Source organism: Myxocyprinus asiaticus, chromosome 25 (assembly GCF_019703515.2).
Source record: "Myxocyprinus asiaticus isolate MX2 ecotype Aquarium Trade chromosome 25, UBuf_Myxa_2, whole genome shotgun sequence".
Classification (NCBI taxonomy): Eukaryota; Metazoa; Chordata; class Actinopteri; order Cypriniformes; family Catostomidae; genus Myxocyprinus; species Myxocyprinus asiaticus.
Genome location: NC_059368.1, coordinates 21423912 through 21528848, shown reverse-complemented (window position 1 = coordinate 21528848; position 104937 = coordinate 21423912). Strand labels below are relative to the sequence as shown.

The window sequence follows — 104937 nt, the reverse complement described above, 5'->3', positions numbered from 1 at the left end:
GCAGAGGTTACTTGCACTAAGTGCAAATAGCGATAGATGCTATTTACACTAAGTGCAAATAGTGACAGATGCTATTTTCACTAAGTGTAAAAAGCAACGAAAAGCATCTTCTTTGCACTAAGTGCAGATAGCATTAGATGCTTTTCTGTGTTTCCACCAAACTATAGGAGTGCAAATAGACACTTAGTTATCTAATCTCTTAATCCACTAAATGTCTAACCTATTAACCAGTTTAATGTCTCTGCCACATCGTGAAAAAATTCAAATATGCCTGCCTTCATTTGATCAGCAGTTGACCCCAAATTAATCTGTCATGTGTGTCTTGAGTTTGGTCTGAGTAGTGGTGGGCGTTGTGTAAATAGCTTCTGCCAACAAGATGGGCTATTTGCAGGGCTTGGGTAGCTCAGCAAGTAAAGACACTGACTACCACACCTGGAGTCGCAAGTTCGAATCCTGGGTGTGCTGAGTGACTCCAGTCAGGCTTCCTAAGCAACCAACTGGCACGGTTGCTAGGGTGTGTAGAGTCACGTTGGGTTAACCTACTTGTGGTCGCTATAATGTGGGGCGCGTGGTGAGTTGTTCGTGGATGCTGCGGAGAATAACGTGAGCCTCCATATGCGCTAGGTCTCTGCGGTAACACACTCAATAAGCCATGTGATAAGATGTGTGGATTGATTGTCTCAGACACGGAAGCAACTGAGATTTGTCCTCCGCCACCCGGATTGAGTCACTACGCCACCAAGAGGACCTAGAGCGCATTGGGAATTGGGCATGCAAAATTGGGGAGAAAAGGGGAGAGAGAAAAACTATTTGCACTTATTTTAAATAGACCCTCCGTTAATATTATTTACTTGTTTTCAACAGTTATATAAAAGCAATATCACATGATCAAGTGTGCAGTTGATCCTTATATCAGCATGGCTGTGGTTATACCTGCAGTCTCCTGTCTACACAACCGTGCTGATTTACAGACCAATGTGTGCACGTGTGATATTGCTTAAATATACACTATACAAATTAAATACATTACAGTAAACTTTTTTTTACATGGCATTTGAGTTTAAACAAAAATACTCTAAATTTCAGGGTGTACGAAACTGGGTTTAAAGGCCTTATGCCTTTACTCTGCCTCATGCATTCATTGGATGCCTCTGTAGTACATCCCACCAAGCCAAAGATACCACAGCAAACACTTTATTCATTTCTACAAACCCTTGGTGTCATGCAACCAATCTATTTTTTCAACACGGGTGTTTCGATATGGTGAGTGGAAAGGAAATGGATGGGCTCCCTGTGTACAGGTCACAAGCACAGGCTATCTTTGGTGAAACTGCCATGCTTTGAACAGGAATCATTTAACTTAATGTCTTATGTGGATTAGGATCCAAATACCCCAACCCCTTTTCCAGAGTCTCACCCCTCTCTTCAACACCACCACTTCAGCTGTGCACATCCATCAACCTGTCTCACTCTCAATACATGTAGCATGGTTGTTCTGTGTATCTCAGGAGGTAATTGGCGTATTAAGAATATCATAAATTTGCACTTTTTACCCAGGTCTCCTTGGCAGATGTCGGTCCGGTTGGCTCCTCCAACAATGAATTGTGGATTGCTACAAATATCCTGTATAGGAAAAGGAGACACATTTAGAGTTAATAACATTATTGTTGTTACACTGATTCAAATCGTAACCAAAAATATGCATCATGTGGTAACATCGAAATTAACTGGTTTTATTCATGTCATAGAAACACTAAGTCAACCTGAATACATTTTAAGGATTACTTTTTAAGAGTAAGATTAACATTGAAAGTTACCACAGTTTAGAAACATTTATTTTACATATGGTTGTATTGTTACTTCTGCTTGTCTCACAAAAATCATTTGCATATATCTGTGAGGATCTCACCAAGACCACAGCGATTCAACAGCTGTCCTGGGTCATAAAGTTCAGCTGCACTCTGAAATGGATGTCAAGGCAACATAATGTACACTATGCATCTCCATTGAGACCATCCTCCATCTGATTATTTTTAAAGTGTCAGTAAACACATTACATGTGAAATTGCTTGACTATTTATTTGAAGCTACGCCCCAAAAATTTTTAACGACCAAGCCAAGGCTTTGCAGGCATATAAACAGTGTTCAGTAAACAAGGCCAGCCACGACAGCAGTATCATATTACTAGCGAAGCTAGTAAATGTATATAGCACACATCAATTAAAATAAAATTAAAAATAGGCCAAATTTTTATAAGCTACATGAGATGGACTGACATAAAACACTACAGAATATCCAGTAAAGAGACTATTGCAAATGCTGTTTTGCAGTTTTAAAATTTTCAGTACAGGTGGACTATGTTTCATTCCACATTTTAGTGCAACATATGTGGACTTTCTATCCAATGATGTATTTGACTACAGAATTATGTATTAGCATTTATGTATACTGTCTTGAATAAAAATTCTTCAAGTACTATCATGTTTATTTAACAGAGATTATGTTTTTAGTGAAGCATGTTGGTAAAAGCCTCTGGTGACATGATATGAAAATTAGACAGTTACCAGCAATTTTCATAACACTCTAATTTAAAATACATAATTTTTTGTTTGTCATCTTGGACTTACACTGACACCTAGCAGTGTGTATGCAGCATCACTCAAAATCAATAGTTTTCAATCAGCCATGATTAATTTAATCCATGAGTGAAAGTGTCCAGTAATAGGGCAGTTACTGAGATTATGTGAGCAGTATTCAGATGTGATCTCATTTGATTTCAACATGGCAGCCCCCATAAGGGGACCCTCTCCATGTGGAATAAAACAGCTTTTATAAGGTTTCTGATATGACTGGAGTGAATCTTTATCTCATGTGAGTGGTCGTGATTTTATACATATGTTTCAAAATTACTTTTAATTTCTTCAGGACTAAAACTGTTTACTGAGGAATAAATTACTAGCTGCACTTTTATTTATTAAACCTTCATTAACAACTTTGTAACCCATAAATCTGACTTCCAATACATTAAATTCCAAAAAAATGGGTATAAGTGAAAACCAATTTACAGCCATATGATAAATCTCCTCGTAGATAGTTAGTTTCAAAGGGTGAGGAGAAAATACAGTCACATTTCAAACCAAGTTCATAATCAGGGTTTTGATGCAGAAGAACTTTGCCCTGTCCAGCACTGACACACAGCATGAAATGAATTGGCAAGTCAGCAGCCTGAGACTTTAGAACGTGCTAAATCGCAGCCATAAACTCCACACACACACTGAAGGATCACTTATAGCATGCCTGTAAGAAATATCTGAACTAATGCCGCAGCATTGCTGCATACTCAGATAGAAACAGATCAATATTTAATTCCTTTTTTTTTACTATAAATTCTCCTCCTTGCCCAGTAGGTGGTGATATGCAAGAAGAATGTGAATCACCAAAAACTAAAGAAGAAGAACTCTAAGGAGAGAAGAGCACTTAGGAGGACTGTTTAAAAGTGGAGATTTTTAGTAAAAAATATTGATCTGTTTCTCACCCACACTTATATCTCTTCTGAAGACATGAATTCAACCACTGGAGTTGTATGGATTATTTTATTCTGCCTTTATGTGCTTTTTTTTGAGCTTCAAAATTTTGGACTCTGTTGACTTGCATTGTATGGACCTACAGAGCTGAGAAATTCTTCTAAAAATCTTTGTGTTCAGCAGAAGAAAGAATTTCATACACATCTGGGATGGCATGAGGGTGAGTGAATGATGAGAGAATTTTCATTTTTGGATGAACTATCCCTTTAACTATAAGAAAGCCAATTTCTCGAAAACTGTTAACACTGTGTCTCTGTGGTGTTATAAAAATTCCTTTTGAGTGGCCCGTCCAGCCCTGACTCAACCAGTGGTGTGAGTTGGGGGTAGGACTACCTGCTTGTTCGATCAACAGCAGCCGGAGGTGTATTCGGGAAAAGCTGTTTGAAAACAATGTTTATTTTTGCCATTCCATTTAGTGGTGCTAGTGGCACAGAAATTACACACTTCAGCTTTTAAGCAGCTATGAATATATTATTATTATGCAAGTATTTTGGGCACACAAAAAAAAAATCATGTTAAGAAATCATGTGAAATTGATGTTTTCAAAATAATTTAAGCACAATAAAAAACACCAAGTTTCACACCACCTAAGGTATGTCACTCACAGATGGGCGCTTCCATTCTAACTTAAGAGGGTACTTATCATTGTAAAAAAGAGAGGAGTCTTGAGCAGGAAAGAGGGGGTCTTCAAACAGAACCTTCTTGTGCACATATTTGTCTCTGAGCTCCTGAAAGTCCTTGAGCCGTCGAGCATCTTTAACAGCCTCATTACGGCTTAAAATTGCTGAATAGATGTTACTAGGGGCAGCAAAACTTGCTACACTGCTGCCCAAGGTCTGTGGAGCAGCTTCAATTGTTTGGACAGATGTTTCTGACAACTTCTCCTCTACTCCCATATTGCTCTTTTTGGTTTTCCTTTATGGTTGATGGTGCTATATGACAGTTGAGTGAATTTGAGGCTCAGTATCTGTCCAAAAAGGCTGAGGTAGATCAATTTTCTTTGCTGATCAGCTCACTCCTTCCAATCCACAGTTCCTTTATATTCTGGTGGAGGCACACCGCTGGCTAGCCATGTGCACAAATAAACTCTCTATTGCTTAAGACCAGTTGACACATGCACACATATGCTTGCATACACTTACAGTACACCCAGCCCAACTTTTACCCTTTCATCTTAGAAGTGAACTCTATTTATAGACCTCCTAAAGGGACGTGAGGGTTTCTCTCTTTCTGCCTGTCAAATGGGGGCATGCATCCCAGTGGATGACCTCAGACATTTCCAGTGTGGGTTATGGGAATAACTGAGGTCCAGTTTAAGATTTGAAATACACAGATAACCCATACACAATTGAACTACCTGTCTACCTCAGTTTTTAACAAATTCTTCTTGACTCGTTATTTGATCAGACTGCCAAAGTGTAAGAAATTATTACACAAAATTGGACTGAAATTTGAAAATTACTATATTTATCTCCAAAATGATACTGGCCACTTGCCGACATAAACATTCAATGTAATGAGGTCATTTGAATATAGAATTATATTATTTAAAGCATTAATATTTGCATAGTCTTTCAAGTACTATAATTTTTCACATTCCATTTACGCACATTATTGTGGGGACTAAAAAATGGTATATAATGAATTGTTTGGATGTGTTCTTATTTCATAATATATCAGATCTCCCTGGATGAAAATGAATAAATTATGTGTTTATTCTCTATTTTCACTAGTCTCCCTTTCATAAGTTTTTGCTCATGTCATTTTGGACTTGCACTGACATTTAGGGGACACTTAGTTTTTAGTTAAAGATGCCATAGATCTTTTTCACCAGACTGTGATGATGCGTTTATGCCTTATTTATCAGCGTAAATCTCGCAAATTATTTTTTTTAATATTATACATTTTTAAAATATTGAGTGTAAATTTATAACATTATGCTTTGTACTATATTACCCTGGAATTAGTTTAAAAAAAAAATGAATTACCACAGCTGCGAGGTTTTTTTTTTTTTATTACAGCTGCTGAGAGAGTGACAGTAAATCTGGCATCTTCTTCCATTTTACTGTCTTAATCCAACGCTCTCTATTTTATTCCTCTTCTGGAAAGTCATTCAAACATAAGAGTGGATTTGTTTTCAAGTCAAGTGGCTTTTATTGTCATTTCAATCATATACAGCTAGTACAGTACACAATGAAACGAAACAACGTTCCTCCAGGACCATGGTGCTACATAAAAACAACATGAAACAACATAAAACAAACACAGAACTACATGAGACTACACAGAAATAAAAGACATACACAATGCTACATAAAGTGCATGTGCAAACGTGTGCAAACAGTACAAGATGGTACAATAATTGCTGAAACATTTTTCTTTTGGTCTTGGAGCAAATGGGTAAGTGAAAATAATATTTGCTGTGATCTCCCATTCACCGCTGTCGAAGTTTACCCTGCAAACACATCTATTGTAGAAAAACACTATCTGCAGTCAGCCATGATTAATTTAATCCACGTACGAAAGTATCCAATGACAGGGTAGTTACTGAAATTAAGAGAGAAGTATTCGGCTGGTCATGTGATCCTATCAATGGCAGCCCCCATGAGGGGACCCCTTCCACGTAGATTATAACAGCTTTTATAAGGTTAACGATATGACTGGAGTCTTCATCTCATGCGAGTCATCATGATATACATATGTTTCAAAACTGCAGTTAATTTCATTAGGAGTAATACTTTTTTTAAGAATAAAAAAATGACGCCCATTGAACAAAGGGGCCACAGTTTGTTTCTATCAGGCAGCAGATACCCTAACCCCGCCCCCACCCTAATCCTAACCACATGGAGCCTGTAAAGCAGAGCAGCCTGCCAGGAACAACGCTTGGCACCTTTCTCCTATCGCGAGTGCGCCTTTAAATTGTGGCAGAATCATTTCATCCAATAGAGGGCGCTGTGTACACTTCACTCGCTAGACATAGGGGATTCATACAGGACACAGCATTCAGAGTTGTCGCGGTTTATATGTATCCAGCCATGTCGATGTATAATTAATTTATTGCCACTTCGAACCTGTTCGCATTTGTATATTTAAGTCTCCTGAACGGAAACAAATTACTTAAGGACTTGTGAAGAAAGCGAATATCTGGGAGTGTAGCATCTGCGGCTATCCGACAAACCGCCTCAAATCTGTCAGCCTGTCTTTATTTGTACTCCTGTTTTAGGCCATTTTCCGGCACAGCGTGGCTGTAAAGCTTTGTTTGTTTAACTGATTTCTTTAACATTAACCGTATCACCCAAGAAAGCTGTTTTTCCACGTATATTTATCGCGAAGGCTCTCGAGGCCGCGGAGCGACACTGTTAGCATCTCGCTCGCAAGTCGGCTAAAGGAAAACTGAACGGTTATTTTCATATCTTAGGAATTTTGTGGACTTCTAACTGAATCCCCGAGAGCTGGACTCCTAAACCGACCCACATCGCTTGAGGATTTATCGTGTTCCTCTGAGGATTCTCCACCTCTGTGTTGATATATCGAGGAAGCGACGGTTAGCTGCTTCCGGCGAGCTGGCGACACCGCTCATTTCAGGATAAACTAAAGTAAGATCATAAACATTAAACGTTTATTTGGTGGGTCACCGTATGGCTTATTTTCTAGGGGTTTATCTTATCAGTCAGGTTGGATAGTTGCCGGATAGTTTGTTTTTCATGCTTGAATATTCTCTGTGGCTTGAGTTGAATTGAGGTCATGACTCCGAGAAACCCCGCAGAGGAAGATAATGTAAACATCACTGCACCACATATCTGATTGTGCTCCAGCTGATTTTACAGTCTTATCTAGTTGTGTATCATTGTTGTTGAGGTCAGCATGTAAAAGAAGGTTCATGTTAATCAGATTTTTTTAATTTCAAAAGTCAACATCAATATATTTATTATGGTGGCTTGACAGAGATTTTCCTCCTAGAGCTCTCAAGCCCCATCCACCAAACTTTGCACAGACTTTCAGACTGTTATGTCTTTTCTTACTGATAAGACATACTGTTTTTGCACAGCGGATGATCAAAAAACAAAATAAATCCCATAGACTTACAGTAGCTGGGTTTCCATCCATGTAGTTTTATGCACAGAGTGGGATATCGCATAGAAACTGCTGGATGGAAACACCAAGATGCAAATAAAATCCCCAAAATGCACATAGTAAACTTAATTCAATTAAATGTTTATAAATTCAAGATTTTTTTATTTATTATTAGATAAGAAGAAATGTGCATAAACTATGATGGAAATACATTTACAGAATAAACTCATTTAATTTTTTAGGAGTACAAGATGCACTTAAAAAATTAATGTGACTGAATAATTCATTCTTAACTGGACTAACCTATGGACAGGGTTGGGAGGGTTACTTTTGAAATGTATTCCACTACAGATTACAGAATACATGCTGTAAAATGTCATTTGTAACATATTCCGTTAGATTACTCAAGGTCAGTAACGTATTCTAAATACTTTGGATCACTTCTTCAGCACTGGTAGATTTTTTCACTTGTTTTGACTATAAAAACTCTGTCAGTACAGTAAGACAAAATACACATGTTAAAAATACATTCTTTGAAATACCTAAATATCTTATGCAGTGTTGTTTCTAAAACAAGATAAATCAAATTATTCTTGTTTTAAGGATTTTTACAGGAAAAAAAATACAAAAATGATCAAGAATAAGATTTTTGCCCTAATATCAAAGGTCTTACTAGAAAAAAATTAATTATGATCCAACGTGAATTTTCTTGGTAAACAAATATGATCGTGCCTGGTAACATGTGCATGTAAAATGGCTAGAAATAACATTTTAGCTTAGCGTAAAGCTGACAGTTTACACAAGGTTTATTTCTATTTCTACTGCTTCAAACGTACTTCTCTGTCTGTTCGTATGAATGTAACACATCATAAGAAAGTGTTTCACCGCTGTTCAAATGCACTTTGGATCACATCATTTATATGTATAAATGTTTTCCATCTGAAAGGACTAAATATTAAATGAAACAAATGACAATAAAATGCAAAGTAATCTCTTCAGTAATCAAAATACTTTTTGAATGTAACTGTATTCTAAATACCAATGATTTAAATTGTAACTGTAGTGAAATACAGTTACTTATATTTAGTATTTTAAATACGTAACCCTGTTACATGTACTCTGTTACTCCCCAACCCTGCTCGTGGACCAGTCATCGCAACTGAATTGTTACTCTCTGGTCATCCTGAAATGCTGGTGTCTTGAAAATCCAAAGCCTGCATAGAGTTTGCATAGCAAATAAGTCGAATACAAGCTTGAACTGTGCCAAAGAGCAGGTTTATAGCCATTTTTGGGAAATGTCTTGTAGATCTGCGCGGTTAAGTCATAAGGATGGAGGAATGCACCCACATGGTGCTTCCAGATCTGTGTGACACGCTGTCGCTCCGAGACATGAGACACATTCTTTACAGTGTTTTGTCCGTGTGTTCTAATCTGCAAGTATTTTATTAATGAAAGCCTCCTAGTGACTGCAGTTTCCCCGGAAGAGACGATTTTGTCCTTTTGAACACAAGGGATTGAAACGCAGCTTTATTTGCACATTGTTTCTGTGATATTCAAATTTTTTACATGTATTTAATTCACATCTTGGATGTAAACATAGCTAGTGATAGAATGTTCAAACAGGCCAAAAGAAAGCTTGTTAATTCAAACTCCCAACTGTCCAAAAATTCAAATGTAAACAAACCCACAAAAGGCCTTTGATCTGCTTTAAGCTGCTTAAAGGCCGAAACATACTTCATGCAACTACGCAGACGCGAGCGCTTGGCCAAACGTGGTCCCGTTATACATACATTACTTGCGCTTTTGCGTTGCTCTGGCGGTTACAAATCTCAGACCACAAGGGGGCAATAGATTTGTTTTAGGCGTGACCACGAAACCAGATTTGGTAGATGAGTCGATAGTTGAGGAGTGGAGAGAGACACGGAGAAAAAACAAGTTTGTTTGAATGGACTGGGGACAAAAAGTCGTATATATTTTTCTAAAAGTTTCAACTCAAATTGCTGCCCGATTCCGCCATGACAGTTGTTGATTGAAAGAAGAAAATCCGCTCTAGCGCCCCTTGTGGCAACACTGAGAATGCAGCGCGTATTTGCGTTGGGTTATGAATTGAGCGCTGACACATTTCACAACACAATGACACGTGAAATCGAGCTTGCGTAGTAAGGTGCGTCTGCGTTCACGTACTTGCATAGAGTATGTTTGGGCCTTTAAGCTCTCTCTCTCTCTCTCTCACACACACTCTGTCTGTCTATCTGTCTTTCTATCTATCATCTATCTGTCTGTCAGTCTGAAAGTCTGTCTGACCATGTTTCTGTATGACCATGTATCTGTCTATCTAGCTAGCTGTTTGTTTTACTGTAATGTCTGTAAAACCATTAAACTTCAAACCTTTAAAACTAGCTTAAACTTTCAGACAAGACTTTGTCAAGCCGACATCAAGCTTTGTCTTGACAAAATTGACTTATCAAGTTGTTATTAATAGGCTAATTCTTAAAAGATACATGAAAAGGAAAAGTTATTTCTAAGTTTAACAATTGCATATTGAAACTTGTGAAAGATCCTGTGTATATTTAAGACAACATTTATACTGTTTGTGACGAATCGCTCCTGATTGTTTTGCAGCTCTCTGCCTCCTGTCCTCGAGGTGTGAGTGAGCCAGACTTCTTGTTTTGTGGCAGTTCAGGACAGGGCTGTCAGTTTTCAGTCAACGATGTCAGAAGAAGGAAAACAGACTGCCGCACCCACCCCTGCATCCACAATGGATGCGAAGTCTGAGTCTGCAGCCTCACCACCTACCGGCCAGGGGGTCTCCTCAGTGTCTCCCCCAGTTTCCACTGTAACACAACCTGCTCCATCGGCAACTGAGGATGAGGAGGAGGAAAGTGAAGATGAATCAGAGATTCTGGAGGAAAGCCCCTGTGGGCGCTGGCAGAAACGGAGAGAAGAGGTACCGCATTTTTTTATTTGGCTGTGCCGACCCCCCCCCCCCCCAAAAAAAAAACATGCGCATGTATGTGATTTTCGGAAGTTTGAGTCCACTTGTGAAAATGTTTCTATTTTGCATTTTTCTACTTTAATAATTTATTTTTCAATACAGATGATATTATCAGCATAAATTTAAGTAAAAAATGTGTGCAAAACCTGATGATATGATATAATCATGATCCTGAATGTGAATTTTCACAGAGCATCATAAGTGCTTTAATGAAAGAAATCCTGTCCTTTTGTCCAAAATGAGTTGACACCGTTAAGGTCACAAATTTGCTTATTTGATGACTGATCATGAAATTGTGTGGAATCTTAAATATTTCTTATATTATGTCATTGTAATCATGTTATCACTAGCACGCAAGCAACAGCGTGAGAGGAGCAGGCTATTTATTTATGACGTTTTTCGCACGTGCATTCCAGTCTACATCTTGGTGTAGCCTAATCCTTTCTCGTGATCATGCAGCGTGTTTTCATGAGCTGAATGGGAGACTAAACACTAGTGCCCGACCAATATATCGGTATCTGTGTATATTTTATCGATATGCGCCGATGTGAAAACTTTTTTCAGAACATATAATGCAGAAAACAATGCTTTAGAATTGGTGTCATATCGTAGTTTGTCCAGCAGAGTGCGCTCCGACTCCATTGTTTACAGAGCTGACTCTGAACTGACAGTGGCTCTGCAGACAGGGCGGAGTTCAGCGGTGTCTCGGTAAGTTAACTAGTTTGTGAAATACATACTGGAAACTTAATAAACAATGACCCCATCATTTTCCTTTTTCAATATAACGTTAACCTTGTCCCTGACAACCATGTCACTCATGTTTATCACATCTGTTTGCTATGTTAGCCAGCTATAGTTTGTCAGTGCAGTAATTAATGTAGCAGATTGAAAGGTAAACATCAGAGCAACTTTTTGCAGCTCAACAGACAACGGTGTGGTGGTGGATTGTGTCTGCTGAGTGTTGATTTCATGCTATGTTGTTACCTAGTTGGTGAGACACAGTGCTGGAAAGTAAAATAAACAACGTCCGTCTTTTACTCTCCGTGGCAACGAGCTTATAGCTAACTAGCTAACCATGTAGCTACTTTCATTGTTGTCAGCTGAGTGGAAGCTAATGAGTAAACATGTATTCAACAAACTGTTTTGTTCAGGATTCACAGTTTGGTACCCCCTTCAACCGGACAATTCCTGTCGTTGCATTTATAAAATGTAATATTTAAAAGTCTGGTTTTCCACCGTTGAATTTTTCCCCTGAACTTGTATAGCAGAATATGGTGTAACACCACTGCTTATCTGTTTATCTCTTGACTCGGCAGTATTAATATAGTCAGCATTTGACATACTAAATAGTACTGGTGTTTATTTAGCTATTTATTTTATTTCAATTTTTTCTTTATTTTAATGGTCAGCATTTGACTGATACTAAACAGTACTGATGTTTATTTAGCTATATATTGTATTTTTATTTATTCTTTATTTTCTAGAATTTGTCAACAATGTATAATGTCAAATATCTGTTAAACAAAAATATTTGTTTAAGAAAGCAGCCTTCTGAGTACCGTTGCATTGTCATATCGGTGCAAAATTGGTGAAAAATTCACATAGAAAAGGTCTGTTTTCATTCCAGCTCAAACATTAAATATATCGGCCACCATATTGGTAATTGGTGAATTTCCCCCTCTAAAATCGGTATCGGTCTCAAAAATCCCATATTGGTCGGGCTCTACTAAACACTATTAAAGTGTGACGAGACTCGCGCTGCGTGTGCAAGCCATTCGCACATCACAAGCCGTTTCATCACATTCGCACATTTGGCCCTTTTCAGTGAATTGCACCAGCAGAATCCTAAAACTTTATTTCCAGGTTTCATTTATATTTTGAATAGATTTTTGAACCCCATGATATGAGTTTGTTTTCTCTTATAATGTAATTTTGAATGTGACCATGTTTTAAGGAGGGTGTACCTGTATGCTGGGTTGGAAATCTCAAGGATTAATAGTGGTGTTTTCCTTATTACATTATGTGTTCTGAAAGCAAAAAGAAACGAATGAAACACTGAATGTAGGCCGTCATCTGCGCAGCCTGACCGCAGCAAAGTGGGCGCATTTACTCACGTGATTAACCGAAATTGAAGCGCTGCAGGCTCGTGATGCATGAATGGCTTGCACGCGCTGCACGAGTCTGTTGGGTATACTGCAGTCTCATCACATTTTAAGTTTTTGTTTAGCCTCCCATTCTGCTCATGAAAACATGCTGAGGGATTACATCAAGATGTAGATTGGAAAGCAGGTGCGGAATTTATATAAATAAAGTAGTCTACTTCTCTCTAGCCGTTGCTGGCATGCTAGTGATTATCCCTCCGCGTGACACAGGTTGCTGAGCCCTGCTCTATAAGATGGATTGTGCTTTTTAAATTAAATAAACTTTTTGCACATTTTGTATCTTTTTTGAGTAACAAGCTCTTTTCTCCCCACAGGTTAACCAGCGCAATGTACCAGGTATCGACAATGCTTACCTTGCCATGGACACAGAGGAGGGTGTGGAGGTTGTGTGGAATGAGGTCATGTTTTCTGAGCGGAAGAACTTCAAACTACAGGAGGTAGAGCTACTAACTCTGTGCCTGCTTTGTTGTTGTTGTTGTTATGAGAAAGATTTGTACTGACAGTTGGTGGTAGTGTCTACAGATTGATATCTGGAATAGTTACTGAATCTCCACTCAGTCAAATTACCTATAACATAAACATTGCAAGTTTAATGTTTGTTGTGATCAATTTTGCCACATGAAGACATTCAAACCCAAGTTACCCCAGGGGTTCACCAGCATGCCGCTTATTAACAACAATGCAGATATGATTTTGGTTACACACTTTTCTTCCTAGTTGTTGCCTGTATTACTGAACTGGTGGTAAGCTGTTAGTTTAAACAAACCATGTGAATGAATTACATGTATTCCACATGAATTTCAATAAAAGTCCAGCTGAACTTTTGCAAACACCTGATGTAAGGCCAAAGCAGGATAAGTGAGCACACCCATCATGAAAGTTCACCTTTGATAGTTATCTCCATTCTTGGCTGAAGATACAACCGTATGCTTCCTGTATTCTTGCTTTCTAATAAGAAAAGATATTAATTAGTATTACCAATGATTATCTTACTATTATATTTGTTAGGACAGCTTGATTGCTTCAAAGAATAAGTGTGCTTGCTTGCTTTTCTTGGGAGTAAGCTCTTTACAAAGTGGTCTGACCTGTTAGCTGCCAAGCCTTTATGGAAATCGCATTCTCACTCAGAGCCTTCAGCTATTATTGAAGAGAACTGTGAGAAAACCATTCTCTGTGGTTATGGAACTATCACTCTTGTGTTGGAAGTGGTTTTTTTTTCTTTGTTTTTTTCTTCACATTGTCATTGCCTGTAAGCACTTTTAATCAAACTCTATTCTTTAATGTCTGGCATAAATGTGTGGACAGCCATCTGTTTGGCAAGTCCACATTAGGGCTGGGCGATATGTAAAAAATATTTTAGCAATAATTTCTAAATTCAAATTGCACTTTAAACTAAACGAAAAAAGCATTAAACTAACAAAGTGATCAAAACATCTTATTTCACCACCTCCCCAAATCCAAACATTTACCCTCTCAGCCGGCTCCATTTGCCATCACGCAAGCATCCGTCAACACAACAGATGGAAAATTACTAATGGCCTACAGGTTAAGAACTAAAGACAATTATAAATGTAAAGTCAATGATAATCAAAATAAATAAGCCTAACAAATTATTGTTCCCAAAATAATGCTGCCAAATGTTGTTCTTATCGAATTTATGTTTGTGTTCCAACCGTGTGGAAATAAAGCTAAGTAAACTCATAGCACCTCCTGAGTTGATCAGAGATCATTTGCAGCATTCTCACAGATGAGAATGTTCTTGCAAACAGTTTTCAGATTAATAAAACTGATAAAGAGTGAAAACTCTTTACATGCGCTTGTTCCACGAGACCTGTTCCAGCTCGTGCTGCACTGCTCTGAACAAACAGTGAATCAGTCATAAGCAGTAGCTATGTTTCCATCCAAGTTGTGAATTTAATTTATGCGAAAAATCAGTATCGCAAAAACAAAGTGTGGATAAAGCCGCGTTTCCATCCCTTGCGTTCAAAAGAACAAAATCGTCACTTCCGTGGAAATTGTAGCAACTGTGTGACTCTTAATAAAATACTTGCGGTTTAGGACGTGCAGACAAAACACTAACTTGTTTCATGACTGGAAATGAGTTTGTTTAACTTATTTGCTCTGCAAACTCTATGTGGGCTTTGGATTTTTAGGACACCGGTAATGCAGAATGACAAGGGCAACAATTCAGTTGCGATGATTGGTCCATTGGTTCGTCCAGTTATGAATGAATTATTCAGTCACATGATTGTATTCCTGTTAAATTCAATAGGAGTTTATTCAGTAAATGTATTTCCATCATAGTTTATGCACATTTCTTATCGAATAAAAAATGTATCCTCCTCAGCCTCGTTGCATTTGGCGGGTGGTAGTTTCACACCCTGGTCACTCTTTAATATATTTGCCAACTTCCCAGATCCATGGTTTTGCCATTTCCCAATATTGTCAATCATTGTCTGTTCGCAATCTGCATCGGGATCTTTGTAAGACATAGTCAGTATCCGATTACATCGTCCTATCACCCAGCCCTAGTCCACTTGCTGCGCCACACTTTGCTTGGCAGACGCTCATCGTGGAATTTAGTAAATAATTTTAGAGGTTGCTTTTTGACAGGCATTACCTTCCATGTTGCTGATTGCATTACCGTAAGTACATTAGACAAGTGCAGTGAGTACAGTCATTAAAAAGTGATTTTGTTTCCATACCTTTTTAGCAAGTTGATGTTATTGTATATTAAAATAATATGGGGTTTAGGGTTTTATTTTAATAACCCGTTCCTTTAAAAATCAAGACATTGAGCATTACATAGCCTACCTATGTGTCATAGTTCCCTTCAAGGTATAGTTCACCCAAAAATGAAAATTTCTCCTCATTTACACACCCTCATACCATCCCAGATGTGAATAACTTTCTTTCTTCTGCAGAAGACAAATTATGATTTTTAGAAGTATATTTTAGCTCTGTAGGTCCATACATTGCAAGTGAATGGGCGCCAAAATTTTGACGCTCCAAAATACACACAAAGGCAGCATAAAGGTAATCCATATGACTCCAGTGTTTTAATCCAAATCTTCTGAAGTGATATGATAGATGTGGGTGAGAAACAGATAAATATTTAAGTCATTTTTTGCTAGAAATTCTTCTCCCTGCCCAGTAGGGGGTGTTATGCATGAAGAATGTGAATCGCCAAAAACACTAGAAGAAGAATGCGAAAGTGATCTGTTTCTCACCCACAGCTATCATATCATGTCTGAACACATGGATTTAACCACTTGAGTTTTACAGATTACTTTTATGCAAATTTATGTAATTTTTGGAGCTTAAAAAATTTGGCACCGATTTTCTTGCATTGTATGGACCAAAAGAGCTGAGATATTCTTCTAAAAATCTTAATTTGTGTTCAACAGAAGAAGCCATACACATCTGGGATGGCATGAGGGTGAGTAAATGATGAGAGAATTAGCATTTTTGGGTGAACTATTAGTTTAAAGTTTTACTTTTAAATTGATTACACTGTTTATTTGCTTTCCAGGAAAAAGTGAAAGCAGTGTTTGATAACCTAATCCAGCTGGAGCATGTGAATATAGTGAAGTTTCACAAGTATTGGGCAGATGTGAAGGAGAACAGAGCCAGGGTAAGAAACGCATCAAAGGCTCCGTTAATATAAAGCTAGTATTCAGAATCATGCAGAACCATTATTATAAATGTGCCATTTTGATTTTTTTTTTTTAAATGCAGTGTTGAAATGAGACTTTTTTGTCACCCCCTTCAGGTTATTTTCATCACAGAGTACATGTCCTCTGGGAGCCTAAAGCAGTTTCTAAAAAAGACAAAGAAAAATCACAAGACCATGAATGAAAAGGTATGAATGCGGTTTTGAAACATCACACTGCAGACTAAAATGCATCTTGTGTTTTAATTGAATTGCTTCAAAATGTGTCATTGTTGACTGTGCTTTAATGTATGCACTAGCCCACAGTTTGAGTTCAGATCAGAATTGTTTATAAAATCTGAATGATATAAGTAAGGATGCACCAATACTTTATTTTCGGGTTTAACAGTTTATTTGCTAAAAGCTTCTGTTACTCTCACGGCCTTGTGTATCTGTTCCCATTGTATTCCTAGGTCTGTTTTGTTTTAGTTTCACTCAAAGGTTGGGATTTGTAGTAATATAATATCAGACACATACTTGTGTGCTCAGATGTCATTGTTAACTCTTTGTTGTTCTTCTCTAGGCATGGAAACGATGGTGCACTCAGATATTATCTGCCTTAAGGTGAGTGTGCTAATATTTATTTCACTCATTCTTTAGACAGACTTAATTTGATGAATTTTCTTTGAATCATAAGTTGATTTTTTACCATAGCTTACTATAGAGCCATTCTTAGGAATGGGGTACAAAATCTCCTATGATCAGGAATGTTGTCTGTAAATCTCATAGCTGTTTATTTCTTACCGTTTTGAAGTTCCGCTTCAAGTTGCTTTCTGTCCACTTTCCCCTCAGCTATCTGCATTCATGTGAACCTCCCATCATCCACGGAAACCTGACCTGTGACACCATCTTCATACAGCACAATGGGCTCATCAAAATTGGCTCAGGTGGGCTAAAACACTTGAGGATGTGTAAATATTATAGATTTTGTTATTGTTGCTGAGGTTTTTTGTGTCTTTGTAGTGGCCCCAGACACCATTAATAACCACGTCAAAACATGTCGAGAGGAACAAAAGAGTTTGCACTTCTTTGCTCCAGAGTATGGAGGTAAAAATGTGTGCTTTACTAAAACATTTCTGAGACAGCAGTTAATGTTATAAACTCTACAGACTCAGTACTCTTGTTGTGTGAAGGTGACTTAATACAAATTGTCCTTTTCCCTCAAAGCTGTTGCCAGTGTCACTACAGCCGTGGACATTTATTCTTTTGGAATGTGCGCCTTAGAGGTGAGTGCTCTTTGTTGTGAACTGCAGATCTTCATCAGAGCATCAGGCCGATCAGACCAGTGATTTGGGTTTTTCTGCTTGGGTTTGTAGATGGCTGTTCTGGAAATCCAAAGTAATGGAGAGTCATCATACGTGTCACAAGAAGCCATTAACAGTGCCATCCAGTCTCTGGAGGACCCACTTCAGAGAGTGAGTATAGGAGCCAAGCAACATTTTAATACAGTAGTTAATAATACAATCTTTGAATGTATATAGTAGTCAGTGTGAAGTGTTTCTATGTTAGTTACAATGTTTTGCATGTGTTTTAGGAGTTCATTCAGAAGTGTCTTGAAGTCGACCCCAGTAAAAGGCCCACAGCCAGAGAGCTGCTTTTCCACCAAGCTTTGTTTGAAGTGCCTCTTTTGAAACTCCTGGCTGCACACTGTATCGTCAGTCACCAGCGTGAGTCACCAAGCTAATCTAATCATTCAGCCATTTCTTTTCGTCACCTTCATGTATGGGATTCAGTGATGCTTAACCGATTAAAACGAATTTCCCTTTGGTTCTGGGTTCTAGACATGATCCCTGAAAATGCTTTAGAGGAAATGACGAAGAACATGGACCCTAACCAGGTGATCATGGAAAGGAAAGAGGTCCAGCTAAAGTGAGTGTCCTCATGTGATGCATTTGCATAGTTATTTGTGATGAGGATAAACATAAGGATCAAAAGAGCTAAGTGTTAAAGGAATAGTTCACCCAAAAATGAAAATTCTGTATTCTTATTTTGTTTCAAACTCATGTGTCTTTCTTTCTACTTTGGATCACAATGAGAGATGTTCGAATGTTATGGACCGACACTCCGTCTCCATTCTCTTTAATTGTAAGGAAAAAGTATCCACTGAATGTGAATGGTGACTGACACTGTCAGTCCATAACATTAGGGATGGGACGACGTGGTTATCTCATGATGTGGTTCGATGTATGATATGAGCTTCACGATTCGATATAATCTTGATTTGATATAATAACACTTCAATTACAAAATATTACAGAATTTTTTTATTTTCTGAAAAACATTTAGCAAAATACACATGATAATTCTCATCAAAATAAAGTTCTTTAATACGCAATATAAATGCTCAAATTTTAAGAGTTACTCATATACCTTTCTCTATAAGAAAATATCACAAACAAATAAGCTTTCAAAAATAGTGGGGTATGTTCAGACTGATCAAGTGATAGAACCGAAAACAAAACCTGTCCTGAAAAAAGTATTTGAAAGTGAAGTTTATTTTTTTCAAATTATTTGTCATTTATTATTATTATTATAATCACATTTTAACTTTGTAAAAATACAAAAATTCTAAATTTCTAGTAATTATTATTATATCATGAAATGGTGTACATATATTATTTATATATTAATGATATGAGCTTTCACTGTTTGAAATAATGTGTACACTTTACAAGTAAAAACATTGAGTTTACATTGATATGTGTAAATGCTAAAAAGGTTACTGTCACTTTAAGAGTTTCAACATGCATTTCACAAGTGTTCCAGTTCAGCGAACATCAATGAGAGGTTACTTTTGCGCATCCATGCTGCGTGAGATTAAAATTAATATTTCTTTTTACTTTTGTATCTGACTGTAAAGAACAGAAAAGATGTTAAGACACATTATTCAATGAAAGTGGAGTTGCCTCATCTTCAGTGGACACACATTACACGGAAACAATCTGTTTTATTCTCAAGCGCTTTTCATCAAAACAAGGCGATTTTTCCAGGTATAAAAGCTAAATTTAAGCGCTTCAAGGACCTTGTGGGAATTTTGTAAACCGTGTAGAAAAAGGCGATGTGGTGATAAAATCGTGCGATAGAGAGATTATGATGTTTGACGGGTTATTTCATTTACGATCACACGGACAGAAAACAATGTTGCAAATTTCGAAAAATCTAGTTACGCCACGATATGGTTTGTCATTTCTTTGGATCGTGATATATCGAAATTCGATATATTGTCCCATCCCTACCTAACATTCTAACAATCACCTTAGTGTTTCACAGAAGAAAGTCATACAGGTTTGGAACAACATGAGGATGTGTAAATAATGACAATTTTCAATTTTGAGTCAATTATCCCTTTACTGTCATAGTGCACAAATGTGTCATGCAACATAAATGGCTGTCATAATCCTGTCTTTGTACCCATCAGACTCTCACAGTTTCCTGCCTTGGAGCTTGACAAGTTCCTTGAAGATGTGAGGTGAGCAAATTGAAAAGTTAACATCTCATTTACCAGATCCAAACACAATAAGCACTACTGAGCAAAGGTGCTTGAATTAACCAGCTTTCATTCTCCTTAAACTGAAGAAAGCAGTCACAAATGTTGTAATTAAGACTCTTGTTTCTTGTGATGTAGGAATGGAATCTATCCGTTGACAGCTTTTGGCATGCCCTGCCCACAGCAGCCTCAGCAAGAAGCTGTCAAGTCCCCCATCGTGCCACCCTCTGTCAAGACGCCCACGCCTGAGCCTGCAGAACTGGAGACCAGGAAGGTGAGAAATGAATTAAAGAGATGGTAAATGGGGAGGTGTTTTAGCGTTCAAGAATAAATGACAGTTTTCTCACCACCCCCCGCTGTCAGTCAGACTCTCCATGTGTGGGATTGTATATAGTGATCTAGTTCCCTTTCTGCTAAATCTAGATAGGTGGTTACAGTCATTTAAATGGATAAACCGTCATTTAGTGTTGAATGTTGGTGTTAAAGATTATCTCTCTCTCTCTCTCTCTCTCTCTCTCTCTCCATTAAGGTTGTACAAATGCAGTGCAATATCGAGCCTGTGGAGGAAGGAGCAAAGCATCATGTAAGGCTTACTTAAGGTGTTCATTGATGTTGATGTAAGCTTGACGTGTTACTCTGTATTCATTTCTCCTCACTACTCTTTTTATAGCTGACCTTATTGCTAAAACTGGAAGATAAGCTGAACCGACACTTGAGTTGTGATTTGGCACCAAGTAAGTATTTTATCAGTCTAAGGCCTGAAACATAATCTCCACAAGCACGTGAACACAAATGCATCTAGTTGCGCAAGCTCAATCGCATGTGCTGTTGCATTCCGAAATGTGTCAGAATGCAGTTCTTTACGCAGTGCAAGTATGCGTTGCATTCTCAACATTGCCACAAGGGAGGTCATCATCTTCGGCTTTAATGGCACAGACATTTCAAGGTAATGCTGTCGAGTACTGTGTGTTACCAGCCCAGTAACACAAGAACAAGTAATGTACTACGTGGCTGTGCTTTTGCAATGCGTTGGCCAAGTATACGCATTTGCATACTTAACATGGAGGACGTTTGTGGCGTGATGCTCTTGTGTTCTTTTTTTCATGGACCTTCATTTTCCTTTACACATGCTCATTTGTGCATTATGAAATAATAAAGGCACAATAATATAAACGTGTTCAGTTATGCTGAATTATATTAAAACAATGAACTGCATCCGAAGGAGTGATCAGAAGTACAACTTTAGAAAAGAGAACATTATTAACATAAAACACTTTTCACTGCAAGCATTTCACTCGTTACTGCAGCACAGTATTGGAGAAACTGAGTTTGAACTGTGCCCTCTTTCTTTAGATGAGAATGTACAGGAGTTGGCTGTGGAACTGGTCCAGCTTGGCTTCATTAGTGAGGTAAGAGATTTTAGATTTCACTCTATATAGAGTATAGTGTACTTGGTTAATATTTGTGATGAAAGATTACATTTCCTTCTGATATCTGTATTTTAATTTAGATAAGTCCTGTTCTTGTGTTGATATTGTTTAGGCAACATGTTAGCAGTGTAATTTTATATACTGAGGTATAATCTGTATTTCTTTGCCATATAAGATGACATTGTACTATTTGTTGGCATTTTTAATTTTAAAATAAATAGCTCAAACTATTGGTAATATTACATGGTGCTTTTGGCCAGTTTTTAAAAGTTGCCACCAGGTTAAAATTCACAGAGCTGACTTTTCAAAGCATAAGCGCCAACATTTTCAAAAGTGTTTCCAGCAATGAATCAATAATTCAGTTGCTTGAGGACATTTTTGGAGCAATCAGTGGCTGATTCCCAGGAGAGTGAGGAAGCAATGGGGAAAAGACGCACACAAACACTTTAATAATGAGCTAATAAGAACCGCCAACAACGCAGACACCAAGGATGAACTGTCCCATACTACCTCGCCTCTCTTAATGCACAGACCAGGGCCAGATCTCTCGCAGACAATACTACAACAGGGTTTGGCATTGCAGCACTAGTACAAATTAGCATTCATGAGCTTTACCATGTGTACCAAATGGCTTTATGTTAGAACTGTCTTTCGAAAGAGTAGTACCCTCAACTATTTGCTATTCTTTGTCAGTTTTCTTTGTGTCATGAAATGCTCTGAACAGTGGTTTTCACTGTAATGGTTTGTTCCTCTGTGGTACTAATAAGCAGTCACTTGTTGTTTCTTGAGTATAAGGAAGGAACAATCTCAGTTAATTGCTTCAGCATTGTCATCTGTCAGACTTGGCTCTTTTGTGAGGGATGAGGCAGTACCATCTGTGTTACTATGACTCCAATGTTTCTTTCTCTTATATCTCTCACTGCACAGTAGCTTCTTTTGTAATAAACATTTCTGAGTTTAGCTTTTTTATACTAGGGATGTGCAAAGCTTTTATATGCACACCAATGTGTTGGAAAAATCAGCTTGTTCAAAAATCTGATGAATGATTGAGAAAGAAAACGCACTCAGATGAGATTTGAAATAATCCGATTATTCTCTGCTTTTGACATTGATGCGCTCTATACTTGTGCACATTAGATAAGCTGGTAAGATCACTGGTCAAGGTTTCAGATGTACAACTAATCAAGAGGATAAGTACATCAGAGTCTCTAGTTTGAGAAATAGATGCCTCACATGTCCTCAGCTGACAGCTTCATTGAATTCTACCTGCTCAACACCAGTTTCATGTACAACAGTAAAGAGAAGACTCAGGAAAAAGCCACTTTTGAAACAGAAAAACAAAAAGGTTAGAGTGGGCAAAGAGAAACTGACATTGGACAACAGATAATTGGAAAAGAGTGTTATGGATCTTAACCCTACTGAGCTTTTGTGGGATCAGCTAGACAGTAAGGTGCGTGAGAAGTGCCCGACAAGACAGCCACATCTATGGCAAGTGCTACAGGAAGCGTGGGGTGAAATGTCACCTGAGTATCTGGTCAAACTGACAGCTAGAATGCCAAGGATCTGCAAAGTTGTCATTGCGTGGAGGATTTTTCGATTAGAACACTTGAAGTAGTTCAAGAAGTACAGATTTTTTTTTTTTTTTTTTTTTAAATTGTGATAGTAATTTTTCATGTTATTAATGTCCTGACTATACATTGTGATCAGTTGAATGCCACTTTGGTGAATAAAAGTACCAGTTTCTTTCCATAAGAGCAAAATCTGTACATTATTCCAAACTTTTGGCCGCCAGTGTAAATAAACTTACTCCGATAAAGGAAAGCCGTTGAATGAGTATACATGACCTTACATGTTGTCGACTTATTAATAGGTGCACTTAGTAATTTCTTTCCTCATTAAAAAAAGTTATACTCCTAAAGAAATAAATTGTAATTTTGAAACATGTATAAAATTATTACCACTCGTATCATAAGATGAGGACTCTAGTCATATCAATAACCTTGTTAAAGCTGTTTTATTCTACATGGAGAGGGTCCCCTCATGGGGGCTGCCATGTTGGAATCACATGACTACCCGAATACTACTCTCTTAATTTCAGTAATCACTATGTTATTGGACGCTTTCACTCTTGGATTAAATACATTTTAGCTGACTGTGAATAGTGATTTACTACAATGACATCTTTAACTGAAAACTATAGATTTGGAATGATGCTGCGTTCAAAATGCTGCATTCGACCCTCTCATTGACTAGATTAACACTGGCTGACAGTACTCCACATTACAACCCTGTCTGAGCACTTGTGTCTGTAAATTCATCCCCTTTAAAGCACCACTGCTAAAAAATTTGTCAAACTTCACTAATCGACTAGTCAGTTGGAGAAATAGTCGATTAGCCAACAGTCCTTCCCATCCATATTTGATACCCACTTGTTCATTTTGTTTACATTTAGTTTATCTTTGGATTATCTTATGTACCTTTTCCATGTTGCTTTTCTGTACCATTTACCACATTTGTACATACAGTTATCTTGCTAATTTTCTCTCTTTTTCCTGTCTCCACTCTTTCAAACTTGTTCTATCTGTCTGGCTTAAGGGGGATCAACCACGTCTTACGACTGTGCTGGAGGAGGCCTTCTCAAAATTCTACAGTCGTAATGGCACTCTGAATCCAGTCACCGTTTCTTCGTAGCAGAGGGTGGAATCTGCCTGCTCCTCTCCACCATCTTTTATCTTCATGCATGGGATAGGACTCTAGTGCAAGCTTGGTGGGGAGGGATCAAAAGGCCTTGAACTGAGCCTCAACAAGAAAACGACCCCTGCACTCTGTTCTTCACACCACTTTAGGTGGTGGAAAGTGTTTGCTGATGGGTCCCGTGTACATTTATTCTGTCAGTGTAGCAGTCTGCTTCTCTGTTTTAAAAGAAGAAAAAAAAAAATTACTCTGTTATTATTTAAGTCAGTATTACAAGCTGTATTTTTGAAAAATTTTGCTTACCACATGTGTGGGATCGGTTACTTTTGGTTTGCACTTCAGCAAATTCTTTTTGTTGTCTCTCTAGACACATCTCGTGCATTTGGCATATAACCGTTTTCATTTGGTTTCTGATTCTCCCTTAACCGTTCTTCCTTGTCAGAGGAATGATTTATAATTTTAATGAGTTATTTTGAAATGACCAAATAGCATAGGCTTTACTGTTCATTTGGGGTTAACTTTAATCTACGATACAAGATCCACGAAGACTGTGAAAGGAAGGGGTTCTCAGAACATTGAAAAAAGCAAGCAGATTATTTATCTATATGCGTATGGTCTATCTTTAAGCCTTTTTCACTTTCCACTCTGGTGGCTTTTTTTTTTTTTTCTGTGAATGTATGCTGTAATTTTTCATTTGAATGGTTTCTAAGATAAGAGCTCTTGATTTGTCTTTTTTTCCCTGTATGTGACACAATTAGGAGTTTCAGTATAAAGATATTATAGATCTACAATGCACCAAATGTGTTTAATATGTGCCTTCAACAAAGACACAATCAATCTATGTTCAAAGGACCCATAGACAGAAGAACACATTATATTATTATTTTTTCATTGTGCAGATCCTGTAGTGGTTTTTTTTTTTTTTTTTTTTTTTTTTTTTAATCCAGCTCTCAACTGATCTGCATACTTGTATACTAAAATAATTGTATGGCACATTTGCAGTTAGTAAATTTCCTTTCTGGTGGTGTGTTTTTGGATAGCATAATTTCAATTTAAACAGATTGGCAAGCAATTTCTGTTTGCACTGGGTCAGATTAGCCAACTTGGCTGTGTTTGTTACCTCATTTTATGTTGGTGGCAATACATTTTATATTCACCTCAATGGTACATCTGTTACAAACGGCTCATTTGAAAGTGATGCAAGCAATGTAGCCTTGTTATTATCTGTAACAACAGAAAAAGTAGTTTTTTTTTTTTTTGTTCCAGTAAATTGTGAAGCTTATTCCTTTCAATTGTTCTGTCCAAGATGCTGATTTTTACTTCAAAACATCAAGGTTTTTTTTTTTTAAAAGACTGGCATAGACGAATTCTAACAATGAGTTTAAAATGGACTAGTATGACTCATTTTGTGTTTAAACCCACCCCCCCCCCCCGCCCCCACACACACTTTTGTCAGTCCCTCCCAGTTTGGTATATTTCTTGGAAGAATATAGCCAGAGCCTTGAACTCAAGTTTGAGTGTCTAGTTTGTCTCATGCAGAACATTGAGAAACTCATAACTGCTTTTACAACTATCTTTTCCAAATTGCACCATTTCTTGATATAAAGATTAGATATGGAGTCCTTCCATTCTGTGTGTGTCGTATTTCATGTCATCCAAAAATTTTGGGATTTTATTTTAGCTCATAACCTGAGTACAATATTAAAGGGATAGTTTACCCGACATGACATTTCTGTCATATACTCACTCTCATGCTGTTCCAAACCAGTATTTTTGAGACCTTTCCTGTGGAACATAAAAGGAGATGTTTGGCAGGATTTCATCCTTGGTCACCAGTTAACTTTATTGCATTTTGTGCAACTTTGTTACAACTGTGGTGTCTTGTGGAAGAAAGACATTCATACAGGTTTGGAACAACATGAGGGTGAGAAATTAATGACAGATTTTTATTTTTTATTTGAACTGTCTTTAAAAAGGACTAAAGTTAGCCTCCTGTCATAAAATCATTGTGAAAAAGAATAGAGGGTTATCTTTGAAAATGACTTTATTACTGCTCCCAAAATCACTGGAAGAAAACAGCCCTTGCACAAATGCACAATTAGACATCAAACCCTTTTTTTTTTTTTTTTCCTTCTTTCAAAACAATCATTTTACATAAATTGGCATGCAGACCAACAAGTAGAGTTATAAAAGTAAACCATTATTTCATTTTGGTTTAGGAAAAAAAAATGTAGTCAAGCCAGAAAAATAAATTTCTTATAAAAAAAACATCCCATTGATACATAAAAAGGCAACAATTTCAGAAACATGAAAACCTACAAACGTTTTAGGCGTTGGTCACTTCCTTTATAACGTGTGTAATGTAAAAAGAATGCAAAACAGTACAAAGCACTTAAATATTCACATACATTGATATTGGCTTCTTATATAAATTGAATTCATGTTAATAATGAGGCGCAGAATGACTGAGCATTGGCTTATTGTCACGGCCTCTTCATTTTACACTCATAACAAAATATCTTGTCCTCATTATGAACTGTGGTCCTCACAAGGTTTATTACTTGTGTCACATAGAATGACCGTCAAGTTCACACTTTTTCAAACTGATAGCTTGCTGTTTACGTAGCTTATGGCATTTTGCTTGGTATTTGATGGTCATCCGCTGGGCAGCTACGTGTATTTACAGTCAGCTTTTATTTTCATCTTGAACCATTGGCTCAAAGCAAGGTCGCCTAGAACCGTCCTCAGTGTCTCTGCTGACATCAGGAAACACGGCCATAGACTCACCAGGGGCTGTTGACATTGTCAGAATGCAAAGTTTTCAGGCAAACCTTGTAGCAATTAAGTTGCCCCATGATTGGAATGTCGAAGAGGAGTCAAAAAAAATCCTTCAAAAGCCATCCGATTTGTCCTTGCCAGTTCTATTTCTTAAGACACTGGTACATGAGCGCTCTGGGATTGAGCATGTAGCGCTCAGAGTTGAAGAACTTGAGGTACTGAGGCATAGATGACCTTGGGGCCATGTAAGACATGCCTGGAGCAACAGCTATCACTTCAGCAAGTTTCTGCTTCATATCTTTTGCCTCCAGGTCCTGTTTCACAATTTTAACTGTAAAGAAAGAAGTTTTATATTAGCAGTGTAGTGTATAGAACCTTCAAATACATACATGTTCATGCAATGTTCAAATAATTGCTGAAAGTACTGAAATCTGTTTCTGTGCAACATTCTCTATAAGCTGAAACCCTATGATTTAAAATATTTACTTCCCCTAAGATTTCAAATAATACAGCCTTATAGCCTTTTCAAAAACAGAATATATTTCACAAGTTTTTTGCAAAAAAATAACATTTATAAGAAAAATAACAAATACAGTACATTTTATGTAATAACAAATATAACAACTGAATGAACTTTTTTTATGTGTATTATTTTAAAATGATTTTTATTTAAATAATTTTATTTTTATATTTATTTTTCTTTATTTAACAATGTCAAAATGTACATTTAATTTAGCATTGGCATTTCTATCACAATTTAACAAACAACCTGTAGTTCCTTCACACTTCTGCAGGGCTATTCAAATCCGGTGCTGGGGGTCACCATTCTGCAGATTTTAGTTCCAACTCACCTTAACCAGCTAATCAAGGTCATCAGGATTACTTAACCCTTATGTTGTGTTCTGGTCATTTTTACCAGCACAATTATTATTATTATTATTTTTTCATTTGGAATAAAATTCCTTGACTTTGTTCACATATGGTTTCAGAAAACACACACACAAAAAACTGGACCATTTTCTTTATATTTTATTGGTTTTATTTCACTTTGTTACACTTGTGTTCCCAGTCAAAAATAACCGGCCATTAGAAATGAATGGATTAGACTACAAAATACAGAAATATTAAGTGTTCAGGAGCATCCTGTCCTTTAGATGAGCACACATGTGGATGTGTGTTTGCACACACAAAGTCCTTGGACATGTGCACACACACACACACACACACACACACAAATACATACACATCGTGTGTTGAGTGTCCTCTTGTGCATTGTCTTTCCAAGTACACTCTGAGGAATATTTTAAGATCTGATTTATATTATGTTGCGCTTGGGCTTGTTTGAATCGGGATAGTCTGCTGTAAGTTACGATACGTCATGTTATATGTATGTTTCAGGAAGTAATAAGGAAAAATGTGACAAAAAGACACTCCTGTTTATTATATTTAGGTGTCTGTGGGAAATTCATACACTAAAACTCACTGCAGTTTGGCCTCCTGAGTGAAACAAATTTGCTCATTGCATTCTACTAATTGAGACCTTTCCAACGATATATAACACATGGCTATCTCATCTTTTTTATGGTTTTACCAACTTTTTACCAACATTTACCAACTGAATATAATTGTTGTGATAATTTTTTTTTTTTGCATATGATGAGAACGAAACAGTTCTTGTTTGTCAGCAAATTCAAACAATTATTTAAGAATTGGTAGGATCAACTATATGCATTGTAAAGTCCAGATTCTAAGCTTTAAAAATGACACCAATTTTGTTCAGATCATGCAAGTGGTCATTAATTGATTACATCATTATTATTATTTTTTGTTTTCCGCAGGGCGTGCCATCCCACTTATATATAAGCTTAATACATATATTAATATATATATATATATATATATATATATATATATATATATATATATATATATATTTTTTTTTTTTTTTTTTTTTTTTAAATAGGTTCAAAAAAGGAGTGCAAAACCAGTCATAATTTCTAAAAAAGAAGTTGATAAAAAGATCTAATGCAATATCTTGTGATAATATATGCAGTATGAGTGGGCCGGTCATTTTTGACCGGGAACACAAAATGAACAAAACACAAGGGTTAAAAGTTATAGGCAGGTGTGTCAGAGCAGGGTTGGAACTAAACTCTGCAGGATGGTGGCTCTCCAGGACCGGATTTGAATGGGGGGTTTGCAAACACCCAGTTAGAAAACTTTGCTGTAGAGTAATTAGTAGATTAGTAGTTCAGTAAAACAACTTTCAAGTTGATATTAATACGACTGCAGAGAAAATAATTTTTAATGAGAGGAAGAACCTTGAGCTATCTCCAGCTGCCTGCGTGCATCACCGAGTGCGGAGAAGAGGTCCAGTTTGAGACGTGTTTCTGCACTCAGGTTGTACTCTAGATGTTGTGCCTTGTCCTGCAAGGAGGAGAGAGCTGAGAGCAAGGCGTCTGCTTCCTGCTCTGTGCATCTGTTCCTCTGGAGGGTCTAAGGAGGACAGGAGAATATTGCAGATATTAGACGGGAACAGAACACAACAGAACAGAAAAACATAGAACAGTACAAAATAATTGTGATATGAAGATTTTGTATTGAATGGTTTTGGGAGCTCATTGGCATCTTATTTGTCTACTTGAAGTTACTGGCAGTAGATCATACATTTTAGATGGCCAGCCATCCAAATACAGGAATTCTAGTAATTCTACTAACAAAAGTCTTCTAATACTACCTTTAAAACTACAAATAACAAATACAGTATGTCCTAAAGCAATTATAACTGCCTTATATTTAACGAATGCAGCAGCAAATAATGTGCATTTTTGTACACAAATATTTTGTGTGATCTTGATAAATATCAGTTCAAGAGTTTAATTCTCTTTAGAGGTCAGATTTTGACATTTCCTCAAGAGTTTGCAAATGCTTTACAACGAACACCAACACCTGACTGATGTTAAATTCATCATAACACAGCTTCTCAGGTTGCACAGTAGTTTCTGAAAGACCTGCAGTCTTGACCAGTGTTGGGAAAGTTACTCAAAAAGTAATCAAATACAAATAACTAATTACTTACTACTACTAATTACTAGTTTTTTTGCTCAACGAATTCAAAATAATGTCTATATTTCTGTATTGTTCATTGTCACACACAAGTCATACTCATAGCACCACGTGTTTCTCTCTTACAATGGCTCATCAGTTGTTACAGAAACACAAACACGAATTAACATAATTCATATTTTACATGTATTCTGTTACTTTAGAAATGTGTAACCCAAGTAACGTACTTAGAAGTTATTCAATTGAAAATCAGTAACTGTAATCTGATTACAAGAATTTAAAATGTAATTCATTACACTAGCACTTGTAGTACTAAAAAGTAATTCGATTATAACCAACACTGGTCTTGGCATGCTTGGCACCAGAAGCACTGACATAATTTAAACATGACAAAGAACAAAAAATAATGACAATAATAAAATACAAAACAAAGACTAAGCATGAGCATTCTGCACTGAAACTTTCATCCACACAAACAGGTGTAACATGACACCAAACACAGCAAGCTAATCTGGTCTACAGAAGTTATAACATGAACAACACAAAAATGTAAGCCACAAACAGAACATCACAACCATCCAACGCAGTATGTAAACTGAACAAATCTACGAACCATGTCCTTTACCTCCACTTCATTCTCTAGAGCTACCATTCGATTTTCTTTCTCCTGATATTCCAGCTGTAGTTGTTTGTACTCTGAGTCTAGATCTTTAGCTTTTTTCCTCAACATTTGAGTTTCACTGTGTTCTTGCCTATAATGGATGGAAAAAATACATAGACTGGTTTATTCGGCATTGATTTAACATTTCTATTGCCAATTAACCACAATTTAAAAAAACAGGCCTTTACAGAGTAGGCCTAGTTGGTCCATGACTTAAATAAAAAATTAAATGTTACCAATGACAAATAATTTACTCCAGAACAAGGTTTATGTTCTGTCTGGAAAATCAATGCTTAATTTTGCCTCTCCTTTTTAAACTTTTTTTTCTCCCATTTTCTCCCCAATTTGGAATGCCCAATTCCCAATGTGCTCCATGTCCTTGTGGTGGCATAGTGACTCGCCTCAATCTGGGTGGCGGAGGACGAATCTCAGTTGCCTCTGCATCTGAGACCGTCAATCTGCGCATCTTATCACGTGGCTCGTTGAGTGTGTTACTGTGGAGACATAGTGCATGTGGAGGCTTCATGCTATTCTGTGGCATCCACACACAACTCACCATGCTCCCCACAGAGAGCCCATGTGACTCTACTCTCCCTAGTAACTGGGCCAATTTGGTTGCTTAGGAGACCTGGCTGGAGTCACTCAGCACGCCCTGGATTTGAACTCGTGACTCCAGGTGTGGTGGTCAGCGTCTTTACTTGCTGAGGTACCCAGCCCCCCCCCCCCCCCCCTTTTAAACTTAAACAAACCTTTAAATCAAATATCACTAGTTTAAAAGCAATATGTGATCAATAAAATAGCCCCAAAAAGTTTTTGGACACTTTAGTCACACTTAAAAATTTTCTTCTTTTATTAAATATTTTTGCTTAAAAAAAAGCTTGTGCTATTTTCAAATAAATACTCAATATTTTGTACTGTATCTAATAAAATCACATTGATACTTTTTTAATTGTGGCTTAATTGTCCAAATACTTTTTGGGACCACTTTATATGTTTATGAATGCCACTATTGCTTTAATATTAAAATTACCTGTGTGATGCACTCCGAAGTAAAAGAATTGCTTCATCAAATTTTTGGGTTCTGACTTCTGCAAGTTGTTTTTCTACCGTAACCCGAGCCTCTGTTTCCATCCTGATTTTTTTCTCTAGCACAGAACTGTTTTGTTTGTCTTTCTGTCGGGATTTTGTTAGACATTGAATCCTGCACAGCAGCACACCAGAGAGTTTAAAGGAACAGCATTAGCTTTTATCATCAAGGTAAACTTTTCCAATAAGAAAAAAATTCACATATGTTCCCGGAGCACCTCATTCATATGAAATTAGAAAGTTATGTTCCATTTTTCCCATTCAAATCATATAAAAGACAGATCAGTTTGTGAAGCGTTTTGTATATGGTTAAAGGAATAGTTCACCCAGAAATGAAAATTCTCTCATCATTCTCATCCCAGATGTGTATGACTTTCTTTCTTCTGCTGGACACAAACTACAATTTTTAGAAAAAATATCTTAGCTTTTTTTTTCCATACAATGGAAGTCAACAGGGTCCAAAACTTTGAGGCTCAAAAAACAAATAAAGCAGCATAGAAGTAATCCAAAAAGTAATGTGATAGGTGTGTGTGAGAAACAGATCAATTTTTAAGCCATTTTTTATGTTCATGTTTGGCGATTAACATTCTTTGTGCATATCACCACCTACTGGGCAGGGATAATAATTTATAGTACAAAATTACTTAAATATTGATCTGTTTCTCACACACACCAATCACATAGCTTCTTGGATTACTTTTATGCTGCCTTTATGTGCTTTTTGAGCTTTGACCCAGTTGACTTGCATTGTGAGGACATACAGGGCTGAGATATTTTTCTAAAAATCTTAATTTGTGTTCAGCAGAAGAAAGAAAGTCATACACATCTGGGATGGCATGAGGATAAGTAAATGATGAGAGATTTTTCACTTTTGGGTGAACTATTCCTTTAATATACAAATACAAACAGCAGTCAATCTTTAAGCAGCATGACCGAACATAAACCCAGTGTACTAATGCCAAGAGCAACAGAAAGGCAACAGAAAGAGATCAGAGAACTCACTTGTTCTGCAGAAGTTCATTTGCATGCCTGAGCAAAGAGACTTCAGGGCGCAGACTGTGTTCACTGTTGGTAACATTACAAATGTGACTGCGCAGTTCTTGCTCACACTGTCTGCTCGCTTGCAGCTCTCCCTTTAGTTTCCTCATTTCTAGTTCCAACCTGGAGAACAGATGGAGATCACTGTGTAAATGTGCTAACAATTAATTAAATGTAATTACAAAAATGTTACATAGTTAATTATACCTGTGCAAACACTATATGAATTTTATGGGTAGGTGACACATAACAAAAATTTTTGGTAAATAAAAAAGTGTATATTTTAGGTGCAAAGTCATGATTTTTTTTCACCATTTTTTTGCATTCACTGCTTCATTTTAAATGGTCACTCTATGTGACAAATGAACTTTTAAAAGAACAAATATTTCATGTAGTCACTCAAATAAAGAAATAGGTCACCAAGTAATAGAAAAATTCTCTCATCATTTAGTCATCCTCATGCCATCCCAGATGTGTATGTCTTTCCTCTGCTGAACACAAAGTTTTTTAGAAGAATATTTCGGCTCTGAAGGTCCATTCAATGCATGTGTTTTTGTCCATTCAATGGATAATTTTTTTTGTAAAAAGTACTTAAAGATCTGTTTCTCATCCACAGTTATCTGAAGACATGGATTTAACAACTGGAGTTGTATGGATTACTTTTATGCTGCCTTTATATCATTTTTGGAGCTTAAAGATTATGGTGCCCACATTCACTTGCATTGAGAGGACCTACAGAGCTGAGATATTCTTCTAAAAATCTTTGTGTTTCTACACAAGATCTAAAAGTTCTACACTTCTTGAATGGCATGAGGGTGAGTAAGTGATGAGAGAATTGTCATTTTGGGGTGAACTATTCCTTTAATATCAGGTCGTTTAAAAAACAGTTTAAAACAGTTTTAAGAGTAAAGCGAGTCATACAGGATATGCATATTAAAACACATACTGTATAGTAATGGGAAAATAAACATACTTTAATATCTTGTCAGCATGTGGGTTTGGAGGACTTGAGATGTTTGGTGAGCACCTTTCGGAAGATTCCCCTGTAGAGTTGATGGCTTTGGGGGCTTTCTGCCTCTTCTCCCCTTTGCTGTTAGGGGTATTCACTGAACCTCTTTGCAATTTGGGCAGGGAGCTCTTGGAGGGTCTTTGAGCTTTGCTGCTCTGATCCTCCTGAGGTAGACTTTCAGGAATTTCTAGCATGGATGTAGAGTCCAAATGAAGTTCCCCTCCACGATGCTTGAGCCCTGGAGTTTGTAGATTTATGTCTTTTTCAGGTCTCCCAGGAAGTCTGTGGATTTGAAGGCAGTCTTCCATGCTTTGTTTGTCCTCTGATGTGACAGCATCGTTTGGACATTGGTATTGCGTTGGCCTAGATTTGGCCATCTTCCATTTGGGATCTGTACACACAAGGTGCAGGTTTTTAGGACTACAGTATATGTGCATTTGTTACAATGTACAAGTGAATTATATACTTCAATTACTTGACTTAAATGCATAATATATATCTCACATCATTTAAATTTGTATGTACTGTATTTATGGAGCAATACTAAACTGAACATTTTAGAAAGACTTTCCAAAATGCAACTACTGCATAAAGAAAGAATCAATTGCTATTGAAAAAATATAGATTTATGTACACTACCAGTCAAAAGCATGAGTAGTAGGTATGTCCAAACTTTTAATTTAGTGTTCTGGTAGTGTATAAGGCATAGTAAAATAAATTATCTGTACCTTCCATCCACAATTTTGGGTGCAGGTGCATGTATGGAGGTAGGGATTGTTGCAAGAAATCCACATGGAGGTCATTTTCACTCTGAACAGGTTTCTGAGTGCGCAGCTTAAAAATACTCGAGAAGTAGCAGGTTGCATCAAATCCCATATACACCAGTGGATAACCAATGCTGGGAGAAATATTGCATGTAACTGAGTTATTATTGCATGTCTTTAGTGCATGCATTGCACAGTCCCAACCGATATACAGCTCTAAAATAATTTGACAGTCTGAACCTACCAGTGTGCAGCAAATAGATGGGACAGGTTTGCATGAGGGCTTTTCAGGTCCCTCAGCTGTAGAGAGCCCTCCATATACACTAAGAGTATCCATAATGTCACAGTTGACATACAAATTCCCTTTTCTGCAAAAAATTTAGCCAATCCATAATACATTCAGCATTCACTCTACTGTATTTGTTAATGAAATGGTAACTTAATTTGAGGACTTACCTGTATGCCACATATAATTGAGTAAGACATATGTACTGGCTGCAAAAAACAGCCAGTGTAGGGGTACAAAAACTAAACAGAATATGTCCAGAGTAAATGCTGCACACACAAAAATCACACAGATGGCCTGTAAAAGAAAAGGAGTGGTCAGATTCTTAAATCTCTATTAAGTACATACTACATTCTATATGTATATAACAAATTAGTCTTCTTAAGTACACCTAAATGCAGCAAAACAGCATAAAATGAGAATATAATTTGCATGGGATATTAAAAGAACAGAGAAGCATGAAAAATACATTTAATCAGTTATTAGCCTACCAGTAAATTAGAAAAAGATAGTGTATAGACTATAGTAGAAACCTGCCTACCAGCCCATGACAGTGGAATGTGGTGTAGACGGTCCCTAGAAAGAGCCAACAAGGCCACAGGTATTCCAGTCTGAACTCCAGAATGAAGTCAGCTAATAGCACCAGCATCCAGACAATCATGAACTTTAGAACGGAGTAAGCACTGAAAATGAGAAATTTAAAGTGACTTAAATGGAATTTTATAAACAATCTTTTCAAATCATCATCAACTCATCGTCATCATCATTGTGGGTTGTTATATAATAAAGAACAGATTTAAAATGTATTGCTTGATTAAATAATTAATATTTTATATGTCATAAATAACACTACACATAGGCCTTTGTTTTATTAAAGATTAGTTTGTTTGTTTTTTTCTCCTCCATATGTCATAAACCACATTTGGCTTGAAAAAAAGAGAGCCTTTTTTCTCATTTTTTTCCCCCCCTAATAAAATGTAAATAATTTCGATTTCGAACATGAATTCTCCATATTTAAGTCTACTTAAGTAGCCTACTAAGTCTATTTACACAGATTACTACGAAATAAACATGTGTTGTTATCTGTGTTCAGGCTTTTTGTATGAACTCAGTGTTTACTATGAGACAAGAAAAGAGCTGTTCAGTATTTCAAAGGAAAAATGATCCAAAATAAATGTGAAATATAAGGGCACAGAAAGTGTCAGAGTTCTTAAAGATGTTACAATTAATTTGTTGGTCACACAATCTATTGTGCTCCATTCCTTTGTTCGGGCTTTCTACTCTCCACATCCCTTTGTGTTTGGTAACCATGGCAACATTTCATCTTCTGTATCAGCACCAAAACGACGAATCTACAGTGTTGCCATGGCTATTTAAAGAACAAGAACTCGTTTAGGAGAACTCTGTGCAGAATAATGCCAGTATGAAGCGTTCTTAATACAGAAGGCTATTCTTCAAATAACTTCACTATACATGCAAGAAACGGGGTTACATAAAACTAGCCCGTTAACGTGCCTGCGAACAATAGCCTGAAATCGGAAAATGGAAAAAATAATAATACAAATACACCCAACAAAGTAAGAACACTGCTCTAAATGCAGAATATTATGATAGCTTTGAATACAATGAGATACAACTCATAAAACAAAAGTAGTCATAATCCCTGAGAAAAATTCGCGAGGTTTCCTTTTGCATAAATTCCTTTGCGCCTTTTTCTTGTATTGCCTCGTCGGAGGCCGTTAGCGGTTTGTCTGTGTTTTCAGACAGTCTGATTTTCAGACATCGTAATGTCACCGAGAGATAATAAGACTACTTGTTAGAAGACGTCGCAGTAAACAACACCAATAATAGCCGTTTATAAGTATACCATAACACAATACCATATCAAATATGCAATGGTGATAATAAGTTTACAGGGACGATACAAATGTGTTGTTCAAATATTCAATGTTGTCAATAACGTGGCCCGCTCGTGTTTTTCTGCAGTGTTTTTAGACAACATGTTATCGATTTGGCCTTTTGTGCAGTCAGTATTACGTCGCAATTAAAATCCGTTTTCCTGTTTATTGTGTGCATCAATCCGCGCGCGAGCCATTCAGGTGAATAACGGATAACAGCAATAACAAAACAACAAAGAGGTGTCGTGTCATACCTTTCGGAAATCTTCTCTGTGAGTTTGATCTTTTTCATTTTCCGTAGCCTGCCTATGTCCATGTAGCGTTTCTTCATATTATGGCTTCTGGTGCTCCTGTGAATTTAGTCCATGAAATAGGTAATAGTAGTAAGACTGGAGGTGTCATTTACAGTAAACCTGAGCAGAAGCGCTTTGTGCGTTAGTGGAGGTGGTGGATGTGCGCACGCTCGAAGAGAACTTCACAGACAATCAAGCGCCACGACGAGTACATCTGCGCTGTCTGGAGAAGGACGGGCTCGACAAAATGCGGTGCAAATTCAAGATTTTATTATTATTATTATTATTATTATTATTATTCAAGAATAAACTGCTAAGCCATGTGTCTTGAAATTATGCTGACGTACAAATGTTCAAATCTATCTATCTATCTGTATATATGTCTATCTACCCTTCTGTCTGTATATCTATCTATCTGTCTGTCTTTCTATCTGTCTGTCTATCTATCCATCCGTCTATCTATCTATCTGTCTGTATATCTATCTATCTATCTGTCTGTCTGACTACATATCTATCTGTATATATGTCTATCTATCTGTCTGTCTTTCTATCTGTCTGTCTATCTATCAATCTGTATATCTATCTGTCTGTCTATGTCTATCTATCCATCCGGCTATCTGTATATCTATCTATCTGTCTGTCAGTCTATCTCTCTGTATATCTATCTATCTCTCTATCCATCTATATATCTGTCTGTCTATCTATCTGTCCATCCATCGATAGATAGACAGACAGAAATACAGATAGATATATAGGATACAACTGTTAGGCTATATGTTGTTATATTATGTTCAACAATGAATTTACAGTGCAATACATTACAAGTGTAATGAGTCAGTTATGTACACATTTACATGAAATGAATCTGGGTGCATTTAACAAAAAAAAAAAAAAATCTACATGTGCAACAACAGTCAGTTTTGTTGTACTTTCCCTTGACCCTAAAAAGGGCAAGCATATAAAGGTACCTTTAAAAAATAATTACTATTTTCCAACACATCAGGACCCACATAATACATTTCCATGCTTTCTTTTTTTTGTTGTCTAAAATAATGCTCATGAAGATAACAATGATAAGATAGGAGCTTTTGCCCCGAGGTCAGCTGCCTTTTTAATTTTAGATGAAGACTGTGAGTTGATACCAGACTTTATAAAGTCGCATGTCCTCAGTATTTGCACTGACCCCCTTTTCGATATTTTTCACAAAAAATGTGGCAGACTCACTCATTGCTCCTCTCCCCAACCTCTTAAATGTTTATATCCCCCAAGGTACAAAAACCTTTTTAAGGTTAATAAAGACAGCTGGGCTTAGGGGTTCTCTGATATGCAGCAAATTCATGAATGTTTTATTTTATTGCAGGTTTTTCTCCCCATGCCACAAGTCTTTCACCAGCTTTTTGTTTACACTTCAAGTTCTCCACTGTCAGAACAGCCTATAGTCAGGTTTCTGCAGGTTGCTTAAATTTGTGTGTCACTAAAAAATCCATAGGGTAAATAATAAACAGGAAGGGAGCCAAAAAGTCCTCTGGTGTGCCCCAGCATTAATTTACACCTGAAACCTGCTGATAAGGTAGCTTCCCACTTTGCAAATCAATCCAAGAAACCTATCAAGAAGACATTGAGAACATTTGTAATATTGTTTTTTTATTTATTTTACTAACAAAGCCTGCATCTCTTTCATTTGTACATCATCCATATATATTATGGATATACATGATAAATTATAATTTTGAATTTGTTTTTATTTTGCAACGTTGAAAAACTAAACGTAATTAATATTTTTACGAATGCCATTTCCCTCGCAAAACACAAATAGTTTTAACCGTACATTTCTAAAAGTGTCAGAACATAGCAATGATAACAAACTCTTTGAAACTTTCTTAATCTTAAAGAATTTGCAAAACTTGCAAGTTCTTTCAAATTTGGATGCCACAGCCATCTAAACCATGAATAGGCAACATCTTGGTAGACTACCATCTATATCTTGCAGGTGCATCTTTGTTGATGCTTTGTTGTGCAATTGGCTCAAATAATCTCTAATTTCACCTGCTACCACAGACCGTAGGTAGTAGGTACACATTTATTTCTGAGTGACGGGGAATGAATTCTGGTCCATTAGTTCTCCAACTCGCTCCTGGAGGATCTGCACAACTTCAGCCAGGATGAAAACGTGTGTGTCGTCCAAATCCTGGATTATAAACTTTTTCCCCAGTGCTGACGTCTCGTCCAGATACAGAAGAAACTGCTTCATAGCTGGATCACTGTTGAGTATTAAAAAAGGGAATCATAACTGAAGGTGCACTACAGCATAGCATTTTTAAATAGTTATGATATAGGTAAATCTTACCATTCAACGAGAACTCCTTTCAAAACATTAACCATTTTGGGCTGGATGTCTTAACACTGTTCGTCCTTCAGTTAAAACCACTGTATCTATTTAAGGAAGAAGTCATAAATAAAAATAATAATAATAATAATAATAAAAAAGCATTTTTAAGTCCGCAGTCCAACATCAATGTTTGTACACTTATTCAAACCCTTTCACATGCTACACAAGCATTTCCGTCCGCCACATATTCAATTTCTAATAATTTATAGACCAACATTTTTAAATCACAGGAAAATGACACTTACATGATTATTATTATTTTGTGTTTCAATCACACATTCACCACCCCCGACTAGTATCAACGCTAGTAACAATGATCTCGCTCTACTAACTTACATTCGTTAAGACGTATGGAGCTCTACTGCCACCTGCTGCACTGGAGCGCATTACGGTATGACCAGCACGTGTGCTTTGTACGTGTTTAAAGGAATAGTTCACCCAAAAATGAGAACTCTCTCATCATTTACTTACCTTCATGCCATCCCAGATGTGTATTACTTTCTTTCTTCTGCTGAAAAACAAACGAAGATTTTTAGAAGAATATCTCAGCCCTGTAGGTCCATATAATGCAAGTGAATGGTGACCAGAACTCAGAAGGTCTAAACAGCACATAAAGGCAGCATAAAAGTAATCCATACTACTCCAGTGGTTAAATCCATATCTTCTGAAGCGATATGCTAGGTGTGGTTGAGAAACAGATCAATATTTATTTATTTTTACTCTAATTTTACACTTTCACTTCCACTTCCATATTGTGGTGTGGAAGTGGCCTAAATATTGATCTGTTTCTCACCCACACCAATCATAGCACTTCAGGAGATATGGATTTAACCACTGGAGTCATACAGATTATGCTGCCTTTATGTGAGGTTTGAACCTTCTGAGTTCTGGTCACCATTCTCTTGCACTGTATGAACCTAAAGAGCTGAGATATTCTTCTAAAAATCTTTGTTTGTGTTCTGCAGAAGAAAGAAAGTCATACACATCTGGGATGGTGTGAGAGTGATTAATTGATAAGATCATTTTCATTTTTGGGTAAACTATCCCTTTAACACTGAGAAAACTGCCATAAAGATTTACATAATCCATTTACGCCATAGTTAAGATAAAATGATGATATGATTTAAGTGGAATGTGAAGTTAGGATGCACAGCTTTATTTAATGTACTGAAGATTTGACAATATTTGTGTCTTGCAAACACTCAACACCAAAATCAATGGCAAAGAAGCATGGTTCAATGCAAGTACAACAGTTAATACATTAGTACAAAAATATCGACAAATTACAGCCAACATCAGTACCAACTTTTGCATTTGAGGTAAGGATACAAAGAAGGCTGGTGAGTTAAGAAAATAAGGCAATTCTGATTTTGTCTGTTATAACAAAAAGAAAAACTATAAGTATCTCTTTTTGTTCCAAGAAAAATAAATAATATAAACAAATTGACTCCTGAACTGTGCTTTGAGTTAACATAATAAACTTCTTACTAATTTATTTTTGTGTTACAGCATGTATAGTCCAGTTAAAATGAAATGCTGAAAAAGTGCTAACACAGAATGACTGAAATACTGAATACAGTACATTATCTTGCTTTAGATTCCACATTAATATATTAAAAGTTAATCCAAGGGATTCAAACAGAGCATCTTCATTATGGCAAGAATTAAAAATCAGGAAAAATAATAAAAGTGAAAAGTCAGTGGAGTTTCCATTTTACAGCCAGATAGACCTATGCAGATCTATGCAGATTTAAGTGTCATAGATTTTACAAAAATAGTACAAATAAAACATTTACTCCTTTTCCAGCTATGCAGTTTTGAAAATTCATTTTGGTCATAAATAACATTATCTTATAAAATGTAAGTGGTTGAATTCTTCAGAGGCAAAGTATAATTATGGCAAGAGATCACTTTAAGATTGTAAATCGTTGACTTAGAAGTTCACTGAATTCTCGGCCCCCCAAGAGCATCCTGAATAAATTGGAAACTACGTTTATAAAGAAAGGAGTCCTTTTTTTCTGGTTTGCAGATGTTAAGGTGATCTACATTCACCTGGATGAGGTCCCCAATTCCCAGCTCTGAAGGAGAAAAAGAAGAATGAAACTTTGTTAACTGATAAGTTGGAGCATTTACTTTCTGAATACATTTTAAACCTGAATACTTTGTTACATAGTTCAGAATCAAAATGAGCTTTATTGCTAAGTATGTTTACACATACAAGGAATTTGTCTCAGTGACAGAAGCTTCCAGTACACAACAATACAACAATACTGTAAAAAATAGAATACAAATATTATATATATATATATATATATATATATATAGAAATAGAAAATATAAGTATATATATAAATACACAATAAGAATAATATATATATATATATACACACACACACACACAGACTCACACACTGGCAGCCGAAAGTTTGGAATAATGTACAGATTTTGCTCTTATGGAAAGAAATTGTTACTTTTATTCACCAAAGTGGCATTCAACTGATCACAATGTATAGTCAGGACATTAATAATGTGAAAAATGACTATTACAATTTGAATTTTTTTTTCAGAACTTCTTAAACTACTTCAAAGAGTTCTCATCAAAAAAATCCTCCACGTGCAGCAATGACAGCTTTGCAGATCCTTGGCAATCTAGCTGTCAGTTTGTCCAGATACTCAGGTGACATTTCACCCCACGCTTCCTGTAGCACTTGCCATAGATGTGGCTGTCTTGTCAGGCACTTCACACGCACCTTACAGTCTAGCTGATCCCACAAAAGCTCAATGGGGTTAAGATCAATAACACTCTTCCAATTATCTGTTGTCCAATGTCTGTGTTTCTTTGCCCACTATAACCTTTTCTTTTTGTTTTTCTGTTTCAAAAGTGGCTTTTTCTTTGCAATTCTTCCCATAAGGCCTACACCCCTGAGTCTTCTCTTTACTGTTGTACATGAAACTGGTGTTGAGCGGGTAGAATTCAATGAAGCTGTCAGCTGAGGACATGTGAGGCGTCTATTTCTCAAACTAGAGACTCTGATGTACTTATCCTCTTGTTTAGTTGTACATCTGGCCTTCCACATCTCTTTCTGTCCTTGTTAGAGTCAGTCATCCTTTGTCTTTGAAGACTGTAGTGTACACCTTTGTATGAAATCTTCAGTTTTTTGGCAATTTCAAGCATTGTAAAACCTTTCTCAAACCATTCCTCAAAACAATGATTGACTGACGAGTTTCTAGAGAAAGCTGTTTCTTTTTTGCCATTTTTGACCTAATATTGACCTTAAGACATGCCAGTCTATTGCATAATGTGGCAACTCAAAAACAAACACAAAGACAATGTTAAGCTTCATTTAAGAAACCAAACAGCTTTCAACTGTGTTTGATATAATGACAAGTGATTTTCTAGTGACCAAATTAGCAATTTAGCATGATTACTCAAGGATAAGGCGTTGGAGTGATGGCTGCTGGAAATGGGGCCTGTCTAGATTTGATCAAAAATGACTTTTTTCAAATAGTGATGGTGCTGTTTTTTTTACATCAGTAATATCCTGACTACTTTGTGAAAAGATGAATGCCACTTTGGTGAATTAAAGTACCAATTTCCTTCCGAAACAGCAAAATCTGTACATTATTCCAAACTTCTGGCCACCAGTGTATATATGTATGTACAAATACAAATCGTGTATATACAGATAGTGCAAGGGAATGTATGGCAGAAGAGGTAGGATATGTTGGATAAATATAAATAGACTAAGCTGTGTATTGCACATAATTATTGCTCAAAGGGGCAGTTTTAACTGTTTTAAATTTGTTTTATGAACATTTCAGACTACCAAAACATTAACATTATATACAACATTGTTATAACATATAATATATAAAACATTGTTATAACAAATTATATAATGATGGCTTAATGTAGAATTTAATGTTTTTGACCTACCAGCCGATTCAGATGGAACTACCAATATTTTAAGCATTGGACCAATGGAAGTAGGCAGTGTTTCTGCAAAGCTGAGGACTTTGAACTCTCGTTCTTTTGCAATGTTGAGAAAATTTTCATGTAAGTCTCGCAACGCTGGAGAGTCTGAGCAGAAATAAGCCAACAGAAAAATGATGTGTGTAAATGAGACTTGGGACATAGGACAATAACAGGAAGAATTAATATTCAGAGTAAAAATAATATATACCTCTACATAGTTCCCTCACTTCTATGGAAGGAAACAGAAGGTATCGGACATTTACAGAATACTCTGCCATGAATGTGCCATGGTGGGGAACACTGTAGAACAGAATTCCCTTTGTGTTTTTAATCAGTGCACTGAGGTCAGGATCTTTTGAGGCATCTAAAAGCATCTTTTTAACAAGTAAACCTACATCACAAGAAATAATGAGAGTTACTGTAATAATCACCATAATAGTAACAACTTTTATAACTTTCTCTAAAAGTAAGCTAAAATCAGACTGTCTCAACTGCTATTCTATTGTATTCTGTTCAGGGTTTCCACACCTTTTGAACAATGAATTACAATTACTTTTCCATGACTTCTCCAGTAGATTTTAAGGATTTTAAAATGGAATATTTATTTATTTATTTACTGATTGAACTCATGAAGTGCAATTTCTAGCCAATTAAATATTTCAGAGCAAAGCATTACTAGAAAGCATTATATTTACTATGGAATTTTCCATGACTTTTTAAGGTTTTATTAAAGGTGCACTCAGTAATGTTTTCCCCCATTAAAACATTTTACTCAAAGAAATTAATTGTAATTTTGAAACATATGTATAAAATCATGGCCACTAACATGAGATGAGGACTCCAGTCATAACACTTTTTTTTATAAAAGCTGTTTTATTCTACATGGGGCAGGGGCACCCTAATGGGGGGTGCCATTTTTGAATCACATGACCAGCTGAATACAACTCGCTTAATCTCAGTAACTGTCTTGTTATTGGACACTTTTATTCATTAATTAAATTAATCATGTCTGATTGTGAATAGTAAATTTCTACAATGGCATCTGTAACTGAAAACTGTTGATTTTCAATGATGCTGCATCAACACCACTAGGTGTCACTGTAAGTCCAAGATGACACTAACAAAAAGTTACTGAGTGCACCTTTAATTTCCATTACTTTTCCAGACCTGAAAAATCATAATTACAGAAACAAATTCCCTGATATTTACAGATGTTTCATGATCATGCGAACCCTGTCTATTCCAAAAACTTCTACAGACAGAAGCATTGACCATAAAGATGATGTCAGAACAGATAGATTATTGAGGTTTCACTGATAGTTGGGTGCTGGTTATTCTAAGACCCACCATAGACTAACCTCCCATACTATGGGCTACCCAGACCACAGGCCTGTCACCTACACCTGCATCCTTCAATTTCCTCAGCAGTTCTTGACTCCTGTATGCTAAGGACTTCCTGTATAGCACAAAACATTCATAGGGTTATACAATAATGAGTTAACCACACAAGTATATGCTTCATTGAAAATTCATACCACGACTATTCACCTTTGGTTTTCAGCAGGACACTTGGCTTTCCAATCACTTAAATGGGTGTCATACTCAACAGAGAGGATTCGAAGGTTTGGACAGTCTGCAGCCAACCATGACTGTGAAAAATGTAAACCTGAATGAGGTTTGAATGGCTGACTTAAGACTTCGGGCTGACTTTCAAAATGCCTCTGAAACCCTGTAATGCTGTCTACACAGATAATATTTGTGTAATTCTGTGATTTTGCCCCAAAGCTTCTTCAAGTCTATGCTCACTAGAAAAATATATGACCTTGGGCCAGCATTCAGTGTAGTCCTCTCGGATCCCTTCCACATTGTCTTCATCCATAATATCACAGTCTTTTTGACGCCACGTCTTAAAAGCTGCACCCAAGAGGCCATGTACGAAGAGAACATCAGCTTTGACTGGCTGGCTAAATACAGGTGGTTAACAAAATGGGATGGAAAACATGATTATACCTCACTAATCATACTGTCAAAAGAAACAGGACAAATTCACTCACTAGCAGAAAAGTATGTGACCCTGTTTACACCGGGTATTAAGATGCATCTCGGGCGATCCGATCACATGTGGTCAGGCAAGACATATCGCTGTTTACACCCGGTCACTTAAATGCATCGCCTGTGACCACTTGTGTTCAGATTTCAAGGGGAGGGTCTCTGATTTCATGACAACATACATCTAGTGATTGATGATTGATTGTATGTGTGTCACCGCATGACATTAAAGTGCAAAAAGTTAAAGACAAAGAAAGCACAAATAAAACCGGCAGGCTGTTTCTCCCAGATGCAGTTCAAATTTAAACTAAGCACAAACGCAACATTTTGAGCAGAATTCTCAGTTATTTTAGTGGATTATCTGTATTGAAGGAGCTTTAGAAATTCACACTTCACATCGTTGTCACTGCATATTGATATCATACACACACTGAAAAAGATTTGTGAAGTTCTCATGCATATGTATGTGTTCGCTTTTTCACATTATTCGTTTGGACCGTTATTTCATTTTAAGGCCGCTCGTAACTGTCAACGTTTTAACTGTAGCACAGCAGTTGTTTGACAGGTGTAGGGTGGCACTTCACTGCTTTTTGGGAAGCATTCAGACATCTCAAATGTGATGTAGTCACATGCATTTTTGACTACCTCCATATTAGGGATGTGCACGGTTACCAAATTTTTTTAATTTATTTATTTATTTATTTTTTTTTTTTTAAATTATCCCCTTTTTTCCCAATTTGGAATGCCCATTTCCCACTACTTAGTAGGTCCTTGTGGTGGCGCTGTTACTCACCTCAATCCGGGCAGCGGAGGACAGGTCTCAGTTGCCTCCGCTTCTGAGACAGTCAATCCACATATCTTATCACGTGGCTCGTTGTGCATGACACCGCGGAGACTCACAGCATGCGGAGACTCATGCTACTCTCCGCGATCCACGCACAACTTACCACGCACCCCATTGAGAGCGAGAACCACTAATTGCGACCACAAGGAGGTTACCCCATGTGACTCTACCCTCCCTAGCAACTGGGCCAATTTGGTTGCTTAGGACACCTGGCTGGAGTCACTCGGCACACCCTGGATCAAACTCGTGACTCCAGGGGTGGTAGCACGGTTACCATTTTTAACATTCGGTTAACCGCGAGGTTTCATGAACGGTTAATTGTTTTTTTTCTGGAGTCGGGACGCAGGAATAAAGAAATGTTTATTGTTATGGAATTTCTTTAAACATTACTCAAAACAGCAAATAAAGTGCACAGTGAGCTATGAGTCTTAATAGCACAATAGATACATCTTCAAATGATAAAATCTCACATTAAATCAAACAAAAACAATCAAACCGTCCAATTATTGTACTAATATGCACACCAGAGCAAAAGGGAAAAACACTGTCTTACCGTTTATCAAGTACTGAAACATTGCTCAGTGAAAAATAAACTGGAATCATGTTTAATAGTGTAACAAACAGTCACATAAAGTGCTCTCCTTCAGAACGCAACACAAAGAATGAAACGCAACGCAGGTGTTTGGAGATGCGTTTATAAAAAAAGTATTTTTAACTTGAATTGGTGTCTAAAAATGCAGCGATTCTGCACGAGGCGCTGAAAAAAAAAAGTGAGATTCAGCGCAACAGTCAAAGATGTCTGTCTTTAAGATGTTGATCTTTAATACAAAAACAGTGCAGATGCATACAAAAGCATGTTTGAACAGCCCTTAACTCACTCAATACTTGAAAAACTAACCCAAACACGGCCGGAAAACCTGATGGTTTGTCGGAACTCGTCAAGCTCGGAGCAGGTTGAAGACCTCTATTGCATGTGTAAACTAACAGAATATTGATTTTGATATTTGAATATTGGTGCATCGAACGGTTAACCGAATGTTGACTATCCGTGCACATCCCTACTCTGTATGTGTTTTTTGTGATCCGATCACAATATATTTTGCACCCTGTTTACAACTAACGCTGACCACTTGTGATTGGATCACCCGAAACGCATCTTATTATCAGGTGTAAACAGGGTCTATTTGTCTAGGAAGTCTAAATCAGCTAGCATGCTTACTTTGTGCGGCATTGTGGGTGTAAGATGTAAACACCATCATGGTACTTCTCCCTTACTGCATCTCTGTCCAGATTTGCTAAGGCACGGACTGCATGAGACGCCTGCATAATGTGTGGTGACTGGGTCATCTGTGCCAGGACAGACACCCAACCTACAATATAACCAGAATGTGAAAGACACTATTAGATGCCAAACATCATTCATTAACTATTAATGCCATAGTAGTTCTATCAGATTTCAATTAAACTGCCATCAAGACAAGATTATAACCAAAGCTAACCTGACTGAAGTATGGCTGTGTGCACGCTCTCATTCAAGGCAAGGTTTCCAATAATTCGCACAATGTTGCGCTGAATCTTCGGAGAGTCCTGGCGAAGCTGGTAGACTCTTTGCAAAAGCTGCAATCCTCCATTAGCAACAATGTGGCCACAATGACTGGGGACCTATGAAGAAAGAAAAACCCAAATGTTTTTATTGACCCAATGAAATCAAAACTGAAATTTTGTGGTTTTAGTCCATGTCTGTTACTTTAAAGACATCTATATGCTAGTGTATTTAAAGTTGTCAAAATTAACAAATATAAAATTTACAGTCTTTCTCTTTTGGGAAAATGGACCAAAAACATTTATGACTCGTCTTGCACTACATCGATTTTTGTCCAAAGAAATGCTCTCTAGAATAAGAATGACCGCTTCCCCTAATACCACCTGCAACCTACTAGCAAACAGTGTTAATCCTGTCAATGAAATTTTGACGAAAATGTTCATTGACAAAGGGTTTTTTGATTTTGTCAACGATAATGAATTCAAGACAAAAAAGATGCATCATAACAATAATTAAACAATTTTATTAAAGCATACTGTTGACAAAAATATGACGAGGAAAAAAACACTACAATATTTTAACAGTGCAAAATAAAAACAGAAGAAACATCTAAACATCTGTTTATAGAAGAAGATATTAGATATGGATTCATCTAATCCAATAATGTAAGGGATTTACCTGCTGGAGCTTCGCGATTTGAATGCACTGAACACAAGCAAAATAAACAGCTTTAAATGGGTTAATTACCTCTATCAGATGTATCCTATTTATACACAAGTTTAATCACAATATCCACAACATATATGTAAAGAACAGATGAACTTGATCTAAGTTACACACTAGTCATAATATGTGTAACTTCTGTTCCGTAACTTAAGTTGCAAATTAGCTGTCTGAGGCTAATACTTTAGTAAAGTGGTTCCCAAACATTTTTAAACTGCAGCAACCCTTTATAGTGTTTTTTCCCCACGGCACCCCGACCTTTGAAAAAAATAAATAAATAAATAAACAAATATGAGATTGAAAACACTCCTTTAAGTTTAATTATTGATATAAATATTAACAAATTAATTTAAAATAATGTAACTTCAATGTAAATATTGCTTCAAGTTTTAAAGTAATTATTTAAGAGCTAGTAAAAAAGTATAGTAATAAAATTGAGAACAGTCAACAGTGCTTTAAGTATTTTTAGGAAAAAATTTAAGTGATATAAAATCATTAAAGAAGTAATTCAATGAAAAATAGAACAACTTAAATTTACTGTGTGATTATTAGTGTCACGAACGCCGGTGAAAATTCCTCAATCGACCACTGGAGGTCTCACTCACCTGAATATTAACACTGAACTACATTTCCCAAGTGCCCACATGCCTGGACTGATTACGCTAAACCTGCCTCATAACACTCAGACTATTTAAGCCTGATGTGTGTGTTCATTCATTGCGAAGTCTTGTTTGCCCCGGCTACATTTTTGAGCGTTATTACTTACTCTGTTGATCTACCCTTGTTTGACTCTGCTTTGGATTTACCTTGTACGATTCTCTGCTGCCTGCCTATTACTGTGTTTGCCTGGACTATCTCTATTGCTGTTTTGCTGCCTGCCCCGATCCTTTGCCTGTTTGACTATGTTACTGCCCTGTCTCTGATATTGTTGGTTGCCCTGGTTATTTTACCCACACCTGTTTGTACTCTGAACTTGTTGTGTTAATAAACCGCACATGGATCCCACTCAGCCTGAGTCAGTGTTACAGAAGACTTCACCAACTACCGATCCAGCTGTCCTCATGCATCTGTCCAGTGAACTCTCTGCCCAAGCTAACCTACTGGCATCTCACCAACAACAACTTGCCGACTCACCACACTAATGGAAGAGTTTGTGAAATCCGTGCGGAGTCTCCATCAGCCCACACCTGAATCCGCTTCCACAATGCCTCAAGCGAGTCAGGTACCAGTCTCAATGCCTCATAGTACAGTGACTGCTAATCCATGTTTAGCCTTTCCAGGAAAATTTGATGGCACCCCAATCAAGTGTAAAGTCTTCCTTATGCAATGCTCTATGTTCCTGGCTCAACAGCCCTCGTAATACCCGTCTGATGATAGTAAAATCTCTCTTGTGTGTTCTCTGCTCACGGGTAAGACGTTGGAATGGGCAACAGCTGTCTGGGCCAATCAAGGACTAAACCGCACCACTTTCAATTAATTTGTTCAACGGCTGAGAGAGGTGTTCGAACATTCTGAGGGAGGAAGGAGTTGCGCCTAGTCAGGGTAGAAATACTGCAGCTGAATTCGCTCTGTCTTTTTGAACTCTCAATGTGCAGACTGTGTGGGTGGAGGACACACTAAAACTGCTGTTTTGTGAAGGATTAAATATTGACATGCAATCTGAGCTGGCCTGCCGTGATGAAGGTAGAACCCTGGACCAATTCATCGACCTCGCTATTCGTATTGACAGTCTCATTTGCTCCAGGAGATCAAATCAATTTACCAGTCCTCTCACTCAAACGCATCAACCCAGTGATTTCGCAGAACCCATGCAGGTTGGTCGAACTCATCTCACCACAGAGGAGCATCTCTGTTTATACTGCGGCCAAACGGGTCATTTAAGAGTTGACTGTCCAACACGACCCCCTCAAACACACAATCACAGGGTAAGTGTGTTGATTCCCTCTATTCAAACCACTGCTGTTATTGAAGTGCCGATAAAATGAACATTCCTGTCAGATACCATCATCACTAAGGCCTTGTTAGATTCGGGGGCAGCGGGCAACTTTATTGATGAAAATTTAGCCCGACAGCATAAGAAACCACTAATTCCTTGCGACTCTCCTTTGGCAGTGGCAGCGCTAGATAGGCGTCCCCTGGGGACCGGCCAGGTTCTGTACACCACCACTGACCTCATTCTGCAAGTTGGAATTTTACACACTGAAACATCATGCCTCTTTGTCATCCCTTTTCTACCAGCAGCGGGCACTATGAATATCTCGTTATGCCGTTCGGACTGTCAAATAGTCCATCTGTGTTCCAGTCTTTCATAAATGATGTATTCAGAGACATGCTTAACCAGGGCTTAATTGTATATATAGATGACATCCTGATTTATTCAGACACCCTGGAGGAACACATCAAGCATGTCCGGGCAGTTCTGAAGCATCTCATGGAACACCAATTGTATGCCAAAGCAGAGAAATGTAAATTCCACCAAACTTCAATTTCCTTCCTCAGTTATATCATCAGTCCAGAAGGGGTGTCTATGGACGAGGGCAAGGTACGAGCAGTTCTAAACTGGCCTCAACCCACTACTGTAAAGGAACTACAATGATTCTTAGGATTTGCACATTTTTACAGAAGATTCATTCTAAACTTCAGCACTGTCACCGCTCCACTCACCACCAAGACAAAGGGAGGTAATACCAAGCTTCGCTGGTCTTCTGACGCCATCCAAGCCTATAATGAATTGAAAAGTCGCTTCACTTCTGCTCCTTTTCTGCATAATCCTGATCCCAACGTACCTTTCGTGGTTGAAGTAGATGCATCAAACACTGGTATTGGCGCTATCCTCTCTCAACGCCAAGGTAATCCTCCTAAGCTTTTCCCTTGTGCGTTCTACTCACGTAAACTTTTGAAGAAAGCAGCATTCGAAGAATGGCGACACTGGCTGGAGGGGGCCAGACATCCATTTCTGGTATTAACCGATCATCGCAACCTCGAATACTTGCGCTCAGCCAAAAGACTAAACCCCAGACAAGCCAGAAGCCAGATATTTTTCACTCATTTTAACTTTTCAATCACTTATCCAGGATCAAAGAACATCAAAGCCGACTCACTATCCCGTCAATTTGACTCCACTCCTCAGAATCCCTCTTCAGAACCCATCATCTCATCTTCTCTGATCCTAGCTCCGGTCCAGTGGGACATCATGTCCAAAATCTCCCAGGCACATGCACAGAACCCAGCTCCTCCAGAAAGTCCGCCCAACTGAATGTTTGTGCCACGTACTCTACGAGAAAAGGTAATCCGCTGGGTGCACTCCTCCACAAGCTCTGGCCATCCAGGCATCACTACCACAGTACGTTTGTTAAGAAATTGGTTCTGGTGGGAGACATTACAGGCAAGGCAGACACCAGTACATTCGTGAACACCTGTCACACCTGCACCACAGCAAAAACCCCCAGACAACTACCGGCAGGGTTGCTACAACCTCTACCCATTCCACAAAGACCTTGGTCCCACATCGCCATCGATTTTGGCACCGATCTACCTATCTCCCAAGGTAACACCACCATATTAACTGTCATTGATCGTTTTTCTAAGGCATGTCGACTAATACCCCTGTCTAAACTTCCATCAGCCTTTGAAACCACAGAACATCTTTTCCATTATGTGTTCCACTACTATGGTCTTCCTGAAGACATTGTCTCTGACTGGGGCCCTCAGTTTACATCAAGGGTTTGGACAGCTTTCTTTCGACTACTTAATGTCAATATAAGTCTCACTTCCGGTTATCACCTCCAATCTAATGGCCAGATGGAACGTCTGAATCAAGAACTCATCAAATTCCTTTGCATGTACTGTCAACAGAATCAAGCCGACTGGAGCCGCTTTCTTCCCTGGGCAGAATATGCGCAGAACTCGATCCTCAAACCCTCCACAAAATTGATGCCCTTTCAGTGTGTTCTGGGGTTCCAACCCCCTCTATTTCCATGGTCTGGTGAACCGTCTGATGTACCTGCTGTTAACAACTGGTTTCAGCATAGTGAGGCTGTTTGGGATCAAGCTCATGTCCATCTGCAGCGTGACATCAACAGGGGAAAGGAACAAGCGGACCACCATCGTCATCCCAGTCCCAACTACGTTCCAGGACAGTGGGTGTGGCTTTCAACCTGGGACCTTCGTCTCCGTCTACCTTGCAGGAAGCTCAGTCCCAGGTATGTGGGTCCGTTCAAAATCCTAAAACAAATCAATCCTGTGTCATATCACCTCCAATTACCTGCTAATTATCGTATTTCTCCCACTTTTCATGTCTTTCTGCTGAAACCTGCCGGTGGTCCGAGGGTGGAGGAGGAAGGCGGTGGCGCAGGCCCCTCACCCATGATCATGGATGGCAAGGAGGCATTCCTAGTACGAGATCTGCTACATTCCAGACGTCGGGAAAGCCAGATCCAATACCTGGTAGATTGGGAGGGGTACGGTCCGGAGGAGAGGTCCTGGGTCAAGGCAGGCGGATGGTATCCTTGACCCCCATCTCATCACAGAATTTCATAGGACTCACCCGGAGAAACCGGCCCCTCGACCTCAAGGAAGACCCCGACGTCAGATGTGCTCTCGCGTCAGGAGCCGCTCGCGGGGGGGGGCTCTGTCACGAACGCCGGTGAAGATTACTCAATCGACCACCGGAGGTCTCACTCACCTGAATATTAATATTGAACTACATTTCCCAAGTGCCCACATGCCTGGACTGATTACTCTTCACCTGCCTCATATCACTCAGACTATTTAAGCCTGATGTGTGTGTTCATTCATTGCGAAGTCTTGTTTGCCCCGGCTACATTTCTGAGCGTTATTACTTACTCTGTTGATCTACCCTTGTTTGACTCTGCTTTGGATTTACCTTGTAAATCTGCTGCCTGCCTATTACTGTGTTTGCCTGGGCTATCTCTATTGCTGTTTTGCTGCCTGCCCCGATCCTTTGCCTGTTTGACTACGTTACTGCCCTGTCTCTGATATTGTTGGTTGCCCTGGTTATTTTACCCACGGCTGTTTGTACTCTGAACTTGTTGTGTAAATAAACCGCACATGGATTCCACTCAGCCTGAGTCAGTGTGACAATTAGATATACATTAATAATTCTTGTCAATATTGTTGTTTGATTAATATTAACAATGGGCTTTTAACAGCTGCAGCACCTCTATTTGGCTGCATTTACACATCGCACAGATCGGATATTTTGAGATTTTCGTCCTGTCTACATCACATAATACTTTAATGGCTTACATTAATATTACATAAAGACGGTGCAGATTTTTGTCCCATCTCTTAACACCACCATAATACGTTAACGTCTGTATTTACATTCATATCGTGTCAAGCGAATATAAATATTCATGCGCAGAGCTGCATTCACCACGAGAAACACGCACTCGCACATACGTATGTGAGCATCTAAAAAGCTTACGGCTGTAGACAAACAGCGTGCACCCACAGAATTGAGTCAGTACTTGATACTGCTGGTACTTTTAACTGGTGGCTATTAAAATATTTAACAGAAAAGAAATTATGTGGCACTAATAGCCAGTCCTGGCGGCACCCAGTTTGGGAACCACTGCTTTAGTATACTCATTACATGCTATTATTTTAGGAGCTCAGGTTTTCACAACAATGACAGTTGTACAGTATCTTGTATGTAGTATCTTCTATATGATGACCAAATATTTACTCATTTTAAAGGACATTTTCATAAAAAGACAAAAAAAAATAAATAAAAAAAACGGTGTAAATATTATCACAGCTAGCAAGTAGAAAATGGTCCCCGGTTGTGACATAACTAAAGCCTATTGAGATGAGCCCTTCGACATGCCCCATCCAAACCTCCTGTTAAATTACAGTAAATAAATCTGCACTTGTAAAACTGAAAACTGCACTTGTCAAGTGATTTCATGGGGTCTTTGAGAATGATGATCTGCTAAATTCAAAGTTTGGATTGACGACGATCAAAGCTAATCTAGTAAACATCACTCATTCACAAGCATTTTTTTAATGATTGATTATGTCCTTGTTCTCCACAGTGTAAGTGCGCAAACACATCACAGCAACTGCAATACCGTCGATTAAAAACAAAGGAAGTTTGCAGAGTTTGTGAATCTTCACCTTAGAGTGCTGCACCAGTGCTTGCAGACAGAAAATCTCCACCTTCTCTGAAGGGGTGGAAGTGAGGCTTTGGGCGTAGGGCAACCCATTTCCTCCGAAACACCACAGCCCTCCCTATAACCACAGGAAAAGATACAGCTAATGGATCTGCTCTTTCATCTGGATGTAAATCCAATCACTTTGATCAAATAGCTTGACTGTATATGTGTTTGTCTAACCCTTTGAGAAGCTAGTGATTGGCTGCTCTCTCGAAGTGCCAGGGAGGTAAAGTACTGCACACACTGATCCACCTCCGACTGGGGCATGGAAGCAAGCAACTGCCTAAGGCCATCTTCTATTGATATAGCCTATCAATGTACAAAACATGAATATTAACACATGTAGCTGACATCTGAATTTCTTACACAGCAGCCCAATAATGTTTGAATTACAGCAACTCACATCCTCTGTGTGCGGCAGTGGAGGAGGAGGGAGAAAGAAGCGCAGGTCCACATTAGGGAAGCGGGCGAGACCCACAGATGTGCGCTGATCTACCACCTGTGCTGCTGTCTGGTACTGATAATCTGTGACAGACAGGCCAAAACACCAATCAGAGCCCATAGTGTCATAAAGATGTACACAAATGGAACAGGTGTTCTAATACCGGAATTTGCTGTTATTAGTGTTACCATGTATTAAACTTCAGTTCACTAATGCACCTTTATAGACCCCATGAAATCAAAATCGGAGTTTTGTGTCTTTTAGTCCATGTCTATTAGCTTTGAAGCCACCTGTATGCTAGTGTACTCCTAAACTTTTACAAAATTTAGCAGATTAACATATATAAAGTTTTCAGTACCTCTCTTCCAGTAAAGAAACAGATAAAAAAGACTTACAATGCACTACACAGATTTCTGTCCATTCAAATGCTTTCTAGAAATAGAATGACCCTTCCTCTAATTCCACCTGCCACCACCTAGCAAGAAGCAAATCATGGTTTATGGCTGTGACGTAAACTATATGCCAAGTCAAGACAAGTCATTTTTATTTGTATAGTGCTTTTCACAACACATATATTTTCAAAGCAGCTTTACAGAAAATCATACATTAGTGATCATTGTGTAGTTTGATTAAATATGATTGTAAATTGTGTATACAAATAAATAATTAAATAATAATTGTATTTAGAACCCCAGTAAGCAAGCCGAAGGCGACTGTAACAAGGAACACAAAACTAAATAAGATGTCAATTAATGGAGAAAATAACCTTGTGAGAAACCAGGTTCACTGTGGGGGCCAGTTTAGTTATTACAATTATTAGTTATGTAATATATATGCTACTGGCTATGTGAAAAAAATGGACAAGCCCTTCGATATGTCGCACGTAAACTTCCTGATGTATCCTTCAATAGGAAATAATTCAACACAGGAAAGGAAACTGCATTCATCAAGTGATTTGGGGTCAAAGATGGGGTTTTTAAATTAATCAAGTCTAACCAGTGAGACATTTAATTAATCTCAGTAAATCTTTTTAGTAAATTTGACAAGTGTGCTGCGGTTTTTCACCCTGCCAGTGGTGGTTCTGGGCCAGGTCCTGCACCGCCTGCTGTCTCACGATCTGGTCGGCAGAAAAGGTTCTCTTCAACAGGACCCATAGTGCACATTCATGAGGATCTGCATCCAGCTGACTGAGATGCTCTGATAGAGATAGTGAGCACACAAAAACACACATTAGTACAAGATCAAACTGCAAACACTCCCTTGCCTAAAAGTAAATGTGATAAACATGGAAAAACTTCAATAAAGCACAATAGTAAAAATATTTAGCAAATATATACTAAGAAAATGTGCCTTTGGCATGTCAGTTAACAATGGGTAGTACAACAATCTACAGTCTGTTAGCCTACTGCCACGGCTCACTCTTCTAAATTGTCTTGTGCTCAATCAATTTGTTATGAACTGCTCTTCAGCCTCAAACCTGATGCTTTCAGGTGTGCTGCGATAAAAAAGTATCTAGAGTCTATTACAAGGCAGATTTTGCAGAAGGGGTTCGTCTCAAATCAGGATAAAAACATGAGAAAAACTGCTCCATTTACAACAGAACAACATTCCATGCCAGTTCCAAAACTGTCATCTTTATCATTCAACAAAACGCTTGCTGCAGATGTTTCCTGATGTTGCCCTAAAAACCTTGAAATTAGCAGGCTGTCCATATTCTAAGTATGTCCTTTGATATGCTTGGGGGTCCCTTGATAACACTAACTATGCAGTTCGTTTCAGTATGGTAACATTAAAGGGATAATTCACCCAAAAATGAAAATTCTCTCATCTTTTACTCACCCTCATGACATCCCAGATGTGTATGACTTTCATTCTCCTGCTGAACACAAACAAAGATTTTTAGAAGAATATTTCAGCTCTGTAGGTCCATACAATGCAAGTGAATGGTGACCAAAATTTTTAAGCTCCAAAAGCACATAAAGACAGCACAAAAGTAATCCATACAACTTCAGTGGTTAAATCCAAGTCTTCAGTAGCGATATGATAGATGTGGGTGCGAAACAGATCAATATTTAAGTCCTTTTTTACTATAATTCTCCACTTTCACATTCTTCTTTTGTTTTTGGCAATTCACATTCTTCACGTGAATCACCACCTACTGGGTAGGGAGGAACATTTACATTAAAAAAGGACTTAAATAGTAATGTGTTTCTCACCCACACCTATCAAATCGCTTCAGAAGATATGGATTTAACAACTGGAGTCATATGGATTACTTTTATGGTGCGTTTATGTGCTTTTTGGACCTTCAAAGTTCTGACCACCATTCACTTGTATTGAATGGATCCACAGAGCTGAGATATTCATCTAAAAATCTGCATTTATGTTCTGCAGAAGTAAGAAAGTCATACACATGATCTGGGACGGCATGAGGGTGAGAAAATGATGATAGAATTAAAAATGTTGTATGTACTTTTTTAACAAAATTTTTTTTCAACATTGTAAAACCACTAACAGGTATCATGACTGTAACATCAAATACAGAGGAACAACTCACCGTCCAGTGGGTGAAGCAGAAATCTTGAAGTAATTTCAAGAAATTTTCTAGCTGCTTTATGAAGCTCCTTCCTAGTTTTGGTTGTGAGGCCTAGAAAAGGCATAAGGTCTGTTAAGAGTAATTAATACATTTCTCAATCAGTTGTAACAACTAATGCATGAAAAAAACTATAATATTGAGCAATAACCTATAATTTAACTAAAATATAATTATGATGTCCCTGCAAGCATTTGTTGACAATTTATGCACTGTTCTAGCTTGTTCTTTTCTCACACAAATCTTAGATTGTTGCTTTTAAACAAATAAACTCAGTGTTACTCATGTTCAAAACAAGCAATTGATCAGTAAATGTTTTCATGTCTGTTGTAAAAACTGACAGAATGTACCAGAAGCAAGACTCTCTTGTTCTCTATTAGTGGCATGAGTCAGGTAGATGTAGGACTTGTGTTTCTCTTTTAGAATGGCACTGGTGTCGATAGTGATGACCTGGTTCAGAGTAACCACTTCATACGTGATGAAAACACAGCCTCTGTGAAACCAAACTTGATATCAGAATGTATGTTGGGGTTTCAGGGAAGGTGAATAAACCTGGCTGAACTAAAATAGTTTTCACAACTTAGAAGATCCACTTAAAGGGATAGTTCAACCAAAAATGAAAATTTTCTCATCATTTACTCACCCTACAAGATGTGTATGACATTCTTCTGCTGAACACAAACTATGATTTTTTAGAAGAATATTTCAGCTCTGTAGGTCCTTTCAATACAAGTGAATGGTTCCAAAACTTTGAAGCTCAAAAAGCATAAAGCATAAAAGTAATCCATATGACTCCAGTGATTAAATCCATATTTTCAGAACAATATGACAAGTGTGGGTGAGAAATAGATCAATATTTAAGTCCTTTTATTAATATACAGTAAACCTTCACTATCAAATAGTCTATTATAACTATTTTCTCTCTCCTAAGAGTTCTTCTACTTTGGTTTTTGGCAATTCGCATTCTTCATGCATATCGTCACCTACTGGGAAAAGAGGAGAATTTATAGTAAAAAAAAGACTTAAATATTGATCTGTTTCTCACCCACACCTATCATATCACTTCTGAAGACATAGATTTAAATCGTAACCTATAATTTGATGCCTTTATGTGCTTTTTGGAGCTTCAAAGATCTGGTCACCATTCACCTACATCAGGGTTCTCAACAAGGGGTTCGAAGGATGCAAGGGGGTTCTGAGAGCAAATTAGTAGAGAGGGGGGCATTAGGTTACAAACGGGGGCCGTTTATCAGTCATAATAATCAAATCTATCGTCAAGTTCCTCTTTGCATTAAAACATTGATCTAGACTTGGACTATATTAGTTGGTTCTCAATTATATGGGTTGGTACGCATTTGTACCGTGGTTCATCTGATTTTGAAGTCTAGCAGCGTCAAATACAAAGGTGGAGGCACAACCTCGGCTAATGCCCATGTATGGCTCGATTGATGGATACGGCTCATGGACAGAGCAGCGCGAGCACAAAGAAGGTGCGTTTTTATTCGCAGACCGCTCTCGATCTCTTAAACGCACAGCTTTGCGAGAATCAGTGAGAAGCATGGTGCGAGAAGTAAACCATTTGAATTCGGCACAGAATTCTACATCATCACCCTTGAATTGACTATAGTAACACTAACTGTAGGCAGAAATAGATTGATAATAAATGTTATCATATCATTACTTCAGCTCTATTAAATTTGTCATAGGCTACATTAGGGGAGTGAGGGAATATAATTAATTTTTGTTACAACTTATAAATATTTATATTTTGTGTTTATTGTTTTTACATGTTTAGAGTAAGTCTACTGTTTATAATTGTAAGGGAATGAAGTGGGGGGGCGTTCATCAAAAAAGGTTAAGAACCACTGACCTACAGAGCTGAAATACTCCTCTAAAAATTATTGTTTGTGTTCTGGAGAAGAAAGAAGGTCATACACATCTGGGATGGCATGAGGGTGAGTAAATGATGAGAGAATTTTTATTTTGGGGTGAAAAATAAAATTCATAAAGGGATAGGATTAGGCATAAATTACTTTTAACTTGCTTTCTCTGACTTTCTCTGTCACAGTATAACATATTATTTCATACATACAATAATAATAATAATAATAATAAAAACAATAAAATAAAAAAAACCTGCAAACTTACCCCAATACTATTGCTCCTGTTACTTTTGCTATTTTCCCTAAAGACAAGAAAGAGACCAACAGCCACACTATAAGGACCTTCAGGAATGTAGTAGGACAATATGATGGGATGTGACTAAATGAACAAAGGCTGTGTCGCTCAAAACCTTGTGAGCTTCTATTCTAGACAGTTTTGGGCATCATATGCACCACAGATGTCCAAAAATGCGGTCTAGACAGGCATTTCACTAGGTTTGGAGTCTTACTGAGGTCTTTCCATAGCAATGCTCTCTTCACAGCAGGTCCAGAGGTGCTCAGACTCAGGCAGCGGATCATTCGCAGGGCAGACAAAGACATTTGCGTCTTCACTCGCAGATAACCAGGCCAGAGGGCCGGTGAGACATATATTACAGCTGTTTATGATTACTTGCTGACTAAAGTGACCTTCTCACGTCGATCGATCTACATACAGGAGGTGGAGGACTCGTGACATGCCAGCAGAGAGGTCACTGTCAGCTGATCTCTACTCGAACGAAGTGAACAATATTTGTGATTTAGAGCAGATTTGATTCTCATTAAAAGCTAACTGTTCCTAGACGTCTTACTCCGATGGTAATTCGTCATTTGATGAGGTTAAATAAGCTGTCGGCTTGTACATGCAATGTCGAGTTAGTTAGCTTGATAGCACTCTGGCGAAATTCACAATCTGATTAAGATTGAGAGTTAAATAACCCGTACGTTGAATGTGCAGAAGTTCCTTAAAATATACGCGGTTTGAGCGAAAACACGATTACTTTTGACAGAATATATAAACAGGAAATGTGTTTTTGTGTGAACGAACCTTGACGTGAAGCGACATTATTACCGTAATTAACGGAAATGTCAAGCATCGAAAAGGGCCTACCGTAATACTCCATATTGTGCGCATTAAATTGTTCAGCATAAGTAGGCCTACCTAGTATGCCAGGAAATTAAGTTTAAAGTATGTCATTTTTAAAAATGTTAAAATACTTTCTTCTTTCTCAACTTAATATAAATAAACTATTCTTATATTGATTTCCCTGAAAACTGTGAACACTGACACTTTTTCTGAATATGCACATTTCTGGACCCGGTTGCCACCCGTCCCGTAAAATACGGGATCGTCCCGTATTTAAAGATAAAATGATGCGTCCTGTATTTAATCAATACGGGACGCGATTTGTCCCGTATTTAAGCTGGTCAGATGGCATCACGGTGAAATCGTTCCAGATTGCCAATTTAACATTTATATAAGTTGGAAAATTTGCCTACGGAGGGTAAGGGACCGTCTGGAAAATCCACACATTGTGCTAAAACGTGCTAATATTGTGGAGGGTGTGGTAAAGGACCATCTGAGAAGTCCACAAATAGTGCTAATACTGTAGAGTTTTTTCTATATATATATTTTCAGTAAGATCAAACAATGTATGAATACAATCATAAAGACAAGTACAGGTGAAGGAAAAAAATAAACAAATAAAATAAATAAAAATGATTAAAAAAAACATATATGTATAAACCATCCAAAATGTATACATAAATAAGATAAAGAAGACAAATAATCGAAAAAGTTACAGTGCATCTGGAAAGTATTCACAGCGCTTCACTTTTTCCACATACTGTTTTTTTTTTTTTTTTTTTTTTGATTTTTCCCCTTTTTCCTCCCAATTTGGAATGCCCAATTCCCAATGCGCTCTAAGTCCTCGTGGTTGCATAGTGATTCGCCTCAGTCCGGGTGGCGGAGGACGAATCCCAGTTGCCTCCGCGTCTGAGACAGTCAACCCGCGCATCTTATCACGTGGCTTGTTGAGCGCGTTGCCACGGAGACATAGCGCGTGTGGAGGCTTCACGCCATCCACCGCGGCATCCGCAGCTCAATTCACCACGCGCCCCACCGAGAACAAACCACATTATAGTGACCACGAGGAGGTTACCCCATGTGACTCTACCCTCTCTAGCAACCAGGCCAATTTGGTTGCTTAGGAGACCTGGCTGGAATCACTCAGCATGCCCTGGGATTTGAACTAGCAAACTCCAGGGGTGGTAGCCAGCGTATTTTACCACTGAGCTACCCAGGCCCCCTTTTCCACATATTGTTACGTTACAGCCTTATTCCAAAATAAATTAAATTCATTATTTTCCTCAAAATTCTACAAACAATACCCCATAATGTCAACGTGAAAGAAGTTTGTTTGAAATCTTTGCAAATTTATTTAAAATAAAAAACAAAAAAAATCACAGACGGAATCCACTCCTCAGTAAAAGGCACACGACAGCCTGCCTGGAGTTTGCCAAAAGGCACCTGAAGGACTCTCATACCATGAGAAACAAAGATTGAACTCTTTGGCCTGAATGGCAAGCATCATGTCTGGAGGAAACCAGGCACCGCTCATCACCTGGCCAATACCATCCCTACAGTGAAGCATGGTGGTGGCAGCATCATGCTGTGGGGATGTTTTTCAGCGGCAGGAACTGGGAGACTAGTCAGGATCGAGGGAAAGATGAATGCAGCAATGTACAGAGACATCCTTGATGAAAACCTGCTCCAGAGCGCTCTGGACCTCAGACTGGGGTGAAGTTTCATCTTCCAACAGGATAACGACCCTAAGCACACAGCCAAGATAACAAAGGAGTGGCTACGGGACAACTCTGTGAATGTCCTTGAGTGGCCCAGCCAGAGCCCAGACTTGAACCCGATTGAACATCTCTGGAGAGATCTGAAAATGGCTGTGCACCGACGCTCCCCATCCAACCTGATGGAGCTTGAGAGGTCCTGCAAAGAAGAATGGGAGAAACTGCCCAAAAATAGGTGTGCCAAGCTTGTAGCATCATACTCAAAAAGACTTGAGGCTGTAATTAGTGCCAAAGGTGCTTCAACAAAGTATTGATCAAAGGCTGTGAATACTTATGTACATGTGATTTTTTTTCCCTTTGTTTTTTTATTTTTAATAAATTTGCAAAGATTTCAAACAAACTTCTTTCATGTTGTCATTATGGGGTATTGTTTGTAGAATTGAGGAAAATAATGAATTTATTCCATTTTGGAATAAGGCTGTAACATAACAAAATGTGGAAAAAGTGAAGCGCTGTGAATAATTTCCAGACGCACTGTAAAATAAATATATTTTTAACATATAAATGATGTGGGGGTTTTTTATAAGTCATGAATCAGGAAAGTTCTCATTTTAGCATAAGAAAGGATATACAATATTTATTAATAATGCATATTAAATCAACGCATTTATTGCTAAAACTGTGGAGGATGTGGTTAGGGGCCGTGATTCCACCCACCCATTTAAGTGTCCCTTATTTTAAAACTTCAAAAGTGGCAACCCTATTTCCGACTCTGTGGCTCTGTCAGAACGTTGATCTATCTGTCTGCTGTCATCTGTCTTTCTGTCCCATCCACACACCTATATGTCTATCCATCCATCTGGTGGCTGTATGTCTGTCTTTTGCAGCTGGCACAGCAATGTCTAAGTGTTGATTTCTTACATTTTAACAAGGTGAGAGAATTCCTTCCTCTTATAAAGGGGTGTGATGGATTCACTTCCAGGATATATGTGCTATTAAACCTCTTTAAAACACCTAAGAAACATCATGCTTTTGTCCTTGGTTTGTTCATTCCTCAGTAACAGTTGTCCTGGATGAAACATGGGCACATTTAAATCTCTAAAATGGCAAATTAATGGTGTGTATAATGCTGATTTTCTATGAAGATGAAGGCATACCACAAGATCAGCAGTTCATAAAAGAGGATGTTTAAAAAAAGCAATTGCAAAATGCTTTGTGCCAGTTTATTCCTATGAGTATAATTGCGCTGAGAAATGCAACAATGATTCCAAAAGACTAGAGTTCCATAAACACAAACCAATAAATACAGAATCTGAGTCTGGTGCACAATTGTTTTAAATTAGTGTTTGCAATAACTGTACATTTAGGAATTTGTATGAACAGACATTTTGTGCTCTAACAACCATATAATGGTCTCAATGTTTGTGCTAACATTTACTTCATCACCCAACCCTCAAAATCTCTGGCTTTCTTTCTCCCTCTCTTTTGCTCTTCTCTTTCTCTCATTCACGCTTGCACACTTATGCACAAACAGAAATATGCACACGTGTGCGCGCACACACACACACACACTTGTTTTTATATCAATGTGGGGACGCTCCATAGACTTCCATGCATTTTATGGAGATCGAACGACAGTTTGTATCCCCTAACCCTTCCCCTAAACCTAACCCTCACAGAACCCTTTTTTTTTTTGTTTTGTTTTTTTGTTGCATTTTTACATTTTCAAAAAAACATTGTTTAGGATGTTTAATAAGCCATCTCAGGTTTTATGGACATTTGGTCCCCATAATGTAGTATAAACATGTACACACACACACAGAACAAATATAAGATAAAAGCTTTGGAGAACTGGCCATGTCTGATTAAAGTTTAAGACATCCATATCTCAACTGAGAACATTTTAGCTGTCCAATTTTCTAGTCCAAGTCTATGTGTATATTTCATTGTTCCCAATGCTTTAGTGTTCATGTGGTTGTCTCCTTATAGGCTCGGATGATGCTCTCATAGGCAGGTGGTGGGGTCTGGCCAGCATGGAAGCCCCTTAGATTGCTGTTGCCCCAGAATGAATCCGGTCTGGTTCTGACCCTGGGTGGAGTAACCATGGAACTGACGGTGCTGTTGGAACCAGCTGCCCCAGGGCTTGTAGTGAGAGTGGGGGTTCGTGGCAGGCTGCCCTGGGCACCCTCCTCTGCCTCTCGAGCAATCTGGCTACACTGGAGAAGAGGATGAAAGGTAGAGGCCCGGAAGCTAGATTTGCGGCCCATTGAGTCACCATAGTCTGTTGGTGAGGAAGAGGTTTGCCGATGGAAGGAGAAGGCAGCGCTAGCCAGACTGTTGTTGCTGCGGCGGTCATTGCCACTACTATGTCGACTGAAGCCATGCCGAGAGCGTGGTGAGGATGAGCGGGTGGAGGAACGGGACTGGTGGACAGGCAGCCGGGTGATAGTGGCTGAAGCACGACGATGGGACATCCAGGTCAAGGTCACATAGACCAGAGCACCCAACAGCAGACCAACAACCATAGAAAAACAGAAGGCTAGGATCACATCCCCTACAGGAAGAAGAGGAGATGGAAAAATGTCAGTAGTTTAAACAGAAAAGTACTGTAAAAATGCTATAGTAATAAACTGTTAATTGGTTAACCTTACCAGGTACAGCGAATAATTATATTTTATTAAACAAGAAAATGTAATTTTACTATAAGTTAAAAGTATGATTTATTTTACAGTTAACAGTGAAAATATATATTATGTTTAACCAGATATTATGATATATTATGTTTAACCAGTGAAAAACACTAATTAGACCTTCCAAGACATCCCTGCATGATCCATCACATTAAATAATACTTTATTAAAATATTTATGTTAAATATTTATGCCTGAAACATGGTCACTGTTTTTTTGACAGTTTTTACACAATCAGCACTCTGTAATTCAGTAAACATATTCACAAATGCATAAACCCTATACATACAGTATGCATACATCTTGTCTTTAATGGAAATCTGATCGAATGTCTGGTTGCCAGTCATTCCTGACCAAAACTTTTCTTATTCATTTCATATAGTTAAATGACTTGTTTACTGCAAGTTATTGACATGACATGAATGCTTAGTGCTTTAGGATCATTAAGGAGAAACTGTAGGAAATGGTTGAAGGTCAGTTAGGAACGCCTGTCCAGAGCTTCGAAATTACATACAGCGGGCAGGGTCAAATTCCACAATAGAAGGCACACCCAGTGTTTTCTTATCCTTAATTGAATTAAATAGTTCAAATTTTAGGAAGCTTCCTTTCATGGGATTCCATTGTCTGGAGAAATACCAGTCATATTTGCACACAGGCTTTTGATATGGTGTAGCTCATTAAAGGTCCTTCAAAGTCTCAGTGATTCAGTACCCCAATAAAATTTCTCTTGAAATTTCAATTCTTAAAGGGATAGTTCTCACAAAAATGAAAATTTTCACATCATTTACTCACTCTCACATGAGGAAAAATCTTGAAAAATGTTGACACTGCTCTTTCCCATAAAATACAAGTGAATGGTGACTGAGGTTGTAAATAACAATATAAAAAAATGTAAATAATATGTAAAAACTGTTGTAATTGTAAAAAAATATTAAAAACAATAATTGTAATTATAATTATTATTACTACTACTACTACTACTAATAATAATAGAAATAAAAAATAAAAGGAATATTTAAAAAATAAAATAAATAATAATTTTAATAATGATACTAACTTTAATAATGATAATAGTTATTTTAATATTATTTAGAGATCTGTGCAGAAGTATGCTCTTTCAGTATCTTTGAGTAATTCTTTGTACTTTTAACTACAAGACATAACTATTCAACATATTATAATAGGAATATGACAACTAAAACTCCATACAGACTTGTAAGTAATCTAATGTGAATATTTATATGCAGTTTTCTCCCTGGGTGAATGGAATCACAGTCCAGAGTGAAGGATCATCTGGAAATTACATTTGGAAAGCTCACACTGGTTGTGTTGTTTTTTTACAGGCAACTCTTGCCAATATCTTTTGTTGCTGCTGACTGCATTTCTGTTGAGAAATGAGTTCTTTTAAAAATTCTCAACATAGCATTTTTTCTTTTCTCTTGAGCTTTCCACAGAATTTCAGAGTGGACAACATAACATTGTAAGTAAACTTGTCTGTATGTGTATGTGTGTGTGAGAGAGAATGCTTTATAAAGGAGTATAAAAATGGTAAAATATCTTACTCAATCCAAAGGACTCCAGTATCTCCACAATAGGATGAGTGCTGTTATCTGCCATAGCTCCCTCCAGAGATACAGGGGAGAACAGAGGACACAGTCTCTCTCTCCCCTCCAACTTTTTCGTCCACTCACTCTTCCTTTTAATTTTTCCTTTTCTCTGTGCCTAGATCTGTGCCAATGCAACTTCTCAGCTAAAGGGACCCTCCTTTCTCACTCTATGTGTCTGTCTGTCTGTTTCTCTATTTTGTCCCAGACTGCTCTGATCTGTGGCACAGAGGATCCTCTCCAAGGCCGGGATTGCTACTCTGTTGTTTGTGGAAAAGCAAAGTCTTCACTTCATATTTCCTGCCATTCCTGCGTAAAATTAGCAGCAGGCTGTCCTTATCTGCACAGAGCAGGGTTCCTGTGGGATGGAGGGGAAAGGGAGGAGGGTACAGAGAAGGGGAGAGTCAAGGTGTGTGTGAAATCACTTGCTCCCCCTGGCCAATATTCATCTTATTTGACTTTTCCCTCTTTCTCTTCCAGACACTTGGCATGAGCAATGGAGGCTGTTCCACTCTGTGTCACCACAGATGGCATTATGCCAGTCTGCAGTTTAGATGACAGCGATACACTTCATTTTATACTCTGCAATTTATATGACAATTATAGAAGGCATATCTTTCATATAGGGTGAATAAAGTGGGACGACTGGTGAAGTGAGACACTTAAAGGGAAAGTTAACCCAAAAATTAAAATTCTCTCATGATTTACTCACCCTCATGCCGTCCCAGATGTGTATGACTTTCTTTCTTCTGCAGAATACAAATTAAGATATTTAGAAGAATATTTCATATCTGACCTTGGTGTTTCTCAATCTGGTCCTGGAGGCCCCCCAACACTACACATTTTGGAAGTCTCCTTAATCAAACACACCTGATTCAACTCATCAGATCGTTAGTGGAGACTCCAAGACTTAAATTGGGTGTATCAAAAAAGGGCAACATACAAAATGTGCAGTGTTGGGGGGCCTACAGGACCGGATTGAGAACCACTCCAAACAATACAAGTGAAAGGTGACCAGAACATTGAAGGTCCAAAAAAGACATAAAGGCAGCATAAAAGTAATCCATAAGACTCCAGTGGTTAAATTCATGTCTTCTGAAATGATATGATAGGTGTGGGTGAGAAACAGATCAATATTTAAGTCCATTTTACCGTAAATCTACCCATTTCAATTTCATATTCAGACCTACTGGTTGGGGCTGGTCAAAGGTGGAGATTTATAGTAAAAGAATTACTTAAATATTGATCTGTTTCTCATCCACACCTATCATATCACTTCTGAAGACATGGATTTAAACACTGGAGTCATATGGATTACTTTTATGCTGCCTTTATGTCCTTTTTGGACCTTCAAAGTTTTGGAACCATTCACTTGTATTGAAAGGACCTACAGAGCTGAAATATTCTTCTAAAAAATCATAGTTTGTGTTCAGCAGAAGAATGTCATACACATCTTGTAGGGTGAGTAAATGATGAGAAAATTTTCATTTTTGGTTGAACTATCCCTTTAAGTGGATCTTCTAAGTTGTGAAAACTATTTTAGTTCAGCCAGGTTTATTCACCTTCCCTGAAACCCCAACATACATTCTGATATCAAGTTTGGTTTCACAGAGGCTGTGTTTTCATCACGTATGAAGTGGTTACTCTGAACCAGGTCATCACTATCGACACCAGTGCCATTCTAAAAGAGAAACACAAGTCCTACATCTACCTGACTCATGCCACTAATAGAGAACAAGAGAGTCTTGCTTCTGGTACATTCTGTCAGTTTTTACAACATACATGAAAACATTTACTGATCAATTGCTTGTTTTGAACATGAGTAACACTGAGTTTATTTGTTTAAAAGCAACAATCTAAGATTTGTGTGAGAAAAAAAAAACAAAAACAAAAAAACAAAAACAAAAAAACAAACAAAATACAAGCCAGAACAGTGCATAAATTGTTGACAAGTGCTTGCCACAAAACTAAAATTATGTTACTATTTACTCGAACCCATGAGTATGACTTTCTTTCTTCCCTGGAACACACAAGGATTTGTTAGACAGAATTACAGCTTCAATGACCATTCACTTTCATTGTACAGAAAATAAGGCCCAATGAAAGTGAATGGTGACTGAGGCTTTCAGTTCCTATCATTCTGCCTACTGCCTAACATTTCCTTTTGTGTTCCACAGAAGACAAAGTCGTTTGGAACAACATGAAAGTGAGTAAATGATAACAGGATTTTCATTTTTTGGGGATGAATTACGTTTTTATAGTTCTTCCTTTTCCCTCTGTATTGCATAGTGGTGATTTTATAAAATTGTATAAAATAATATAAGCCCTAATATTGCAGTCTTAAATATTAAATATAAGAATATGGATAGGATTTACAATCTATTTTACCACATATAACCAGTGTATACCAACAGACATGTCAGGCATATTCTTATGCTGACAACATCACATAAAAAGCACACAGAATGCTTTAATGATTCCAGCACAGGATAAAACCAAGACCAAATGAATAAAATCCTCACATTTCTCAGTGAAATTCATGAAAGATTTCATAACACAATTTCCAGGATTTCTGAGCTTTTACATAATATCCACTTTCTACTCTGCTCTAGTCGTAGGTCAACACAACACTTTAGATTTTCCATGTTGAGTGCCAGCTCTATCCTGGCTTATCCTGGCCAGGCCGGTTTTGCACAGAGAGCAATCCAGCACAAACAATGTCCTGATAAGTTCCTGAAGAGAAAGCAGGGGTTTGTCCCAAACTAGACCCCTTTCCCTTCAGAGAGTTTATAAAGGGTATCTGGAGGTTAGTGATTAAGAACAGTAGATAGCATAGCACAGGTTTTCAGGACAGAGCCGTTGTTCTGACTGGGAGGGGTGGGACAGGCCCTGTACTAACATTTCCTCTCATTGTTGCTTTGCGCTGTGAAGCAAAGAAATCAGCCATTCCTTTGCAGTTTGGAAGTAGGCCCATACATGGCATTTTATTTTCAGCTACTCGCTTGTGCTATTGCATTAAAAAAAACTCCCAAAAACATTTGAATGTTTGTGGCCCCCTGGTCAGTCCTTTCTGAGATTTTATAGTTTCTGAGTTCAGCAGTTTGGGCTTTATATAATTGTATGTGATTGAAAACAATGACAATATAACCAAAAGTTTCCTTTAAATAATTCTCTCCTCTGATACAGCATTGATTACCCGAGACTACTTTATACTAAATTAAGTGACTTAAGCATGTAACAAAATAAATAATAGCGAAGAGGAGCTACAGAGCTTATGTTATCCCATGAGCACTGGCTACAGCACACCTAAAACAACAAACAAACAAAAACAAAAAAAACTCTGGGTATGCTTACACTGTTTATGATTGTGTGTACACTCTCCATATTTGTGTATATTCATGTTCGCATTTGCAAATGCATTTGAATAGTCACACTGAGACCATATACTAGTGATGTTATGTATGACACTGAAGCTTCAAAGCACATATTGAGCACGCAGTGCAATGTCCAGTGAAGCCCCGTATTGGGGAGTGTATCCACAATATTTTCAGCGAGTCCACTGAATTTCGCAAGGTGGGCAGAATTTCCGGTTTGCTAGCGGAAGTGCGATTGGTTGGCATTTTGTGTGTAGCCGGTCACTGCTTGCTTGCGTGTCATGCGGTTAGATTCTTGCTTTTTAAATGTTGTAAAATTTCCCGGACTATGTGTGCAGTTAATGGTTGTCTTAATAATCAAGCGAACCTAAAGTTTTGTCGAAAACAGCAATGTCATGATCAGCAACCACTCGCAAAGCACAGCACTCCTGTCCCAGATGCTGCTTCTTCCATCGGCTGCCTACAGAAGGATTGATTTAGAAACATCTGTTTGAAAAAGCTTGGAATAATTTGTTTGTGTGCTCTTTTCACTTTACTGGCAAGAAGTCAACAGCAGGGATTACTTATATTATCCATGATAGATGTCCAGAAACTGAGTGCAATGAATTACATATAAACTATAGCATTATTGTGCTTCCAGATGTGTGTATGTGCTGAAAGTTCATTTGAAATTTTGAGAGTTTGTTCATTTCTATTTAGCATCTTTTTTGGTGAATGCTTCGTATAAAAATTAAATGTGTTTTTCCTGAACTGTCTGTGAGTAGTGACAATGTTTTCAACTGTTTTCATGCTGTGATGCTAAATGGATCAATTCTACAGTGGAAGACCATTATTAGATGAGACATGTACAGTAGTGAGATGTTTTATCACATTTGAAATTAACTGTATTCTGATTTTCCTCTTTCCTGCATTTTTCCTGCCTGCAATTCACTTTCTTTTGAGTGTCTTTGCAGAATGTGCTTGTCTTCCCTTCAGTAGAAAAGGTGATTTGGAAAACAGTGTGGACTTTAATTCAGTATCAATTAAATGTATTTGTACAGCTAGTGCTTTTAATAATACATACTGTTTTATAGTTGCTTTACAGAGAACATTGAACTTTTGTGTACAATGTTTATAATGTATGTCCAAATAAATATGTTTATTTGTATTGCATGTAGTTATTTTTGTACGGTACAGTTTATTGTGTGGCTGCTAATACATCGTTATTTCCTACACAATAAATTCAGTCTATCAACAGGATCAGTTGTTCGGTCAATGCTAAAACATTTAATGTATGTTACAGCATTTAGATACAAATATTATGTATGTAAACTAACAAGTATAACGATAGATTGAGCTTACACAGTCATTTCCCACAAAATAATTTTATTTGATTCAAAACACGGCAGAGTGACCGTATCATCGCCTGAGTCCTGTAATACATGAGCATCCTTCTGTCTAGACCTCCCCTGTATCTGCAGTAAGTGCATCTCTGTACCACAAACTCTTCAGTTTCTAAGTTTCTGTCATTTTTAATGCTGCGTTACGATGCAGTTCTGCCCACATCGCCCGTAAAGCATCATGGGACTCAGGAATATTGCGGATAGAGTGTAACAGTCTGGTTCTGGAAGTAAAAATCCCATTCCTTTATCCCATAGACGCATTGATTTTCAACTATAACTTATAAACATTTAAAGACAGACATACCCTGAGCTACGAGGTTGTTCATCGATGGTATATGCTTCCGTTGAAGCCATCCGTCTGCGTTATTTCAACTTCATTGTTTAAAAAATTTTTTTGATAAAGGAATTGTAAACAACTACATTACCCATGGTACAGCAGAGAAAGATTCACCAATCAGAGAACCGCGGCCAACGAAACCCGCGAAACGTGACTCGGAGCGACCACGCGCTCCCATGACGCACTGTGAATGACGTAATCGAGTCGGTCTCCCTTCACCCTTATATATTTTTGTACATAACGGGATATTTTGCAATAAACGTAAAATATATTGTTTCTATACTTATAATCCACAAACTAAAAACAATAGTTTTATATATTTCCATCGTTTTTATTTAATGACATCATTCGCAATGCTTCATTGGATTGTAGTTCGTACTTTCAAGGAAGGTTGTAAGTACACAGCGTTATACTTTTGTCTTTATGTCCGATTTTCAAGTACTTTTTTGCCTCAAAACAAAGTTGGTGATGTTTAGATTCACCTCGGAGCTGGTTGATTTGGTTTATGGCTCATAACTCTTTTATGAAGGATTTTATTAAAAGTCTATGGAAGAAATGAATGGGAAAAATGCTTTCGGAACCCAGACGGCTGAAAAAGTGGGCGGCCACTGTTGCGTGCTATTGTTTTCATAGAGTCACGTGATCGTTGACGAACGAAGCCTCACTTTCTGCCCAATCACGTGCACACTTCGCTTTGTGTGTCAGAATGTTCGAACCCAGACCTTACTTTATGAGTGTCTCAGTCTGGTTGGTTGGTTTGTGAGGAGAGTACTGTACTTTGAAAGTTGGATAAGTAATACGTTACATTTTAATTATCTCTAATTTAGTTTTTTATTTGTTGATGTTTGTTTTGTTGGATTATTGGACTTTTGGTTTGGTGTGTTGGTGTTTGGTGAGGGGGTGATCACTTTCACAAAAGCTTAACATTCACTATTTACTTGTTTAACAATGGCATCACAAATAAGAAAATAATAATAATAAAATAAAAAAAGAAGACTTCCCCTGTTTTTCAGTTGACAACTTCCAACATATGTATGCTATTTTCAAGGGGGAAAACATAGTTTTACATATCACAATTTTTGCCACATTTTATGCTATTATACATATTAATTCATTTTATTAATATATTTAATATCTTAATTTCATAAAACTTTATGTAGAAGGTGAGATGCTTGGTGTGTGACAAGGATCTTGTGTATGGAAATAACACTTCATCCATGCTATGACATTTCAGATCTTTTTTATGAGAAAGCGCAGCCCGAGAAGAATCCTGAATGCACGCAAGGTAGTAGGATTGTTTCTTCCCTACCAAGTTTGTTGATAATTTGGGCTGCATTATCATAGTTTCAATGAATATATGTTATTAAAATATACAGACAGTGTTTTTCCCTATAGCTTCTCACAAGCAGAGGTTTGATGAGGCATTGGTCAACATGGTTATCAAAGACATTTACAGTGGTTAAGGATGAAGGTTTCAGGGGGTTCATCCATGCTCTGGACCCATACTGCCAACCAGGTAGGTGAGTAAGAATACAGCAGAGGCCAATTTAAATTTTGATGTATAACCTATAATTATAATTAATTTTTTTATAATTTTTTTCAAATAACTTTATATAAATTATATAATTTATATATTTTATATAACCTTTATTTTACCATTATTTTATTGTTGTGTTCTTTAGGCTTTAAATAAAATGGTGGCTTCAAAATATAAGGAAGCAAAGAGAAAGGCCAAGGCTCAGTTGGAAAATGTTAATGCTGTGTCTCTCACAGCAGATATGAATCAGATATCAATTAACATGGATGCATACCTAGCCATAACCTGTCATTATATTAATGACAATGAAAAGCTGACCACTGTCTTGTTGGAGGTTGGAAAGTTCCCAAATAGACACACGGCTGAAAATTTGGCCATGGTGAAAAATAATGTTATGGAGGAGAGAGCAAACAAGGACAAAGTGAAGTGCCTTGTCACAGATGCTGCAGCAAACATGATTGCTTGTGCAAGAATTCTGCAAGTGAGACACTCAGTCTGCATTGCACATGCCCTTAACACATTGGTTAAAACATCTTTTGATCAGGTTCCCGCTCTTTGTGACATCCGGAACAAAGCGAAGAAAGTAGTCACCTATTTTAGAAGCAGCACCTCTGCCAGAGAAATGTTGACCCAGATGCAGCAGGAGATGCACAGACCAGTTCTTAAACTGGTCAATGAGGTGGAAACACGCTGGAACAGCACTTTTCACATGCATCAACGCCTGCATGATGAAAGACGGACTGTGGGGCATCCCTTGCCTCGCTTAAAACTGACATCACTCCGCTTCATGCGCAGGAGTATGAAGCCATAGAGCAAATTCTGTGTGTTCTCTCCCCATTCCACCAGGCCACTGTAGAGCTGTCTGTGGAAAAAGGAGTGTCATTCCATTACTGAAAATGATTCACCATTCTTTACAAGGGGAACAAATCAGGTATTTATTTGTATTTATTTAGCCTATTCATTAACAATAGTAATCAGTGTTCTGGGGCTGACTTACACTGTTGTTTTATATTGGAATGTTATATATAAATAATTAAATACAGTATATGATATTATATTGTTTATATGTATGTACTGTATGTTTTTATTTCACAGGTTAACCATGGACATCTCTAAAGAATTAACTGAAATCTTCATCAGGCGTCTGAGTGAACACATCTGGAATATAGTCGCTGAGCATACTGACCATGGCAATTTTGCTGGACCCAAGGTTTAAACCTTGGGTTTCCTCAACCAGAATAAAATGACCGAAGCTGTCAAATGGCTAAAAGCAGAATTTGCCAATATCATCAGGACCGAAGACGAAAGACCATCGACAAGCACTCTGTCAACAGAACCACCATCCTCAACTCAACAGCCTACAACAAGCTGAAGTATTTATTTATTAATGTCTTTAAAAAAAAATTATAATAATTCATATTTGTTGACTGTTGGTGTATGATGCGTTCAGTCAATGTCCAAGTACAGTCACTCCCATTCAAGTTATTTTCCCTTCACATTTCTTTGGTGGAAACCTGTGGCTCCTGTTGGACAGTGCTGTGGACCAGAGCAAACAAAGCTCAAATGCCACAGATGATGCAAGTCAAATTTAATAGATACCTTACAGAGACAAATATTCAAAGAGTCGAAGATCCACTGGGATACTGGAAAATACAAAAACATGTGTACCCCCATCTATACACTTTGGCACTGCAGTTTCTTTGTACTCCTCTTTGCCTCCTCTGTACCCCGTGAGAGAGTGTTCTCTAAGGGGATGTACTGTCAAAGAGGAGAAATAGACTCAGCCCTAACACTGTCAAACAGCTCTTATTTCTCAATAAAAATAATTAAAAACTTCTCCATCCCCCTTCTGCCATTCCCACAGTTACACAAGCACTATAACTACCAAGTCTCATAAGCACATTTAATAACCAGATGATCCCATCACACAATATGTTCTTATTCACATCTTAGTACTGCACTTAAAATGGATGGATCATTTTGTCCATTTCAAACTTCTTTGACTTTAATTCAGACTTATTCAGTTACATTATGAAATACCCTGTCATACAAGCAGCATAGAGAATACCAATAATTACAGCCCAAATACTTTCCATAGGCAACTCTGTTAGTCATATTTATGTACATTATTCTGTTTCATCGTATTGAATTATATTGGCATTTATTGCCACGCTTTAATGGGTAAATAATTTTATCAGAGGCAGAAAATCAACATACACACTGTGTTAGGCTATTAAAATTGAAACTACATCAATGAGGTGTGTGGTTGGTGCTTTATCCGACGGAGCTTCATCCTCAGGTTGTTTTGCTAGTTTATTTTGTACTACCCACCAGATGGCACTGTTTTGACACTATCGAAGCTTTGAATCTTTTCTCGGAGCCTCAGAGCTTTAAGAGGCGTTATTTCCCCATCCCTACTATAATCAGTTAATTGGACATTACTGAATTCAGACAAATGCAAAGTCATTATACTTTAATTGTACTTACCTGCTTTTCTATTATTGTTTCCTGGTTTTCTCTGGCACGTATGCAGACGTGAGCATGCTTATTTAAACAAGGATTGTACCATCGTTAATGATCAGGTGTTGTAAATGTTTGTGTAAATGTGTGCTGTTTGTTTAATGCAGGGGCGGACTGGCCGTCGGGAGCATCGGGCATTTTCCCGGCGGGCCGCTGGGTAATTTGGGCCGCCCCTTGCTGCGCAAGTGCCGGCTGGTACTACAGGCAATATAGGAGGCAATATTCAAAAGACTCTGTAATGTCAAGCTTTGTAAGTCAAGCTCTGTAAAGTCAAGCTTTAGAATGGCTTATATTTTGAAAACTGAAATAACGTTTATTTTGAAATTACTTAAACATCAAAGTGTATTTTCCGCTTGTGCGCATTAAGGCTATGTGTACACCAAAGCTTTGTTTTTTGTCCAGCTGAATATGCCAGGTACTCTTCTGAAAACGTCCAGCTGGGAGCGCTTGAGAGCGCTTTGGAGACGCTTTGGATGCTATGATACGGAATATCCCTGGAATTAATGTGTTTCAAGTGCCTAATTTTGCAGATTAACTACTGATTGTTGCTGTGGCCCTTGCTCTGGATGAAGGGAAGGCTGAAGCATTATTTTTTATATTAATATTGTGGTAGTCCGGGAATGTCATTTGGTACAGACATGAATACTCAGAGACCAGCAAACTTCTCCTCCATTTGTGTTCAGTCATTGTACAAGTAGGGTGTGATGGTTGGTCGATGTGGTGTTTGTCACACCCCTCCTCCACTGTGACAGGACGGCTGGGTAAAAAGTGAAAGTAACAAGCGCTACGTTTTACCCAAAGTTGAAAAATTTTCAACTCTCAGCAACCAGAAAAAAAATGACAAGCTCACAGCGCTCAACGTGGAATAGATGCTCAGCGCCTTGTCACGCTGCTGGCTTTTTTAAATACACGGCGCTCCCATTGCAAACAATTGAAAAAAATACCCTGGCCTCAGGAAAAAAATGCTTTGGTAGACACATAGTCTAATGGACACACTGGTACCTTACATGGACCCTTATTATTTGACATACAAATCACAATAATGGTAACAACCAAAGACAACATATTAAGGATAATATGAGCTCTGAATAATCACAAAATGACAACTAACTGCAAGTTACAACAAATACAATAACAGCAGCATATATCAAATTTTCAAACAGTAAAGTAATAAGCAGTGTATAATCATTTGCATAATTTATTCATACCGCAGGGACCTGAAGTGCAGCTTGCTGAATAATGTTCACGCCTGATAAAAATGCAGAAAATAAGTCATGAAAAATATTACTTTGTGGCTATTTGAGTCTTTGAGGCATACTTTGTTTAAAGGATAGCAGAAACAGCGCTTGTCAAAGCATTGGGCTTTTCACTTTTTCTCAAGAATAATCTGGGGAAGGAATTAAAACACTGCAGGTATAAAGATGCAACAAACTCACATAGAGTGAAAATATGAGCAGTTAATCTGCAAAATATCTGCAAAGATCTACACTTTAGTAATTAACATTTTTTATTAATTCTTACAATAATAAAGAAAAGCAAAAACATATATATATATACAGGTGCATGTCAATAAATTAGAATGTCGTGGAAAAGTTCATTTATTTCAGTAATTCAACTCAAATTGTGAAACTCGTGTATTAAATAAATTCAATGCACACAGACTGAAGTAGTTTAAGTCTTTGGTTCTTTTAATTGTGATGATTTTGGCTCACATTTAACAAAAACCCACCAATTCACTATCTCAAAAAATTAGAATACATCATAAGACCAATAAAAAAAACATTTTTAGTGAACTGTTGGCCTTCTGGAAAGTATGTTCATTTACTGTATATGTACTCAATACTTGGTAGGGGCTCCTTTTGCTTTAATTACTGCCTCAATTCGGCGTGGCATGGAGGTGATCAGTTTGTGGCACTGCTGAGGTGGTATGGAAGCCCAGGTTTCTTTGACAGTGGCCTTCAGCTCATCTGCATTTTTTGGTCTCTTGTTTCTCATTTTCCTCTTGACAATACCCCATAGATTCTCTATGGGGTTCAGGTCTGGTGAGTTTGCTGGCCAGTCAAGCACACCAACACCATGGTCATTTAACCAACTTTTGGTGCTTTTGGCAGTGTGGGCAGGTGCCAAATCCTGCTGGAAAATGAAATCAGCATCTTTAAAAAGCTGGTCAGCAGAAGGAAGCCTGAAGTGCTCCAAAATTTCTTGGTAAACGGGTGCAGTGACTTTGGTTTTCAAAAAACACAATGGACCAACACCAGCAGATGACATTGCACCCCAAATCATCACAGACTGTGGAAACTTAACACTGGACTTCAAGCAACTTGGGCTATGAGCTTCTCCACCCTTCCTCCAGACTCTAGGACCTTGGTTTCCAAATGAAATACAAAACTTGCTCTCATCTGAAAAGAGGACTTTGGACCACTGGGCAACAGTCCAGTTCTTCTTCTCCTTAGCCCAGGTAAGATGCCACTGACGTTGTCTGTGGTTCAGGAGTGGCTTAACAAGAGGAATACGACAACTGTAGCCAAATTCCTTGACACGTCTGTGTGTGCTGGCTCTTGATGCCTTGACCCCAGCCTCAGTCCATTCCTTGTGAAGTTCACCCAAATTCTTGAATCAATTTTGCTTGACAATCCTCATAAGGCTGCGGTTCTCTCGGTTGGTTGTGCATCTTTTTCTTCCACACTTTTTCCTTCCACTCAACTTTCTGTTAACATGCTTGGATACAGCACTCTGTGAACAGCCAGCTTCTTTGGCAATGAATGTTTGTGGCTTACATGATTGTCTTCTGGACAACTGTCAGATCAGCAGTCTTCCCCATGATTGTGTAGCCTAGTGAACCAAACTGAGAGACCATTTTGAAGGCTCAGGAAACCTTTGCAGGTGCTTTGAGTTGATTAGCTGATTGGCATGTCACCATATTCTAATTTGTTGAGATAGTGAATTGGTGGGTTTTTGTTAAATGTGAGCCAAAATCATCACAATTAAAAGAACCAAAGACTTAAACTACTTCAGTCTGTGTGCATTGAATTTATTTAATACATGAGTTTCACAATTTGAGTTGAATTACTGAAATAAATGAACTTTTCCACGACATTCTAATTTATTGAGATGCACCTGTGTATATATATATATACACACACACAATCAACATTTAAACCCCATAACCACTGTATATATAACCATATATATATATATATATATATATACTGTTTATATACAGTATATATATAAAAATATATATATATATATATATATATATATATACAGAATATATACATATAATAATCATACTCAATTAAAACTATACTGCTCTCTCCACGCCCCACCCCGAGAGCCCTCCAAAAACTCTAAATAGTTGCCCCATTTCCTACAAACAAATACAAGTTACTCCGTCTTCCAAATGACACCTCTTCAAAAGCCGCCACCCTCCCCATCTCCATGCACCACTCCCGAAATGGGGGTGCACCAGCTGACCTCCAACCACTCAAAATAATCTGCCTGGCAATCATCACACTGGTCAGAACCCAATTCGCTATGTGACTATTCCCCACATCGATGACCGCCCCATCGCCCAAAACACAGAGTCTGGGGCAAAACGAAACCCAAGTGCCCAACACGTCACACACAAAACTCTGAACTTTCAACCAGACTTCCTGGATCTCAATACACCACCAAAAAACATGGGCCGTGTCTCCATCCTCTGATTGGCATTGTCAGCAGGTGGGTGTGTCTTTAAAACCAAGCCTATACAATCTAGAGGGGGTCCAATAAAATCTGTGTAAAATATTGAATTGCATAAGGCGCACCCTTGCATCTCAAGATGCAGACTAGACTTTTTTAGAATCCTAGCCCACACTCCCTCCTCCATTACCAAGTTGAAATCTTTCTCCTTTAATCTCTTGATAGAAGGTAAATGTAGAAGAGAAACCCAGCTCTGCCCTCTGAGTGACCCAGGTCTTGCTCATGCACCGATCACACAAAAGGACAACCAATCGAAACGCAGCACTGGCCCATAGATGCAGTGATGTAAACATTCGGGACTTGTTTATTCTCAGTTAGTCAGAGTCGTGCAGAGAGTCAAAGATAGCTTTTCCTGTCTATACTTTACATTACCTTTGTTTACTTGTGTACGTTCACGATTGAAAGTAAGTGCTTATTCATCTTGTCTTTGATAGAGTCATTGTTGTTGTTTATGTCTAGGATATATTTGTTGACTGTTAAATATCCAAATATAAGTTTAGGCGGAATAGTGGAAGATTAGTGGACTCGTGGTGCGCGAGTGTTTAACTAAAATAGGTGCTTATCAAGGAGACATAAATGTAACAGATCATTCCATGCTACTCAAAATAATACGTGGCTAATTGGGTTTAATTTCCGCCTATTTATCTGTGTGCTTTAGTTGTAATTGTCTGTTAAATGCGAAGTTTATTGTAATGTAAGTCTAAAAGAATATTTGTACACCATGTATACTCAGTTTTATGTTTACATGCCTGTAATTGCCTTTATATGCCTTTGCAAGCCTGGTAGTATATATGTATATGGCAACACAGTGTTATTTGGAATTAAGTGTAATATATACCATGCTATTATGTTTATTGTAGTTTGTTAAAATTATATATATTTTCTCTCCTTTTAGACCACACACACACCTTCAGATTTATAGTTATATCCCTTGTAAATACTTGAAGGACATTAAAGATTTAAGTCTGGAATTCTGCCTCCATGTCCTGACTGACACTCCATGGCGATGACCACATTTGCCTAAGAACCATGGCAAACCCAGAGCACAATATTACTAAGTCTGCACCTGCCTCCACCCAGCGTCCACACAGAGTAGTTCAGAGGCCTGATCACCTTGATGATTGTGGTCAACTACGCTGGCAAAGTTGGCACATACAGACTGTCAGACCCAAAGAAAGGGTAATGGTGACTTCTACCCTCATCACCTCTCTCCCACCAGTTGGAACAGCTAGTTCATCAAATGACCTTATGCTGCAGATTGTGGAGATAACAAGCCAGCAAAGCGAGACTGTAAAGCACCAGACAGAGCTTTTGGAGAGAGTCCTGCTACACAGCACTCCACGAGCATCACTCCAGTCGTCACGAGCATCATCACGGCATCAGACACCTCAGACCCGGATCCTGCAATCAGTGGAGAGGGAACAGCCGAAACCTGATGCTAGCCCAAGTGATGTCAGCTCAGATATTCCTCCCTGGCTGCAGTCTGCAAGACCCCAACCACCATTTGTTGAAGAATTGTCTGAAGTGCTGAGGAAAACCCAAATCATGGGCCCTCATTTCCAGTCACCACCCCCTGTGGGCAGAGAATCTACCTTGTCCGAGCACCGGTATGCCTCACCATGTGGCACACTGGCATCAGAGCCCTAGATGAAGCCATTGCCACCTATCCCCGAACCAAAACTGAGCCAACCCACACAGTTTCATTGCTACCAAGAGCCACCACCAAATGCAACTCCAGCCTATAGCCAGTCTTTTTCAGAGACTGGGCCAATGCCACAGCCCTCACACCCAGTTATAAGTTCCCAGTTTAATGCTGATGCAGTGCCCTATTTTCCCCCTCACATCCCACCATACTGGCTTCCTGCGGTAGAGGGCCCCACTTTCCCAGACTTCATGAAAGAGGAGAGAGCCCAGTATGTGGAACTGCAAATGGCTCTGGGTAACCTACTCCACCCCATCTACCAGAACATTATAAATACTCCATCCTTCTCAAACATGTGAAGGTGCCGAATGCCCACAGACTGGTATTAGCACATGCTGAGTCAGCCATGCCTTACACCCATGCCTTACAAGCCCTTGACAGAAGGTATGGTCAACCCTATCAGTTTTGCTAAGGGAAATAGAGACTCTGGAGAACTTAACTCCAATCCGTGCTGGAGATGAGCGAGCATTTGATGATTTCTCCCTTAGAGTGCAAGCCATAGTCGGCATGCTCAAAGCCCTGAAGGAGCTGCACAGTGGGTCTAATGTAAAGCGCCTCCTGAACAGACTTCCACGTTCCCAACAAACCCAATTTAGGAGGCACCACCTCAAGGGTAACCCTGACAAGGTGAAGTTTTCCCTCATTGAGTTTGCAGATTTGTTGCAGCTGGAAGCCAACTACATGGAGTTTGACCCAACTGATGGGGCCAGAGCTGCAAAGAGGGATCAAAGGGCATCAATTAGGGGACAGGGCAAACATACCACCATACTGCATGGAGCAGAGCAGGGGAAGGCCACAGCACCACCAGCCAAACCCAGTGTGCCCTAAACCAAAGCACCAACCAAGTTCAAAGCCAACTGCCCATACTGCAGTGCTGAACACTACCTCAGCCAGTGCACTGCATTTGCAGCACTAACTAAAGACCAAGTAACTGGATGGATTAAAGACAATAAATGGTGCTGGAGGTGCGCACGGCCCCATGTGGCAAAGGACTGTGATCTCAAGAAACCCTGTCATCTTTGCCAAGGTAAACACCTTTCTGCACTCCACAACATCAATCAGCGGGAAGGTGAGGTCACCAATAAAAGCAGCACCCTTTACAACTCAACCACAGAGACTCTTTACCTAGACCAACCTCGCTGTGGTGGCAAAGTGTTCCTGAAGGTTGTCGAAGTCACCCTCCATCACCAACAGAGGGCTTTGGAAACCTTTGCAATACTTGACAATGGCTCAGAGTACACTATTCTGCTTGCCACAGCTTCATAACACCTCGTCATAAGGGGCAGCCCAGCGCAGCTGAAGTTACGAACTGTGCATCAAGATATTATAACACTGCATGGTACCTCCATAACCTTTAGCTTATCCACCCCAAGTAACCCCCAGGAAAGGTTCACAATCCAGAGAGCCTTTACCGCAGACCAACTTGGACTAGCAGAGTACACCTACCCTGTGTGCGCCCTCCAAGACAGATACAGGCACCTCAGAGGGATATGCATACCCCCTCTGGTTAAGGCACACCCTCTGTTGCTCTTTGGTTCAGATCATACTGAGCTCATCACCACAATTAAGCCAGTGAGACTGGGTCCACCTGGAGGTCCAGCAGCTGTCATGACCTGTCTTGGCTGGACATTGCAAGGCCCATCCAAGCACCTGCAGGAACAACTCCCAGTTTCATAGTGTCTGTTCATTTCCAGCTGCTCTCCATCAGCTGAACTGTGTCGCCAAGTCGAGAAGCTATGGCAGATGGACATCCTGCCTTACCGTAGCGAAAAGGTGGTGATAAGGTCACAACAAGACCAAGAAGCATTGAATATGCTGGAGACACAGACTGTACAGGTGAAAGTAGATGGAGTTGCTCAATATTCCACCCCCCTTTTGATCCAAAGGAGGCTGTGATGTGCCATCTCTGCAGCATTGAACGCAGACTAGCAAAGAACCCACTGTTAGCTAGCAAGTACCAAGAAGAGATCCAGAAACTGAAGGAAGCTGGCTGTGCCATTAAGATATCACCTCAGGAAGCAGTCTTGTCTGAGGAATCATGGTATCTGCCTAACCATATCGTAACTTACAATGGAAAACACAGAGTGGTGTTCAATTGCCCATACACCTACAATGGGGTGAATCTCAATAAACTGTTGTTAACTGGACCTACTTTGGGGCCTTCCCTCCTGGGAGTGTTAATCCGTTTCAGAGAACACCAAGTGGCCATAAGTGGAGGGATAGGGACTGGATCAGAAGACCTGGTTGATGACCACAGAGCTGAAACAGGGTCAGGAGGCCTGGGTGGTGACCCCATATTGGAGACTGGAGCCGTGGAAGGTGGAGCCATGGCAGACTCAAGGGACGAAGCCATGGAAGGCGGAGCCGTGGGAAGCTCGAGAAGCAGAGCCATGGAAGGTGGCGCCATTGCAGGCTCGAGGGGTGGAGCCATGGAAGGCGGAGCCATGACAGCGAGGGGCGAAGCCGAAGAAGGCGGAGCCGTGGCAAGTTCGAGGAGCGGTGCCATGGAAAGCAGAGATGTTGCAGGCTCGGGGCAAAGTTGTAGAAGGCAGAGCCATGGCAGGCTCGAGGCTAAGAGTCCAGGATGACTGGAAAATGTCCTCAGTGGTCGTGAACATGAACAGAGTCTCGGGAGCGACCTCTGTGGTCGTGGGCATGGACAGAGTCTCGGGAGCGACCTCTGTGGTCATGGGCATGGACCGAGACTTGGGAACGACCTCTGTGGTCGTGGGTGTAGACAGAGACTCGGGTACGACCTCTGTGGTCGTGGGCGTAGAAGAGACTGGGGAACGACCTCTGTGGTCGTGGGTATAGGCAGAGACTCGGAGACAACCTCTATGGTCGTGAACATGGGTAGAGACTCGGAGATGACCTCTGTGGTCGTGGACATGAGCAGAGACTTGGAAACGACCTCTGTGGTCGTGGACATGAGCAGAGACTTGGAAACGACCATTGTGGTCGTGAACACTGGCAGAGACTTGGAAACAACCTCTGTGGTTGTGTACATGGGTAGAGACTCGGAGACGACCTCTGTGGTCGTGAACATGGGCAGAGACTTGGAAACGACTTCTGTGGTCGTGAACATAGGCTGAGACTTGGAAACGAAAGCCTTTCCTCTCCTTCTCCTTCGGACGGCTGAAGTAGGCACTGGGGCGGACGAGGCTGGCAACGCTGGCTCTGGGGCGGACGAGGCTGGCAACCCTGGCTCAGAGACGGACGAGGCTTCCAGCACGTTGGCCATAGCAGGCGTGGGCGTTGGCTCGTTGGCCGTGGCAGGCGTGGGCACTGACAATTTGTGGGAAAGAGTCTTCATGGCCCTACGCACCGATATCAGTGGTGGATAATTCAACTTGGTGACAAGGGCCGTGAAGGCCTTCAAGCAATGAGTTGCGGAAAGCTGGACTGTGGCATGGCATGGAGCAGACTCAGACGTGGCTGTGACATGGCATGGAGCAGGCTGAGGGTTGGCTGTGACATGGTATGGAGCAGGCTGAGGCATTGCTGTGATATGTCATGGAGCAGGCTGAGGCATGGCTTTGACATGCCATGGAGCAGGCTCAGACATGGCTGTGACATGGCATGGTGCAGGCTGAGGTTTGACTGTGACATGGCATGGAGCAGGCTGAGGCGTGGCTGTGATATGGCATGGAGCAGACTCGTGCTTGGCTGTGATATGGCATGGAGCAGACTCAGGCGTGGCTGTGACATGGTGTGGAGCATACTCAGACGTGGCTGTGACATGGCGTGGGAAGGCTTCAGACGTAGAAGTCTTAGGATCCGGGATTGGGATTGAGAGAGGAGGCTCCCCTGAAATTAGTGTTTCGAGTACTAGCCTCACATATACCTCCCACGTGTAGTCTCTGGAGTCTGGTAATTCCCTCCACTGGCATGCTGTGAGTCCGATCCGGTATATGGATTTCAAAGTGGCATCATCAAAACCAGTGTGGGCGTCAACGGTGGAAAAGAAATGGGAGTACTCCCTTATTGATAAGTGTGCCTGGCTTAATTGAACGAAGAATGCTGCTATATCTATGGTGCGGTGAATTGTTCTAGCTGAGGCCGGGAGTGCTGCTGGGTTGGATGAAGGAGCTGAGACCTCGGGGGTTAGTTGAAAAAAGCTGCTGGATCGGTTTTTGGCTAAGTCTTCTGTAATGATGAGTCAACAGAGTTGAGATCCAAGTGCAGCTTTTAATAACAATAAATGTAGTAATTCAGACAGGCAGGGGTAAATCACCAGCGGCAGTAATATCAAAGGCAGTCCAGAGGGGTATTCAATAAACAGGCAAGAGATCGGGGCAGGCGGCAGACAATCAAAGGTTATATCCAGGTAAAACAAGGCAGTAATAGTAGGCAGGCAGCAACGGATCAAAGACAGGGTAAACAGTCCAGGATAATACACAGGTAATACAACAAACTAAGAAAATGCTCAGAAATGTTAGCCTGGGCAAAACAAGACTTTGAAATGATAGCGAGTGAGAGTGAGACTTAAATAGCTGAGTAGATGAGGAACAGGTGAGAAGGTAATCAGTGACAGGGTATGGGGGATTATGGGAAATTGAGTCCAGAGAGTTAAAGTCAATCCCCAGGTGATGGAGCCCTCTGGTGGTGAGCGGGAGGAACAACAAAGGTGGGATTCATGACAGTAATCAATCGATGTATTGCAGCAAGATCCTCCAAGTCCGCTATGCTGGACAGTTGACGCTGGATCTCTCCTGCCGCACCTTTCCAAACTGCATCTGCGGCCCTGTCTGGGGTATCAGCTTAAGCGTCTTTTAATATCTCCAGAGCCTTAGGATTTTTAATTCTTTGGCATATTGTCTTCATAGAACAGTTAAGAATCAGGAAGTTTATGACACAAATAGTAATAAAACTAGCAAAGTGCGCAGAGCTCGCCATTCACACGTCCGTTCCTCACATGGCGCCACCAGAAACCAAAGATCTTCACTTTAAGAGGTACGTTTATTTTGTTTTACATATATTTATATTGTTTGTATGGGCAACTTTGTTTTCATAGATTTTTTTAAAATATACATTTACACATAGTTGTGGGTAATTGAATTGAAATTTGTCATCTGTCCTGCTGTGTGACACTTTTTTCATCTAACTATTTTAAACAACATTTTATTATCTTGTATAGCTATATATACATTTATAATATATTATTATTATACTTGTTGTTTCCACAACCAGACAATAGTTTATTTGCACTTCTAGAAAAAATTTGAAAGGTGATTAAGATCTTTACAGTCTTTGAAGAAATGCTGACTTGTCACAGCACCTAAAATACACACTTTCTCTTGTACTTTCATGTACATTTTAACCTAACATCTGTATGTTGGGAAAAACGTTTTCGGACATGTTATTTGTCTGATCTATAAAGTGCTTTCTCTAAAAAAATCCACTAATCACATTTACAGTGGTTTAAATGTATGACCATTTTTGCACTGTGGGGCCATTGTCATGACTATATGCCCTTTTTTTTTCAAACACATAAATTTGAAATTGAGCCGGAAAATGAAATCAACGAGCAGGTGTGTTATGGTGTGGTGTGTTGCAGGCCGGGTTTGGTGGGCCACTCTGGGCCAGAAAGTCCAGGGCCACTTTTTAGTCCTAGTCCGCCCCTGGTTTAATGCATGTTTACTGGCATGAAAGATGTTCACAATGTGCTTTTGTTGACATATATGTATATTGATGTAATGACTGTGTTTATGTGAATATGCTTTAATTATTTAATGTGTATCTAGGGAGTTAGCATTACACTGTTAATGGTTTAGACCAATTTGTATGGTGGGAAGATTGCCTTCAAATTGGGTACTGTAACAAGCTTTTACGAGTTTGGGTCTGAGTTTGAGATAGTTGAATCCAAAAGAACAACCGAGGGGTGAGAGAAACACCAAGGCCATTGTTTAGTGCAAAGGTTTTTGCTGCTTCTAGCGTTATATTTAGGTTTTGCTTCTCTAAGCAATATTTACCTGTGTCTGTCAAGATAAAGAAAAGGTGCTTTGTCATAGCATTATCATTTATTTATTTTGCTTTTCACTTTGAATGTGTATATATAGCACATCCATCTGTCACGGATTGTAAATAAAGGTCACTTTTCTACCAAAAATCCATCATGTCATACCAGTCTACCTCCTCCCTAACCTCTCGAGGTCCCTACGTGACATAAATAAACAATGGAATTTTAATAATAATGAAAATAATAATAATACATTTAAATGGCGTATTATGAATTTTTACAAGTAAATACCTCTTAATAAATCAGAGAAATCAAGTGTTCTCTTCATGACCAGCAGACGGCTCTGTTACTATGCTGCTAGCTGCAGCTAGTCATTTTGTCATGCTAAAACTAATGTATATCTCATTGCATCGATACCAAATAATCACCTGGACATTAATATTCTTGATCTTGTTAATGTGTTTGCTAATTGGTTGTTTATTTTGTCATAGTGAAACACTCCATTTCTTCTATATTCACAGGAAAATATTTAGCTAAATTCTGACATGTGGTGGTTTTTCACCGAAAGTGATCTTTAGAATCACTGATTGAGGATAAAGACATCATGGTGTGAAGAAGGTGAGTGAAAGTGGATGTCAGACTATTGACTCCTGTCAATAACTTGTTGTTTTGCCTCTCTCTCTCTCTCTCTCTCTCTCTCTCTCTCTTTCTCTTTCTCTCTCCATCCATCTGCAGTGACCTGGTAAAGGGCATTGCTGCTTGAAAACTGGCATACTCTGCAGAATGGTCCCTGAATCATGAACTTACAGCTTCAGTCAGGCTTTTTCACTTAGCTTTTTTGTCCTATAACATGTATCTATTCGCATCCTCTCAAATTTCACTGAATGGAGTCCCATGCATGAGATATTCCATATTTCAGCATTTTTTCCATTTTCCATGAGAGGTAAAGAAGGCTTAGATATGTAAAAACATAGCATAACATAACACAGTATAATCAAATCACTCAGTATAATGTGTGGCATTATTACCAAAGTAACACACACATACACACACACACACACACACACACACACACATGCAAACTACATTAGCGAGGACCTCTTATAGATGGAATGGAATTGTTTTCATACTAAGATTATGATGTTTACTGTACCCTAAACGTAACCATGATTTTAATAGGAAATAAGTTTGTGTACCACGAAATAAAGAAAACATCGGGTTTGCAATGAGACTAAGAGTATTACAGGTTATTGACATACATCAGTCATTTGTATTGCATAAATAAATGTGGAATCAATAACCAAATTTCTCCTTTCTTAAAATAAAGCGTTGGATGGGAGTCTAGCAAAAATTATTTTTCATCAGACTATGTTGGATGTTTTTGTCCTCAACTATAGTAAAACCATATGCAAGGATATTTTAATTGGTCCTTACTATTTGAAAGGCTCATTAACTGGACAGATCATGTTTTGCCGAAAATGTACAAATTGTAGCAGCTTTATGTGAGGGGTTAGGTTTAGGGTTTGGTTAAGGGGTTAGACTTTATGATTAGGTTAGGGGTTATACTTAGGAAAAAGCATAATAACCTTGTTGGTTTTTATTTCTCTGTTGAAGTAAAAGTCTTTGTAGTTTTTGTACATGCCAGCTCATATGATTTTTGCCATCTTATACTTGTTTTTGTTGTTGTTTTTTTTGCTCTCTAAGTCCTCGTGGTGGTGTAGTGACGGTGGCAGAGGACGAATTTCAGTTGCCTCCGCGTCTGAGACTGTCAAGCCGTGCATCTTATCACATGGCTTGTTGAGCGCGTTACCGTGGAGACATAGCACGTGTGGAGGCTTTACACTATACTCCGCGGCATCCACGCACAACTCACCACGCGCCCCGCCGAGAGCAAACCACATTATAGCGACCACAAGGAGGTTACCCCATGTGACTCTACTCTCCCTAGCAACCAGGCCAGTTTGGTTGCTAAGGAGACCTGGCTGGATTCACTCAGCACGCCCTGTATGTGTATGCCACCACATGTGACTTTAAGATGTAAAAGTGAAAGTGGAGATTTAGAGTAAAAAATGTACTTACATTTTGATCTGTTTCTCACCCATAGCTATTATATCGCGGGGGAAGGGCGGTATATTAAGACATTATTTAGTATGTTTATTCCCCACAATGTAGGTGATATCAGGTTTTAATAAAAGCCTGACCCAAGCACGCACCCATAGTTGTGACAGACATGATCCAGGCCTCACTATTGGTCAAGAGGCTGAACTCAAGATCTGCACTCTGATTGGACACCAGGTGGCAGTGAAAAATAATGCTGATGCCCACTGAAGTGTCAGAGGCAGAGAGAGAGAGAGGAGTGAGTGTGAGAGGATGAGGCTGCTTCCTGCAGAAGGCACGGAACTTCAAGGGGAGGAAAGAAAGCGCATATTTAAATGGCATGCTGTGATTTAAAGCTTTCACCCTACATCTGAGGTGGAGCTGAATCCACTGACCAGCATCAGCAACAACTAACTTGAAATCACTGGAATGGCATCTGCTCGGCACTATGGCCGTTCAGACAGGGAGATTGCCAATGAGATGCAGAGGCTGCAGGGTAGGTGCTTACGCATGCTTTCTCTTAAAGGTGACCTCGCAGCTTTGAAGGATGACACAGCATATATGTACTGAAGATGTCACAAGTTATTTTAAGGCCGAACTGACTTATGTGTATCTTAAATGGGTTCTAGTTTGAAAGATATTGTTTGAGTTTTGTTTGAAGACTGCACCTATGAATCAATAGTCCCTGCTGCTGTTATTTAGCTGCTCAATTTGATTGCATCTCTCTGCAGTTGAACGGTATGTTGTGAGATGTGTCATCACTCATGCAAATTACCAGGAGTGTCACATCTGCAGGCATGAAAAGTTCAAGGTTTGCTTGCAGTTGATGCTTGGCCGTTCTTATGACGTCTGCTGCTGTAAAATTGTCCTTGGGGAGTTTTTCTTTCCTGGCAGTTTAGGAGTTTTTTTTAATGTTTCTCTCTCTCTCTCTCTCTCTCTCTCTCTCTCTCTCTCTCTCTCTCTCTCTATCTATCTATCTATCTATCTCTCTCTCTACACACACACACACACACACAGGTTTGTTTCACTATATAAGTGAGGATATCTCATAGACTTCCATTGATTTCATAGCAGGCTAATGATATTTTCTATCCCCTAACCCTAAACCTCACATATACCTGTGCACATCAGTACATTTAAAGCTAAACATGATTTGGCCGATTTATGGGAATTTTTTTTTTTTTTACTAGTGAGGACCACCTAAAATGTCCTCACTAGTGGGTTTTCAACAAGTTTCTCTATATTAGTAAGGACATTTTCAAAAATGTGGCACTCACAAATATAGTGAAACCTGTACACACACACACACACACACACACACACACACACCTTTCAGTTTTTCATCACAACGGCAGGGTTTCAAGTTAAAGATAGGTTTAAAAGTGAAGATGTTGTTCACAAACACAGTCGAAAATGTGTGTATTGGAGCATCTTTGGCCAGTGTCTTATTGACACATTATTGTGCTTGTGTGCCCTTTGTGTGGACCACAGTTAAGATTGAATCAAAGAGGCAGAGGAGAGAGAGTGAATGAATGTAGAAATGAGATTATGATGAAGGATTGCTTGGTGACAGACAGCAGGAACAATGAAAAGAGAGGGCTAACAGAAGAAGAGCTGACTCTGGAGGTGTGTATTTCCTTCTGCAATAAACAGAATTAAAGTGTGGTACCTCTAAATCACAGTAAATTATATGGATACTATCTCCTCAAAACACTATTATTAACTTGTTTTTAAGGTACAGTTGAAGTCAGAAGTTTACATACACCTTAGCCAAATACAATTGAACTCAGTTTTTCACAAGTCCTGAAATTTAATCATAGAAAACATTGCCTGTCTTATGGCAGTTAGGATCACTACTTTATTTTAAGAATGTGAAATGTCAGGATAATAGTAGAGAGAATGATTAATTTCAGCTTTTATTTCTTTCATCACATTCCCAGTGGGTCAGAAGTTTACATACACTTTGTTAGTATTTGGTAGCATTGCCTTTAAATTGTTAATTTGAGTCAAACGTTTTGGATAGCCTTCCACAAGCTTCTCACAATAAGTTGCAGGATATTTATCCCATTCCTCCAGACAGAACTGGTGTAATTGAGTCAGGTTTGTAGGTCTCCTTGCTCGCACATACTTTTTCAGTTCTGCCCACAAATTTTCTATCGGATTGAGGTCAGGGCTTTGTGATGGCCACTCCAATACCTTGACTTTGTTGCCCTTAAGCCATTTTGCCACAACTTTGGAGGTATGCTTGGGGTCATTGTCCATTTGGAAGACCCATTTGTTACCCAGCTTTAACTTCATTGCTGATGTCTTAAGATATTGCTTCAATATATCCAAATAATTTTCCTTCCTCATGATGCCATCTATTTTGTGAAGTGCACCAGTCACTCCTGCAGTAAAGCACCCCCACAACATGATGCTGCCACCCCCATGCTTCACAGTTGGGATGGTGTTCTTCGGCTTGCAAGTCTCACCCTTTCTCCTCCAAACATAACGATGGTCATTATGGCCAAAAAGTTACATTTTTGTTTCATCAGACCAGAGGAAATTTCTCCAAAAAGTAAGATCTTTGTCCCCATGTGCACTTGCAAACTGTATTCTGGCTTTTTTATGGTGGTTTTGGAGCATTGGCTTCTTCCTTGCTGAGCAGTCTTTCAGGTTATGTTGATATAGGACTCATTTTACTGTAGATATAGATACTTGTCTACCTGTTTCCTTCAGCATCTTCACAAGGTCCTTTGCTGTTGTTCTAATTTGCACTGTTCGCACCAAACTACGTTCATCTCTAGGAGACAGAATGCATCTCCTTCCTGAGTGGTATGATGGCTGCATGGTCCCATGGTGTTTATAATTGCGTACTATTGTTTGTACAGATGAACGTGGTACCTTAAAGCATTTGGAAATTGCTCCCAAGGATGAACCAGACTTGTGGAGGTCCAAAATTCTTTTTTCTGAGGTCTTGGCTGATTTCTTTTGATTTTCCCATGATGTCAAGCAAAGAGGCACTGATTTTGAAGGTAGGCCTTAAAATACATCCACAGGTACACCTCCAATTCAGTACACCTCCTATCAGAATCTAATTGGCTAATTGCCTAAAGGCTTGACATCATTTTCTGTAATTTTCCAAGATGCTTAAAGGCACAGTTAACTTGGTGTTTGTAAATGTCTGACCCACTGGAATTGTGATATAGTCAATTAAAAGTGAAACAATCTGTCTGTAAACAATTGTTGGAAAAATTACTTGTGTCATGCACAAAGTAGATGTCTTAAACAACTTGCCAAAACTATAGTTTGCTAATATGAAATATGTGGAGTGGTTAAAAATGAGTTTTAATGACTTCAACCTAAGTGTGTGTAAACTTCTGACTTCAACTGTGTCTAGACATCCTAAAAAGATATATTGAAATATATTAGAATATTACCTTTTGAGTTAGAATTAGTAAGAATTTAGTTATTGTTTCTTAACCTACTGGCATATTGTTGTTTTTTTCTTTTGTTTTATCTATAAATATGACAAAATTTAGTGATGTTCATTGTTTATGCTTAAAACCAGACCAAAAACGTTAACCAGTGGTCTAAGAAAATAAGCTCAAATAAATTCAAGATGCATTCACTGAAAACAAGTCTTATTATCCTACCCAAATTTGCTTCTCAAGTAAATTTATCTCATTTTTACTTTACCTACTATAGGTAGGACTGTGATTATCTCTTGCTGTTAAAACTGTTGCACGCGCACAACACTATGTTCTGTAGGTAACATGCTGGAGGCTTGGGATTAGGTCGCCTTAGAAACCAAATGTAGAGCACTGTGAGTGTCAGGCCAGATTGATGGTGTGTAGAGATGCTTGTGGGGGGATGAATCATGTTATACTATGTATTTTATTCAGCTGTTATATCTTGATACTACTTATAACAAGCAAAATGTTAAAGAAAAATAAATCTATCAACTCTCTAAAGTATCCAGAGCAATGCTTCAGGTCACAACAACAAAGGATACTGTCAAACATATACACTTCATGTATTTTAAAGAAATAGTTTACCCAAAACTGAAAAGTCTGTCATCATTTACTCACAGTATGTCCAAACCCATATGATGTTCTTTCTTCTAGGGCTGAAAGATTATTCAAAATAAAATCTAAATTGCTAAATGACCCACTGCGATTATCAAACTGTGAGGGCTGTGATTTAATTAAATATATAGTCTGCCGTGCTGCCTGCTGTTTTGTCTGGATGAAGTGCTTTCTTAAATACATGTAAATGGGGTCAGTGTATTACAAGTGTCTTTTCAGTAGTTTTAAAGCGGTTCTGTGCTTGATACACACACATTCTATCTATCTATCTGGTGCCTGAGTGACAGATGTGCTTGGAGTTCTATTCAATGTGCTAACGTGTGCTGAGTTATATTTAAAGTGCCCCAGAATTACTTTAATTGTACATTTACATAATTTCACAAACCTCTATGATTAGCTGCTACAATTTACTATACAAATCTAAAATATTCACTTAAAATCTGGCTTGACAGCCGTGATCGTCATTTACTTTCATTTTATGGAAAAGAGCGGCTTGGACATTCTGCTATAAATAACTTATTTTGTGTTCTGCTGAAGAGAGGAAGTCATAAGTAGGGCTGCCATGATTATGAAATTCGGCTGACAATTAATTGTCAAAAAAATAGTTTCGAGTATGACGATTGATTGTCTAACTTACAAATAATGATACTTCTTAAGGTGTTTGTGTGCTTTATACACCATAAGAAGTCATTTATTCATATTTAACTAGGAATCATATAATAAAATACACTTTTCATCCTTGAAATCAAATCTAAGGCATACTGTACTTTTATTGCATCCTGCCCATATCTACAGTATGTCATATGTATGTACATCAATGTAACATTCAACACAAATTTGAATTTATTCTACTCAATGTTCCTTCTTCATTGAGCTGAATTCTTTGTCTCCTCCTGCGAGAGCAGATTAGAGTTGCTTATCAGACCAATTGGATGCCCTGCTTTGATCAGATTAGATTACCATTTCTGTGTGTGCAAGTGTGACACTGAGAGCTTCCCTTCCTGCCCTAAACAAAGTACTCATCAGCGGCAATATTCACTGCAATCAAAACATTTAAGCCATCATTTAAATTGCCTGTTTATTGCTGAAAAAGAGAGGAAGTCTTGCTAATGAGCACCTGTCTCTTCTGTTTTTGTAATGGGAGAGCCGGCAGACTCTGAACGCAGGCGCTTACACACACACGCGCGCACACACAAACATATAAACATATATTCTTCCTCAGCTCTCTAACAGATCCTGTTAAATCCTGTTTATTTTTATTCATTCTTATCAAGAAACTGGCATCCAGTGCATTTAGTTAAATCAGGATGTACTTCTAATGTAGCAGAAAATAAAAATGACAAACCTATTCAGTTAATTTATATATTAATTAATAGTAATACCTTACAGTAAGGTTGTGTAACATTGGTATACATAATAATTGACATGAACGTACAATGAACAGTATTTTTTAAGCATTTATTAATCTTGATTAATGTTAATTTCTACATGTGCTTATCAATTTTTAACATTAAAAGTCATATACTTTAACATTAGTTAATATGTTCGTAATTATATATTAACGTTAACCAAGATTAAATTCTGTAAAGAAAAAAGATTAATCGTTGTTATTTCATGATACCTATTGCATTAACTTATGTTAAAATATAGAACCATATTGTAAAGTCTTGTCAAATGAAAATGTATTTATGTTATACATATCATAAATCATTAGACATTAGACATTTGCATCTGTTTACATTCAAATACCCTCATATGTAATAGTAGGTGGGTTTCCATCCAACTATTTTTATGCGCATTTTGAAATTGCGCATAAGAAATCCTGAATGTAAACGATTGATGTGCGAATAAGCTTTCTAAATTCGCTTAAAATTTTATGCGCTAGGAAGATGTGGGTTTTCTAGAGTTTTCCATTAGTTCAAATGCGCATATAATATTGTGCATACTGAAGGTGATTGAAACGGTTTGTTCGCAAAACGATGATGTGTTTGGACCATTTGTGCATGTATTATGAGTGTGCGATAGCTTGATGTGACTAGCCCACCGAAAGGTCTGACCTTGGCACACAATTATTTGAACATAGCGCTTGTCATTCTGAAGGGTTTAACCCACAGCTGGTCGATAAAGTGAGTCCTCACAATCCGCCAGAACAGTTTTGAGAGTGGGCACTCCCAGGTATAAGGAGACTGGCGGTGTGTGGGCATCGCAGCTATTTTAGCCCACATTATATCAGATATTGCACTTATGCTGCGGTGTCTCGTGGATGCATTTAATAAAATGAGATTCTTGCTCCAATCTTGCAAATAAAACTGTCCCCAAAGCAGGGAGAGGTCATTCAGCTGCTCCAACATGACGAGGCGGCTCCCTCATGATAATGCACATTATGTAGTGGATGGAAACGTGTAACAATTCGTATTTCCTTAAGTCGAATTTTTAGAAATGCACTTTAAAAATGCAAAACATTTTGGATGGAAACCCAGCAACAAACAGGCACGAATAATCTCTATGCCCTGGGTTCCTCCTTTGTCCTCGTTTTGGGTACCTCACATCCAATCAGTGGCAGGTTGTTAAAAAAAAACTGCAATTAGTGGCACCATATGGCTGAAACGGCAAGTCTGGTTTGAAGCCCTCCCAGGCTAAAAATCTTTCCATATGTTTAGGAATTTTGCTATTTATTATCTCTCATTATCTAGACAGAATTGCCTCTTCTCTGCATATTTTCTACATTTCAGTGTTTTTCAGTGGTCATTTGTGGAAGCGGTCATGAGATCACTTCTCCACCTACAGTCTGGTGGGCTGGGAAATTTCCACACAAATGAGCCACACGAACACCTCGGGAATGTGTCTCACTCCTCGCTACTTTCCCTCCCTCTGCTTTTGGTATGAGTATGTGCTTGTGTGACTTTCTTGTTCTTCTCTGTGTGAGTGATTTAAGTGTCTTTGTTTGCTAATATTCTGTCTGATTCATGCAAAAGTCACACCCAAAGTCCATCCACTCTTCTGCTTTTGTATTCAGGTGCACTGCAATTATTTCTTTTGTGTGTGCATGTTTGTGTAATCCTGCACCTGTTTTATTAGGAGCTCCAGTGGTAGTCCTGGCACACTTGGTGCCCTAGTCAAGAGAAGACATTACAAAAAAAAAAACGTAACTATCTATGCTAATAATTCATAAGAAATAATTATTGTTTGCTAATACATGCAACATAACTACCTATGCTAATAATTCATAAGAAAAATTATAAATAATAATTTAGGTTATGGTTATGAATTGATAGTGTAGTGATAAATTAGTTGTTTAGCATGCGAGAGGATCTACACTGTAAAAAATGTCTGTAATTTTAATGGTAAAAGACTGTAAAAATGCTACAGAAAAAAAAATTGATTAACGAATATTAACTGTAAAATATACAGTAACATTTTTTAATATATTTTAAAAGACAATACAGTAGTTTTTACTATAAAATGTTGTAAAAATGAAATTTTTTTTAGATGTAAAAAGTATGATTTTCCTGTATAATTAATGGTAAAAATGTACACTATGTTTAACAAGAGAGTACATGTACTTCTACTGTAAATTATTTTAAAAATTACAGTGAAAAACAGTAATCGGGCGTTCCCACAATTCCCTGCAAGACCCATCATATTTCATTATATTTTATGGGAATAGTTATGCTTTTTCTTATTTTTAATATCAGTTACGTACATTGGGGTGTTCTGTTTTATATTTAATGTAGTTTAGTTAATGTTTACTGCATTATTTAAATTTCACATGTGTTACCCTGATGGTGTTTAGTGTTTGTGTGAGTGACACTGAGCACTGTCATTGTTCCTGGAAGAGCCACTATTGGTGAACTTCATGTCATCATGTGCTCTTCTGTAATTTTTATGCTGATTAAAAATACCTTACAAAGTAAAAAGCAGATTTTTACAGTTTCAGAAGGTTAATATCAAGTTTATGACATTTTTGGTTTTTTTTACTATAAATGTAACATAATTTTCTTTACAGTGCCATCGTGGTCATGTAAATCACAACCGTTTTAAACTGTAAAATTTACAGGTTGTTCTGTAAAGTTGTTTACATTTTTACTGTATTTTTTACATAATTATTCTGGCAACTACAGCTACCAGGTTTTTTTTATTTTATTTATTTTTTATTTTTTTTGTAAAAACAACAGGATTTTTTTTTACAGTGTAGGTTTAAATATCAGCATATACAATTTTAATAAGCCAAGCAAAATTATAACTGGCCTTGGTAGCCAGTGATCATCATGCACTTTTGTTGTTTTCAGAAGTGCAGGAAATGTTGCAATATATCACCTATTGTGTTCCACAGAAAAAAAATCCATGTTAGTGACATGTTAAAGACACCTAATATAAAGTGGGACTGGTTTAAATTTGTCAGGTGTGCATTTTATTTGACAGATTATACTTGTGCTTTCACAACATACACATAGAAACATACTGTAGAAAGAAACAGAGGCACATAGAGGTCATTCCTTGTGCTCAAGCTCTCTCTCATTAAGACCACTTACACCAAAACTGGCACAATGCCACAGAGATGGCAACAGAGCAGGGGAGAGAGAGAAATGGGTCAGTTCTGGCATTCTGTCACAATGGCTGTGTAATGATGTGCCAGATATGGCAGAGACTGGCCCATTCTCTACTGACCAGCTTGATCACAGACGGTCACCTTGAACGCTGTGGAGTTGTGAGCTCCTGTGGATGTGGTCCTCCTTCGTCAATGTGGTGTCTCAGATATTTTACAATGACTTCCTCATCTCTCTCCATTCCACCACACAGACTCAGCAGTCAGTTTCAGCTGTGAGCTGCACAAATATGTAATACGATAGAGATGCACACACAAAACAAGGTGCTGCAGGTCAGCAAAGATGAAAATGGTTGCAGTGTGCTATAAGATAATGTGTGATTAATTTACTGTTATACAACAGTTTCAGTCCTCTAATCTGATTGGACATGTAGTGTTTCAAGGGTAATGATATTTAGTATAACAGCACTTGGATGCGTAATTTTATTACACATACACAATATTACAGTTACCATACACAAGACATAAAACATTACTAGCATAGATGACAATATTAGGATTTTACATCACATACACAAAAATAAAAAAAATAACTGGCCATATTGTGTCTAAAATGTACCATACCCAACATTAACTTGTTTATTGAACTGTTGTAGAAAAGCAATATCACATAATCAAGGGGTCCTTTGTACTGAATATCAGCAAGGCTGGTTACGTGTACTAATATCGTACTGTTTTTGATGAAAGAAACATGGACTAACATTTCAATTATTATATTAAATGCTACAAAAGTGTGGCCTTTTTAACTTGGCCTCATAGTATCACATTACTATACCTACAGGATGCAATTTTTTTCTTTTTTACATTGCTCATTGTGCGCTTCGCAGCAGAATCTTAGTGAAATTAACACTAGAGGCACTTCAACAACAATGACTGTTACACATATCACAAGTAAAAGCGGCAGTTCTGTGGATGGAAACGCCTTGTTGATGAGAGAAGTTAACGGAGAATGGCCAGACTGGTTTGAGCTGACAGAGAGGCTACAGTAACTCGGATGACCCCTCTGTACAATTGTAGAGAGCAGAATAGCATCTCAGAATGCACAACACGTCGAACCTCGAGGCGGATGGGCTACAACAGCAGAAGACCACGTCGGGTTCCACTTCTGTCAGCCAAGAACAGAAAGCCGAGGCTGTAGTGGGCCCATCATCTGTGTGCCTCAGCAGAAATCAAGATTCATCAGACTAGGCTATGTTTTTCAAGTCTTTAACTGTCCAGTTTTGGTGAGCCTCTGCCAACTGCAGCTGCAGCTTTCTATTCTTGGCTGACAGAAGTGGAACCTGACGTGGTCTTCTGCTGTTGTAGCCCATTAGTGATGTGACGTTCGACACCGAAGCTTCGAAGCTTGTCAAAAAAACAACGCATTCCACATTAAAGCACTGTATCGTAGCTTGATTAGTTTTTGCCAAAACCACGTTCCGAAGCTTCATTCGGCTGAAAACCAGGTTACTGCTTTGGTATCTGGTTAAAAAGAAGCACAAATTCCGATACAAGTTCGAACCTAATACAGTCGCATAAGCACACTGCCCAGCCCACAATCATATTTTTCCTAATCTACATGTTCAGTTATTTATTTTCATTCATGTTTAATTATTAATTTATAATCTCATATGCTGTGTTTTTACATTTTAAAGTCCCTCTCCAATCACTGGTTTAACCCCTAAAAACTCATCTTTGTTAATCAAAATTACATATTTAAAAGGTTTTTTTTTCCATGAAAATAATCCCTTCATGCCTTAAGATGGCTTAGATATAACTCTACACCTTTGCCTCATTTATTATGCGTGGATCTATGAATATGCAAATTCATAGATCCGCCTGCAGTTCAGGCTCGCTGTGTCTCCAGGATAAACTGATGGAAATGTGTTGGGCTTCAATATAAGTTTAGTGGCAAAACTCATCTGTTTTTGGGTAACATTTTCAAAACAGTTCTCTGGAAAATTACTACTGCAAACCAGAGTTTTCTCTGGATGTTTTGCTGGGACTTTACAATTTTTCCAAATAAACCGCACCCATTTATCTCAGATTTTAAGATCCTTTGGTACTACATGAAGGCTCACCATTTGTCCTTTCACAACTTTGCATCCGAAAACATAACCTGTCTTGCAAAATACCGATGCGTAGCTACACCTGGCTTCTCCTGATACCCCTTGCTTCGCCATAGCATATGCTATTGATATGGAAAGCCCCACCCCTTAAATTGACGGGACTGGTTCCTTAGGTTTGTGACGTATGAAACCCTGGCTGTCTGAATCCGTGTTTTTGAGACGGTCTTTGGTACACTGCAGTTCCAATGCAAAAATGCTCAGCCATGGCATTGACTGCTGATTTCACTCATGGTATGTCTTCTAGCATATAAAAAACACCATATGGTCATGTAAACAAGGTAAAAAAAATGATTTTCACTGGAGGGGGGTCTTTAAAATAAAAAATTGAGCCTTGAATTACTGCGTTATTTATAAACATGAAAAAAGTGAACAAAATACTAAAACGACATGCTGTAAAGGGTTGATAATTTTTATTGCTCAAAACCAAAAAAACATTAGCCACAGAGGTACTAGGTGTGCATAATTTTTGGACCACCAGATGGCAGTTTATTAAACTGTGTTCAGAAGCTTTGAGTAACGAACCCATTTTCAATACATTTGTATTTAAAGCCCCATTGCTTCAGGAAGCTTCATGTACATAGTGGTTATCTGAGTTACCGTAGCCTTTCTGTCAGCTCGAACCAGTCTGGCCATTCTCCATTGTGCTCCCATCAACAATGCGTGTCCATCCAGACCCAGATCTGCATGATTTTATGCATTGCACTGCTGCCACACAATTGGCTGATTAGATAATTGATTAGATGATTAGATTTGGATGAATATGTAGGTGTACAGATGTACCTTATAAAGTGGTCACTGTGTGTAGAGGTTTTCACGCTTTTGGTCTAACACAGGCCTCTCACAGGAAGCTGTTGTTACCAATGAGATTATAATCTTCTCTCAGCTGCCAGTCAGAGTAAAGTATCAAGATCACTCGGGAGTCAGTCACACAATACTGGTGCTTTAGACATGAGCCCATGGTGATAATCACTGCTAAATCAAAGAAACAGCCTTACTGGACCCTTATTTTAAGGTCAAGTGTGAATTAACATCTGTAGGAGAACTAGATAAAGTGAATCGCAGATTGTCTTATTTTGATGTATTGTTTTATTTTGCTGCCAGTGAGATGACCTGATGAAGTCATTTCTGTTCAGCTTTTATGCCGTCTAAGGAGAAAAGGGGAGATCAGGGTGTGTTTATACAGGCAACGTTTCTTTAGGAGGACGAACAAAATATTTTTTCCTAAAAGCTGTTTTTGGAACTGAAACTTTATTCAAATGTTTATTTTCCTTTTTAAGACTATTCTTTGGAGTAATGTGGTAAAAATCAGCAGTCTCTTTTTTTAATGAAAATCCTATCCATAACACCAAGCCAATAGGATGTTTGAAAAGACCTATTGCATTGTAATGCATTGTCAGTCAGACCGACCGACACACACACACGTACACGCGCGCGCGCGCGCGCACACACACACACACACACACACACACACACAGATTAAACTGATTAAATAGATAGCTGGATTGTGTTTAAGTTCTCTTTTAGTCACTAGAAACACCCATGACACTTACAATGCCCTTCAGATAGAGTAAGACTCCTCATAATACATTCTGTCTTATCTTTCAGAAGCAGGTTGACCTTCTTTTTTTTTTTACTCAGCCTATATCACAAATGAACTGGTCATTCAAACAATCAAACTGGTCAGTAAAAGCCAATATGACACCTTGCCTCTAGCAACCTTGGGTAAATACTGAAGGTCAGTGGGGTACCTTTTTCACCTTATAAAGTAGATATAATCAGCATTGTTGCCTGATTTGTGGTTGAGCCAGCCTGTGATTCCACCTTTGATTGCTTCATCAAGACAGAATGTGGGGTCTTTCGATAACCTGAGTATGCAAATCCAGAGCCAGTATGCTTAATAAATGGTCCGTGTGTCTAATTTCTTAGCATTACTGTATGTTATCCTTGTACGAGAGATTTTACTGTTTTGTGTCTGAGTGATTCTTCCACATGATGTAGGCCAGTGGTTCTCAACTGGTTTTGCTTCGTGACCCAGATTTTACATTGGACATCAAGTGGCGACCCACCATAGAAAAAAACCTTTAAGTAGCCTGGGTTGGGTTTTCTTTTATCTCGCATAGTTTTGCTCATGGTTTTCAAGTATAAGGGCATGTATCAAGTGCCATTATTTGTGTTGTACCAGAAGTTTTCTCTGCCCCCTTTTAAAAGTTGATGAGTCTATTATATTTATTTTCCAGTTTATTTCCTAATTTCAAACATCATTCAGACAGAATAGACCTGTGACCCACCAGTTGAGAAACACTAATGTAGGCAATATTTGTGGGCATGGTTCAGAAATTCTCAAAGTGGATGAAAAGCTTAGTTTGTCTGACCTACTTCTGCCCTGACACTGACCACATCATTTCATTACTCAAACCAATGGGAGGTCATGATTTCCATCTGTTGTGAGCTAGTTGTCACAAAACCGCTATATCATAGCCTGCTTCTTTCTGTCTGTCTGTCTGTCTGACCGTTTGTCCTTCCGTCCATCCTTCAAGTTGCTCTGCCAAATAAATATTAACTGGAGAACATTTATAAAAAAAAAAATCTATATTTAAATAAATGTAAAATCAAACAAATAAATAAACCCAAATAAACTAAGCTAGCTAAGAATTAATTAAACTCGACTGTCCAGCTCAGTTGGATTTTCATAAATCTTTCATTCTCTCTTCCTTTTAATATTTCCCATTTATTTGGTAAAATATATCTAGAGAAACTTGCAAATTCGAGATGTATTGTGAGAGCATCTGTCCCGATAAACGTTCCAATCATCGGAAACCATGGGAGGAAGTTCTTATTGTAGTAATCATCTTGAGTTATTCATAAAATAATTTGTGGCTTTGGACTATAATTAGTAATGCTAATTTGGCAGAATCAGGGATTGGTGCCGGAGCAGAATTATTCACATTTGAAAGGTTCACACAGGAGTGCCATCATGTGCCACAAAGTAGTATTGCCAAATTTTGACACTTTTTTTGTTTTTGTTTTTTAGCAAGCAACATAAAATCATATATTAATATAGGTAATTGAACGGTTAAATTACCATTACCTCTTTTTGAGGGGATCATAAAAGTGAAATATTTTCACTGTCTGCTGCATTTTGTTTAAGGTGTTTTTTAAGTTTAATAATTCTAATCTTCACTTAACTTACTTGTTTTGGACATTTTCTTCATCTAACTTACTAAACTATTTACTCACCTGTTCAAACTCTCACTGCTGGGTGATGAGGTACCGGCTGTCTCCTTTTGCTGCTCATATCTGTTTACAAAAACACCACTTACTCATTTGGACCTGACATCGTACTGCACTCATTAAGTTTGATGTTTGTAATTGTCACTTTTAGGGGTGGGCGATATAAGCAAATATTGTACTGTGATATTCTTAACACTTTTGGTTAACCATATATCATGATATATAAATTTTTTATAGAAAGTGATTAAACTTCTGAAAGAATCAAGTCCCTTTTTGATTTAAAACAATGTCCAGAGTAATGGTTCCATATCCACTATGTCCAATGAAAGGACATATTGTTTTTAATAATTAGTTTGCAAGCTCTTTGTTTCAATATTTACAAAACAAATGTAAATATTCCTGAATAAAATACTATCAATGTATGCTTTCATTTTTAAATTTCAGTCAGTTTTCATTTTAAGCATCTTTAGGTGTCTCCACTCTCTCCGTGCTTTATGTCAAGAAAAGTGCACATTTAAATGAAAAATAACACTCAACCAACTAACGATGGCTACAAATGAACATTTCCTACCAAACGGCGGCACTTTGCATCACTGCGATAGCAAGGATAAACGTCTTGTGGTTGACACATTTCTGTCCGTATATCGAAATAATCGGTATATCGCCAACCTCAAGTCACTTAAAATTGTTTCTTCACATTATCTTTTAGCCTCCCACATCCCTTGACAAATCTTTTGAAGAAATAAACTATGCTCTTTTGAGCTGCATGTGTGCGCTTCATGGTAGCTTTGTAAATGGCTCACAAAAACCTAGCTAGCTAGCATTATCCACTTGTGCAAAGAAAAAAGCTCAAAAGTTAATCAAAAGCCAAATTAAACATACAAGCAATTTACATAACACTAAATATGACAATCCAAATTTTGTTTTATTACTCCTGATACCTTTTTGCTGGTTATCAAGTTAAATGTGAATTGGTTGGCTACTAAACTCAGCCATGCTATACACATCATGTACGGTTAAATGTTAGCCTTTTAGAATAATATAACGTTAAAAATTAAATGGTAAAAGTCTAAATCTATAAGATGCTATAAACAAATAATCAATGTGTATTACAGATAGCTATTTTATCCTCTCACATTCGTTGTTCATGCTTCTCATCTTCTCTGGGCGGGAAATACGGCCTCTCTGAAACGCACATTCAGTTAAGCAGCAGGGCAGCCAATTGATTTTGACCAATCACAACGATTCCAATCACAACTTGAAAGGTAAATCAGGACTGGATCACATATGTGGATTCTATTTTGAACTACCAGAGCTAAAAATACAGGTTAATGAAGCCGAAATAATGGAAAAAAGTAGTATTGCCGGGCAATACTGGCAATACTGGTGGCGGCGGCGGCCATGGGTTCACATGTTTGAGCAGAAAAGCATGGGTGGGGATACACTCTCAAGCTCACTAAGACTTCCATTATCTGCAAGGGTGAAGTGCTAATAGCCGCACTT

The 104937-nt window shown here is 38.3% G+C and overlaps 5 protein-coding genes across 9 annotated transcripts; 1 reads left to right on the top strand and 4 right to left on the bottom strand.

The window, feature by feature from the left end:
* Positions 1 to 6523: 6523 nt before the first annotated feature.
* Positions 6524 to 25085, top strand: nrbp1 (nuclear receptor binding protein 1). Its single transcript, XM_051655460.1, has 18 exons — positions 6524 to 7180; positions 10281 to 10605; positions 13130 to 13252; positions 16348 to 16449; positions 16588 to 16677; positions 17051 to 17091; positions 17320 to 17414; positions 17491 to 17574; positions 17695 to 17753; positions 17844 to 17942; positions 18062 to 18194; positions 18309 to 18396; positions 19946 to 19996; positions 20153 to 20288; positions 20544 to 20597; positions 20685 to 20748; positions 21368 to 21423; positions 24040 to 25085. Exons 2-18 carry the CDS (start codon positions 10369 to 10371, stop codon positions 24133 to 24135), a joined length of 1608 nt encoding a protein of 535 aa, XP_051511420.1. The 5' UTR covers positions 6524 to 7180; positions 10281 to 10368; the 3' UTR covers positions 24136 to 25085.
* A 697-nt stretch (positions 25086 to 25782) lies between these two features.
* Positions 25783 to 37184, bottom strand: si:dkey-12h9.6 (macoilin). Of its 4 annotated transcripts, none has more exons than XM_051655459.1 (11): positions 36979 to 37064; positions 35368 to 35509; positions 34997 to 35123; positions 34785 to 34908; positions 34505 to 34674; positions 33741 to 34167; positions 32732 to 32890; positions 31674 to 31844; positions 30596 to 30734; positions 29238 to 29412; positions 25783 to 27247 (listed from the first exon to the last, which is right to left on the bottom strand). In XM_051655459.1, exons 1-11 carry the CDS (start codon positions 37053 to 37055, stop codon positions 27060 to 27062), a joined length of 1899 nt encoding a protein of 632 aa, XP_051511419.1. In that variant the 5' UTR covers positions 37056 to 37064; the 3' UTR covers positions 25783 to 27059. The 4 variants fall into 4 exon arrangements, with proteins under 4 accessions (XP_051511419.1, XP_051511416.1, XP_051511418.1 ...); XM_051655456.1 differs by having other exon boundaries at positions 25784 to 27247; positions 30608 to 30734; positions 36979 to 37184; XM_051655458.1 differs by lacking the exon at positions 36979 to 37064 and having other exon boundaries at positions 25785 to 27247; positions 34997 to 35504.
* Positions 37185 to 38644: 1460 nt separating this feature from the next.
* gtf2h5 (general transcription factor IIH, polypeptide 5) lies at positions 38645 to 39762 on the bottom strand. Its single transcript, XM_051655304.1, has 3 exons — positions 39652 to 39762; positions 39365 to 39450; positions 38645 to 39278 (listed from the first exon to the last, which is right to left on the bottom strand). The coding sequence occupies exons 2-3, from the start codon at positions 39397 to 39399 to the stop codon at positions 39098 to 39100; spliced, it is 216 nt and encodes a 71-aa protein (XP_051511264.1). The 5' UTR covers positions 39400 to 39450; positions 39652 to 39762; the 3' UTR covers positions 38645 to 39097.
* Positions 39763 to 40541: 779 nt separating this feature from the next.
* On the bottom strand, positions 40542 to 60744 carry serac1 (serine active site containing 1). Of its 2 annotated transcripts, none has more exons than XM_051655315.1 (16): positions 60148 to 60744; positions 59904 to 59940; positions 58106 to 58248; positions 57720 to 57809; positions 56228 to 56359; positions 55124 to 55245; positions 54901 to 55029; positions 54683 to 54796; positions 47775 to 47937; positions 47495 to 47645; positions 45205 to 45346; positions 44931 to 45031; positions 44741 to 44838; positions 43591 to 43773; positions 43344 to 43487; positions 40542 to 41484 (listed from the first exon to the last, which is right to left on the bottom strand). In XM_051655315.1, the coding sequence occupies exons 1-16, from the start codon at positions 60236 to 60238 to the stop codon at positions 41348 to 41350; spliced, it is 1977 nt and encodes a 658-aa protein (XP_051511275.1). In that variant the 5' UTR covers positions 60239 to 60744; the 3' UTR covers positions 40542 to 41347. The 2 variants fall into 2 exon arrangements, with proteins under 2 accessions (XP_051511275.1, XP_051511276.1); XM_051655316.1 differs by lacking the exon at positions 60148 to 60744 and adding an exon at positions 57002 to 57041.
* A 2941-nt stretch (positions 60745 to 63685) lies between these two features.
* On the bottom strand, positions 63686 to 67080 carry myct1a (myc target 1a). Its single transcript, XM_051655317.1, has 2 exons — positions 66729 to 67080; positions 63686 to 65030 (listed from the first exon to the last, which is right to left on the bottom strand). The coding sequence occupies exons 1-2, from the start codon at positions 66781 to 66783 to the stop codon at positions 64444 to 64446; spliced, it is 642 nt and encodes a 213-aa protein (XP_051511277.1). The 5' UTR covers positions 66784 to 67080; the 3' UTR covers positions 63686 to 64443.
* Positions 67081 to 104937: the final 37857 nt, after the last annotated feature.

Excerpts from the sequence above, each read along its gene's own strand:
- gtf2h5 (XM_051655304.1), bottom strand. The coding sequence starts at position 39,399 with ATGGTTAATGTTTTGAAAGGAGTTCTCGTTGAATG. Across the intron at positions 39,279-39,364 it reads AAAGGAGTTCTCGTTGAATG|TGATCCAGCTATGAAGCAGT; the intron begins GTAAGATTTACC and ends AATACTCAACAG.
- nrbp1 (XM_051655460.1), top strand. The coding sequence starts at position 10,369 with ATGTCAGAAGAAGGAAAACAGACTGCCGCACCCACCCCTGCATCCACA. Across the intron at positions 13,253-16,347 it reads AGAACTTCAAACTACAGGAG|GAAAAAGTGAAAGCAGTGTT; the intron begins GTAGAGCTACTA and ends TTTGCTTTCCAG. Across the intron at positions 18,397-19,945 it reads AGGAAAGAGGTCCAGCTAAA|ACTCTCACAGTTTCCTGCCT; the intron begins GTGAGTGTCCTC and ends TGTACCCATCAG.
- si:dkey-12h9.6 (XM_051655459.1), bottom strand. The coding sequence starts at position 37,055 with ATGAAGAAACGCTACATGGACATAGGCAGGCTACGGAAAATGAAAAAG. Across the intron at positions 35,510-36,978 it reads ACAGAGAAGATTTCCGAAAG|TGCTTACTCCGTTCTAAAGT; the intron begins GTATGACACGAC and ends TCTCATTTTCAG. Across the intron at positions 32,891-33,740 it reads CATGCTGACAAGATATTAAA|GTTGGAACTAGAAATGAGGA; the intron begins GTATGTTTATTT and ends TCTGTTCTCCAG.
- myct1a (XM_051655317.1), bottom strand. The coding sequence starts at position 66,783 with ATGGCAGATAACAGCACTCATCCTATTGTGGAGATACTGGAGTCCTTT. Across the intron at positions 65,031-66,728 it reads ACTGGAGTCCTTTGGATTGA|GGGATGTGATCCTAGCCTTC; the intron begins GTAAGATATTTT and ends TTCTTCCTGTAG.
- serac1 (XM_051655315.1), bottom strand. The coding sequence starts at position 60,238 with ATGTCTTTGTCTGCCCTGCGAATGATCCGCTGCCTGAGTCTGAGCACC. Across the intron at positions 47,646-47,774 it reads CACAGCCATACTTCAGTCAG|GTTGGGTGTCTGTCCTGGCA; the intron begins GTTAGCTTTGGT and ends GTTATATTGTAG. Across the intron at positions 45,032-45,204 it reads ACACTGAATGCTGGCCCAAG|TCATGGTTGGCTGCAGACTG; the intron begins GTCATATATTTT and ends CATTTTTCACAG.